General features: G+C 40.3%; 5 protein-coding genes across 9 annotated transcripts in view; 2 read left to right on the top strand and 3 right to left on the bottom strand.

Annotated features, from left to right (window-relative positions):
* The first annotated feature begins 52,572 nt into the window (after nt 1-52,572).
* jag1b (jagged canonical Notch ligand 1b) lies at nt 52,573-89,280 on the top strand. Its single transcript, XM_077494999.1, has 26 exons — nt 52,573-52,966; nt 53,200-53,505; nt 62,825-62,876; nt 65,833-66,090; nt 66,525-66,585; nt 69,507-69,637; nt 69,727-69,846; nt 72,323-72,436; nt 73,707-73,820; nt 73,910-74,023; nt 74,396-74,442; nt 75,580-75,753; nt 76,096-76,246; nt 78,071-78,235; nt 78,318-78,431; nt 78,515-78,628; nt 78,770-78,883; nt 79,342-79,458; nt 80,862-80,889; nt 81,919-82,004; nt 83,092-83,205; nt 83,283-83,392; nt 83,904-84,143; nt 84,513-84,653; nt 86,061-86,202; nt 87,365-89,280. The coding sequence occupies exons 1-26, from the start codon at nt 52,910-52,912 to the stop codon at nt 87,844-87,846; spliced, it is 3,666 nt and encodes a 1,221-aa protein (XP_077351125.1). The 5' UTR covers nt 52,573-52,909; the 3' UTR covers nt 87,847-89,280.
* A 1,842-nt stretch (nt 89,281-91,122) lies between these two features.
* Nucleotides 91,123-124,239, bottom strand: slx4ip (SLX4 interacting protein). Of its 2 annotated transcripts, XM_077495002.1 has the most exons (9): nt 124,088-124,239; nt 123,863-123,924; nt 114,870-114,959; nt 114,488-114,614; nt 103,175-103,252; nt 102,088-102,176; nt 92,648-92,754; nt 92,474-92,570; nt 91,123-92,383 (listed from the first exon to the last, which is right to left on the bottom strand). In XM_077495002.1, exons 2-9 carry the CDS (start codon nt 123,887-123,889, stop codon nt 91,910-91,912), a joined length of 1,089 nt encoding a protein of 362 aa, XP_077351128.1. In that variant the 5' UTR covers nt 123,890-123,924; nt 124,088-124,239; the 3' UTR covers nt 91,123-91,909. The 2 variants fall into 2 exon arrangements, with proteins under 2 accessions (XP_077351128.1, XP_077351126.1); XM_077495000.1 differs by having other exon boundaries at nt 91,123-92,570.
* Nucleotides 124,240-124,593: 354 nt separating this feature from the next.
* mkks (MKKS centrosomal shuttling protein) lies at nt 124,594-127,437 on the top strand. Of its 2 annotated transcripts, XM_077496207.1 has the most exons (5): nt 125,182-125,311; nt 125,388-125,606; nt 125,721-125,902; nt 125,990-126,100; nt 126,174-127,437. In XM_077496207.1, the coding sequence occupies exons 2-5, from the start codon at nt 125,423-125,425 to the stop codon at nt 126,594-126,596; spliced, it is 900 nt and encodes a 299-aa protein (XP_077352333.1). In that variant the 5' UTR covers nt 125,182-125,311; nt 125,388-125,422; the 3' UTR covers nt 126,597-127,437. The 2 variants fall into 2 exon arrangements, with proteins under 2 accessions (XP_077352332.1, XP_077352333.1); XM_077496206.1 differs by having other exon boundaries at nt 124,594-125,606.
* A 148-nt stretch (nt 127,438-127,585) lies between these two features.
* Nucleotides 127,586-129,873, bottom strand: srd5a2b (steroid-5-alpha-reductase, alpha polypeptide 2b). 2 transcript variants are annotated; one of them, XM_077496210.1, is made up of 6 exons: nt 129,590-129,873; nt 129,446-129,496; nt 128,238-128,398; nt 128,060-128,161; nt 127,818-127,968; nt 127,586-127,720 (listed from the first exon to the last, which is right to left on the bottom strand). In XM_077496210.1, the coding sequence occupies exons 1-6, from the start codon at nt 129,736-129,738 to the stop codon at nt 127,654-127,656; spliced, it is 681 nt and encodes a 226-aa protein (XP_077352336.1). In that variant the 5' UTR covers nt 129,739-129,873; the 3' UTR covers nt 127,586-127,653. The 2 variants fall into 2 exon arrangements, with proteins under 2 accessions (XP_077352336.1, XP_077352334.1); XM_077496208.1 differs by having other exon boundaries at nt 129,446-129,872.
* A 3,297-nt stretch (nt 129,874-133,170) lies between these two features.
* The window catches only part of memo1 (mediator of cell motility 1), an 8,913-nt gene continuing 1,415 nt past the window's right edge, over nt 133,171-140,668 (bottom strand). The window contains exons 1-9 of one of the 2 annotated variants that reach the window (XM_077495668.1): nt 140,148-140,668; nt 139,212-139,293; nt 139,051-139,119; nt 138,774-138,886; nt 138,480-138,591; nt 137,403-137,545; nt 137,255-137,331; nt 137,002-137,106; nt 133,171-135,521 (exon numbers count right to left, since the gene is read on the bottom strand). The exon at nt 140,148-140,668 is cut by the window's right edge and continues 885 nt beyond it. In XM_077495668.1, coding sequence (XP_077351794.1) covers nt 135,390-135,521; nt 137,002-137,106; nt 137,255-137,331; nt 137,403-137,545; nt 138,480-138,591; nt 138,774-138,886; nt 139,051-139,119; nt 139,212-139,293; nt 140,148-140,214 — 900 coding nt within the window. In that variant the 5' untranslated portion in view covers nt 140,215-140,668 and the 3' untranslated portion in view covers nt 133,171-135,389. The remainder of the gene's footprint in view (nt 135,522-137,001; nt 137,107-137,254; nt 137,332-137,402; nt 137,546-138,479; nt 138,592-138,773; nt 138,887-139,050; nt 139,120-139,211; nt 139,294-140,147) is intronic. The other variant, XM_077495669.1, reaches the window with a different exon arrangement.

Below are 140,668 nucleotides of genomic sequence, written 5' to 3'. Positions count from 1 at the left end.
TTTTAAAACACTCATTTATTTTATTTCATTAAGTGAAATGTTTTTTTAATTTTAGTTTTCCTCATGTTTTATGTTTTCGTTAACTATAATAACCTTGTTTTGGAGACATGCTGGAGTCATGCTCCTATCTTTGACATTTCTCTAAAACACAGTCACGTTCTCATCTTTTTGTGCGTGTGTGTTGTATGTGGGTGTCTCCTCTCCCAGGGTGAGACCTTCCTCTGTTACAGTTCCCTTCCCACAACTAAGCCAAGAAAGAAGGGGGGTCCCCAGAACATGCTTTCTTCCTTGTGAGTTTAATGAGGAGTAGGGAGAAAGAATGCCTGGCAGAAAAAAAGAAAAACGTGTAGGGGTTTTTCAAGAGCGTCCCAGGGGATTTATTTGACAAAGTAAAAAGTAGCAAAATAAGGAGAGTCGGGAGAGTCTTTGGTGGTGGGGACAGCTATATTACCCCCATGTTACCTATCTTTAACTACACGTAAGAAGCATTTCACCACAGCTGGCTGCTGTCTCTCCGTAATGACCACTCGACTACAAATTAGACCAACCCCTTTAGTTATTGGTTCTGGACTCATCACACAGCATCAGGCTACAAGCCAATCAGGTCAAAAGCTGCTTTTTTTTTGTGAGCAAAGGAGTCCAGCTAACTGAATGTGGCTGATCTAGATCACTGGCCCCCAAAGTTTTTGGGTCCATGAACATATTCATAAAAGCAATTTACAATATGAGCTTTACACATGTCATTAAAGTCCACTTTTGTATACATTAAGAAATAACTGTAACAGTGCACTTTCACCTCTTACAGAATAAAATACATAAATGAATATTATTATTATTATTATTATTATTATTATTATTATTTTTATTATTTTTAGGCTGGGAATCTTTGACTCTCTCACGATTCGATTCAATTACGATTTTTGGGTCTACGATTCGATTCAGAATCGATTTTTGATTCTCTATTCAATTACGATTTTTGGGTCTACGATTCGATTCAGAATCGATTTTTGATTCTCGATTCAAACGATTTTTGTTTCAAAATGATTTGATTGACAAATGATTTCTGCTTCAATTTAAAGATATGCACAACATTGTCATGATCTACTCCAGTCTGCTTTGCAAGACAAAATGACAAATAGAGACATTAAAGTATCTTCTTTTTTTTTAAACATTTATTAATTTTGTATTGTAAGTGCCTTTTTCCACAAAAACAGCATGTGGGCTACAACTGCCTTTTCCCCTTCTTCTTCATTTCTAATTTAAATAAAATTGATTTTTGGACATTAAATATCGATTCGATTAAATTAATAAATGAGAATCTCGATTCTTTTATGAATGGATTATTTGGCACACCCCTAATTATTATATTTCATATTGACTCTTTATTTTTCGCACATCTCAAAACTTTGGTAGTCAGTGCAGGATGGATGACTTTGCACTCAGGTGAACCCACACAGCGAGGAGGTGCTTAATCTCTGCACCCTTTGTTGCCCTCATGGCTTCTGTATCACTTTGTGCAAGTCAAAACAAGAATTTCAGTCCAGTAATGATCCCAAAAAGCCTCCTCTCCTCTTCTTTGCTGAATATTTGCAGTCTAATCTGCCACTATGTGCTCCCCATTTTCTCCCGGTTTCGCTTCACCTCTGTTTCGCCCTTTCCTTGAAATGCAAGTTGCAGTCAACTGGTTCTCGTGTCGTCCTGTGTCAACGCTCAGCGAGGATGTATGCAAAACATCCACTCGGCGGCCACAAAAACCATTACAGGAAGCTGCATTGGGGATAAACCAGGCGGAAAAGCCACTCATCTTTGAGTTGACCATTCCATGTGGTATGTTGACATGATATGGGTCTGTGTGGTAGTGACGTGCATTCATCTAAAAGCATCTTGAGGATTTTAGCCATAAAACACGCTGACAAGAGAACAAAGCCGAAGCTCTGATCTTAAAGTTCTGTAATGACTGGTTGTATGTCATCCATCGAGACTGATCGCGTTCATGTTTGCAGTATTTAGGGTCTGTGATCCTCATGCTCTATACTGCTGCCTGGCTGAGGACAATGTCTCGCATTGTGGGAAGGGAAGAGCCTCTGGAATCTTTCCAGCTTCATTATCAGTACCACGCAGGCGTTCCAAGAAGGGTGTATCCAGATTTATGGGCACGGTGACTGAAGTATAGCATGGGTGGAGAACACGCAGGTGAAAGTAAATGACTGTGTGCAGGGCCACGAGCAAGGTGTGTGTCTGTATATGATGAGTTTGTACATGCCGCTGATTAAAATTGTATGTTTGTATTTTTGAAGGTCTCCATTATGAAGACATTGGAACAAAAATATAATTAATAGCTCATTTTGGGGCTGTGGTGACAAAAAAAAAAAAAAGTCTTTGGCACTGTCATCAGAAACAAATCAGACATCAAAGTTCCGAAAGAATGAAAAATAGTTTTGCAAAATTTAAAATGAGTCTTTTTTTTTTTCATTTCATTTTGAGTAGCTTGGGGATATACCACTATTAAAATAATTACAAGATTGTAAATGTAATAGACAGTATTTACAAAGTCTGATGAATATAAGGGGCTGTCATAAAATATTAAACACATTGATGCAGGCAAATTTCCATTGCAATACTTTTGATAGTTCCTCAATACATTTCTTACACATTTAACAAGCGTTCAGATTAAAATGAATTAACTCTTTTACTGCCACACGTTATCAAAAAAAACAAAAACTGTGATATAACAAAGGCTTTGATCATTCACGAAAAAAAAATATATACAATGCTTCCATCTGCTGGTCATAATTAGTGTTTTTTATTCCACAACCCATTGACCAGGCAGCGCTGCACTTAGACGTTGCACTGAAAAAAATAAAAAACTTAGTTGACGTCATTTAACGTTTATGGCGGCATACGTCGTGATTTTACTAAACGTTTTTGGTGGTCAAAGAATTAAATTAAGAAATTAACAATTTTAATAGAAAGTAGGGATGTTCAATACCACTTTTTTCCCAGACCGATACTAGTACGAGTACTCAACTATTGAGTAGTCAGTACCAAGTACTGATACCACTAGAACTCTTAATACATAAAATCTCCTGGGGAAAACAAAACAAAACAATGACATAATTTTAAAGAAAGACCTCTATTTCCCAATATAGCATTTTTCTTAAAACTGCATGAAATTAATAACAATTTTCTATTTTTCAAATTTCTCATTTTTGGATGGGTATCATTCTGATACAGATACCGACGAATATCAACATCAGTATTTATTTATTTATTTATTTATTTATTTATTTATTTATTTTATGTCTTTGGTGCATGTCACCCAGTCTCATACTGTACACTGTATTACTGACGCAATAACATTTACAGCTCTCATTTTAGGGATCGGCTTCTTGCTTGATTGGCTTTTCCAATCCATGCCCTTTTCCTGGCCTGCACTGCTGCAGTACAGTGCACTTGTATTAACCAACCCAATTATATTTCATTACGATTAATTTCCACAGTAAAACACCCATTTTCCATGGCAATGGGCGGCAGAGAAAGCCCCATTTGTTTATTAGATCCTGCGTGGTTTTTGTGCCTGCCTTTGAGCTCATGTTCGGTGGATTTAATGAGCGAACAGCAAATGTTGCTGTGCTTTGGATGAAGTCCATGTTCTGACCCAATTCTCCAGGCTACATTTCATTCAAATGACATGTAAAAACATCATACTGTAACTGATGTGGCAAAACCACTGAAGACCGAAATGAATTTAAAAAAAAAAAAAAGTAAGAAAGTATGTGTTATTTCTGCATTCAGTGGGTGCGTTCCTTTTACTTTCCAAAAAAGCTAAATTCCCCAGCCTGGAGCACATGACTGTGATAGGCACTGGAATGCACCCGTGCATGAGTACCACATAAGCCATAATCAAAGCCATGTGTTCCATGATGCACTGTATATTTGGAAGAAAATGCAAGACAACAATTCAAGCTATTCGATTAACACCCCACATCAGTGTCATGTCTGTGCTCTGCCCTAAAGAATTAAACCACAAGTAACCGACACACAGTATTCTCGGGAGATGCATCATCAGGTTTAACTACTCCAAAGGAATACTACATCATTAGCTGGCAGTCTCACGGAGCTCCGAAACGAAGAGGCCTTAAGTTGTCGCTTTGATCTTGGCACAACACCTGCATCCGAAATCTCAGAGAAATCCTTTAAAAGTCGTGTTTGTTTGGTTGCCACAGAGACTCGGGTTCTCATCATCCTGCTATCTAAAGCTTTGAAGTTGTTCTGGAAGAAGTCGCACTGGAGCTCCGAAGCATGAGGAAATGCCAAAAGACATAATAGTCATTAAATGATTTAAACCAAGTACATGGGCATTGAGTCATTTTGTGTAGACGTTTCCACGGCTGCGACTTAGGAGGCACCTGTGTTCCATCAGGATGCCATTACAGTCTAAAATGATCACGTTCAGGATCCTACTCAAACATCCTGCTTCTACCGTGAATGTGTGTTGCTAGGCTATGTTTTGTTTTAATCAGTTTGCCTGTAATCATGATGGGATGAGAGATGCGGGTAAAACAACTTCCTGTTTCTCATTCTCCGTCTTGACCTCCCTGCCCCCCCTCCATGGACTTGAGTCATAGCTGGGTAGCGGCCTTGCATGTGTGAAGATGAGGGGAAGTGATCTCACTGGTGGGTCCTCTTGGGACCAAATCACTGTCTGTTAATTAAACCACAGAGTGGCCCCTTCCCAAGAGCACTCAGCACATAGTAGGCAAGACAAAAAAAATAGTCCTGTGCAACTGTAGAGCACTGTCACTCTAAATAATTGGTCAATGGAAAATTTTAAGGACTCTATTTTCTTGCCCAGCGCTCGTCTAGCGCATTGCGCAGTAACTATGCACATGGGTAGTTTTCTTGCTTTTGGTATTTCCCTAGACTTCGTGAAGGTAAAATTGGGCGTAAACGGGTGGTTGAACCATTGTGGGATGGAAAGTAACCTTTTCTCGGTCAATCATAATGATATCCCTCATTTGCATTAAGGTTGACATTGCGCAACAACATTGACTTTCTGGTCTCCAAGAGATGAAATTGGCGCCTGCATACTGTGTTGTACAGATAAACTTTGATTTTTTTAAACGATTCAGTGATTGTCCTACACTATTCTCATATATATGAATGAAATACAATGACAATCACCACACACGTCCATGACACGCCAAATCTGTAAGCCTGTGCTTTGATTGAATCCACCAAAATCATGTTACACCACCTGCCCTAGCATTTAGACCTGCTTTTACCGAGTCTAACATTGAGTCTACTTTCTGTTACCAAATTGCCAGATGTGTCGGGGGTGCGGGAGCTGTGTCTGCTGGAACGCCCAGAGAGGTGCAACACCACCCAAAACACGATAGACGAGACTTGCACCAGCACGAAAATTGAGATGCGCCCATTTTTACAGAGTGCAATGCTAATGCTGTAATAGGCATGCCAGACCAATGATGGTAATATTAAAAAATAAACATAACTAATAGCGCTAATGACTTGGCAGCCACCTTAATATTATTTTCCTGCAAGCGATGAACAGACTACAGAGAAGTCTAAGCAAAGCTGCAGTTGTCTTGGATTAGAGTTAGCAAACAGCAATATCAGTGTTAGCTTCTGACAATATAACTTTAATAATTATATGTAAGTTGTCTTTAACAACCTGTCGTATCTGTGACTGCCTAACTTGTTTGAGTTGTAACGTGGATCTGATTTTCATACTCCGACTGGGTTGCTTCCAATCCTTGTGCCATGTGTTCATGTTGACTGTTAGAGCCAAACTGCATTTCCCCTAGTAGTGTCTAGTTGAAAAATGTCCAAGATGCTTTCCTTGGATAAAGAAAGGAAGGGAAGCGATGATCACGATTTGCAACAATCTGCTTTGATTGTTTGAGTGACTGCTTTGTGGAAATGGAGACCACCAGCTTGCCTTGGCTCACTGTAACGTTGAACTGGCAATGCGATCTTGTCTGGGGCTCAAAGCAAAATGGCTGAAAAGCAGCCAAGCCCACCCACACCTGACAATCCAGTGTTATGTCCAATAAAAAGGCATACATAAGGAGAATACATATTGGAAGAGTCGGGACCTACCGGCATTGTCTTGAGGGTGAGAGTTACTGCGCAATCTAAGGTATTCATTCGGCCTTACAAGACAGGCTAAATATTACTATTCCATCATCTAAATGTCAGTGAATGTAATCAAGACAATTGAATCATCTCTGGGGTGGGACAATGACCAAATGTACAGCAAAAATCTTCAATTTTCGCCTGAGGGACGAACATGTGTTTGCTGTTACTGTGAAGGATCACTTTGCTCCTGTGTTCCTTACTGCTGTTCTTCTTGATCTTTAAATTAACTGACATGTAGTAGCAGATGGCGATAACATACTCATATGTGTAATGGCAACCTTTTAAATCGAACGTACTCTTAGTACTCATATTGGTAGGAAGGTCGGAGGGTTTCATTCACGTGGGAGGAGAGAAAAAGTAACCCATATGCCTTGTTTATGTTTTTATATCCTGCCCCAGTAATGAGATTCCTGGTTGTCTTTAGGACTAATGACTACCGCCGCCAATGGTTTGGAGGGGAATTACTTCTCGTACATGTGCTGAAGGTACGTAATAGTCGGAGGCGGTATGGCGTGTATTTACGTCATTTTTCTATGTGACGTGCTGGCGTCTGAGCCGACGCCACAAGGGTTAGACATTGGTCACATTTGGTCGATGTTGTATTGGTGTATCTAGGCGTTTACGTCTTTAAATGGGACACTAATGGTTGGGGTTAGTAATAGAATAAGGTTGTTGTATGGTTGACGTTACAAAAGACATAGTCAACATATAAATAGTTACTGGCCTGTTTGCTCACTTGGATAGACACTTTTGACCGCACTACCTGGGTTTGAGTCCCATTAACTCCACTTATGGTTCACTTTACTATTTTTTCGATATTTACATGGCTGATAGGGGTCGCTAAACTTCAATATGGAACACTTGTTCATAATTTGGTACATTTCAAAATGGGTATGCAACTCTCCCCGCACCGCCACACGTCCACATTGCCCACACGCGCACCTATGAGAATTTGTAAACTATGCGGAGTCACTTGTAAACAGTGTTTTCTAATTTACAATTCTGTGTTTTATTTACTTTGCTAACTCATCCCAAACTGTTTTTGTTGATAGTTTATTGAGGAAAAAACATGTTCAACTTCTATTAACTAGCGCTGTTCATACACTGCTGGCACTCTGTACTGCCTCCTGTAGTCTGGGAGAATATCGACCACAGCTGCTATAATTGCACTATTTCAATTGAAACCTGTTCAGAAAGCTTAGTTGGCTTAAGATGTCTGTTTTTTTTTCGTTTTTTTTCTTTTAGGGTTTTATATACATTGTAAATATGTTTTAAAATTTACAAAAATGTTCAGAAATGTGAAGATTAGACTAAAAATATGTTTAAAAAAAGTGAATTTATTTTGAAAGAATCGTGATATGACATTTTATCTCCCATCCCACAGTGGTTGTATTAATTGGAGAGCTGTATCTGTTCACACACACGTGTAAACGTGCTATCCCAAATATTTCAGGAACTGGAATTTTGACCTTAACCCGATTGCATGTAAACATAGTCACTGCTGTTCATTCAATAATCAGAAAATAAATATTCCTCATATTCTTCTATAAAGCCTCCAGAATTCCCTCTTTGCTTGTCGTCATCTGTTCAAACACCCAACAAACACATTTCGAGAGCTATGTGACCATGTCTGACGGGAAGCACATTAAAGCTTTGCATCACGGCATATGTCATGTGTTAAAGTGGTTGGCATGGCACCATGTTGATGTAATATGGCAGTCATTATCTAGCCGCAGCCCCCACCAAGGGAGGAATACCCTCAAATGTCATGTCTGATCAGCTTCGTTGAAAAGCACGCTGTTCTACAAAAGCAAATTTGTCACATTTGCAGCGTGTAGCGCCACATTGACTCCACAAACTTTAATTGCTGCTTTTTAGTGGCCCTTACCTTCGTAAGACATGAATTAATTAAATTGTTCTGCATTCCTTATAATGATGGCTGCACAAAATCCTCCACTTACGGCATACAGTGATATTTGCAATAGAATTTGTCCTAACACTAGTGCACAGAGTGTAGCAGGTCTGAATCCTGATCCCAAATCTACGTCATAAAAAAATTATGACATACATGCGGTACTATAAAATGTCACACAGATGCTGTATGTATTTCTTTGTAACTAACATTGATCTTTAGAGTGCAGATGGCTTCCTTCCACGTGCGCAGCTGTCAAAACGCCGACAACCTCAAACATGCGCTCCGCTTTCTTTAAAACTACATGACCAGATTTTTAAAGGTTTTAGCAGCAGAAAACCTTTTTTGCTTCGTTTGCTAACATTAGCTTCGATCGGTTAGAGGCAAAGTAATCCATGACAGATCATCAGGGGCAAATTCACTTAATTTGTCTGAAAATGTTTGATATGACTACAATGCCAGCGACATATAGCGAGAAGCAGAACAATTAAAAGTATTTCCATTAGCTGGCAATCGATACAAAAAAGTGTGTATCCACCTGTTGTCATTCATGCAACAGAAGAAGTTGTGGCTTCCTGCAAGTGTATCAACTTTGTGTTCAGTTAAACCGGCTCAGATTTCACACTCAGCTCATGGGACATTAACAGCTGGCTTACAATTACTGCAAGAAAGTGGAATGCTTGCATATGTGTCTGCATCCAGGAAATTTGTGAAAATATAGCTAATTCCTCATTTCCAGAGGGCAGGGATGGGAGCACTCTCAAACATATCCGGAACATACCTTTCTGTTGTGATGGGGCAGTAGATTAAAGTTGGGAGGCCGCAAAACAGAAATGTGGCGCACTTATGAATTAATGCAAATTGTAACCATATGAGGCCAACGGCGGACAAATAAAGAGAAAATAGAGGATGACCGCATGGTCTACTGTAATTAGAAGCAGTGGCCTTGTTGGAAATATCTCATTGAATTGATTAGATTGGTTTTGTCTGCAATGTAACAAATACTTTATGTACTTGGCATTCACGCTTTTCATAAAATACACATCAACAGACCTAACTTTTTGGAGGGCTGTCTTGAAAGCAGTTCTTTTTTTTTCGTAATATGTTGTAAATATAAGCCATGTATCACGATTCCAGTATGTATAGTTTTGGGGCCAAAGGTGCTTTTAGTGTAGCTCTTCAGCAGCTTGTGAGACATGATTCTGATTTTGCAGCTTAGTAATGGAAACTAGACACATAATACTGAACTTTTTTTCTGATATGATGAGAAAACATTGTCAGTTAGAACAAAACATGACGTCTTTTGTCCAGCAACGGATTGTCTCACAAAGGCAGCGAAAGGGTGAATGAAGGAGACCTTTGCCTTGTTTTGCCTTCAAAATAAGAAAATAAACCCAACCACTTCTAAGGGCCCGCTCCCATTTGTACATACAGCTAAGCTTTCAGTCTGCTTTTAATATTGTACCAGAGCAGCTGGCAAGCTACATCACACACCTGGGTAAACACACAGCTCTGGTCCTGTTCACTCTGGCTCTCAATGCGCAATAGCCAAACATTGTCTTTAATCTTTATCCTGTTCTGTCTCACAAGACTCATGTGAAACCGCAGCTCAGTCACATGTCCTCTCATACGTAGTGCCATGCATTTTGCATTACCTCAAGAGGCTGACAGGGCGGCACTGCTCCTCCGGACTGGAACGTCCCTCAAGCAGAACTCTGTTTGTATCGGTTCTGATGAGGTCAGCCTCTGCTTTTTTGCCACCGCCTCACTGTTCTGCCTAAAATCCCCCCCACTGTACAGTATGCCAACCCAAGGCTCCCAACCACACACTCATCACGTTTTCAACACGCTCAGGCTGCCAAGAGCAGGAAATAGTCTATTAATGTCCCACCTGAAGAACATTTACATGGTGTAAGCTGCCCTCACCCACGCCTACATCACTATGGTTCACCAACTTATTTCACATTATTGGAAACGGCTGCTCCTGCGCTGACCTTCCCTCTACTTGTCGGTGACTTAACCCTCGCCTGTAAAATTAAATGAGGAAAAACACCCTGATGAGATATTATGGAGTAAAGGTCTGGCTTGATCATTCACACTGTTTTGAAGTGGGTTGAAAATGATTTAGGGGGTTTTGTCATTTGCACAACAACATCATTTTGAAGTGTGCACTTCAAATTCGAAAACTATACAATGAATATTACAATTGTCAGCCATATTTGCTAGTATGTGTAAAAAGCCTCTCGTAAAAGTAGAAGTACTGATTTGATTCATTTTCTTAAGTAAAATTGAAAAAGTAAGGACTCGGAAAAGTAACAAGGCCAGAAGTTTGTGGTTTTTAAGTTAGCACAAGACGCAACACATTTGCCATGAATCATTCTTGGAGCAGACAACAGTTCTCATCAATAAGACCATGGATGAGAAATATCTTGCTTCTCCGAATCTGCTGAGTCATTGTTGTTAATATTCTCTAGTTCATTTTCCTCCATGAACTGCTGTCCCTGTTTTTGACGCATTACAATTGCCCAAGATCTCTTGGCTTTACTTCTCTCTTAGGTCTATTTTATGTCATGTCGTCATCCCTGGAAGTTGAAAACGGAAGCCAGCCTATGTATAAGTTAGGAGTAGAAAATACAGGTACTTAAAATATAAATAAATAAATATATATATATATATATATATATATATATATATATATATATATATATATATATTCAGATAAATAAAATTAAAAAAAAAATAAAATAATTTGAAAAAAAAGAAAAGAAAGTACAGGTACCTTAATGGAGAAGAGATACCTCCACGTCTCGATACCTCCCTTTTTAGTTTTACAGTGTCCCACCACACTCTCCACTGCAGCAAGAGGAAAGTGACGCCATGGTTTAGAAAGTTTGGGCAATTAATGGCCCATTTAAGCTGCTAAAGTGCACTCTAAATAAAGGTTTGGACCACAGTCGATGCCCAAAGTTGCATCGTATCATGTCACTGCGTCAGCCCACAAGCCAAGTCACATCTGTCAGGCTTCAGCACCACTATAGATAATGGATCCACACTTTATCCCAGTGAGTCTCCATGTAAAGCAATCCCCATAGCAACCCACCCACCTTTCGCTCTTCCTTCATATGGCCTTGATGAGATCCAGACTTAGCGTGGAAGCATATTAAAGTGGCCCAACAATGTCAGCAGGAGAGCTAAATGGAAGGTAGTGAAATCTTTTGAACCTCTGTTACATTACAAAAGTTCTAAACACATCCAGCTGAGTCCAAAGTTCAGGGAAGACATAAAAGCCCTTTCCTATGTTACCTTGGAGGATGATAATAGGCGAACAGCACTAAAACTACGAAGACAGTCCACAATCAAAGGCCCAGAGGAAGGACTCCCTGCACCTCTCACCATTTCACTAATGGTCTGTGTGTGTCACACAAAACTGATCTGACAGTCGTTATATCTCCTCTATTTTTATGCTGCTGGTGATTAAACTCTATTAACTATGGGTTAATTAGAATACAAAAGACTTAGAAGAGCAGTAATTACAGCTTGGTAGGTCACCCTGAAAGCAAAGTGATGGTTGGCTGCTTATATGCATGACTTTGTGAGCGCCAGACTCCGGAGCAGACTTGTTTTACAGGAGTCCGACTTACTGCTGACATAAACAATAATTCAGCTTCTGGCTACAGTGGAGAAGAGCGAGCGTACTACTATTGTGTATGTACGCCTTCAGCTATGTGTACAGGCTCCTCTGCGGCATTTTAACCACACACACGATAAATACGAGCTCGCGGTGAGGCCGTGGTGCCCCAGGAATGCTTACATGTGGCCTGGTGGCTCTCACCACCATTGACGAGGGAGTTAGGTGGCTTTTGGTCAGCAGGATTCCTGGTGGAGAGCTACATGACGCCGTGGTTGTCCATGCCAGCTTCCTTTCTGGCGCAACACTCTCGCTGAAGTGTGGTATTTGTTTACTCCACACACTCGCAAAGCAACCAATCACACTATTGTTTACAGGCTGACAGATCTCAGTAAAGGACAAATATGCACTAAAATAGCAGCATCTGAAACAAACATGGAATGGCACGACAGACTGCAACATTTCTCAGATAAATTATAACTGTGCGAATGTCTTTGCATATTTATTTATATAACAATAAAAACAGCCCCCGCAAGGCCAAAGTTAACTCAGATAAAACTATCTTGGCCCACAGAGGAGGATTTGGAAATTAAAAGAACAAGCATGGAACTTTAGGAATTTGACTCCGATGCCAAGTAAAATATGAGATAAAATCAGTGTTCCTTGGACTAGAAGTTTATTAGCTTAAATCAACTAAAAGTAGTACAGGACTCTCTTAATGCATTTTGTTACAATCGACACTGTCTTCAGTTTATCTACTAAAACTTTAACATAACTGAACACTAACCCTCATCAGTTTCTTCTGTTAGTGACATAGACAAGCTTGTGACAAAGGTGAAAGTGTGTGTTCCCAGTATAGCGTGCATTTGCTCAGAAAGCCAATCGAAAGGGTGCAAAACAATAAGTGAAGCTTCCTGTTTAAAAGAACATTACAACTTCTTGTTTTTCTTACTTCCACGCTGTCAAAATCAACGCATGGAGAAAATAGTTTCCAGCAAGCCAAATAACACTTTCAGTTTGCCCCCTTATATGGTTCAGAGTTGACGGTACTGGCAAAACGGAACAAGCTGAAACCGGATCAAATGTATCTAAAATCACATTGGAGTCGCATACAATATGTTGCCTTGTGATATAATTCATAAGTGACTTAAGAAATTTTCTAGGATATTGTCATGGACATTTTGGACAATTTTATGTTTTCATAACGTCTATCAAGAGTCTTACCAGGTGATTTAAAGATTATGTCGCTTTGTTTTTACTTCCTGTTAGTGTTATAGCCATTGTGTCTTTTCTAGCAGGCTGTCAAACAAAAGAAGACAAAAAACACAAACTGTGATTAATGGTGCAATGTTTATAACATCCATTATTATAATACTGCTCCCATGGGCAGATAAAAATCAAATAACTCCGCCAAATTATTGATGTGGCACCATTAGTCATAATGGAAGGGTAATGGGGGTTCTCAAATAATGCTTGTTCCGTAAATGGCTGTGCTGGATCAGAAATCGTTAAAGACTGGCAAGAATTCACACGCCTGGACTGGAATGCGAACGTCTCTGACAGTAATTCATAAAACTAAGAAAAGAAAAAAAACAATCATCCATTTGAGTCACTTATGTTGTGGTCAAGCTATTAAAATCTCAACCAAACGTCAATAGCTTTACGAAGGACTGCGTGTAAATCATGAGACCATGAAACAGTTTCCCGTCCACACATCCGTCATTGGAGACTAATCTGTTGTCTCCCGTAACTTCATGGTTGACGGGGGTCATTCGCCTCAGGCACCATCAGAGACTATCCCTTCGGTGGACAGATGTAGTGGCATAAGGGGGTGGCTGTGAGGGGGGCCGGATGCCCCCTCTCCGCCGCGCTGACCTCTCTCTCTCTTCCAGAGTCTGAGAAAGGGTCTCGAGGTTGAGGGGGTCCTGGGGACTGGACACATTGCAGCATTAATGAGACACTCAGTTACCACTGAGCCTAATGTTTGGCCTCCCCCCTTCTTGAGGTTAACTCCTTCCTGACAAGCAGGGAAAGTAATGGGGCCTCTGTGGCTCGTTTGTTTGCAGATAGCCTCTCGCTGATAGACCGCTGTGAAATGCTTCATTCCCACATTTGTGTACATTCAGATCACACACACCCCGTGAAGAAGGGAGGTGTGAGATGGTGGAGAGACAGGGAGGAATACTTCATCCCATCAAAGGCTTTTGCCGGTCATTTTATGCAAACAAAGGGACTCTTTTGGCGCATTATCTATCATCCGCCGACATCCTCGCTGTGCACTGGGATTGACTGAGGAGGCCAGGAAAGAAGAAAGTGAGCGTGCACCGACAGGATGTTCCTCTGGGTTGACAGCAGAACAAACAGTAGAGGAACGAGAAGGAAGCCTAACCTCTGTGGGATTCAAGGTGGGCCGTTTGCTGATGTCCTTCAGCGTGTGAAAGATTATTTCCCCTAAAGTTTGCCAGGCCCGGTTTCCACGGCACTTTTGGCAACCAGTATAATCACAAGTGTCTCTGCCCATTGCTTAAGTAATCGAACTCAGTTGACAGCAGTAATCTGATCGTGGAGGACTTGGAATATTAAGACTTGTGTTTCATTTGATTAATTCATAGCCTACAGGATCTGTGCAAGAGCAGCATGAGATCATGACCCTGAAGTTCTAAACAATAACCATCTGCGTTGAACCGTGTTGAGTTCTCGCTTCTCCTCTCTCATTTCATCTTCATTTTGCACCCTTCTCTTCCCTGAGATAATTTATTACAGTCCACCTATGGTGCACACACACCTGGAACTGCCCTCCTGCATAGGAACCCAACCAGCCATGTACAAAAAATATGTCATGACCTGTCTGCTGATGAAAATAGATTGCTTCAGCCTGAGGCACATATCACCATAACACCTGTGTTAAACCGGAGCCTTTCTGACTTGAGTGCCTGAAAGAAGCAAACATGAGGGGTCCTTACGTGCCTTTCCTTTGACAACATTCTGTAATTTAGCAGTTGCCGGTGTATAATCATCCTGGCTTCAGTGATTCCATTTCCATTATGGATTTAATCAAGATAATCACCATTGTTGGAAGCAAAGTTTTGCGTTTTATACTCTGAAATTAGACGTTTCAAAGGAACGACGAGTGGGTTTTCACATCCATAGACTTTATATGTTGCTAAGAAAACTGTGTTGAACAAGATTCGTTCTTGGGCAGTTGGTCAGCACAGGACGGACAGTGAGGAAGAATTACTTGTGTGCTGGTTTTTACCTTTCTGATCAAGTATTCAGATTGGATTAGACTCAATTTCTTCGCTGACAATCACTGAAACGTGGCATTAGTTTTCCAGTAAAAGTAGTTTGAAGAGGTGACAGGAAAATAACAGACACTCTAACACGAACAGTCTTTTCTACAGCTTGGTCAGTCTCGCTTTCCTGGCTTAGATATAGATGCAGAATTGGGGGGGTAAATGAATGTGTATAAGGAAATCATGAAGTGTCCTTTTGAAGGAACAGGTAAATAAATATGGAGAACCAAAACTGCCAAAACTCAAAATAAATAAATGACTAAATAAATAAATAAATGACTAAAAGTGAAAATTAAAAATGAATATAAAAAATACATATAATTTGAAAATTATATAAAAAATATATATATAAATGGAAATAAATCAATTTTTATTTTCACTTTAAGTCATTTATTTATTTAGTTAGTTAGTTATTTATCTATTTATTTATCCATCCATCCATCTTTTGAACCGCTTACTCATCACAAGGGTCGCAGGGGGTGCTGGAGCCTATCTCAGCTGGCTAAATGGCAGTAAGCGGAGTACACCCTGAACTGGTTGCCAGCCAATCGCAGGGCACACAGAGAGGAACAACCACTCACACTCACAAGCACACCTAGGGACAATTCGGAGTGCACAATTAACTTGCCATGCATGTTTTTGGAATGTGGGAGGAATGTGGGTACCTGGAGAAGACCCACGCAGCCACGGGGAGAACATACAAACTCCACCTAGGAAGGCCAGAGCCTGGACTCGATCTATTTATTTAGTCATTTCTTTATATATTTGGTCATTTCTTTATTTATTTAGTTATTTATTTATTTAGAATTTTGCAGTTGTGGTCCGTACTGCAAAGTCAAAATGTTATTCAAATGAGGGGGCGGTCCTAAGCGTGTCTTGGGTTGGACTTCGCTGTTGCAAACTGCCTGTCATTGGTCGAGTGAGCAGCTCGGTGAGGAAGGAAGTCTTGCCGGCTTGCAATGGAGAACTCAATGGACGGCTATCGTGTCCACAGTCACCTCAACTTGCGACTTGATTTGGTAGACAACACGTAAGAGCAGACAGTGGACAAGGTGGACAGGCAGTTGCAATGGTGGAGTCCAACCCAAGACACGCTTGGGGCCGCCCCCTTATTTGAATAACATTTCGACTTGGCAGTACGGCCCAAAACTGCCAAAATTCAAAATAAATAAATAAATAAATAAATAAATGACTAAATAATAGATAAATAAATGTCTAAATAAATAAATAAATGACAGAGTGAAAATAAAATGGATTTATTTCCATGTATATTCCATATAATTTTCGAATTATATATATATATATATATATATATATATATATATATATATATATATATATATATATATATATATATTAGGGGTGTAAAAAAAATCGATTCGGCGATATATCGCGATACTACATCGCGCGATTCTCGAATCGATTCAATAAAAAAAAATCGATTTTTTTTTTTTTTTTTTTTTTTTTAAGAGCTCAGAATTGTTCATTCGGTAGTCTTACCGATTCAACGTCTTATCATCATTGCCTTTTTTTTTTTTTTTTTTTTTTGTGTGTGTGTGTGTGTGAATCGATTTTTAAACTTCCATTTTTAATGGAAAAATATTCAACAAAACGTCTGACTTCGGGTTAGGATTCACACCTTGAGCATGGAAGAATGTTATATGAACGGAACATTAAGCCTTAATATTTTATTTTAATGCTGTTCAAACATGAAACAGATTACAACCTCTATAAGACTGAAATTTCAGATAAATAAATAATACATTTTCATATAAATCGTACACTCTACAAGCTTACTGATTAGTATTTTCTAAATTTGAATGAAAAAAAATCGCAACAATCGACTTGTAAATTCGTATCGGGATTAATCGGTATCGAATCGAATCGTGACCTGTGAATCGTGATACGAATCGAATCGTCAGGTACTAGGCAATTCACACCCCTAATATATATATATATATATATATATATATATATATATATATATATATATATATATATATATATATATATATATATATATATATATATATATTCACTTGTAGTCATTTATTTATTTATTTAGCTTTTTTTTTTTTTTTTTTTTTTTATTTTGGCAGTTTTGGTCCTCCATAAATAAATGCCTTCTATACTTTTTGAGCAATAATCCAGTGTGAAAGTGGCTAATCATGAAGCTGACCAAAGGAAAGATTTTCAGTGAAAAGTAATTTAGAATGTCAAAAAAAAAAAAAAAAAAAAAAAAAACCTTGTCTTATCAATCCGTCTTGGGACAGAGAATGATTTAAGTCAGTGGAAAAAACAACTTGGAAAGTGCTTGTGGAAATGTGACTGTCAGACCGAGCACAAGCCCAAAAGGTGAAACAGTACATGCCAGTTTGACAAGGTTCCATTGTGTGTTTTACTGAAAAGTAAAAACATCCTTTCCGTCAGGAAAATCCTTCCATTCTGTTCATTGCTGTTACTTCCACAAAGAAAGGTTATCCAGTTCTTTAAAACGGCTGCTTATGGTAAGATCCTCTTTGGAGGGAGTCACTTCTCATTTCTGGCAAATCTAAACCACACCTGTCACTGATGTATCTTTCCCCTCAAAGGAATTTTATCATCTTGAGGTTTGGCAAGATGGATTAGAAAAATCGCAAACCTCTGTACATGCCAATACAGCTGTTTCACATAGCAAACAGAATTGTTCTTATTTATTTATTAAAAAATATATACTTTTTCAAATGTTGGATGTTTGGCAAATTAGAAGAAATTGAGCAAGCTCACAAACCCCGTAATTAATATACCAATAGAGATAAAGAACGGCTCAAAACCCAAAATGATCAGCACATTTACGGTAAAGTCACTGTAAAATGAAAATATTGTTATTCTTGTGAATTTGATGTACTACAATAAGTGTTGTGAACAACCCTGCCAATGTTGAAGGATTAAAAATGTTGCCAAGTATATAAAATATTTTTTTAAAGCCTTTTTTTCCATGCCCTGCTCAACTGTAAACTGTCAGTCAAATATGTTTGCATTTTTATCATATTTCTTATGCCGAAAGATCCCTATATGAATGAGCCGCAAAACATACATCAAGATTTTTCTGGATTTTTTTTTTTTTTTTAGATTCATTCATAATAGTAAAAATAAGCTTTTGAATAGCTGTCCACTGCAGTGACCACTGTCCTTGAAAGAGTTAAAATAACAGGTGAGAAACACAACTCTTTGTTGGTTCAGAAAATGCATTAACCTCACAGTCACTTCAAGGCAAACCCCTTTCTGAAATAACAGCGGCCTCCAAAAGCTTTCCTTTGACCTTTGGCTGAACAGGATGACTGACCTGTGAAGGATGCGGGGTCTGCGTGGCTATTACCTTGGCTTGGCCTAATGTTTATGTTTGGAGGGGTGTGTCAGGATGAGTGTACGGTTCAGATTCTTTGAGAGAACGGGAGGTGGACCCTGGCCCTTGGCAAGATTTGAATGTCAAGTGTAGATAGATTTTGAACAATGTCCCTCAGTCATTGGCCCAAAAAATGAATGCACACTTTAGATTTCTATTCCACTTTGTTTTCCAGGAGAATCAGTATTACTGCAAATAGCTCTGCACATAATATAGTTTATCAGCACACCATGTCTATTTTTACACTTTAACATTATGGTGATAAAGAACGTTTCCTTGATTATGGTAGCACAATGAACAATGACCGGTGTCAAGTTTCTCTCTTGGCCTGCGACTCTCAAATACCACGTCCACTGCAAAGTGAGCCCTACGTTTTTAATTACACCCTCCAATTGGTCCCCAGCAAACCACCCCCCTCTAACACAGGTGGTGGGACAGAGTGCAAATTTCTCATTCTATATACGCACCCAGAGAGGACAGAAAAAAACTAAGCCATATTTGTTTGGAATGTAATCTGGCTATAGATGTGACGCCAGACTAGCAATGTCTCCACTCAGTGGACCACAAAAGAAGCCAAGGCCTTCATCAGAAATAACACTAATTATCATGTAGCATAACCAAAGAATACATGCAGTTAGTTGGCTGTCACTTTATTGCATGTCATATTTACTGTGAACATAAAACTTAAGAGAAACATGTTTAAGAAAAGTTCTTAAATGTTATATAGCTGCTTGGGGTTTTTTTCTGGGAGGCCCCATGCTACCATTGGAGGGGGGTTCCTGGGGTACACAATACTGTATTATGCATATTGAACCCCACCCACATTTTTCACCATGCTTCACTCATAGACATTCCATTATGTGTTTTGGGGAATTGTGTGATGAAGCCCACACAGCAAGACCAGAAATGGAGCATAGTGTGAAGACAAAACAATATTGATGTGCACTACTTGACAACCATTATAATCAACCGTAATGAAAACTTTAATATAATAGGCTTCATATACATACATACTATTGGTATTAGGTATGGTGATTAAAGTTTCTTGATTGGCTGCAGACAAAATTAATAGTAATTCAATGTTTTTGTTTTTGTTTTTGTTTTGTTTTTAGAATATAATGATTGTTATATCATTCTGAATGTTTTGAACTTCTCCTTTGATAGCAGCGTCATCTTGAGCAGATTTGTCGGCTGTCCCACACCTCCTTTCTCCTTTATCCTCACCTCGAAAAGGCTGTAGCTATTTGACAGGGAGTCTGCATTGTCAAAAAAAAAAAACTTCCGTCCACATCTGCAAGTTTTACGAGTTATGTTTTAATGTCTTTTATTATGTAGCTTTAAGTGCTGAGGTTTTTCCAGGTTCATACTGTGCCCCACTTTAAAGGGGCAGAGCGTGAGCCTTGTTTTTTCCCTTCGCTTTCCTGATGGGTTTTCTCTCTATTATTTATTTTTTTTGCCCGATTTGAGAGACGCTGAAATGTGACCCGCCAGGCTTCCCGTTTAGTTGCCCCCATTGTTGTTTTCTTGTTTCTTGGTCAGGTTGTGACTGGGGGAATTGAGCTTTTAGGGATCAAAAAACTAATCAGAATCTGAATGCTGAATGGAGAGTTGTGCAATAGAGGAGTTCTACGTGGATGTAACTCAAATGCCCTAACATCAAATTGTTCTTTAAAATTGAAATTAAAATTGGCTGCTGGTTCCAACCTACTAGTCGTACTGTAATATTGCACATTAATTAGCGATCGGTTCCTCCGAATAACCCTTTGTTTAAAAAATAAATAAATAAATTTTTGAGATTATTATGACATCGATGTCACTTAATTGCGTGTAGCCAGCATGGGATCAATTCCCATGAAAGAATGCATTTGGAAAGGGATGTTTGATGAACTACATATGAATTATACCCATGCATGCATGATGAATATACTGTATCTGTAATAAAATGAAATAAATAATGTTCTGCCTGTCCATCAAGAAAATAGAAACTAAAAAGGAATGCGAGAATGTATGGCATGACCTAAGAATGCATGCCGAATGAAGTTGTGAAATCCAGTATGATTTTAAAATCCCTTTTTCCAGTTCCAAGGAAAGAGGTGTGCACTCGACACCCTAATCTAACATGCTTAAATTATTAGTTGACTTAGTGATGTCAGGTGGGGAAAAAAAATACAGTATGTTCTGTCCTGTTGGGTTAGTGGATGGAGATGGAGAGACAGAGAAGAAATCATCCGTTTGGCTAAACCATTATCTGTACTTGTTGATCTTTTAAAATATGGGAAGGATTGCCGAAAATGTTGAATACAGCTGCTCACCTTCATGCAGTAGCCACGGATCGCATGCATGTGAGCACTTTCCATTTTCTTCATTAGTCCAGATGAACAGAGCGCTATTGAAAGAGAGAAGACTCCCTCAGAGCTGACCCCTTAAATGGTGGCCATGCCCTTTAACCCCTCCACCATCCTGTCACAGGAGCACACTTCTAGACATACAAAGCAAACATACTTCTTTGACTCATGAGCAGTTAGTATTTATTGGAAAATGGAAATGTAATAAGTGGTTTAAGATTGTCGAGAAGCATTTCCTCTTAATCAATCTATGTCACAAGGTCTCTTCTAATTCTTGTTTTATTGTGTTTTTCCCTAAATTTAATCCACGCACAAACTTAGTGTGAGTGTTGGACCGTCAACCCAAAAATTTTCTTGGTCTATGCACACCCAACAGTCTAACTAAACACAGTATTCTCATTAAATATTACTCTTGTGGAATTAAGCAGCAAAATCCACCAATTTTTACACATCTCAGGGGCGGCCATTTTGCTACTTACTGTTGACTAAACACACATGACAATCGCTCAGGCCTAATGTGGCAACCAATCATGGCTCAGCTTGTGAACGTCATATGACTAAACTCAGAAAACAGTGGGGCACATAGAAGATATTATTGGTAGGGGTGTCAGGCGATTAAAATTTTTAATCGTAATTAATCGCATGACTTCAATAGTTAACTCATGATTAATCGCAACTATTATTTCTCTTCTAAATGAACAAGGAAACTTTTTTTTTAAGTTATACTCATTAAAAAACGGAAAAAAAAACTAATAGAAATATGGCTGCATCTTTTAGCCATTGATACAGCAATTTCATTCATTCATAAAATTGAGTTAAAATTAAAAAGATGTAGTGGGGGGACAAAAAATAAATAAAAAAAAAGAGTGTGATATTGATTTGTGTTGGTCATTTTTCTGCCACTAGATGGCATAATTGCATTTTTTTAAGATAATGGTGACAGTTCAGTGAATTTTTCTTTTCATAATAAGAGCAATCTAATCTTTAACATGAAGTAATTTTTGAAATTCTGCACATTTTTTACAACTTGACCCCAGTCTCTACAAATATATGCATTATTAATAAATGTATTAATGCTAAATTTGACTGGATATGTTTGCTGCGTTGTGAGTGGAATTGTTACTTTCCAAGTAAGGGGCAGTCATTAATCGTGCGTTAAAAAAATTAGTGGCATTAAAGGAACTTTAAATTAATGCACTCATTTTGACACATCTAATTATTCGTAAAGAAAATTTTGGGGTTGACTTCTGTTTAATTAAAGGGTTGCGTAAACCTCAATTAAAGTGAAAATGCTGTGATTTTATTACGATTATGTTGCTTTGTGTCAGCTAAAATTGCCTTGCTGTTTTGGGTCAGAGTACCACCTTTTGCTTTGGTATGCACTTGACAGCCTTTGTGTGGACTGAGACTTAGTAAACAATAATTGAGTGGAGAAAGAATATTTTACCCATTAATGGGTTAAAAAAATGCTTCAAATTCTATGTAGTCTTAAAGTTAGCACAAACCCGGGAAATGTTGTTTTGGTCTTCCACACCCTTCTGTCATTTATCTTTACCAAACCTACCCCAAAGAGAAAAAAAAATGTAATCCTTCTTCTCCTGTATTCATGTGCTTGTTTTCTGCAAATGGAAAAGCAGCACGTTTTGCGGAATCCAGTCAGCCCACGCACTCTGTCAGGACACTTGATTCCAATTAGATATTTTTCTTTGCTGTCTTGTTCTGGCCTGTCTGGGCCTCCTGCTTTCATCCCTCCCTTGCTGATGAACTCTCGCCACCTCTCTTTCCCTCCCTCGCTCGTGTCCTCCTTCTAGCAGCTGATAGCAATATGCCATTTTCTGACTACTTTATTTGTCCGGACCAAGATCATGCAACGTTAAACGCAAGCACACGACACGTTAGGGCTGTGACCAAACTATTAAACGTGTCTTAAACAATTTGGCCTTGCTATTGCGCAAGGCAAGTGAATATTAACCTATGGATCTTTTGATTATAGTGTGAGGTCAGCCTTGTGCCGTCACTGTCCTCCCACACATTCACTAATGATAGCCTTGCCACTGAGTGTACACAATACATTTCACCCACACTACATTGGCCACATGTAATTCCTCATCCAAATGACTGTGATTTAAAAATTCCAACAACCCTTTTTATATGTTGTTTCTTGCTTTGCATGCGGTTGTCTTGTCTCTGCTTCTTTTTTTTTTTAATTCGTAAAACAGAAGTTATTAGTCTCACAGATTTGTGTCCCCTGCTTTAGACATTAATACTGACACAGACAATGCAGTAAAAGTCTGTTTTACGTACAGTATCCAAGAATAAAATTGTAGCTCTATTTCAGTATAAATAACCGAAAAGCTCCATTTCTCTGTTCGTGCGGGCCTTGACAGATGATTTAGGGGACATCTCTCTTAAAGCTAAACACTTCCAGGCAGGGGGTTCCTCTGCAGCGTCCAGCCCGTCACTCCACAAGTGAGGCCTCAAGTTTCCACCAGCGAAGCTATTGCGTGTGTCAGCAGCATTCATCATGTAGATGTACAAAACTGGAACATTCTTTTTTTAAACTATTTGTAATTTCATGGCGAGCCACAATCAAAGTCTAAGATTTAATTTAGTATGCTCAGTGTTGCGGATGTTGTTTTGTGGGGTTTTGAGATGGAGAGCGTGCAATTGAGTTTGCTATTGAGCTGGCAAGCTTCTCTTTCGTTGGATGTAATTGCCTGATGGTGAGCTAAATGGATTTCTATTGGAAAGGCTGAACTTCAGTGTCACTTTGTGGTCACACACCATCAATTAATGCTTCTGGACAGGATTTTTCTGCAGATGGGCCAGGTTCCATAACAAGCTCAGTTTAGGACTGATGCTCAAGGGACAGATTAGGAGCAAAAATTGCATGTGGGGGACGGTATCTACATGCCTGCTTGCTTCAGCAAATAAATGACTTATTACTCACTTGGGTCGAACCCTTCGACCCAGTGAGAGGAGATATGGATGAGAACATAGCCTATGGTCAAGGAGAAATTGCATTCACTAAGTTAAAAAAATAAAAATAAAAAAATCATCAGATTGCCTTGAAACTCAAAGCGCGTCCACCTTATCCGGAAGATAAAAATCAATGCCGTGCATGGACAGGATGGTGATGGCAGATGGACTTCTACTATGTTATTTCCAGATGAACACATTTGGTCATGGATTCCAAAAGCTCGAAAGCAAACTTTTCATAATTAGCAGATAAATCAATTCCAATTGGGAAAGAAAACAAGGACAAATGAGAAACTCATGTCATGCAAGATAACCCGCTCAAAAGAAAACAAAGTGGCACAAATCATTCTCACAAATTGTAATTGTAAATGAGTTCCACTATTAAATACTGTAGTATCGCTCTCATCAGCTAAGGTTTGTGCAGTTTCTCTACTGTTTTTCTATAACACTCCTTTGTTTGACAAAATTGTTGGTGCCCATCCAATAAAGAAAGAAAAGCACAATTGTCACTAAAGTAATTTGACAGTGACAAGACGGGAATTTGCCAAAATGCATATTGACAAGCCACAAAGAGAATGTCCTTTGGGCAGATGAGACAAAACCAGAACTGTTTGGCAAGTCACATCAGTTCTATGTTTACAGACACAAAAAAAGAAAGAAAGAAACACTCTACCTACTGTGAAACATGGCGGTGGCTCTGTTATGGTTTGGGGCTGCTTTGCTACTTCTTAAATCTGTACAAAATGAACTATTTGTAACAAACTTGTTAATCTGGTTACTGGTGGTTGTGTTATTACTTTAGCGAATGCTAAATGCTATCTTGGGTGACGGTTCAACAGCGCTAAACAATCAAGGCACTCATCATCACCCAACTTTTTTTTTTGTTCGGTCCCGGCAGCTATTGGAAATGCCTGTGCCGTTTAATCTGTCACCTGTTTTGTGCTGTAAGCATGTCGTCAGAAAAGCTCACCTTGTTATGACTGAGACTGGCGAACGCAGTTTTAAGCTAGTAGGACTACGTTTTTCATGAGTCTTAGACATAAGAAGCAGGAAGTAGTTCTAGTTCCATTATGACTAAAACATACCTACTAGGGATTAGATGCGGATGAGAATGAAAATGTAAACATGAATGTAAAAGAAAAAAGGAAGGAATTTAGCAGTTAAATACCATTTTAATTACTTTATCGTATGAATCGCTATCACAGTACAAAAAAAGTAATATTTACTTGAAAAAAAAACTAGCAACGTTTTTTTTTCACTCAAATATTCTAAGTAAAATTTACACGGAGAATTTTGAGTACATTTGCCAGTTTATTTTTTAAAAAAAAAAGAAAAAAAAGCTACTCAATGGTTGAGGAACGAATCCACACCCTTCAGGTTGGGAGACAGCTACTCTACCACCTGAACCATGTCACTCCTACTTTGTGTTAATATATTGATGGTGTCAGGCGGAATCTTTGTACCTCCAAGACCCGTTTTTGGTATAATGTTGGACACACCAGCAATGCAGTATAGTGACAAACAGCAAGAGTGGCATAGCTCAGGTGGTAGAGCGGCTGTCACGAGTTTGTTCCTCAGTGCTTGAGTAACTTTTTTTTTTTTTTTTTTTTAAATAAACTGGTAAAATGTACTCAAAACTCTCCTTGTAAAATGTACTTAGAATTTCTGAGTAAAAAAAATAACTTTACTCGTTTTTTTTTCAAGTTAAAATATTACTTTTTTTGTTTGTTTGTTTGTTTGTTTTAACAGTGAACTGTGTGATTGACATACACATGTTTCAAACAAACAAACAAAAAGGCGGGATAGCAAGATTGGACCTGTGCAAGATTGGAATAAAACAATGGTTGGTGAAATCCGCTGGGGCTAAGGGGCAAGGCTCAAAATCAGGACTGTTCCATTCAACGGAATGTTTGGTCGCCCTATGAAATGTCTTAGCTTCAGGTCATTGGTCCTCCAATGGATTAAAATATACATTTGAAAACACCCAAGAATGACTAAAATAGAATCAGTGAATGATTGACATGTAGTCAGGCAAAGTTGGGACCACACAGGGTAATCCTTCATGGCTCTTCAAGGGCAAAAGCATGCATGCATGAAAGATGGCCACTGGAGAAGAATCCCGGTCTTGCCCCCCCCTTTCCACTTAAAAAGCACTCGCTCTCCTTGAGTGTCTCCAGAGTGGGACAGATGCAACAAGGCAAGCCGACCTTCTTGGAAGGGTCAAGGGAAAACACAAGGACTGTTGGCGGTGGGGGAGGGGTTGACCTTAGCGGAGGTATGCATCACTCAGCCGAGATGATGCCACCTTGGTGCACAAGCACAGGCCCAAACGTGAAGGGGAAAAAAAACTCAGTGGGGGTGGAATGAATGAATGAGTGTTGCCCTTGGATGTCTGCATTTCACAAGATAAAGACAAGCGTGCTCTGTCCAAGGCTGAGGGACATTTCTACGTCCCCTTGACGCTGTCAGTCAGCTCTGAATTAGAGATTGTTCATGCCTCTTACAGTGTCTAGTACAGTGATGAGGCCCTTCAACTTAACAATAGCCACTTTATCCATCTGCCGACTTCCGCGCCTCCGCCGTCTCTCCGATTCTGTCTCCGTATCCAACACCCACTCAAGTGACTGTATAAATTCAGATTATGGAAGAATTATTCTGGTCTGTCTGGCAATTAAATGCTCTTATGTGTGGCTTTCCAAGGCAGCCATCCAAGCCTCCAGCGGCACCAGTCCCAGTCAGATCTAATTCTACAAGCGTCTGTGGTAATGTCTTTGTCTGTGGTAATGCGTTTTTATCAGAAGGGAATGTGTCATTTTGGATTGAAATATCCCCTTCCTCTCACGCTTCCTGAATCCCTTAGCACAACAACAAAGAGAAGGAGGATTTATTTCCCACTTGTAGATCCAAACAAGATGAGGCCATCTCAAAGTCATCAGACATTTGTGAGACACTCGTTTCTTTTTATCTACTTCTCGAGTTTATTACTCTCTGACATGAAACATTAAATTTACCATCGCTGTTGGATAAGGAGAGTGAGTGATGAGGTTGCGTGAAGCAGTAAAAATCCATTAACGTAACATCGATACATGTTTATTTTGGAGATTAGTGACATTGAGCACATCACGAGGACCCTCGACATCCATTTCCAAGAGACATCACGTCAGAGCCATCCTCACCACATTGAGCCACAAACGAAGGTCGCTGACAGCAGTTGCGCACACGCTCACATGCACACACCGTTGCCCTTAGATGGGAGCCACTAGCCGTGGCAGTGTCTGGCATCTGGCCAGAAGAGAGGATCTTAAGTGTGGATGGAGCCCGGCCTCGCCTCAACCCAAACGCAAAAACCACTTTAAACACATTCTTGCACATATTTAACACAGCAGCTCAGCATCTGAGGTTGAACCAGTTTGGGGTCAGTGTGCAGAGGTCTGATCCAGCATGGGGGGGCTGTGGGATTAAGCTATTACCTTAACCACAGGAAGTGGGTGAAATATGATACTTGGTCATTTCACTAAACCTCTTGCTGAGCTGTTCATGTAGTTTGTTGTAATTTTTGCTTTATTTTTCAAACACTTTATTCAGATGTTTCAAAATGTTTTGCAGTAATTTCCGGTATTCAGATGCCTCAGTTCTCTTGAATCCAAAGTCTGAACAGGACCAAAACTGATTGCAAACTTTCACATTTTTATAGTGCCATGTTTCTTGAGGTGGGTTGAGTGTTGAGTTAATTTTCATGGTCTCTTATGCAGTATCTTTTTCATTACTGGTCGGTAATATATAGTATTACTATACTATACTATACTATACTATACTATACTATACTATACTATACTATACTATACTATGGAAGCATAAATAAAACTACAGTGGAATGCAAGAACAGACAAGTTCCACTCATTTTGTTTACATCAGGGGTGTCCAAACTTTTTCTTCCGAGGGCCACATACATTTTTTTTTTTTAGGTTTGGGGGTGATCCCCGTGTGCCACTATAATTGATCCGCATCTCCACTGAGCAGCAGGTGAATCCCAACTCAACATTCAGAACCACACAAGAACAATCTTAAGTAAACTGACCACGACTAAGAACCATTAATGTGATGTTTTAACAAATCGGACCTTGGCAGTCGACACTAAGCAGCAAGTGGATGAAACCATTTTTGTTTCTGAAGCTGAATTATCTTGATGTGTGTTACAAACACAAATTCAGTTACTATTTTAGCTGTAATATTATGTGTGTCTTTGCATTGCTGTAAAAGTTTAATACAACCTTTAAAAAAAATAAATAAAAAAAATAGCATTGTGGCCATGTCAAAAATTATTATTTTTTGTATATGCTGCAGGCCGCCAAAATATATACGGCACACCACAAATGGCCCCCGGGCCGTAGTTTGGAAACCACTTGTTTACATGTTTTATGCAAATTATACTTATATGTACACAAAAGGGGCGCTTCGGTTCAGTGGGGTAGTTATTTCTTATTTCTTATTTCTTTTGGATACAGACAGTAGCTGGTCTGAAATACAATCTGCTAAAATTCCTTCTGTTGTACTCCTACACTTCAGCCCACATCGTCTTCTCCTCCACCTGGCCCTCCAGAAAAAACACTTGTATTTGTTGTGCTGTTCTGCGCCACAGTAAATGGAATAGTGCAGTGTAAGTTTGAATTACATTACAACCGTCCATAGCCGTCCATGGGCGGCTATTGGGGGCTATGCCCACCAGGGACATGAGGTCAACGCAGAGAGGAGAGGCAGAGCCTCTCTGTCCACTCCCTGAAGATAAAAGTGTGCATTAGAACCTCAGTCTTTGCTTAATAGAGAAGGGGGTGGACTCTGACAATGTTTTTTATTTAATAAAATGTTTACTATTTCACTGTATTAGCAAGTGATTAAAAAAAAATGTCCACAGAGTCAAAGATGAACCCCAAGTTTTTATTTTTTTCTGAGGGAGCAAAAGAATGCTCTTGTAATTTTAAAGTTTCTCCCTCTGAGCTCCATTGATTTTAATAACCATCTCAGGGAAACTGTCCCTCCGGCGCACGATTACATGCCTTAGAACTGCAAAGGTAAGCACATGCATGGTGGCCCAGAGCGGTTGTGCCAAAGAAAATTATATCTTTTACACATACACTGCAGCTACTGCACATGCAAAGTTAAAACCAGATAATATCATTGCAGGAGCTTTTATTGGTGTCCATCCATTAAATCTACTGTATATCATTTGCTCTATTAAAATGTTTCAAGGTGAGTCATTGAGCAATTAAAATGTTCTCCCATGTGCCTCAAGGGATCATGGTTCCTGCCATCTGATATGTATGATAGAGATTGTGCAGTTCATATTGAACGGGGAAAAAAAGATTAGATAGATAAACTTGATTCATCCTGTGTGGGAAATTGGTTATTACAGATTATTAGTAAATGTGTTTTGGGGTGTTTTTTTCAAGTGATGACATGCAGACACTTCATTCACCCGCACGACCCCAGCAATGAAAGCATGTACGGTAAATGAAAGTGCACACCATGCTGCATTCTGAACGCAACACATGATTTGCAGTGCTAATTTACCTCCCGATGCACATCTGATAAACATCTGGTCTTAATGTGAGGTCTTACAGAGCCTTGCTTGAGGTGTCAAGTTCGACACAGAGTCTCATGAGGACACACAGAACGCTGCATTCGCTTCTCATTTTTTGACCAATCTAATGATCTAAGGAGGCCCTGCAGTGTTTTTAGACGCTCAGATAATATAAATACGTGTACAGTACATTTACTGCACTAGCCTTTATCAGACAGGATTATTTGAAGGCTAGCCCATGAAGCATGTAACCTTGATGTTGGAGGAAAAAGGTCTTTATGTGGGCTCTAACAAGAAAATACAGTAAAAACATTGAAAGTCCCTTTGGTGAATGATGTGGTGGTTATTATAAGGACAGATAACACATGGAAGCATGTGGAAAGAATCACAATCAGACTCGAACACACGCAAGTGCAGGCCCACACACTTCCTGTCAAAAACATTTATCCCACATATGAAATTTAACCAATGTGATGTGGTGGAATGGGAGATCCACACCATTGATGTGCTGCCGAAAATTAGGCTGTGTGTGTGTGACGCAATCATATCAAACTGGACCAAATCTTTGGGGAATGTTTGCAGCATCTTGTTGACGCATTTGAGCGAGATGGGAAATATCCCGTTAGGACCTCAAAGCTTTCTAGTCAAATGTCAAGAAAATAATTTTATAACCGCAGATGTGCTTGTATGACGATTACACACCGAATTCTCATCTGGTGGTCTGAGGCCCAAAAGTGGGTCACAGAGCTATTTGGGTCGGTCGCAGAAAGGTGGTCGAAAATGACAGGTCTTCCTCAGTTTGGTACCTACAGTACATAAAAACGGTTCAAGGTTACAGATGATCACTGGGTTCGTTGGATTGTTCTATATTTTTGTCCTAGAAATGTTTTTGATGCAAATGTACTGTAATTATGACTTTAACTCATTCACTGCCATTGACGATTATAGACGTCAAAGTTCCATTTTAACTGGGCATGCAGTGAATGAGTTAATACTGCACTAGCATAGGTTGGCAAAAGATAAAGAGCTCTATTTTCCTATGAGAGGCACACAAGCAATTGGCGTAAAACGGCCACATTGCAATTTTCGCGCAGAGGCAAGTCAGTTGGCTGTTTGGGGCCATCTTGCGCATCTAGATATTCCAGCGCATCTGCCCATTTGGTAATAGAAAGTTGATTACTTGTGTAAAAGACGGCCAACCTTTTCTAAGTCCCAACAGTTATTGGAAGCTGGCTATGTTGTTTACCTCCCACCGGTCACACATTATAACATTGGAAATATACCGCTGGAAAGCTCATCTTGTGTTGTCTGGCCAGCAACTGGCGACCAAAGTGGCTAGTAGGACTACATTTCCCATGATCCTTAGATGCGAAAAGCCGGAAGTAATTCTAGTTCCTATCACTGCCTGCTACGTAAATCCCTCCTGCTACTGGTTAGATGTGAATGAGAACATAAATGTGAATTTATAAATAGGAAGATATTTAACGGTTAAATTTCCTTTTAATTGGTTTATCGTATGAATCGCTATGACAACTGTGTGATTGACATACACATGGCAAATAACGGGACGTCAGGATTGGACCTGCGTAATAGCGACACAAAACAAGGAGGATGGCAAAATCCACCAGGAGACGGGACCCAAGGCTCAAAAACAGGACAGTCCCGGCCAAAACGGGACGTCTCATCAGCCTAGTTCCAGTGCAAGTCTAGTCTCATGTGTTTGTGAATTTGGTAGACGCGCTACGCCCTCCAATGGGCATTCCGCCACACCGAACTGCTACTGTTTATTGATGATGGTTTAAACTGGATTAAGGGACTTGTCTCTCTAAATTGTGGGATAGCATGTTTGGGTAGGAAAATAATAATTAAAAAGCATTGCATCACCCCCAAAAGAGGCCAGCCTACCGGGCATTTGCTCTTTATGCCAGATAGCGAGTCCAGTCCTGGTTCCACCCAATTCTACCTGTGCAAAGTCTAGAAAATAATAAAATAAGAAACAAAAACACCACACCACCCATGCACACAGTTCGACTGCACTTTGCGCTAGACTTCTGGGAGTGAAAATGGGGCCCCATGCGTTAGTTATAGTATTATCTTCACATCTCACTTTTTCTCAGAGACGGACAGCCACATTTGCATTTGATCCATGTTAGCCTATACACAGTAAAGCATGGACGGCCCGATCTCACTTTTCAAGGGGGCATGCTTTGAGTTCCAGAGGGGTGCACATGAAAGAGTAGCAGAATATAAAGGAGTGCCCAAGGATACACTGCAGCGCTCAATGTGAGGACAATTTAGCCCTGATGGAAAACCTGGATCAAAGGCCTGGCCTCCATAATTGCACATTCCCCAACAAAACACTACGCCATTTGAAGAGCGGCCCAGACCTCCGGACTCCTGAGACATGTTCCTGTGCACCGTGTACACATCAGCCTTGTTTCCTTCACCTTGCAGTCTTGCCACAAGATTAGATAAATTCTTTCATTCCACAAGCATTCGTGATTTTTTGTTTGAATGTGAAGAATCCAAGCGACGCTAGCTCAAACAACCCTCCATGCTGCTCATGTAATATAACAGTTGTTAAATGTGGCGTGCGATCATTACGCTAAAACAAGTCTTGTGAACATATCGGATGTACCTAACATGTACTGTCATGACATCGCTGCAGTGCAGGGTGAACTTAAGTTGCAGTGTGCTCACAAAAAAAAAAAAAAAAAACTTAAGTATTTTGGTCATATAAGGAGTGCACAAATTAACTGTACTCCCGAGCCTCTGAAATGAGTTCCTGCTTGCCTGCTTAATTCTAATGATATTAGGAAGATCTGTTTAAAATCATGGGTTCATCTTTCTGAGAGAATCTGTTGTGTGGCTCTCTCTGTCCTTACCTGTTTTTCTTGCAAACAACTTTGAGGGTTTGTTTTGTTGTTGCTGTTGTATATTTGTTCTTTTTGTTGTTTCTGCTTTTGTACACAATACTCACTTTAAAGCTAATGTAGTAAATGTAAATTGACTGGGGCCAATGTACAGCTGTTTTACAAGTTGTGCATTAACTCAATAATTGTTGAGAAACACTGTCATGTACAACCGCTGCCATAAACATGACCTATTCAACACCATTACGTCCATTCGTCCATGTTAGGTTTGTTTCTTAGCTCCGGCGTTGGTGCTGGCTTCCTGGATTCGTCAATATTGTTGACTATCCCACCCCCTAACACAATGCTGCTCTGTGATTGGTCCGAACCATCAGTGGTTCGGGAACGGCGGTTTTCAGCCGGAGCGGTACAAGATGTATTCTCCGGAGATTGTGAACTCACCAATACCGCGAGAATTCATCTTGCGAGAGCAAGGTGAATAGTGATCTATTGAAACACACATTTCCATTTTTAAACACTATTATTTTTTAATAATTGTAATGACATTATAATTAATATATACATTTAAATACAATAAACATATTTCCAAGTGATCTATCTCGGCTTACTTTCTATTGTAACCAATTTCATTGGTTCTTTGGCTAACCAATTAAATTGGTATGTCCGTAACCACTTGGAATGGTCAATGTCTGACCAATCTATTGGTTAATTAAGGTAATATGATCTTAACCTACTCGATTTGAGTTTTTTTTTAACCAATCTACTTTTAGAGTGTAGAATCCAGAGCGTTGTTTTGTTTGTTTTGCTCCAGTAAATCCGTTTTTTATTGGGTCGTTACAACTAGCTGGCTAGCTAACTGCTCCACCGTCCAACTGTCCTAACTCTTGATTACCTGATTGACTTGACTGATGCAGTTGAGTGTGCGGATTGCTTTCACCCATCTCCACTAGGCTACACTCAAAATCAGATAGGATCTCGAAAATAACACGGGAATGTCTTGGCAGTACTGTCAGGCTCCGTGGTAAATATTTCATAATTGCCAAGAAATATGAACATTAGTTTTCTTCAGAGGGATCGTTTTGGTCGGCCTTGAGTTTGGTATGTTATTGTCTTTATGAGGCATAAAGTGACGGGACTTCCTTTAGCCCTGATACCAACCATTTGATTGGATGCACTGATATTTACACAGAAAACCCTCCCATCACTGCTCAGGCGGCATCAGAAAACCATGGTGGTTGGGCACACACTGACTCTTCAGTACATGAGAGCCTTTTGACTGCTTACTGGAGGACTTTTGATGGTTTTATGTTGCGTCTAGACTTTAATAAGTGGTTGTGTTTTCCTGAGAGCACACCCCAAATTTCCCTTGAAAGTCACATGACGAGGCTTTTGTTGTTGAGCTGAACTCAAATAAACATACCTAATAGGCCGAAATGTGGTCAACCTTCAGAGGGTTTATTGAGTACAGTGTATCGTGTACTGCATATCCTGGGTAACGTCAATGTAGTTGCACAGAGGAAAAATAGCAATCTGCCGGCTGTCATGTTGCTGGGCTCTCAGTGTGTTTTCCTTGTCTCACAGTGCCTGATTAATGAGAGGGGCGTGTCCCCTGCACCACACCTGCAGTGCATCACCTATTAGGCCTTCATAAGGACTGGGACTCCTTGCAGCCACTGTCGGGTCGTTGCTCCGTCTGCTCACAGCCATCGTCTAGTGTTTCTACTGTTTTTCGCCTTCGCTAATTATTACAGTCCAAGATTCTCGATTTTCATCTACGTAAGTTTTGCTACGTCTCTTTTTGTTCCCACTTTTATGTGGCGTGTTTCATAGCTATAGTAAGTTGTTGCTTTCTTGTGTTTGCGGTTTGTAGCCTTCGGGTCTTTTTATGTTGTGTTAATTTCCCTCCTTGCAATTTGCAAGCACCTTTTTGTTAACCTTTTTCCTGGCTGTGTCCAGCGCTTTATGTTCATATTCACGTGTTTTGGTGAATAAAACCTCTCGCTTACTCCTTTTGTGTTCTGTGATTCTGGGATCCACTCTCCGGTCGCAGCGGAACCTTAACACGGGCAGTTGATCTCCATGGCCATGTCGTTCCAGGTGAACTGATACTTACTCTCATTTACCATCTGTGGCTCACCTGTGACCCATCCTAATAATACCTGCTTAACAGATGGACCATCACATGGCTTGACAGCTGGGACACGCCAAGCATTTCATCCTCCAATAAGTCCTGCCCCATTGTTAACCACAGGGTACCAAATAGAAGCTCTAATTTAAAAAAAAAAAAGAGAGGTTTGGAATTAAGTGGCAAAAAAGTGAATTTTGTCATCAGTCAATGCCCTCTTCGAAACGAGACACAAGTTTGTTCATTGGTAGGGAGGCAGGGGTTAAACAGTTCCCTCAACGTTGCAATCTGTCATTCTGCAGCAGTGCATGCTGAGACCAAGGACCGGACACAGGAGTCAAGCTGAGCCCTTCCAAGGACGCTAAACTGTCGCAGCCGTCGTCCTGGAAACACTCAAAGCAGCTGTGTGCTAAGTGATGGTCTTACACACGACCATTCTCTGACTTGAGAGTTATTTGGGACATTTCATTGCAAGAAAACTACGTTGTTTATATCCAGATAAATGCAAGTCAGTAGTATGGTACCACTTGTTTTATTTATTTTTATTTTATTTTTTCGTAGTGCTATGATGCTCATCAGTTTACAGTACATAACTACAATGTAACTGTTAACAGAGTGCCATACTGTATTTGCGTTTGAAATTTGGCATTTGATATCATGTTTGATGGAGTATCGTCCGTATGCCACAGATGGGTGTATGCCAAAGTGACAGGTGGCATTATAAGCCCGTGCCTTAAGGTCAATTTAGCAAATCTGAAACCTCGACGCTGATGACTCATTTGTGCTCTCTATTAGATATGCATACGGACACCTTCCATCACCAATCATTTTATCTTTCATATGTTAGTTTTCTGGAAGCAGGAACCATGCGGGCAGTGTTGAAATTTACGGCAAATCATTTCTACAAATTGTGGAACTTTTTGAAGGCACCGATGCCTTGTGGTGTTTAATTAAATAATTTAATTAAATTAAAGGTCGTTAGCCTTCTTGACCACCACTGCCAGCTACAATGCTGCCAATTAGGCATGGGCTCACTGGTTTAACGGTTTCCAATGGTTTTAAAAAGTGAAGGTTTCAATAATGGGTTTTTTTTCTCTAATAAGGTTTCAATGTCAGCAGGTACTAGTTAGCCTCAAGAACAACACAAGTGGCCCGTGAATTTTGACCGTTATACTGCTCTGTTCTTCTTTGTACTTCGGGGAAAACATTGATTCAAAGCAGTGGATTCATTGTTGATTTTTCAACATTCTATTTTCCGAAAGAATAAGGTCAACAACATTTGCACAATTTACTTAAATACATTTACTTGTGGTAATGTGTTGCAACCAAAAGGTTTTTTTTTTTTTTTTTTTTAACAAAAACTTGTTTCTAATAGCTCTATGAGCAAATTACATGTTGATTTGTGTGCCGTTGAATGGCTGCAGGAGTAGGCGTCACAGTTTGCCTTCTTTTTCTTTGACACTATATGACTTACTGTATTCATTTAAGCCATTCTGTCATGATCATCAATTCTCACTCTTGTCATGTCACAGCATCAATCATTTTAAAGCCGTATAGTCACTTCCACCCATAACATCTGTTACATGATTTAATGTCATGTGCCACACTGTGCTGACTTTTCCTGCCACTGTTGAACACTAATGCAATAACGGATTATAATTAATTTACATCAAATCAGTGTTTCTCATAATGTTAGAGCTGATATAAGAAAATTAGATTGAAATTATGAACATGTCAATCCAAACAGAGGATTCTTTCTTTTACCAGAACGTTATAATTCGTAATAGTGTCCAAATATGGAAAATAGGCATCATGTTGAGTCATGTTTGATCAAGCCATGAGTCAGCAGGAGACTGTTTCCTCTTAGTGACCCCACGTTTCACAATGCCAATAATGAGTTATGAGTGTTAACAACCCAAATGTAAAACTTACCAAACCTTTTTTTTTTAAATAAGAGACTTCACAAGAGCCTTATTTTTAATGTAACAGTATGTTTGTTCCACCTTCTTACATTACTTATCCTGATGAACTGCCGGTTAAATTAACATCCAGCATGGAGTTCATGCATAGAAAATTTGAGTAACTGCAACCACAAAGTGGACCACACCTGCAGGCTATTCAACCACAGGATGTGTATAATTTATACTACTAAATTTTGCAAATACCATCCATAAACACTTTGTCAGAGACAGACAAAAAAATATGTTGTTCTACGGTATTCGGACAGATATGATAAAAAAAAACAAAAAAAAACACACATTACAATCCTTATTTGTTTATTTCCAAATCTTACTTCTTTTGAGAGTTTTCAAACATTTGCGGCATGAGCGGTTTGACACAGTGGAAGGACATAAGCCAGCTGCGGTTCTGATCCAGACGCTCGATCGTATGGGTCCTCACAGTCCAGTGTGAGGGAGGGTTTGCTGCTGCGAGGCTACTCCACCTAATCCCAGGCCACATTACTCAACCAGTCCAGTCAAACGGCACACAGAAGTGGGGACTTCCCAGTTCCTCCAAAGGCATAGAGGGATACTGTATTGCCTCATGCACCACTGAGGTAATATCATGACTTCAACCGTATGCTGCACAGTCGAACCCACAATATCCTATAAGTGCACACCATATAGTTTGAGAACATACTGTATGTATTGCACAAAAAAGGAGAACCAATGATGAGTCCATTGTAGCATTGAAGTTGTCACGCAATCATGGTCATAGTCAGCATGTAGTTTTTTCAGAGGTCCATAAAAATGGTTTGTTCAAACATTATGTTTATCTTTTGTTGGTAACGAAACAATACTTGCAATATCACAAGGTTTTAAAAAATTAATACAATTGAAGCTGATGCAGATAATTTGCTTTTGCGGGCCACACAAAATGATACGTCAGCCAGATCAAATGTTCCCAATTGGTAGTCATTTCAATGGGAAATCTAGCGTCTTGAACAAAGTCAAGTGGGATATGCTCCAGGTCAGTTTGATATTGAACAGTGTGAGAGGTAAATGGGAAAAAAAAAAAAAAAAAAAGAGTATTGTAACAGAATAATAGTTCCGAAAGCGACAGTAAACAGCACATAGTGAAACACCAACTCTTAAGTATAACCCTGAATAATAATTAAAAAATTTAAAAAAAAATCCACATGACTGCAAGTCTTGTGTGTTGTAAGAATCCAGTAGGAGTGTAAAAAAATAAATAAATAAAAAGAAAGTGACATATCCTCACTTGCACTTTGGCAAGATAAATGCTTGACCAACAGCTGTACTCCGTACCACTGACTTCAAGTAAAGTTATTGTGTTTTACTGCTCACTGTAGCACTTTATAGGGCAAAGAATCGTATTTGATAACTTAGTCAAAATTGATACCACACACTTCACTGGAAGTCGTTTGAATCTTTTGATTTCTCCCCAATCAATGAATATGCGTAATGTAAAAATGCACTCAATTATGATGGAATTTTTTTTTATTATAGGCTACGGACATAATTATTGTGAATTTATATTCCTGAATTTCTATTTACTGACAAACCGATGTTCTAACAAGGATTAATTTCACAGGGTTTCCGCGGGTCATTTAAAAAGCATTATAAGTCATTAAATAGATTTTGTTCAAAGTAAGGCCTTAAATGTCATTAAAAAGAATACGATGCCCAGAAGCATTAAAATTGTACATACAATTGATGTAAAAACATTATTGTTTATGCTTTATTAACATACAACATTGTGCAAATGAGTCACTATAATGCAATTTAGAAATAAATATGCAGTAGTTATTTGGGGACACTGATGACTATTTGTAACTTACAATGAACAAAATAGCCTGGAGTTCACGAGTTGCTTCATGTTCCAAATACCAATTGCTCTAATCTAATTGAAAAGAATTACATCCTGTTCCTGTCACCAATGTCCAGCATGAAACACTAATCCCACCTAGTGGCAGATAATTACCTCAGCACAAATGTGTAACTCAGTGACTCCTCTTAATTGTTCAGAAAATCTTTTTAACATCAAATAAGTTTATGAATTACTTACTATAGAATTTACTGCGTTAGTTGTTGAAGATACAACTATATTTGTATTTGTTAACAATATTTGTGCACTTTTATGTTACAAGAGTATGAAAAACTTGAAAATTATTTTATTGTATATTTAGAACAGATATATTAATGTGTGATTAATCACGAGTTAACTACGGAAATCATGCGATTAATTATGATTGAAAAATTGTAATCAACAGCCCTAATATATAAAACAGTATGTGTATGTGCACAAGTGTTTATATACAGTACGACGTGTGCATTAAATTATTTATAAGTTGCATTAAAAGCAGCATTAAACAGCATTAAATAAGACTTGCTGATTCCTGCAGAAACCCTGTTTAAAATGTATGCAATTTTTTCTAACAAATAATACAATCTAATAAGTTGTCAGAAAAAAAAGGAAAAATAAGTCTCACAACTGTCTCTGAACCTGGGCTAAAAATTTGCCCTGGCTTCGGCCCCGCGTGCAATATAAAAGGTTTGTCTGACTGTAGCGACAGACTGTGGAGAGTCAAAAGAAGGAATTACCTTATCTCTTGTCATGAGTGGTGCACAATGCATTTAGTCAGAGCAGATATTGATCCAAAATTCTCCAGGGGAAATCCGTCACATGGGTGTGCAGCAGCTCCACGAGGTATCGCTTGCACGCAACTCTGAAATTACCGTTCTCCACAGTCCCTGGCACACGTTGTACACCTTCAGGGTGAGAAGAATGCAGGCGGAGGGAGACATTTGTATATGTTGCAACAAGGCTCATAAAAAGCCCAACACCTCTCATCATAAAGAGTTGACAGGAACTTAATTGTGCATAATTGTGGTTGTGGCGGACTATTTCTGGCCTCAATAATGTGAGCAAAGCAGTGAGAGTCACCCAACATCCCACTTGTCACATCCCTTTTCATTTGCCACATAGCAATTAGGTTGTTTTTAGTATGTAACAAAGACACACTATTTGTTTCAATATGAGAGGACACTTTACAAAGCACAAACCGTGGAATATTTGCCTTGATAGATAAATATGAACTTGAGGATAAATATGAACTTGTTCTATCTCTTAAAACAAACAGGGCCATATATTTCACTTGGAATAACAGAGATCAGCTGTATCAACACTCCTCCTACTGCAGCCAACCACCTCAAGTGGGAAACTGGAGTCTGAGAAACATCCATTTGAAGAGACAAGGCAAGCCGCTGTATTTTTGGATGAGTCCAATAGGCAAACAATCATATGCTGAGTCTGTTTGTCACTCAAAGTACAGTCTATACAAATGTCTATACTGGGCTAAACACAATAAGAAACTGACCTACGGTACATTTAGAACATAATTCTCAGTTTTGTTCTGAAATTGTATTAATTTATTCACAACAGTCTATTCTCTTCATACCATAGAGTTTATCTTGGCTTCCAGTACATACATGTGTATGTGGATGTTTAGGGGTTTTTTGCCAATCAGATATCAGCCCCTATGTGCTGCCACGTCAATCTAATCTGCCCGGGGGGGCTTCAGAATCAGTAGTGCTGGTCCATGTAACATAAACTATTTTAGCAATGGAAGTGTTTCCTCAACCATTCCGATTTCAAATGGGCCAGCTGCCTGGCTCAAAATAACATAAACAATTTCTGTCCTCTGATTGGTTGGTGACAGTAAGCCAATTTTAACTCAAACACATCTGTATTGATCTGCACACAATCATAACAATAATGGTATTAATCAGCATCTGTAGTGAGTTACATGTTGTTATGTTGCGTTTATTATAGTATTGATGGTGTCACAGTTTATAATTGTGATATGATAGTGGCCATATTAAAAAGTGGTCTTCCCGCCACTGAGAAATATACTTCATTAGAAGAATTATTGAACTCCAATGTAAATGTACGATGAAGCACCTTTTTCAGAAACAGCTTCATCCAAATGATCTCACTTAAATGTTGTGTAGTAAAAAAAAAAACGTCTGTATTGAACGCCTCGTGTTAGTGAGAGTCGTTTAACTTTGCACTCTCCAATAATCTAACCGCTGTTTACACTGGCACAGCTGTTAGCCTTGCCTTTGTTCAGCCGTCTGTGCGCTCCCTCCCTTTCCCCAGCTTGATAACATAATACCCTGGGTATGTTTCTACAGGGCAATAAAACGAGCAGGAGCCACTATCTGCTCTTTGATTGAGCAACATCAACAGCTTTAGACACAGTCCATGAACCTGGAACACTTCAACATCACATTGTTTTTGTGCTAGAAAGCGAAAGTCTCAGGCAATTGAGTTCTTTTAAATACATCACTTGCATTCATGCACTGAGCATTCATGTATTTAAAGAGCATCTCTCTATCTAAATAGATATATAAGCTAGCTAGCTAAGCAGCAAGCTAGCTAGCGAGCCAGGCAGCAAGCTATCTAGCTAGTGAGTGAGCTATCTATCTATCTATCTATCTATCTATCTATCTATCTATCTATCTATCTATGGCATCCATCCAGCTGTTTACTACTAGTTCCCTTCTTAACAAATGACATTTGGATAATACCATAAAAGATTGATATATGTATAAAAATATCTTCACAAAAATACACTGTGATTGCAAAATCATTATTAATCATTTTATGGTTGTTGTTTTTACTCTGTCACACTTTGTTCATATCATGAAGACCGAGTTCCTGTTCTTATTTGAGCATTTAATGTCAAAGCATGCTGGTGAAGTGTTCAAGTGCTTTGTTAAAGCCACCAGCATGTGGGAGACTCAGCAGGTGAACCAACTTCAAACACCTCCGGTGGTCTCCTGAGAAATTAACCATGAGAACCTCACAGGAATTATAATATTGGAACTTATTGCTGGCGACTGGACAAAATAATCATTGCATTTTGCAAAAGGGTCAAAAAATGATAACCCATCAAATGGACCTTTGACTCTACATAATCTATGTCAGAGCCAAGACTGGCCGGCAAACAGAAAAGTCTCTTTTTCCCGGCCTCGGGGGAGCTATTATAGCATGCACTCATTGACACACATACAGTGTGAATAATGCCAACTATGACCCCCCCATACAAGCATGCCTACTGTAGTCACTCTGGACTGCAGAAGTCTGGAGGGACTCTGTGTTTTGTTTCCATCATCAAAGCTATTGGGTTTGGGCTCTCCACCTATCACTCAGCAATGCTCATGGCCACTTGGACCCTGAAATTTTACCCCGGGCTGTTGAGAGGAGCGGGTGGAGGGGCCAAAGAGGCGCACGTCTCCTTGGTCTTGCTCTGCGCGGCCGGGGGTCACTCGGCCATTCTTCTGTTGCACAAAAGATTGCTTCAAGTGCCTCTGTGACAATGGCCCTTAGATCACTGGAGCGTTATGATTACTGGTTAACGTGAATGCACTCTGTATTAATTGAGCCAGACTTAATGTGAACTTTTTGGGTTGGCATAGAAACAAGGTAGTAATGTCCAGTAACCATGACTAAATGTTCATGGTGCTCTGCATTAATTAGTTTTTTTTTGTTTGTTTTTTCCCAAGCCACACATGACTAAAGGTGGGACTCATCGTGATCCTGCTAATGAGAACAACCTCTCACTTTTAACTCCTCTGCAAACATATTGTCATTTCATTCACAAGCAGTCCATAATGAGCATGCTCAAACCACATGTACACAAAAGGCAAAGGAATATCAGAATGCTGACACAAAAGCCCTCAACCACCCATAGCGTGTTTTGTTCAGCGAGCATCATAGCCAAAATTTAGCTAAGGATTGACAATGAAGGAGTGAGCCTCTTGTCTACTGCAGACCCCCCCTCATTTGCACTTATTGTGAGACTTCCCAGCGGCCCGGCTTCTTTCAGCACAAGTCGAGTCAGCCAGTGACAGACAGGCACCCTCATGTCAAAACATTGTCTACTGCTGCCAGTCTGCAGCAACCTCAGACAGCAGGCAGCCAGCCACAGTTACGCTCTCACCATCTACGTATATCGCTGACATGCTACTTATGCGATAAACGTAAATAACAGCCCAGCCATCAGTTTAATACATGCCGGCGCTGGACAGTTTTTTTTTTTTTTTTTTTAATTTAAATAATAATAAGAAGAGGATCAATCCAAGCAGCGATGCCAGTTTGCTGCAAGATGACACTCCTTCAAAGGCACATGAGGCAGTCAACCAAGCCAGATTTCTTTTTCGGACCCTAGCTCACAAGACAAAATTCTCTCACATTCAAAGCTTTAAGTGTTATATGCGGTAAATTACACGATACTAAACCGCTGGAAAGAAGGGCATTATCAACAGCATTCCCATGTCTCAGATGCAGCTCAGTGGAGCACATAATCAATAGTATTCAAAAGATGTACTCATAAAAATGGATTACATGGCCAACGTGGTCAACTATAAAGTCAAACATTTGTATCTGGAAAATAACAAATGTTAACTGAGTTTTAACAACAATATTGCAAGTTTATCAGACAGCACTTTACTAGGTATTTGCTCTTTAAAATACTTTCACAATTATATTCAGTTGAGTCAACAAGAAATGTTTTTTTATTTTTATTTTTTTTATATAGCTACTAAAGCAGAGTAAGCGGTGCTTTGACTATAATATAAGGAGCCAAACAGACATTTTTGAAAATAATTACACACTGCGTTATGTTGAGGTATGTACGACACCCACTTGTGCACTGACTGTGTACTATTTGTCATGCTGTGTGGAAAATATTGCAGCTACTGACAGATTTACAACTAAATTATGCTGCTTTTAAACTTGTGGCGAAGACAAAAAAGTTAAACACTCCTGTTGCACATGAATCGATTGTGAAATGATAACATTTATGATCAATTATGAGTCTCTCTAAGATAATACAATCCTTTTCAACCTACAGTATCCATCCATCCATCCATTTTCTTGACCGCTTATTCCTCACAAGGGTCGCGGGGGCTGCTGGCGCCTATCTCAGCTGGCTCTGGGCAGTAGGCAGGGGACACCCTGGACTGGTTGCCAACCAATCGCACGGCCAGTATCCATCCATCTATCATAAGTATATTCAATTGAACTACAAGTGATAAATGTGTTTTTTTTCTGTTTTTGTTTTGTTTTATTCTCTCAATTTCAATATGATGTCTGCAACAAGTTCCAAACATGCTGGGACAGGTGGAACAAAAGGCAAAGTTGAGTAATGCTCAAAAATCACCTGCTTGGAACGTTCCACAGGTTAATTGGAAATAGATGAGTGTTGTGATTTGGGTACAAAAGAAGCATCCCCGAAAGGCTCAGTTGTTCACAAGCAAGGATGTGGCGAGGTTCACCACTTTGTGAAAAACTGTGAGCAAATAGTCCAACAATTTAGGACAGTTTCTCAATGTACAGTTGTAAGGAATTTAGGGATTTCATAATCTATGGTCCATAGATTGAAAAGTGTGCTGTGGTCTGTCAGATTCCGCTTATCCGCAGGACTAACCGGAAAAACGTCCTGACCGACTCTTCGTTTAAAGGGTCGAGACTCCCCTTTTTCCCTTGATTGGCCCTAACGCTCTCATGCAAGGGGACGGAAGCTCATTAAGCCGGTGTCTAGATGAATTCGTCTAGGTTTACTAACTGTCTTTAGTTTTACGGGGCCAATCCGATCTGCCCCCACTTACCAGCCCTTAATGAGTAACCTTACGAAGTTAAAAACCAATAATGTGAGCACTCCGTTTTTACAGCAGCTTCATCTATGACGAGTCCACATTTCAAATTTCAATTGTCCTGTTTTTGATCTATAACATTAGAAATTGGATGCAGCCTACTAACAATGATTTGTGTAACTCCAACAATTCAAGTCAAGTCAGAAACACAGGAACATTCTTATAAGGCAATACAGGTATACAAACGGCCAAGTAACAAGGAATAAAAACATTAGTCATCAGTGTATTTCTTATGACATGATCACATGGTCACATCAGGGTTACTCAGCCAAATGGGTGTGTGTAGACTGTATCAATAAAGTGGAGAGAGTCCTGTAGCTAACATGCTAAACGTTTTGTCAATGCTAATAGAGACAAAACCATGACAATTATATATATATATATATATATATATATATATATATATATATATATATATATATATATATATATATATATATATATATATATATATATATATATATATACATACATATATACACATGATGATAGATTGGCAAGTAAGTCAAAGTCAGATAACTGCATTACTCTGCGGAAAGTTTATTACTGCTCTGTATATAGAAATTGATCAAAGTAGATTAGAGTTGAATATTATGAGACTATGAAAATAATGTGCCCTAATTGATGTGTGCACAACCCTTGTGAGGAAAAGCGGCTATGAAAATGGTTGGATGGATGTTTTACCACACACATGCAAACAATGCATTAGTTTAGCTGTTTTAAAGAAAACAATTCAACATCCGGAGTAACAGTGCTTGTAGCTCAAAGTTTTCTTTCCTGCCAACATTTGCACTGACATCCTCATCAATCACTCAGCAGGCAAAATGACCATCATGAAGTTATTTTAAAGAATGCCAACCTTCACTGATGATTTACATCATGCGCCGCCGGGGCCTTTACATTAACTGCCTGATCACAATGAGGATGGAAATGGGCTCATTAGTTTAACATTAACAGGTAGGTGACACGCTCCAGTGAGGCGGATTCGCAGCTTTGGCTTGTTTCTTGTAAATGAGTTGTAGCCGCATTGTGTCATGTTTGTGTTGGTTGTGCTTCTCTGCGGCACAAACTGAACATTGTCTGTCCCTCGGTTGATGATTTAACTGTTGACTCAGTAAATATGTCCAGAAATTAGCTAATTTGTTTGACAGTAACAGTTGACATTATTCTGACTTATTACTGTGAGGATATGAGTCAACATTTTCTAATGAAGTTAAGTTAATTTTCCTGTTATAATATTAGACACAGAAAGGCACAATGTTTTTGCTTGCACAATCTAATGAGATTAAATAAAAGTGCAAAACAATTCTAATTTTTCTATTTGGATTGACAGTCATAGAATGATTGATGAAATATTTAACAACATTTACTGTATCATGCTGACAGTAATGTTGTGACTCCTCTGAAGCTAAATGAGGTAGCTCTTGGTATAATGGCCACACAGTTCTACACCGCCGCAACCTACAACCGCAACAATAAAAGGTGGTAGTAACCTTGTGGCCTGTTGTGGATGATGGAAACTCAAACACTTTCCCCATTGTGGCTTTCTATCAGCAAACTTCCCCAAAAATAACATCAGTCCGACCTGCTCACTCAACACGGAGATGATTGGACATGAAAACACATTTCAGCAAGCAAATTCCTGTTCTATCTCAAGACTTATTCTTGGTGCATGAGCCCACTTTCTATCCATGCGTGGGAGAACCAGCAGATTTTATTTACTTTAGAGAAAAGTGAAATGCCTGGGTCGCCTATATTCAAACTGACAGGCCCATTTGGAAGCAATCTTGAAATGTGTCATGGAAAAACCACGACGTCATGGGGCAGAGGACATCGGACGTCGCCAGCATTAATATTTTCCTCGGAGGCTGGCAGTGATGGTAGATCCGACAGGAATTAAGTACATGTTATAGTTCCTCCCTGAAATCCATTGCCCACTCATTTGAATTTGAAGAGGAAAGACTCATATTCAGTTCTCATTCACGTTAACGAGTGATTCCAGAATCCACTTTGAATCGGTTACTGCTTTTATTTAACCAAAGAACGCGTCATAGTACAACAAATAAAAAAAATCCAATTTGATCAAGATGAAATGGTAAATGGAGTGCACTTAAACACAGGGTGAACAGTTGTTTTCTCTTTGGTCGCATTTTAAATCCATCAACCCTTAGCTAATGCTAAGCTAGGTCATCCCTCAAGTCCAGCCAGTGGCCACGTTTGTAAACTCCCTTTCATTTCTTGCTAGGAGGGTGTGAGAGGCCAACAACAATATGTTAAAGAATGTGCAATCCCCAAGTATATAGAAGAGAGGTAGGACATCCTACACAAAAGTTTGTCTCAGACGCAATATGCTATGACGCATTCTAACTCGAATGGGAAAATGCTTTTTCAGCGTTTGTTTTCAACAACCAATTCGCTACTCAATTCGAGTCACCACCGATTCGTGCACAGCCCTACTAATTTTATAACCAGAGTCAGATAGCTTATTGATTCATGGCTGGATTAGCTGTAGTGAACTGTGGCCAACAATCAGGGACAAAAGAGAGGAAGACTTTTATCAGTGTCACCTCCTCCAGATAGGAAGTTCAGCTAATTGAGTGTAGTCACGTTAAGTCAATATCCTGTTTGAAGAGAGCACTGTTCCGATCCACTGAACCTCAGAGTAACATTTGCTGGCTCATCTCACTGAGATAGTGTGACGTCTCGAATCTCTGAATGGCTGTGTCCTTCCAGTCTGTAATACGGTCACATTTGCCTATTTTGTTCCATTTTGTTTTAATTGCGCACACACATGCGCATGCACACACGAGTACGAGTTTGTTGATCACATGATGACATGGCCTTGGTGAATGAAGCGTTGTTGGCTCCTTGGAACTGATGCCCATGATTGGTTGGCAGGGATAATGCGATTTGGAACCCCAGCCGGGCCTCCGCTTCCAAAGCAGGTTGAAACGTATCTAACATTTAAAGCTACAGTCACTTTTCAGTTGCTCCTCTTAACACCGTTCTGTATTTTTCCAGAAATGTATCTTTTATATTTAGTGTCGACCAGCAACATTGTCACGCCGGAGCACTGAAATGTAGTCAAAATGATGGAACAGAAATTATGCATTTTTCTTTGTCTTCCGTTCATAAAAAGCTAGCTAAACAGTTATTTTGCATTTCTGTAGCAGAAAATAATAATACAATAGATAATTCTTTTCCTCTCCCACCGGCTGTTCTAGAATCACATTTTGATTGTATTATTATGTATGGGTGAAAATGTCTTTGCTGTTCGGGAGTATTGCTCTTCCTGACAGCCAGCAAAATTGCCTTCATGTGAGCAGTGATTTCCTTTAAATAACATTAGTGTACACAGCTATTTTGTTTTACTCTGGTGTGGGAAAATGTGTTTTTAAAAATATCCATGCAACTGTGGATATAGCCAAAATAACATAAATGATGACCTCTTGGGAACAAAAAGGCAAAAACAACTAGAATAAACGCGACATGCGTGAATCACCGGCATCACCCTCACAGCAATTAAATTCACTTTAAACCAACTAACATCTAATCTTCTGCTCTCAACCTAACCCACTGAACTGTAATCCCATTTTTTCCAACCGTCCCATTGCAGCTGGTCTCTCTAGACCAGTGGTGTCAAACTGAATCCCTCGAGGGCCGCAGCCATACAGGTTTTCGAGGCCTCCCATTTTCAACACAGCTGATTCATATTTAAGCTCATCAGCAAGCTCTGCAGGAGCCTGATAATTATCCTGATCCTTGAATCAGCTGCGTTGGAGTAGAGAAGCCTAGAAAACATGCAGTGCTCTGGCCCTCGAGGACCAGATCTCGACACATGTGCTCGAGACACATGGTATGGAGGTGTCAAATCCAGGTCCAGAAAGTAAAAACCCTGCCACAGTTTGGCTTTAGCCCCTTGTGCTAGCTATCTAGCTAGCTCCCTAGCAGGTAACCGAGCAAATGAAGCTAGCTAGAGAACTCGCTAGCTACCACCTGGGAGCTCAAGACAAACTGTGGCAGGAATTTTACTTTCTGGAACTGGATTTGCCACCTCTGCTCCATGACTATTAAAAAAATAAATAAAATAAAAAATCACCATTAGATGATCAGAAGTTTCAAGAGATCAAGTGACAGATTTAAGCAGTGACTTGGAAACTGGAACAATTCTAACAGATTAATAATGTCATGTAAAGTGCAGACCATTGTGTAGTTTTGGAGACTGACATTAATGTAAATTAGGGCTGCCACAAACGACTATTTTGCTAGTCGACTAATCACCAACAGTAGTCGCGATTAGTCGACTAATCGGATCGGATCGTTAAATTAGCCGTCGACGGTTTTGGTCGTCGACGTAGTCACGATTAGTCGACTAATCTTGGCAGCCCTAATGTAAATATGTAATCGTTTACTTATTTGTTTTGGAAAAAAACAAGTTTTAAAACCTGACTCATAACAAATATTGAGGTTAGAAAAGGGTCTTGCTTGGTCTTAGTATATTTTGGTGTTTGCGTGTTTACATGGCCTTTTAAAACCCAAACATTGCCAATAGTCGGATTTTGACTGCATATAAACGCAGTCATTGTTTAAAGTAGGGGGTAGGGTAACATTCTGTGAGTACCTAATCCACCAAACTCTTGTTCAGGTTCCGAGTCTGAATTCAGACAGGCTTCAATGCTTGGCATGGCGACGGGACGGATTGCAAAAGGCTGAGGTAATTGGATTGGAATACGGCATTGAGTGTCAGACAACAAAAGATATCCATCTCCCTTGTGGTTGTTCAGCTCTTTTGTCGGCGGCTGGAATGTATTTGCTCATTCACGCTAGTCTTCCGAGCTCAGCGAGGACAGAAGGATGGGAGAGGGCCACCGGGACGGGATCAGTCTGGTGGTCTCCCCTGCGTGGCATAGGGCCACAGTGTCTGTGTGAGGATGCGTGAACCACGGGTCCAACCTACCCCCCCCCCCCCCCCCCCCCCCCCTCGCTCCCAAAGCCCAGGGGTCATTTGTGTGATTATTACCATAATCACATTAAGGCTGCAGGAGATTAGCACCATGGCCTCAGAGGAGAAACCCTCATGCTCTCCACCGTGCTTAACTGGACACTGAAAACACTGTTTGGCGACCTGACTTTGAAGTAGATGATAGATTTTTTTTTTTCATTACAGTTCTTTCCTTGTTATATAAGGTAATATTTTTCCACATTGATCTCCACAAACATATCTCTTGATCATCATTCCAACAAAAGCATCACCTCTGGGCAGGTCATGGGGCCATAATGCACACACAAATTCTAGACTCAAATCTGCTTTTGCCGTCAAGGGGGACAAAAAAAATCCCCCCCCAGGGTAAAAAACTTCTCCAATTAACCCTAATTACCCAGGCGGAGTGTTTCAATGAGGCCTGTAACCTGAGATGTCTATCAGCTCAGGCGACCGGTGAGGAAGCGATACCTTTCATCTTGAAGTTCAACCACAGGAAACACCACATTTAGATATTGACAGCAGTGATTTCAAATGATGGAATGAGCACGCTGCACTTTGAATTCTGTTTAAAATAAACATATATGCTATGACCAATAATAAACATTCACAAATGACAAGAATTTTTTTTTTTTTTTTTTTTTACTGTATGAAGCAAAACAAAGCTACTCTTTCAATTGCGGCTCTTCCCTTTTGAAAATACAGATTACATCATGTTTTTATGGAGTCAAAATGTTGAACAATAAAACTTGTGAGGACTATAATGCCGGAGGATACAGTACAGCAATTCATAGACATTCAGCAGATTTCAAGTATATCAAACATAAACTGATATTTATTTAGTTTTGTTCTTATTTTTTTCCCACGTCTTTTCTTTATTATTTTTTAAGTCTGCATGTTTAAGTGATAAAGTACCAATAAAAATGTTTTAGTGCGTTCATGGTAACATTATTTATAAAATGATGTGGTTCTTGAGATTGTTCGCAGATTCAGTGGAAGAAATGTACAAAGCAGATGTGTGAATCGGTCATAAAGAGCATTAAAGAGTGATGGTGAAACTCGACATGGTTACTGATTGATACAGTCCACCGTAGCTGCCAACTGTGTTTCCGTTTTTGTGACCCATTGACTGACCTGTGTAATTGCCTCACACAAATCACTAACCACACGGTAAGAGGGGGGTTCCATCTTCTTGTCTGTGTGAATGTGTAGGCGCAGTTTGATCCACCTCACAGATGAACTCCTCCAAAAGATACACCTGGCCGCAAATGCACTTCTACAAAATGGCTTCCGGCAAAGCAGAAAGGTTGCAATAATATATTTCACCAATTCTTTTTTTCTATTGAACGATAATTGTCTCCATTGTGTCCAGTTGAAAAATAGCCCAACGAGGCATTCCAGTATAGTATACAGTATGAAAGGGAACAAAAGCAGGCATTCTAATTATTTTAGTCATGGAATTCAATGCATTTAATCCAAGGCGAGAGATGACGAGGATATTCATTTATCAGAGCATTCACACAGCCTCTGCCCTTGATGCTGATTTCTTGTACAATGCAGGTTACAATTTTGGTTTAAAAAAAAAAAAAGAAAAGAAAAAAAAAGTATTAGCGCTACCCAGACAAAAAAAAAAAAAAAAAAGCTACAACATTAAAATCATAATCTTACCAGAGTACAGTAAATTTATTCTAGTCTGAATTTTCTGAGAATGACATTAAGTAATCAGTATTTTTGGTAGTTGGTACGTCAATATCAGATTATTATCAGAATGAGGATTTTGAATCAATTGTGTAAATGTTTTGCTTCTGTTCTGGAGAAAGAACCACATGCATATAAGTGTCACTGTGGATAGCCTCTAATACGAGTTGCTGTTTGTTTATGAAGTAGTCTGCAAATACTTTGGGGCTGCTTCCATCCACAATTCGAAGAGACTAAATCCATCAATACAGCCATTAATTTCAATACCAAACGGCTTAAGTTTATTTCAATCCAAAAGTCATTCATCTTTAGAAACTCAGCAATCACATGTTCGTCGTTATCTTGAAAATATACGACTTTTTTTGTCTTAATACTATGACTTAAATCTAAATAATGTCCATCCATCCATCCATCCATTTTCTTGACCGCTTATTCCTCACAAGGGTCGCGGGGGGTGCTGGAGCCCATCTCAGCTGGCTTTGGGCAGTAGGCGGGGGACACCCTGGACTGGTTGCCAGCCAATCGCAGGGCACACAGAGACAAACAACCATCCACACTCACCTAGGGACAATTTGGAGCGCCCAATTAACCTGCCATGCATGTCTTTGGAATGTGGGAGGAGACCGGAGTACCCGGAGAAGACCCACGCAGGCACGGGGAGAACATGCAAACTCCACCCAGGAAGGCCGGAACCTGGACTCGAACCGGAGTCCTCAGAACTGGGAGGCGGATGTGCTAACCACTCGCCCATGTAAAGAATGTATAACTTTTTATTCCGAAATATACAAATTTATTCTTAATATACAACCTCATGTCAAAGCATATAGGACTTTATTCTGATATGACTTGACTCTTGAAAATGTACAAATATTCTCGTATTATGATACCATTTTTTTCCTTGAAAATGTACTGCAGTAGTTTTGCCCTTTACTATCACAACTTTATTGACGCTATACTTCATCCCGAAAAAACATGCAACTTCTTCTCGTAATATGACAACTGAATCTCAAAAATCCGCATGACTTTTTTTTTTTCAAATCATGACTAGCGTGAAACCTTGACTTGCGAATTGAATTTAGAAGTGATTCTCAAAGTGAGGTAAGAGTTCCACTGGTGGTACACAAACTCCCTCTAGAGGCACATTAAAGAATCACTGAATTAAATGTTCAAACTGCATTTGGTTTAAATGGTGTCAAATTGACCAAAGTTTGCGTTATGCATTTCTCCCAGACTAACCAAAATAGGTTGTGCAAGCAATAATAAATACGTGTCATGTAGATAACTTGACAACATATACATATGTAGCTATACTGTATATGTATAATGTGGCAAATAAAATTGATGGATTACAGTATAAACAGCTGTCATGTGCTGTCATCTGTGTCTATCTAAAAATATTAACATTTCAGCCTGCATGAACGCCACTTGAGCAAACATTGCGGTTTTCAATGTAATCAATGCCTGGTTGGCCTATTTTGCTGTTTCATGAGCACAAAAAGGCAAAAATTAAGTTGTTTTTTTGTGTGGCTGAAAGTGAATGTATTGTTTGTGATATGCTAGGCAATATTTGAAATTGCACACTATGAATGTCATTTTATGTTCTCAATCTGATCTTCATGCTCTGATTAAAAAAAAGAATCAGAACCAGTTACTCAGTACTTGATTAGATGAATTGTTTGTAGGACTTTTTTTTTTTTTTTTTTTACTTTTCACATGTTTATATTCTGAAGTATGCTATTGTATCAGTAGTCTGGTGTACATTTTTTTTGTCTGCTCCACCCATCTCTGATGGTTTATAATAACGTGTTCGTTTAGAAGCGCCAACCTTGGCTGTTTGTGAGCGTGTTCGCAGTAAAGGCGATGGGGCGGGCCCTGCGCGTCGCTCATGAATATGTTGAAGGTGGAGGAAGGCCGTGTAATGCACATACACACTCACAGGGACAGACACTCCCTCTCGGTTGAACTTGTGCAGGCTGCCTCGCTCTTCTCACCAGCTCTCAGTCAAGTCAGTCAGTGCGTCAGTGGGGCAGTCAGCAAACGCGCAGCGCCGCATGGCTTGTGTTTGCGCCAACTTTGCTCATTAACAAGTGGAATCTTATCTCCACCCGACGAGGAAGGACGAATCGCGGGACACGGCGGGAAGTGGATCCGGCGCACGGCTTGAATCGTGACGTCTTTCTGGCGTGTCGTGCATGTTTAAATCAGAGCGCCGTGGTGCCGAGTGTCGGCCAGACGAGTAGTTCGACCAGCGGCCACCTCAGTCCGCAGGCATGACTTGGAGACGGGTCGCCGTCCTTGCTGCCTTTTTACTCCCCTTTCTCCTAAAGGTACGTAGAGCGGGGTTCTTTTTTTTTTTTTTTAATGGAGGAGGTGGGGGGCACGTATGCATGGGAAGGGTCACGCGGTTCAAGCTGCGTTGATCGATTGTCGCTTTAATGCGGCTATGCTAACATGACAGCGTGCACGCAAATAAAAGTTTGAAAACAACATGGTACCTTTTTGAGTGCTTTCCCCGCACTACTCTAATGTGGCGCTGTATTGACTGTTCTGTCGTCAACAGGTGTCCGATGGATCGGGACAGTTCGAGTTGCAAATCTTGTCCACGCACAACACGAACGGAGAGTTGCTGAGCGGCGCGTGCTGCCACGGCACACGGAGCACGGCGGACACCAAATGCACGCGGGGAGAATGTCGTACCTTTTTTAAAGTTTGCCTCAAGGAATACCAGTCGAGGGTTTCGGCGTTGGGGCCGTGTAGTTTCGGAATGGGATCTACGCCTGTCCTCGGAGGGAATACCTTTTCTTTTAGGAGCTCGGTCAGGAATGACAAGGCCAGGATAGTTTTGCCCTTCAGCTTCGCCTGGCCGGTGAGTTGAAGCACACAAATAATATTAATTAAAACAAACAAACAAAAAACTGTGTGGGGGGGGGGGGGGGTTGTTTACAAGGCAATTGTGTGCAATTACTGTCTGTCAGTCACTTGATTCTCTCAGGGCGTTTGCAAGAAAGCACAACAATGTGAATGTGGTGCGGAAGGACCCCCTGGTCTCATTATCTGCACCAATTAACCAGGTGCAGAGGTAAAAAAAAAATTCTCGAGAAGGCCTTGGGCTGACAAGCTGCTGCTTTAAGGCTCATTTTTAGATAGCCATAAATTATCATTTCTGAAAAATGCCTAAAAAATATTGGTCGTCTTAGTGTTTCACTTGGTTTAAAGGATGATTAATGGTGTTGCAATTTAGGACTGGTTCTGAAACGTTGGGGGTGGGGAATGCATGGATGTGGCTTAGAAGCAGCAAACTTTTCACGAGATTCACTTATGGTATATCTTAGGCTCATATAACAAGTCACATATTTACATTAGAATCCCTTGGCACACCACCAAACAAAAAATATCACGAAAAGTCGATACACAAGGTTATGTAGTCTGCCATCTAGTGGCTTAATTGTTTGCTATACTATACGTCACTGGCATAGATTTACAAACAGCCATAGTTTGAGGTTAAGTTAGATCATTTCGGGAATCACTGTGCTGTAATGTATTTCCGCTCGGCATGCAACGATTTAAAAAAATAAAAATACAAAATAAATCTGTCGGTTTCTATGATGTACTGCGATGTGTAACCAGCGCTTTCTTTGTCTGGCATTTTGGCCGCGGGATAGCATTTCTCAGCAATCACATGCAATTTGTAGTTAAAAGAACAACATTGGTTTTCCAGTGCCGTGTGGATCCTCTGCCTCCCTGGAAGCTGTTCATGTTCAAAACAGTAAAACCTCAATTCCTGGTTTCCTCAAGTGTCAGCTCTTTCTCACCGCTCGGCCTGTGGGAATGTTGTAGCTTTGTGCAAGATGATTTGCCATGCTGGAGTGCATTTGAATGTTGACTGCACAGACTGACTGGCCCCACGGCTTGGCCCGCGAACAACTCTACACGCACGCACGCGCGCGCACGCGCCTGATGGGTGAAAGGACCAGTGGCTCTATGTATATGTGTACAATTACATCAAAACTATTTTTGTCTCACATGTGATGGAAGTGGTGTTTTTTTTTTGTTTTTTTTTGTTTTTTTGCATGTTGAGCACTATGCACGTCATTGGCACACCAAGACTGTGTGATTCCATCTCATGTACTTTTTTTTTTTTTTTTTTCTAATGCATGTTTCAGCAGTCAGTTATTACTTGAGGGCAGAAAGAGAGACGTTCGCTATGATCTAATAGTCAGTTAAACAATGTTCTCAGCAGGATTGCGTGCTATTTGATATATTCTGGCGCCTCGCACATTCTTTCCCCTCCCATCCTTTCACTTTAGTTGTAGTCCAGTACCCTTGGACTGAATTTGTTGGATTGATGACACAAGCTACAACCAAGTACTAAAACCACAAACGGACTTATCTTCATTTATGAGTCGACCTCTTCATCTTGAGGTGGCTGATAAACTGTTCCCGTTCAGAGGCCAGTGGTTCTTGATCTTGTTGTAGGTACTGAACCCCACTAGTTTCCTATGCACATTCACGGATCCCTCCTTTATAGAAAAATAAAATGAACAGAATGACCAAAATGAAGAGGTAGAGTAGCCTTTTCATCAGGTCTGGCTGTCTTCACCTTGAAATCAGAAAGTGTTGTGTGCTTGTATTTCTCATCTCCATGCAACTTAAGGAAGTGTTCCTTTAGTTTTGCTAGATAGTTGTGCTGGACTAGATTTGCTCAACTTGGCATTGTAAATCATGCAGTTAGGAACCCAGGGGTGAGCAGATTCAATAAAAGCAGCAGAGGCCCCAAAATTGAACCCTGTGGAACACCACATGTGAATTCATATTGCACATATTTTTGTCCTGTCACTTTCTTCTTCCCCCCCCCTAGATAAGATAGATAGGCCAAGGAATGTAGCATCATCACCTGCAGCAAATGATGGCCAAGTGGGCCATATTATTAATCTTTTGATTTGGATCTGTGTCTGACTCTTGATGTCTGCTGAAGCCCTGAGACTGACCCACTGAACCCCTGGGCTTCGATCAATCTGGGCTACTATTGTTTATGCTAAGTAAGATAAGTATAGATGATTAAGGACAAAATATAAGTAATTTATGGTAGTTTTGCAGTATCAGCCGATGTCGATACCGTACTGATACCTAGTTTATTTGTTGTTGTTTTTTACATGAAAAAGCTGCCCTGCCATTGGTTCAGGGCATTCAAGGGCCAATAAGATATCTTGGCTCGACATGCAGTGAACACGTCGCACATCAATGAATGTCATGCACAAGCAAGATACAAGATGCTGCATCCAAAGTCCTATATTAGCGTCGGAAATAATGGTATTGGCATGTTACTTGTTAGTACTTGCTGATGCCTCTGTTTTAATGCGATGCTGGTATCAGTATGGGAACAACACTACTTTATGTTTCGTGACCAATAGTGACATTTTTTTTTTACCCCAACTGGGGAATCATAAGGGCAAGAAGTCTGTTCATGCTCTTATTATGGGAAGACTATGTCCAGATCATTTTGAGTTCTGCATTCAAATTGAAGCCATAAATGGTTTAAATTCCAGTCCATTTCCTCTTTCAATGACAATCTTATGGGAATAGATGCATTTTTCCGGAGGAAAAGTTCAAAAGACAAGCGAGTCTCTTGATAGCTTCTCTCATCAATCACTTGAAAAATCGTTTAGCTCAATGCACGTCAATTGTCAAGCTAGGTATGATATCACACTTGTCATCAGTTGATTGGCTGCTGTGAACGGATAGCGGTGTGGTGCAATCGGGTTGTTGGGAACCTCGGGTTCATGAAGTCTTCCCCCCCTGCGCCCCTTCATTTTCTCTCAGAGCTGGCCTCTTGTCCGAGCAGGGTCTTTGTTTAAGTCACGCTCGGTTGGACCCCAGGCATTTCATCACTTTAACCTTGCCACCCACAGCAACTGCTGCACTTAATGAGGCTGCACACATGCGCTTAGATCAGGTAGGGTGAGAGCCAAGCATCCAGCTGCATGCCATCGGCTGGATGTCTTTCAACAAGAGTTGCCATGCAGCCCCCGTCTTGATTGGAGCGTTTTACGCCGCGCTTTCATTCAGTGTGTGAGCCCGGCCAGCCGGACCCTCGCTGTGTGTATCGGCGTGGGACAATGGTGCGCCCTCGGTGACTACAGTGAGGATTACTGAGCACAATGGCGGCAGTGCTGTTGTAATGCCAGTGCAGGACAAGCAAGAGGAAGCAGTTGTAGTGGACTCAGCAGTGATGATGTTGGCTCACAGGCAAACTGGAACCTTGCCACTGAAATGTCTTCGGCATGTTGATTCATATCAATATAGCAAAGAAGACATTTTAAATTGGGTTAGCTGATTCCTATGTAGGTATTTCTTGCTCGGGTCAAACCATAGTATACCATTTTTCCATGTTATTGTTACCTATGACAAGATGAAGATTTACCGGCATAATCCAATGAGTTGTCACAAAAGTTTGTGGAATAATGATTAGTTTACTCTGTTTAGTGCAAATAAATGATATTTTTCATTAATCAATGAGAAAACTTGCAAGACTCATCAATATTACAAAGCTGTTCAACTGACATTATTGAGTAATCAAGCTTTTAATTATAGCTTGTTTTGGCATTTCAGTGATTGATGAACTGGGACTAGTCAGTCAATAGTTGGCTCAACCTTGAGGGTGACCACCTCTGGAAAGTGGGGGGAGTAATGACATGTTTGTTTTCTATAGGCTGCTCCGATGTGGCGCTCAAGTGCAAATGATTTAAGTATAAGAGTAAAATCTTTCTTTTAGCTAGGTCATTTTTAAAGTGTGCTTCTGTTTTTGTGAGTTACATAATAGTAAGAGGGTAGCTTCAACCTGCATGGAAACATGTATAGAAAACATGTTTAATTGTGTTCAGCTGTTTATGTTTCCCTATAAGTCAGTGACCCTCACGGAGGACCAAGGGCCATCACACGTGCTTGTTTTGGTTCAGTCGTTTATATGGCTTTCATTCTTGGGTTCAAGGCTGGATGGCCTTTGGAGTCCTTCGCGCGGTGTTTTTGTTTTCGTTGGCACACAGAGAGATTCTTCATTCTCCCATGCCAGTTGACATACCTTGGCAGGATGTTTAGTAAGCTGCTGATTGTACAACATTGTCTTCCTCCCAAGTCCTTGTTGTGATGAAAATCTCTGTGCAAACAACACATTCCTTCCTGCCAGGGCATCAGTGCCATCGCCGGCTTAGTGGGGGATTCTCAAAGTTGCCTTATTATGACTGAGCCTGAATGTAATGACAAACGCTGTGTGTTACTCAATGGCCTCTATCACTGGTTCGATCTCAGGTTGATGCCCCTGAAGTGATTGACTCAGGAAAACTGATAGGAGGTTAACATGTCTTTGTCACAACTGTTTACATTTCCTCTCAAGCTGGCCAAATCTGTTGTGCCTTTCCTGGTTTTGTCCCTCCTATTACTGTGAACAGTAAAGACCGTATTCCACTTAGGGGCGAATGTTTGCAAAAGGTAGCAACTGTGCGCGCCTGTCGGGGTTCATTAAAAGTTCGCAAACGTTAGCTAGGAAGTTTTGAACTTCCTTGCGATAAGATAAACAATTGAAACTCCAGGCGAACGTTGCGTACTTGTACAAACGCTGACAAGAAGTCAACATTTCTAGCATTCCAAACATTCGCCCTCTCTGTGGCATATGGGCGTAAGACTTGGTTTTTGTTCTGATAAATTACATTGGGAGGGTACATCAGCTAGCTCTAAGAGCAGCCAGCGTTAGCATTTAGAAAAATCCCCTTCGTGGTGAGACTAGTGCTATTTTTGAATTTTGTGATTTGAACTGTGGTGATCTAGGCCATTTACGGTTTGTAACTGGTGTTGTTGGATAGTGGCTGTTTGGCCAGGAAAGATAAAACGGACACACTCACTTTGCTCGGGAGCAAGCAATCTGCAGTTCAAAGACAAGCTTTGGAGTCAGCTGGGAGTCTGGGAAAAGTGAACCTGGCAGTGGCAGACAAGCTGATAAGGGCCTTGGAGTAATGGTGTGATGGAGTGAGGACCTGGTTCCTATCTTGGTTTCAGCAAGCTGTTATTTGGTCTGGAACCACATTAATGGCAAAGCTACTTAAGATTAAGTTACTGCTGACGTTGTTCACACTGAACTTTGCTCATGTTTGTATTGCTATCCAGTGGAAGGCATTTTGAGCTGGGGGGGGGGGGGAATCACAAACACAAATTTTGAATTTAGTAGCGTTGTAGTTAAGACCACACCAACCAAGACCAAGACATTGAGAATTTGAGACTTTTGGATGTAGAGACCAAGACAAGAACATGACGGGAGGTCAAGACAAGATCAAGACAGTTTACAAAACAAAACAAAAACAGGAGGAAAAAAAAAAGAGCATATTTTTGCTCATTGTCTTAGAATGGGGTGGTCTGATCTTAGCTTTGACCATGCAGTTAATCTAATGGTTACCTATCTTTATGCTTCCTTTGTATGTGCTGATTAAAGTTGCACATTGCATTCTGCATTCTGTTTCTCACTGATGACAATAGTGCTGGCCTGGTCTCAACCTGTCTTGATCCAAAATCCAAGTCCGCCCTGTCCGAGACCAAGACAAGACAGCGCAAAAATGCCTTTGACTCCGAGACGAGACCAAAGACCCTTAAAAATGGTCTTGAGACCGGTCTCGAGACAAACACCGATATTGAGAACTACAACACCAGAATTTAGCTTAAAACTTTTGAATGAACTTATTTGTTGACATGCTTTTAATTAAAAAAAAATTTCCACAACTGCATTTAATTTTACAAACAAATACTCAGGAAAGAGAATTTCAGAATCAGACATTTTTGGGGAGAAGCGTGCTTTTAATTGGACAGCACTGACCTTCATGTATTGTCAATGTTTTACTACAACTTTAGTTTCATTTCTTTTTAAATTGTAATGATCTGTAAACCCATTAGGTTGAGTTTTGACAACATATCCTATATTTGTGGTGTTTATAATCAGAAAACTGAATCAAATCAAAAGTTAACGAAAGGAATGGAAAAATGCTGAATATTATTATCAAGTTGTTTCTCACATAATGTACAACACCTCACAGAATTTGGAGTTACATGTGTGTTTTTTTTGTTTTTTTTCTGCTTAGAGGGTGATTCTTGTTGCTTCCACAAGTGTTGGATCATCCTGGTGGGTCTTTGGCAAAGGGCCGATCAGTTTATAAAGGCATCTGTTTTTAATTGATAATGTTACCTGGCGCCAGCCAACCCTGTTAGACATAAACCTAATGTTGGATTACATCAAAGTTTTGGCTCCAGTTTAGTTGCGGCAATATTCGGGGTGTGTGTGTAGCAATTAGGCAAATATGGAGCCTAATATTGCAGGTTTCTTGTTTGCACAAGGGCCCTGGGTACTTGCATGTAAAAGTGGTGTAAATCTTTGGCAGCACAGGTCTCTTGCATCCATGTTGAGGCAAGTCCTCAGCTGTGAAAGAGAAGGGTGTGTTGAAGATCGGCCTTAAAAAGGAATTTGCAGTAAAACATTAAACGTTGTGCACCAGGATGACAATCCCCCATTGGGAAGTGGAGCCGGGAAGTTTCTGTGTGGGGTGCATGTCCTGCACCCTACGGGGAGATTCGGGTTTGGCCATTTTTGTGCTTTAGTAACATGATAGTCCTTCAAAACCAGATTCTAAGATTTGTTTCAGAGCCTCTTTACGGTCAACTATCGAAAATCCAGCAGTCATTCCTGGTTTCTCGTATCAACCACAACTTACGTCAGTGGTGATGTCGCAACCATGACTGATGTTGATATTTTTGGGTTGGGTGATCTTTGTGGTTTCTGTGTTGATTTGAGTTTCCCGTTTTTTGAAAGGCACGCTCACATTGACAAAAGTGTGTCATAAATGAACCGCTTCAGAAAACAGGTGAGCTGTGATTGGTCGTTACCTGAGCCCTGAGCAACTGTGATGTCGTGTTCAATCATCAGCAAGTGGCAAAATGGCCACCTCCTGAGATGGGGGAAAAAAACAGGAGGATTTTGCTGGTTAATTCGTATTCCACAAACAAAATATTAATCAAAATACCTTGTTTAGACAAGTGGGGTTGCATAGAGCATGCAAAAAGAAAGCAAATAAATTGGCAGTGTTAATTCAACACATACAAAGTTAAATTTAACAGTTCAAAAGTGTATATTGGGCCACACTAAATGTATGTAAAATACTTCTGTAAAATGAATGCCTACTCTGGACACCATTTAACTTTGAAAATGTTAAAATTACACTTCAAGCGTAAAAATCAATTCCCACAAAATTAACCCTAAAATGTTAACACTCCAAATTTTGCTGTGTATTATTGTAAAGAAAGTTTGTGGGGTTGACTTCCCCTTCAAATGCTTATCCATAGTACCTTGTTTTATGAATCCATGTTTGTATGGAGAAGCATTGCTTCAATGTTCATTTATTATTCAAGTCATGGCCAATTTATTTATATAGCCTTTAACACAGTCTCAAGGGGCTTTACAAGTCTACAGTTGACACATGTGAACAACATCCCCTTATCTAAACCCCTCCAAGAGGGCAAGGGAAAAACAATATATATGTATACTGTGTATATATATAAAAAAAATAAAATAAAAAAAACATATGGGGGCCCCTTCCAGGAATGCCAGGCTGCAATGGATACAGAGTGAGCTACATTTAAGACATAATGTGGTGCTATACAATATTACAATATTAGCTACAAAATTGTTGAGCTGAATTGAAGCCGAATGTCTCCCGTGATGAAAAAAGGAGTTGTAGTCCATCAGGCTAAGTGAGAACACATGAGGGGAACACCAAAGTAACAACGCTGTTAAATGTTACAGTGGGGAGGGGAAAGGCGTCTAGTGGACCCTCGTTTCTAATAATGTAGCCGCATTCTGGGCGGCGACACTTGTTGATTAGCTCTTGGATTTCCATTGTTACTAGGTCTGCATGTGTTACGCTTGCAGCCAAGTTGTGAGTCAGAGTCTGCCATGCATGGTGATGATGAGTGCTGTGTTTCAAATAATAGCCACTCTGATTGCAGGAGACGCTGGCACATGATGAGACAAATGTCTCCCGGAGAGATGGAAAGTTTAATGGCTGACAAAAAAGGGCAAAGCCGTGACAAAAAAAAAAAAAAAACGGGCGGGTGACTCATTGCCACTGCCCTCCGCTCAGAGCCGATCGGGGGTTTTCCTCGGAGCAGGTGTGTACTCAATGAGGTCATCGTAGCGATGGCGTGTGCCTCTGAGAAGAGTTGTCAGGGTGAAAATGTGACAACTAAACATGCCTTTGAGGATGTGAGAGGACACTGTTGTGCGCTCCCTCGTGAATGTGGTGACTCGTGAGAAAGTGTAAGCTGATATCGACGCGAGTGCTACCGACATTGATCGGTCCTCGTGCTTCAGGAGTGCAGACGAGCCCGCCAGAACGCAGCATTCTTTCTGTTTCCCATATTTCTCCTTGAGTTGTCATCCTCATTATTTTGTCTGCCTGTCGTTTGTGACGCTCATCTTCAAAAAAACAAGTGTCAAGTGTGGGTGGTTCACAGCCTTCGTAGCGCCACGTTTTCAATTGGCATGAAATTGCAAATCTCATGTAGAGTGCAAAACAGACCTGCTTTCTCAGAACTTTGGAAGTCATCCGCTGACGTCTCTGGCCACATTTTGTAAACATGTGGAAAACTTTATTTGGGGGGAAAATCGGTTTTCAAAAGCGAGCAAGCTTTCTGTGGCTGAGATGAAGACATATTTTTGGCAGGGCCGTCTGTATTATCCCGCTTTGTGTACTTTTTATTTTATTATGACTTGTTGAAGTCATTACTGCAGAGACTGTGTCGTGTCATCCGGCTGGGTCATTGGGGTGGCGGGGTTGTCGTTTTTGGTTGCTGTGCATCAGACACCCTCCTGCAGGGTTTGTCTGCTCATTTTTCCTGCCGTTTGTTGTCTGCTTTTAACTGTCATGGGAAAAAAAATATTGCAAGCTTATCCTCCCTTAATCAGATCAACAAAACTGTTGTTGTTAGATACATGCTTTGGAAGCTCTCAATGTGAAGTGACGCTTATTTTAAACAAGTTTATTCTTGTAGATTGTGTAACCCTTATTTTAATCATTATCGTGTTACACATTTTTTTTTTTTTTTTTTTTTTTTAAAAGGTTGTCTAACAATCTAATTTTCTGTCTTTTCTACAGAGATCCTACACTTTGATAGTAGAAGCTTGGGACTTCAACAATGAAACCAATGGTGAGTAACATTTTCAGCCCATTTCCTTCTTTTTCTCTCTTGTCCTTCATGGCATCTGTAAGGTCAGGAAAGGAAGTTTATTTATTTTTTTCCGCTAGCCCCTCACCCACCCGCCTTCCACACGTTTTCCTGGGCGAGCACGTGTCTGAAAAGAAGAAAGTGTGCTGACAGGTGGATGTTAGGCGTGAGAGCAGGAGATGGGAAAGCAAGTGGGGGGGAAGAAGAAATGAAGGGAAAATGTTTGCATTCTGCCCCGATGACTGATGGCAGGTGCTGCCCGCCAGGGTCTGGGTCACGCAGTCTCACTGTCACCGGGGCGTGAAACGCCGGGTTCATCCGGCTACCCCCTGGTCCGCCCCTGCTGCCAGCATGCTCACATAAAGCAGAAGGAGCAGGTGGTTGTCTTGATCTATATTACTAGCTTGTTAGTCAAGGTAGGCCCCATAAGGTGTATGTGCAGTGAAGCGTCACCAACTCATCGGTGATGGTGTGAGTAGTAGGGCTGCACGGTGCACCAATCAAATGTTTTTATATTTGCATATCCTACAGAAAATTCGAATAAGTAGGTATTTAGATGAAAATTAATATATATTTTTTACTTGGTTCAACAATAAGAAAAAATATATCTCTACTTAATATTGAACGACCAACTGTTTTTAATTTTTTGATAATCAACTTTTTTATTTTTTATTTTATTTTTATTTATTTTATTTTATTTTATTATTTTTTTAATACTTTACACTGTTTTACTCTGTCAAAACATGAGTGAGATTTTAGACAAATCTCTCCCCACACATTTTGGTCTATGATGAAGTGACGTCAAAGCCACAGTAGTGTTTTTGCTGGCTAAAACGGCACATTTGATTGAGCCAGGTTTGTCATATGTGATCAGTAGGAACGGAAACTGTGTCAGGTTGTCAGCATCAAAGTGTGCAGAGTCATTTACATCTGTTAAACTGCCTCTGGACAGCAATTCGACGGCTCTTGCCAACCAAATGTTGTTGGCTGCGAGCTCTGTCTTTTAGTCTGTTAGCCGCCTTCACTTTCAGCTGCCTCTAAACACTGGCACCAAGCGCTTTACAATACTATGTCAGCATAAGTATTTTTGTTTTTAGCGCCCATAATTAGCTATTGAATACGATTTCAGGACAGCATTGTGTTGTTGAAATAAGTAGCAAGAGCTGGAGGTAATATAACGCAGTCAAGTGAGCCGTTATGCCGCTACATGCTGCCGGGAAAAACTTCAACATAAAAGCCTTACAAAAGGCTGTGGTGTCCATATATTATTTACTAAGGTAAGCTTTATTTTGAAGTTGGCCTTCTCACTGTGTTGGTGCTATGTTACTAGCTAACTAGCTTGACTTGACTATTACTTCCTGACAGTGTAATGTACATTTAAACATGTAAATAAGTGTGTATCCGAGGCAGAGAAAAATGACTCTACAAATGTTTTTGAACCAAGGAAGGTACTCAAATTACTCAAGGACTCGTTTCACCCCAAGTGGTGACCGCAGTTTTGAGCCCTTGCTTGTTTGTGCAACTCTCTCTGTATTAGGTCAACAAGGTTTCGGTCTTTTCTGCCGTATTTGGCGCTTCCCAGAGAGCTATTAGGGCACTGGTGTGAAGAGCCCCCTTGAATGTACACTCAGTGCTGGGGAAGGTGACTTTTCTTACATCAGACCTAGTCCGAAGTACTTATTTCATTGCCAGTCTTTAGATAGATTTCAATGAAGTACGTGGAAAAATAAGGCCCTGTTTGCTTTCAAAAGTTAATATCTTCTGAATGCTGTGATGTCCTGTGCTGGAGTGCGGCCTCTGCAAATTTGTCTTGTCTATTTTACGCCCTGCCTCGAGCGGGGCAACACTTAGCGGGGATGTGCTACCCCCAACACTGCAGGCCGCCGCTAAGTAGAGAAGTGCCACATAGCTGAAGCACTAGATTCCAGGCCCCTGCGAAATGTTGCCGTTCACTGTGATTCCAGTACTCAAACACCGCCCCACCGCCATCGCGTACGCGCCACTAACATGGTAAATAAATGACAGCAAGCCACCCTATCCACTATGGTTCAGCTACATTGCATCATACTACACAGAGCAGCGAATCACCCTCTGGTCAACCCCCTCTGTGCAGTAAATAACCTCTCTGACACATTTTTCATTCTCTCCCAGGTGAAAGATTCACAAGAATTGTTGTGTGTGCGTGTCCTGTACGTGCTGAACAGTGTAGTCTCTGTGTTGAGCTCCAGTGGCTCAGTTTAGATTGTTTACTCTGTGTGTGACTGTGCGTGTGTGTGTGTGTAGTTCAGTGGTCTACCTTAGTCCTTGTCCTCTTGTCACAGCCATGACCCCCTCATGTTTGAACCGAAAGTCTGTGTGTGGTATCGGTGTATGTTGTAAACATGGTCAGACACTTGTAAGAGAACATTTTGAGGGGAAAAAAAAGTTGATTTGAGACAATTTGAAAAATGTATGTGAGCTTGGGAAAAAAGTGCTGATGGGCACGCTGGCTCTCGCCCCAGCACTGAATGTGGCGTTGGTGTCTTCACACTATAATTTATGGTGACTGCGGTTCTGTCCTGGCCCGAGCAGATGCAAAGGGCAGCATGAAGCTGTAAACCTGAGTTGGAAACCGACTTGGGACACTTTAAGGGAGCGTGAGTGAGGGCACACAAAAAAAAGCAGTTTCAAGTGCTCATTAAAAGCCGCCTTTTCTTTTTTGCATTTCCTGTAACTACTCTCGCCTTACCAGTACACATAGTTGTTTTGATTACATATAATCAGCTATCTTCTGCGATTCGTCCTCAAGCATTTTCGGTTAGCCGCTGCGAGTTCCCCGTTGTGCGCTTTGGAGATGCCCTGGCACATTCCAAGCGCACTCGCACCGAAACATGGCGAATTCCTTGGAACGAGACGCTCGCAGTTGGTGCTGATGCTCTCACTTGTTGTGGTGTTCAAGGTGCAGATGGGAAGGTGATCGAGAAATCTTCACACTCGGGCATGATCAACCCCAGCCCGCACTGGCAGAAGCTGACTCACAATGGCCCAGTTGCTCACTTTGAGTACCAGATCCGGGTCAGCTGCGATGAGCACTACTACGGCTTCGGCTGCAACAAATTCTGTCGACCCAGGGATGAGTTCTTTGGGCATTACACCTGCGACTACAACGGGAACAAGACTTGCCTGGAAGGCTGGTCGGGACCGGAGTGCAACACAGGTAAGAAGTTGTGAATTAGCCATGTGGACTAATGAGTGACATCACTGCATAACTGAACTCCTGAAAGAGAAGCTTGAGAATGTCTTAATTATTTATGTGGTATGAAAAAAGCAGCCAGACTGCAGTGTGACTCATGTTGATACATGGTTGCTGGGTCATTGCTACTGAATGGATGACTTTGTTGATATTTATACCCCCCCCCCCCCCCCCCCTTTCTATTTCCATTCAAATGTTGTCATCAGCATGACTGAATAAACGTGTCCTAATTCTCTACTTTATTTTTTGAGTCCTAAATGTGACTAATCACATGGTGAATACATGCGTATTCGTGCCCAGAGATTGTGTGCGAAACATAATATACCTAAGCTCTAAAGTAAAGTTTGCATTTAGTAGTTGCCAGGCAACCAACATGAACTTTCTCCTCTCTCTTTTAGCAATATGTCGACAAGGCTGCAGCACTGAACATGGGTCATGTCAGGAACCAGGTGGATGCACGTAAGTGATCCAAGCTTCCATTTATTATTGTCTTTTATTTGGTTTTGTTTTGTTTTGTTAACTGTGTTTATGTCCATCACCTCACTTGACTGATCTGCTTATTATTGAGGTTGTAGTTCATTGCACTGAGAGGCGTTTGTAGTGTTCTTTCTAGTGCATGCGCCTTTGGATATTCGTTTGCCATTTAACCACCAAATGCATTTGAATGGGTTACTAATTATACTTTGGCAGAAAAAAACATGTCATAGTCCAAAAAAAAAAAAAAAAAAATCACCAATTGGATCATAATGCTAAATGGAGGGCATTTATACAGCGCCAAAGTTTAAAGGCTACTTTGAAATTCTTTGACTTGAATTTAATAAACACACTGGAATCAATCAATAAGAGCAATTATGATATATTGTTTATATTTGCTGTAGTTATTTTGGAAAAACTGTAACATTTGCGAGTTTTATGTTAAAAGCGATAAGGCGAATAGTTTAGGATTTTTCAGGATTTTGGGGTGGTCCATGGCCCTCTATCCAACTAGAGTAGATCCCACCCCTGCACTGAACAGCATCTCCACAAAACACAAGAAAACTGTAGTGAGCAGAGCATTTTCCAAACACTTATTTAAAGATCATTAATGTCCATAATTCGGACCTTGACACAAAGCAGAAAGTACAAGAAATAATTGTTGCTTGTAAATTTGAATTATCTGGATTCATCAGTGTTTTGTAAAGAAAGTGTGTTATTTTAATAAGTTTATTTGCATCTTTGCATGTCAAATGTCATTTTTAGTTTATGTCACAGGCCACTGGAAAATGGATGGTGGACTGCAAATTTTGCAATTGGCCCCTGGCCCATAGTTTGGACACCGCTTATCTATACCATATGTTGTCCAAAGTGCTTTACAAAGCCTCATATTCACTTTTTTTTTGGAAAGCAAATCAGAGTGTACATATCCGCCCGACATCAACATACAGAAAGATGTTCCTTACAGTCTAAAATGATGTTTACTCCAACTTGTAAGATCCGTCGTCATACTCTCAGCTAGCTAGCGCTAAGCTAACCCCAGTGACTGTTCAGAGTCCAAATTTTCAACTTCCCGTCGTGCTTACAATCGTCAGAGGCCAAAGGCAAAATAATGAAAAAGTTTTTGATTGATGGATGAAAGCCTAGATGACTATTTGCTAATTACTAATTTGTTCCCTTCGTGCCCAGGCAAGTATTAGAAACAATATGGTGCAGCATAAAAGTACTATTATAGTACAAATATCGCTGATAAACTCCTAAGTTAACTTTTGTAAAGCTTTTGATTGTGCAAGTGTTGTTTTCATGCAGTAGGGGAATCATGTGCCTTGCTCAAGGACACCAAGAGTGTGCGAGAAGTGAACTTGCATCGTTGCCTCTGGTTAAGTAATGATGAATTGTAACAAATACATGTTGGGTTATTTGTAAACCTCTGTGGGAGCAACCTGTTTGAAGAAAAACAGGCCTAACTGCTAAGAATCCTCGTTGGAAATGTACCCCCCCCATCACCACCCTAATTAGGCTGACGTTATTAGTCAAATCATGTGTAACATTTGGGGCGGGCTTTTTTAAAAGTGTATTGTTTGTGCAGCTAATGGCTTCCTAATGCTGTTTATTCACACAGCCAGAGGAAGAGCCAAGCACAGATGGGTATCGGCGCACGGGCATTGTGTGAATCATCCTGTACGAAGCCCCTCTGCTCTCCTCGCAGTCAGACATACGTTGCTTTCTTCGTTGTCTGCTTTGGCTCCAAATCAAGTGCAGGGAGTGTGGGCTTGGTTAGGTTTTTTATTTTTTTTTATTTTATTTTATTTTTTTAACACACGAGCGTTGTTGTTTTTCCCCAAGCTTTTGAACTCAATCGGGTTTCTTGTAAGCGCTTGTGTGGCCACTGGCTGAACAAGAGGTTGAACTGTTTTCCCGCACAGGTGTGGCTGTGTTTGGATCTGACTTGCTCGTGTTTCTCATCATAGCTTGTATAAAACCTGCCTCCGGGCGGGGGCAGCCGCCAATGCTGCTGATACTGTGGGGAATCTTGTGTCGTCGCTAAATGGATTGTACCTGTAAACTTGGGGTTAGCAAACCTGTACACGTTAAAGTGGTCTGTGTTTCCACGTTGAGCGTGCCTCGGAAGCACTGCTGCATTTCCCAGTATGCGTAATAAGAAAATCATTTGGGAGCTTGCTGGGGAATCCTCCGCCACTACTCATTTAGAGAAGATTAGCACACTTTTAAGAATAGCCTCTTTAATCACAGAGTGAGGTTTAACTTAACCACAGGTTTATTTTTACAGTCCATTTGTGGGGGCTAATAGCCATGCGGCTCTCTCAGAGAGGACACTCAGTTTGCTGTCATTGCAGTCCCTCAGCCACCTTTTAAAGTGAACACACCTATCAGTCAAGTTTTCTGATGGAGCCTGGGAAGAATGAGTGCAACGTTATCCGTGTAATTAGGGACTTGGACATGTTAGAGGTCATCAAGAAAGAGCGTTTTCCGCCTCCTCCCCTGCCCTGAGGCAAAAGCCAAACTCCTGACTCATGGGAACCAGCAGCATGAAGAGCCCGGTGGGATCCACGCTTCTCTCTGATTGTCCTGCCAAGCCGCAAGCACACTGTTGGTCAGGAGGATGTGTGTTGCGATGCTAATGTTAGCCACGGCGAAGGTCTTTGAAAGTGGAATTTAGTGTTTGGACCCAAGTTGTTGCATAAGCAGCGTTTCATTGACGTTGCATGTGTGGCCTTTTAAGATGCAGCAGTCAAGACGGGAATACTGCCTCATTGTTTGCTGTGCGTTAAATCCAGATTATTGTTGCTTGTTTAGCAATGTGGACTAAACAAATGATTAATCCATGGTGTTTTTGTGTGTGCGTGTGCATAGGAGTCTGACAGCTTGTCTTTTGTTTCCCGCAGGTGTTTGTATGGTTGGCAAGGCCAATACTGCGACAAGTGTTTCCTCCACCCCGGCTGTGTGCATGGCACCTGCGTCGAGCCCTGGCAGTGCCTCTGCGACACCAACTGGGGCGGACATCTTTGCGACAAAGGTTCACATTTTGGGCTGCAGCACCCTTAATTTGAAGCCTTTTAATTTGCAAGCTAAATAAATCCCTTGTTAACTCCCTTCATATCACAGATCTGAATTACTGCGGCACTCACCAGCCGTGCATGAATGGAGGGACTTGCATCAACACGGGACCGGACAAGTACCAGTGTTCATGTGCTGAGGGCTACTCCGGAGCCAACTGTGAGAGAGGTGAGTGCCACAAGGATTACTGCTGACTGGAGTCATAATGAAAAACGCTGCTTAGTGTTGTGTAACGTCCCAAAATTGCTTAGTGGGGTTTGTTAGTTTTCTAATAGACACTTTGAGAAGTATTGCATTGCCACACAGAAGTGTTTGTTATACAACGCTAGACGTGTTCCAGCTTATGTTCGAGTTACAAATCAAATTCATTTATTTATTTTTTTTGTGTTGAAAGCCAAATTTGAGTTACGAGCTGCAGCTTGAGTGAAGTCAAACGAGAGAGCGGGGTCGCACTTGCACTTTGGGCTGCTTATTGAACAAGAGTAAAACAATTATAAAATGAGAACACTCGCAAGGAGCTGCAGTTCACAAAACTTAACAATCTCCAATTTAGGGTAATTACACCTGGTAAACCAGTTTTTCGTTACATTCTCTCATATTTTGTTGTTTTTGTTCATTAAAACATGTAGCAAAGTCGCTCCATTTTGTTTAAATAATATGTTCTATGCAGCCCAATTTATCTCACCACAGTATTCTGATTGATATTGCATTATTAGAATATGAATAAAGCAGCAAAATCCACCCGTTTTTATTCATCTCAGGGGGCGGCCATTTTGCCACTTGTTGTCAAGTGAAAAAGACATCAGTTGCTCAGGGCTCAGGTAACGACCAATCACATCTCAGGTTGCAAACATTACATGACCAAACTCAGAAAACAGGTGAGCCATGATTGGTTGTTATCTGAGTAACTGTGATGTTATTTTCAGTTGGTAGCAAACGACAAAATGGATAAAAACAGGTGAATTTTGATACTTAATTCATATTCCATAAATGCAATATTAATCAGAACGCCATGTATGGGTGCATACAATATTTTTGTATTAAAAAAAACAAAAAAAATGACGTGACTCCTGCTTTAATGATATCTCAATGGGAAAACGATTTGACATAGAGTAAACACCGTTACAAGTTTGGTCACGGAACCAATTAAACGCATAAATCAAGGCCCCACTGTTTTTTGAGTTCTTAAATTCTACACAAAAAGGTGGATTAGAAACCTCCCAGAGTGTTTCCTTTATGTAATCATTTTTGACTGCTTGACAAGAAAGCAAGGACGTGCGGGTGTGGCGTTTGACATGACATTTCAAAGTATGAAAGGTCTAATAATTGTTTTAATATGCTGGAATAATGCTGGAGTCTGTCTGATCTTGTTTGATAGTTTAAGTCTTAATCTTGAAATCCCTCTCTATTCATGTTGCTTGAGTTGACATTCCTGCTCATGCTGTACTGTGCTTGACTCATGTACGGTGCTCCTTGTGAAAGGGTTGGTTGGCAAGCTCCAGAAAATAAACTGGCGACATTTTAACTCGTCTTTAACACTTTTGTAATTAGGCTCATATTGGCGGAAGAATAAAGTGATGTTGTTAAAGCTGTGTTTATTGTCATGTCCATACTAGTCAGGACACGTTTGGAACTGAGGAATGAAAGTGCGAACGGTGCCAGCTCTAATGATCCTATTTTGACGAATTGTATTGTTGGAAATAAGTTTTTGTGCAATCCTGCTGGCAAACAAGCAACGGCAGTGAAAGTATTCGCTCGCAAGTGAAGTTGATGAATGATTTGATCTCATGTAAAGAGATGTAAGGAGGTTGTTCTGGCGTCAGAACTGAACTTCTCCTGCAATCAGGTAATTCCGAGTCTGCAGAGAAAGAAAAAAAAATCAGCTAATCCACAGCGTGATCCTCCAGGGGCCGATCGTCACGAAGCAGACGGTAATGCTAATGTTGAGCTGCTGCAAACACTTACCATGGAGATGATGGTTCTTTGCTCATTAAATGTGAGCCTCGCGGGGTACTGACAGCTTAACTGCAGACATGTCAGGAAACCGTGCCCTCCGTGACGGGAGGTGTGCAGAGGGGGGGGGGTCGACGTCGACATGTTGGAGCAGAGAGGATGTCCTCTTCCCTCCTCATTCACTTGATTGCCACATCATCCCCTGAGTAAATCATTCATTTAGTGACTCGCTCATCCCAAACTTGCTCATAATGAAGTAACTCGGGGCACATGCTCCCCCTCCATGTTTTTTTTTTTTTTCCCCCCCCACACACTTTCCCACACAACTCTCATCTGGTGCCCCCACTCAGGAAGAGATTGGCGGGCAGTCATTGGGAAGTCACAGTGCGGTGGTCAGGTCAACTTAGCATGAAAGATGATTTCCTGGCAGCTCTGCGTGTCGGGCGGGTAATGAGTGGGAGATTTGAGGCGGGACTCAGATGATAAGTGTAGGTGTTGTATGTGTGTGTGACGCAGGAATCACTGGCAAGCCGTTTTGGGCGGATGGAATAGTTTGCTTTTGAATTGAACGGCCCCATTCAAAGAGATATAATTAGAGAAAAGAAAACCTTAATTGGAGGTGGGGTGGAATGAGTAAGAAGGGTGTGTTGTCCTTGTTCTTGATTGTGCAACCTGTCCTTTTGCTTTCTAGCGGAACATGCCTGTTTGTCCAATCCCTGTTCAAATGGAGGGAGCTGCTCAGAAACCAGTCACGGTTATGAATGTCATTGTGTGCCAGGCTGGAGCGGCCCTTCCTGCACTCTCAGTGAGTAAGACTTTCACTTGCAGCTTTGGCACACCCTACTACAAATTAATAAATTTAAAAAATCCCAATTTGTATTTTAAATTTCTTCCGCTCTTGTGTCGTGTGATGGGCTGTCCATGTTGAGGTTTGAGGTGTTTGCTCTGGCTTCCTCCTAATCCCCAAAACATGCATGATAGACAATTTAAAGGAAAGTAAACACAAAACCTTTCTTTACAATAATATATTCTATGCATCCCCACTAGTCTTAAACACAGTATTATGAAATCCACCCATTTTTATCCATCTCTGGGTGGCCATGTTGCCACTTGCTGTCAACTGAAAAGGACACACATTTACTTTGGGCTCAGGTAACTACTAACTCATTCACTGCCAGTCCAGGAAAAAAATTAATATTTGACGTCTAAAACCGTCTATGGCAGTGAATGTGCCATGAATGGCTCAAAGTTTGCAAATGTCACATGACCAAACTTAGAAAACAGGTGAGTCATGATTGGTTGAGCACTGAGCAACTGTGATGTCATTTGCAGTTGACAGCAACTGGCAAAATGGCCGCCCCCTGAGATGGATAAAACTGATACATTTATTCCACAAAAACAATATTAATCAGAATACATTGTTTAGACGAGTGTTGGCACATACAACATGTTGTAAAGAACATTTTTGGGTTGAATTTTGTAAGGGCTTGCATAACAGTTTCTGCTGTAGTTCCTTACAAATTTGGGCACACATTTCCAAATTATTTTTGTCAAATGAATTAAGATTCAGGCAGGACCTGTGATAAATTTACTTGGTGTGTCCAAATACTTTTGTTCAAAGAATATACTTTGCTACAGTGTACAGAAGGGATGTCCAAACTTTTTTTCCTCCAAAGGCCACATACAGAAAAGTGTAAGATTGAAAATGCCACTTTTTGAGTTTATTTTATTAATAAACATGCCAAAATCAGTCAAATCATGCAAAATTGTATATTGTTTATATATTAGTTACTTTCAAAAAAATATATTGTAAAAGGTGATAAGGCAAAGAGTTTGATTTTTCACAATTCGAACATTTGACACCGAGAAGAAGGCTGAATAAACCATTTTTGTTTCTAAAAATGAATGAATCTATTATTCATCACATTGTCATGAAGAGAAATGTTGCCGTTTTACTTGTAAATAGTTCACTTGTATCTTATGTGGAAAAGCGCTCCAGAATATAAAATGTAGGCCCCTGAGTGCAGTTTGGACCCCACTAGTGTATATAACCTGACTGGATTTCTCTCATGCAGACATCGACGACTGCTCTCCAAACCCGTGTAATCACGGCGGGACCTGCCAAGATCTGGTCAACGGCTACAAGTGTCTTTGTCCTTCGCAGTGGACAGGGAAGACATGTTTGATAGGTGAGCCTTCCCCCTCAACTCTTTGACTTCACTGGCTGTCAACTGCACATGTAAATACCAACCCAGCGTCCTCCATCTCCCCCCACTAGATGCCAACGAATGCGACGCCAAGCCCTGCGTGAATGCCAACTCGTGCCGCAACCTGATTGGCGGATACTTCTGCGAATGCATCCCTGGTTGGACGGGGCAGAACTGCGACGTCAGTAAGTTGACAGCTGTCATCGGCAGCTGTGGACCCCGCCGACAGCCCGGCCTTTTTTTTTTTTTTTTTTTTTTTTTTTTATAAAATCTTGTTCCGATCCTGCCAAAGTGGTTGTATAAATCGTCCACTTTGTTCTAATAAGAAAGCAAAAGTAGTCCCTGGCGACTCCCTGCAGTCCAAACTAAGTTCTCGGTATTGCTACCAGATCCAGATCTGTAGTTTGAAAACAATCCCAGGACTAGTTTCGCTTGGCCACAGAACCGGATTGCTCAACACTTTGTGCTCTGTGGAGCCACGTTGCGCTTCCTCACACCAACAATTCGACACTGCCATCAACTCCTTTTCACAAATGTTGTTGTGTTTCCCCACATAGATATCAACGACTGCATGGACCAGTGCCAAAATGGCGGAATCTGCAAGGTATGTGTCAAAAACCATCAACAAAAATATGCTTAGTTTGCCTGAAAAATTGTTTCACAACTTTTTTCACACTTGAAGTATTTTTTCTCTGTAAGCCACACATTTTTTTTATGTAGTATAGTTTAAATTAGCAATTAGCAACATTTTATCAGACTGATGCAGTAAGAGTATCAACTCTTAAGTAGTCAATGATACCAAGTACCAATACCACTAGTATTTTGATACCTTAAAATGTCCCCAGCAATCTCACATCTCAATATATATTTTTTCCTTAAAATTGCATGAAATTAATAACAATTTTCTATTCTAATTTCTAGTTCCTGACAAAGCCACAACTTGCAATACTTTAAAATAAGGCCAGGCCCGATACAAATACCTGGTATTGGGCCTCGCCAATCCCTAGCTTAATTGATTTATTATTTTCGTTTTGGAAGAGAATCTGAATTGCAATTCTTCTTTAATGATATCCAAATGTCACAATATGATATCACGATATGAACGTTGTGGTCCAATAATTATCACAATACGATGGGGGAGGTTGGGGATATAAAAAGGCTCACAATACTGTATAAATACTTTTTTTAAATAATAATAAAAAATAAATAAAAAGCTCAGGATATTGAAAAATAAGCACAATATTGTCCTTTTTTTTTTTTTTTTTTTTCATAATAGCAGGTTTTCTAGAATTACAGTTGATGGGTTGCGCAAAGTATCATGGTCTATGTAGTTCACAATGCTTTGTTTGGCTAAAGTGGGCGAAAAGTCATGTTATTTTTTTATGAAAATGTTCTACTTTTAACATCAGAACATTACGATGACAATGTTGTGGCAATTTTAATAGTTTAGTTACCCTATATAGTAATTTTATTTTTTTTACCCTACCATCTCTCTAATTAAATTGAACAATAGTTTTAGTCATTGTAATAATATTTTTCAGTGACTTCTGATTAGAAATTCAATTTGTTGTTAAAAATATCAATAACTTTTTTTTTTTTTTTTTATCCATAATATAGGAAAAGCAGTACGGATAATTTCATAACTGGCCTGTAGAAAACCATACCTTATCTTTTGAAAGTCATGAATTCAACCTGTTAAAGCACTAAAAGATGTTTCTGTGCGTATCGTCGATTGGAACAGGACTTGGTGAACGGCTACCACTGCGCGTGTCCGCCCGGCTTCGCCGGCGAGCACTGCGAGAGGGACGTGGACGAGTGCGCCAGCTCGCCGTGTCTGAACGGCGGCCGCTGTCAGGACGACGTCAACGGCTTCCAGTGCCTCTGCCTGGCCAGATTTTCGGGGAACCTCTGCCAGGTAAGGCGGCCGCCGTCCCCGCCAAGCCTTCACGGTGTCTTCCCACCCTCCCACATGGCTGCCCTGCGGTGTTTTTTTGCAAGGGAATGCTTTTGTTGAAGCTTCCCCTGGCTTAAGTGGGATGCATTCCTCAGTGCTGAAGCCCAGACTCTGAGGACGGCTCTTATGTCTCTGGCTTGTTTTTCCCCCTTCCTCCATGTATTTTGTGTGTGTGTGTTGTTTCCTGGCACGGCCTGTTGGGAGGATGCTGCGGCTTTTTTGCTCTGTTTAGTGTAGCAGAAAGTATGTCAGCTATCAGGTTTACACCTCTCACTCTATATTCTACGTTTTTTCCTGCCCTAGCTGGATATCGATTACTGCTCGCCCAACCCGTGTCAGAATGGAGCCCCCTGCTTCAACCGGGCCACAGACTACTACTGCGCCTGCCCGGAGGACTACGAGGGCAAAAACTGCTCTCACCTCAAGGATCACTGTCGCACCACCACGTGTAAAGGTACGTCCAGGAAGCTTTCGTTAGAGGCGTTTTTTTCAGGAATTTCCTGTAAAAGGATACTTTTTTTTTTTTTCTTTTTTTCTTTTTTTTTTTTTTATGTACGCTGGATAAATGAAGATTGGAGCACTTTAGCTATATTCTTCCCATGAGTGTGATACCTGTTTTTTTTTTTTAAGTTACTGTGCTCAATTTTCTTGGCCAAGGTGAGCACACCCGCAAATCTTTTCCGTCGATTCCCCTCGGAGTGCCGGAAAAATCTGGCAAAAGGCGCGTCGTACTGCGTGTGTGTTCCTGGGAACGACTTGGTGGGCGACCGTTTCTTTTTCCTCCTCAATGAATCTGCACATTGTGCGTGCATGTGAGTGAGGGGACCAACCACGGAGTCAGATACCAGACGGTGAGATTCTTTCTGCTCTTGGCAAGAATCAAGTGATTACAAGGGGAGCGCGTTCGGCCCACTTGCCTAACCTGATCGGACAAGGGGAAAGGAAAGGATTTCAGGGCAGAGTGGCCGGATTACTGTGAAATTGTTTATGATAGCATAACAACTTATTGGTCTTTTTTCTTTTTTTTTTTCTTTTTTCTTTTTTTTCTTTTTTGCTTGTTTCCGTTTAACATGATGTGCGGATAGAATGGATCAGAAAAGAGACTTGGTAATTAAAGGGATACTTGACTCATTGAGCCATTTTCAGCAGTAAAAAGTTCATATTTTGTTTATAATTCACGTGATAACTACCTTAAAAGCTGATTTTTCTACTTGCTGTCGACTGAAGATGACATCACCTGTGCTGAGGAAGTAGGTAACGACCAATCATGGCTCAGTTTACTGACCAAACCCAGAAAATAGGTGAGCCAAGATTACGTACGTACTTCCTCAGCACAGGTGATGTCATCATCAGTTGACAGCAAGTGGAAAAAAATAGTTTTTAAAAGTTATTAATTGTGCATGAAAAATAAGTTATTGCATTAGTTTGGGGCAAAATATTAACTTTTCACTGCTGAAAATGGCTCAATGAGTGAAGTATCCCTTTAATACTATTATCAATCCATCATACATTTTTGTGTAATGCTTTCCAGTTGGTACCACAAAGCTGGAGACTTGCAATTGGCCGAAATGTATAGATTAATAGCAGGGATGTTCGATACCACTTTTTTTCAGACTGATACCAACAGTAACAATTTTTGTTCTACGAATTTGTAGTTCATGATGCGGTGTCCCAATCCAATATTGATATCAGACCTCGGTCCGATATCAGCCAAAAAGCACAAACGTATCTGAATATATGCTGAATATAGATGAATATATGCTAATATCAGAGATTTTGGATGTAGACATCGGATATTAGCAGTACATTCCAGACTTCCCTCCTGCTCTTCGAGAAGAACAATCAATCTAGAAGAATGAGAAATATTTCCTCATACCTACTGTTGCTGACTAGTGATGACTGTTCTTTTTTTGAATAGCATCAAAATAAATAAACCAAAATATGTATCATGCCTGCTGACATTGTATCGGAGAGTAGGCTATGCTGCAAAAAAGACATGACAAAGTTGTAACAGGACACCCCTAATTCATAACCATCAAAAAAATGTCAAAACAAAAACCCTCCATCCATCCATTTTCTTGACCGCTTATTCCTCACAAGGGTCGCAGGGGGTGCTGGAGCGTATCTCAGCTGGCTTTGGGCAGTAGGTGTGGGACACCCTGCACTGGTTGCCAGCCAATCGCAGCAAAACAAAAACAAAAATTTCAATGTTGTACTCCAATTTGTAATCCGTGTTGATCTGTAAATGTTCACGTTGGTGCTTCCATCCCTCATGCAGTGATCGACAGCTGCACGGTTGCGGTGGCGTCCAACAGTACACCGGGAGGGGAGCGCTACATTTCGTCCAATGTTTGCGGCCCTCACGGCCGCTGCCGCAGCCAAGCTGGCGGCCAGTTCAGCTGCGAGTGTCAAGAAGGCTTCAGAGGAACCTACTGTCATGAAAGTACGACCTCCTAATGCCAACGAAATTATTATCATGTCAGCTAATATTCCAACTGAGTGTTTTTTTTGTTTTTGTTTATAAGATATCAATGACTGCGAGAGCAGCCCGTGCCGCAACGGTGGCACCTGCATCGACAAAGTCAGCGTGTACCAGTGCATCTGCGCTGACGGCTGGGAGGGCGACCACTGTGAGATGAGTGAGTACATAACTGCAACATCAAAGAGTGGCGCTTTTTGAGGCGCGGCGCATTAATTGCAGCCGTCTCCCGTGCGGCCCCAGACATTGACGACTGCAGCACCAACCCCTGCCATAATGGCGGAACGTGTCGGGACCTGGTGACGGATTTCTTTTGCGAGTGCAAGAATGGCTGGAAGGGGAAAACGTGCCACTCCCGTAAGTTCCCGTTTTAATTTCCCGTGTAGTCTGCCTGTGCAAGCTTGTGATATGTGCTACGAAAGTGCTCAGTCTACAATGCATTGTATGGCTATATTGGTATAATGTACCTGTAAACTAAATGTTTTTAAACGTCTCCAGGCGAAAGTCAGTGCGATGAAGCCACTTGCAACAATGGAGGCACCTGCCATGATGAGGGCAACACCTTCCAGTGCAATTGCTCGCCAGGGTGGGAGGGGACAACCTGCAACATAGGTGAGTCGACGTAACAGTCCAGTGAAGACTCTTGTGCGGTAGACACAAGTCCGGCGGTTCGTAACGTGGCTTCGAACGAACCCCGGAGGGGTTCAGTACCTCCAACAAGGTTAAGAACCACTGCACAGTGCACTAGTCAGATCTTAAAGCAGATTTTAGCCCTTCACTCTGTCAGCACTCTCTCTGTCTCTTCCCATTTTGTCCTCCCATAAGTGCTGACAGACAGATGCTCAAATACCCCCATTGCGCTAACAATACCCTTCAATGTTTTGGAATGCAGACTTCCCCTAGGAAAGGATCCCTGGTCAAAATAGCCCAAACCAATAACAATGCGCTGTGATGTTCAAGTCCGAATGGAGCAGCCTGCGTAATTTAAGAGCGCAGATTGCTCTTCTGATAAGCATCCAAGTACTCCCAGACATAACTACAGGCGTATTTTTTTTTTTCTTTTCCCTCAGCTAAGAACTCAAGTTGTCTTCCGAACCCTTGTGAGAACGGAGGCACCTGCGTGGTGACGGGGGAGTCGTTCTCCTGCGTCTGCAAGGAGGGCTGGGAGGGCCCCACGTGCACCCAAAGTAAGTCCGTGACTTATTATACTCATATTTATGCTAGCAAAAATTTCCAGGAGGACTGTTTGTCTTTTTTTATTTTTATTTATTTTTTATTCGACTCAATAGCACACAGATTGGTCTATGCAAATTGGGGATTGTTTCAACAATGTTATATTATAAGGTTCTAAATTGGGAGACACTTTACTGATTGGGACCTTCAAAACAGCAAATTTTTGCTGTTTTGTTAATTTATAATTGTCCAAATCCTCTGATTTCAACATATCAACAGTAATTGTTCACTGATTTCTGTAGTCCTTCATGAAAGAAGACTGATTAATCAAAATAAGACGTTTGCAATATCTGTTTTTACTTTGGAACACGATGACCGAATCAGTAACATAATATGACAACAATGTCCCTTTTTTAAATCACTATACGAGTACATATGAAATAACCACCAATCACTGCTTAATAAAGAGTAATCTTTTTTTTTTTTTTTTTTCCCTCATTTTAATGCATTTGAAAAAACTCCAATTTCATGATATTCTTAAGGGGTGTGTAGAATTTTGAAGTGTCTTAATAAGTGAAATGACATTTTTCCATATTAAACTGAAATGAATTGAATCTGGTGCAAATCTGCATGAATCTCACTTTGCCCGGCTTCTGACCAAGCAAATTAAATATCAAATTCATTCAAATGGAAAAACAATAGAAGTGAATTTTAATTGTGATATTAAATGTCGATTTAAAGCGTCAGTGAAATTCAATGGGAATTGTCCCAATCATATAAATCATAGTTGATGTATTAAAAACTGTGATGATGTGAAGTTTGCAAGCATAACAATTTTATGAACAAACCCTGAGAGATGTCTTTGTTGGTGTTTATGTAAATATATAGATTTAAAAAAAAAAAAAAACATGGCTGCATGAGATGAGAAAGAGGAGGGAGAGAAAGGGGCTCAACCTTAGGAAAGTGGAGACAGATGTTTCTCCCCCTTGTCCAAATCGCACCCCTCCCTCCCCCCCCCCCCCCTCTCCTTGTTGCATTCCTGTCCAAACAGTGACATGTCTGCTTGTTCTGCAGCCCTGCTCTCTTTCACCGGCCGCCCTGCCCCTCAGCTCATGCACTCCCAAAAAGAAATTCCCCGACATTTGAGGGGAAGGAAAAAAAACAAAACAAAAGCGGGCGGGGGAGAGTGCGGTTGTGAATCTGGGTGTGTGGAGTTGTTGTGGTGACGGCGGTGGAAGGGAGGAGTGCGCTCGCACTGTGTGGTTAATAAGATAGAACCTTGGGGCGGCGTGGGAGCCCGGAGCCGGCGCACACGCAAGCCCGGACGTGCTCGTTGCCATTATGTGTACCAAACACTCGTGACGTGAGCAAAAGAAGAAGAAACAACACGCTCATGACTTTCTACTTTCTCTTTCAGACACTAATGACTGCAGTCCACACCCGTGGTAAGTCGTTGAGATTTCACTTGACAATATCCTCAAAAGTTGCCCACCAACTTTTGGAGCACATGAAGCATCATAAATACCACTAGTATATACAAAAAAAATTCCAGTGACAGAAAATTTTAAAAGAAAGACCTGTATATTCCAATATAATGCATGAGATTCATGGCAATTTTCTGTTCTTATAACTTCTCATTCCTGATCGTAAAATGGCCACGAGTATCGAGACCTTGAAATAGGGCCGGGGGTATCGGCCCGATACAATACTCACTATTGACATCCCTAATTAATACCTCCCTGACTGTGAGTGAAAACTGAGCATTATCAGTGTTGTATTTGGTCAGTATAGACGTATATTAGGGTAATAATGTTAATTTTAGGTCTCAGGAGGAACCGCACTTTAGGTCTTGAACTATAATAGAATAATAGAAAGTAAGAAAACTTTGTCATAACTTGTTTAATATTATAATATTATACAGACTAGAGTAGAGAGAGATTTAGATTTTATTTTTTTATTTTTATTTTTTAGGGCCGATACCAATTATTAGTAGTCAAGGAGACCGATAATCAATATTAGGACCCAAGAAATGGAAAATATTGAAATATTGGCATCAAAATTTAAATAAAAACAAAACAAAACTTCTTATTTTTGGGGGGGGGGTTAAATCAGGGATGTCCCAGGGTTATTAACATATCCCCATTTTCTACAAAATTTCAAAATATCTGAAATTAATTTCAATTCATTAATTATTTTAGCTAGTTTTTTTTAGGTTGTTCCCACCCAAACAAAAACAAGGTTTAGTTGTCCCAGGGTCAATGACATTTCTTATAAAGTTAATTGAACATTTAAATAAACTTTCCTGAAGTTAAAAGTTTTAAATTGATCCGTTATTGACCATATGATGCTTCAAAAAGGCAAATGCCAATATTTGTTCAAATGCTGAATATCTGCGTCGATAATCAGTCTAGTACAAACAAGTTTTGTCTATAAAAATAACCTTTGTCCTCCTTTTTTTTTTTTTTTTTTCCCAGCTACAACAGCGGAACCTGTGTTGACGGAGACAACTGGTACCGCTGCGAGTGCGCCCCGGGCTTCGCAGGTCCAGACTGTCGGATCAGTGAGTATTAAGCCCCGCATCCAACCACCTCGCCAGTATCGCTCGCTCGTCCCTGATCCGCGTTTGAGCCGTCACGTATAGCGCGGGCGGCCGGCTGACGGGCCCGCTCCGAGCGGCAGGTCTCGCCGGCCAATTATCCGGGCGTTGGGCTGCGGGCCAGGCCGAGCCATTTCGGTGTCACTCCGCCAGGCCTCGCTGCTGTCCCCGGGGGGAAAGCGGCTTCGTGTGCCAACAGCTAATCAGCCATGCTCTCTGACACTGATTACACAGATTGTTTTCCCTCTTAAAGGCTTTCAGATGGCCACATTCTTTCCCATTGCGAACCCTTTGTTCCGTTAAGTCCAGCCTGGGACTCCTGCATACTTGCGAGTGATGCTGCTTTTCAAGTTGAATAAGGTGGAAGGAGGGGAATTTGAGACTATTTCATGCAAGTTTTGTTTTGTTTTTTCTTAAATTAATAATTGTGTGTGTGGTTTAACTCATTGACTCGCAGCCGTTTTGACTGAAGCAACCCCCTTCACTCCCGGCTGTTTTACTGGATTTTGACTGATTGTGCAAGGCCCACAAAATATTGTGTTCTATTGCTATAAAAACACAGAGCCTACCAAAAGAAAGATTAGAGTCTCTTCTTTTATCAGGGAAAAAAAAAGTATATTTGTATCCGTTTCCATTTTGCAGCAATTAGCATTACAATATGGCTAAGTTTCATTATTCACAAACCTGTTGAAAGTACTGTCAAAAAGAGCTCGTTGCAACATGGCCCTGGTTGATCTCTTATACTCTGCTGCCACCTGCTGGCCGTTTTTGTAACTAATTGTTTCAAACGTTTTCTGCAGTTCGGAGGCTGCATCAAAGCATTCTATATGCTCTAGCATAAAAAAACAAAAACACATAAATACATCTTTGGGACACTGGTAATATTTAAAATAGAACATATTTATACGTTTTTGGGAGCAAATGAGTTAAATGCCGCATAACTTCTGTGAACTTGGCCAGAGAATTCGAGTTGTTTGCAGACTGATTATCCCCACTGTTTGCATTCTGTCTGGGTGTCTTTATTGAGCCTTTTGTTCTTGGCTCGCTACAGATATCAACGAGTGCCAATCCTCGCCGTGCTCCTTTGGCTCCACCTGCGTCGATGAAATTAATGGCTACCGATGCCTGTGCCCGCCAGACAGAAGTGGGACGTACTGTCAAGAAGGTACTTTCTCGACCCATCATCAGAATGGGTGCTGTATTTACTACCTGCCACATTTTGATTGTTTTGTTTCATGGCAGTGACGAGAAAAGCCTGTTCAGTTAACGGCCACGTGATCTCTGATGGGGTCAAATGGGATGAAGACTGCAACACTTGCCACTGTTCCAACGGGAAAGTCGTATGCACGAAGGTATGTGAAGCGCGCGCGCGTCACCCAGTGTTAATGTTGTCTGTTGGGAGGACGTGTGCGTGACCAATGACAGGATTAGAAGCGGACTCCGAGTGGGTGTGAGGCGGCAGAAAAAGATCTTAGGTCGGGCCACTAATATTCAGTCATGTGGAGCGGCTCGGTTCTGCGGTGTCACATTCTCGAGGGCGATGATGTCGTTTGTTTTGAAAGGAAACACAATGGCACTGGTCTTGTGCCAGTTTCACATCTCCCGCACTCGCACTGCAGGATGAGTCATTTGATAACAATCGGGGCATGAAGTGCCGATCTCATTCACATCCAAGCAGTAAATGAAAGAATGGTGCCATTTCTCCTCTAGAGGAAATGTATCCTGGGGTGAAAGTCATTTTGAGAACACCTGTCTGGGAAGCACAGAAAAAGATTTAAAAAAAAAAATAAAAAAATAAAAATAACATAATTTCGAAGTGTACCTAATGTCATAGCTGTTATATCTTCCTTCTCTTTTCTCCAGATGTGGTGCGGCCCAATGACTTGCCATCTTGGCGCCCCGCTTCGAGGCGGGTGTCCTTCGGGCCAGAGCTGCCTCCCCATCAGGGAGGGCCACTGCTTCGTCAAGCCCTGCATCGGACTGGGGGAATGCTGGCGCTCCAACCCGCTCCCGCCGACCCCCAAATGTCACCCCAGCTCCAGTTACCAGGACAATAGCTGCGCCAACATCACCTTCACCTTCAACAAGGACATCTTGACTAGGGTGAGTTAAGATCCGATTCAGTCCACTTTTGTTTCTGGAGCTTGGAATCATTTGTTTTTGTAAGCTCTGAATTGGATTTTGGGACTGGCGCCAATCCACACAAACCTCCCACTCACTGAGATTAGTTTCAGGATCACATGGACTAAAGAGAAAGGGACCATTGGCGACTTTGGCCACATGGGATCATCACTCACAAATATGACAGCAGATAGAAGCTAGCACACACATTTGTGGTCTCCAGTCTCAAGCAGCTATCCTGTACAAAATACTCCCAAAACACGTGCCGAGCTCTTCCCTTTCCCGCCGCCACTTCCTGGTTGTCCCTCTGCTTTCTATTTGCATGAACATTTCCCTGATTCTGTCCGCCAGGGCGTGCAGAGCTTGACGGTGGAGAATGTTTGTAACCAGCTGAGGCGCTTGTACGTGGTGAAGAATTTCTCCTTGGAGCATTCCGTGTCCATAACCTGTGACCCGTCATTCTCGGCCAGCAACGAGATCCATGTCTGCATCGTGAGTAGCTCCTCCCACTTGTCGCCATAGTTGGAGCTGTTAGTCGTGGGGGGGGGTCAGCAACCGTTGCTGTCAAAAAAGCCGTTTTCGGCCTAATAATTAAGCAAAAATGTGTGGGGACATGCAAAACATTTGAAAATTGTGATGAAGGAAACAGTGTGTTAGTCTTGGTCTAATGCAGTGTTTCTCAATTCCGGTCCTCAGGCCAGCCTGTTTTCCATGTCTCCCATTTCCCAATGCAGCTGATGCCAATGACGGCTAATCAGCCAGCTCTGGAGAAGCCTGATAACGATCCTCACCTGCGTTGCAATTGGGAGACATGGAAAACAGGCTGGCTAGGGGGACCTGAGGACCAGAATTGAGAAATACTGGTCTAATGTATTGAGGGCCCTAATTCGAGCTGCATCACAACAGAAAAATATGACAGCAGCATCCAATACATGCACATTACATTTGCTTCTACCTTTTCGCTTCCATTTTTGGAGTTTTTCATAATTCTTCAAACATTTTCAGACTTTTCTGTCTATTTTTCTAATTTTGCGGACATATAATATGGTCATTTTCGGCCTTTCTTGTTTTATGGATTTTTTTTTTTTAACTGTTTTTTTTTTTGCTATCTAATTTCTTACATGTTTGGCAATTCTGTGGACATTTTATGGCAATTTTCGGATTAATTTATTTATAGCAATTTTGTGGACATTTTCTGGCAACTTGGATTTCTTCTTTTGTTTTTGTACATTTTATAGTTGTTGTTTTTTTCCCAATCTTTTTTTTTTACCTTTTTTTTTAAATCAATTTTCTGACTTTTTCTTTTTTTTCTTTCTTTCTTTCTTTATGATGTTTGTTTGTTTATTTATTTATTTATTTGGCAATTCCAAAGACATTTTTTTAATGGTCATTTTCTGTCTTCTTTCGTTTAGGGACATTTTATGCTTACTTTTTGAATGTTTTCTTGCCTGTTTTTATTCAAGCGTCTGACATTTTTTGGGCAATTTTCTGGTAATTTTCTGCTTTTCCTCTTTTGTGGACATTCTATGGTTGCTTTTTTGGACATTTTTAGGTAATTGTTTCAAACTTTTTCATCTTAAAAAAAAATGGAATAACTTAAAAAATGAACTTACATTTTTTTTATATTTAATTCTTCATTTTTATTCTAAATCATTAATTCATATAAAGAATATTTTATCTAAAAAAAAATATATATGTATATGTATGTAAGTTTTTTTTTGTTTTTTGTCAGCGATTCACAGGAGAGAGACTAAAGAGCCACATGTGGCTCTAGAGCTGTAGATTGCAGACCCCTGTGTTTGTCGTATTTGATTGCCGTCAGTTTGATAAGAATGATGCAATCAGACGCACCGGGCACAGAAGTGAAACCTGAATTCTGTTTTTCTTCTCGGTGTGTAGTCAACAGACGACCACCGTTTGGACGGGAGCCCCATAAAAGAGATCACGGAGCGGATCATCGACCTGGTTAGCAAACGCAACGGGAACAACACCATCATCGCCTCCATCGTGGAGGTGCGGGTGCCGAGCCCCAGCAAAACGGGTACGAACCACCGGCAAAAACACACGCATCCCCTTGAGGTTTTTTTGTCAGGCGTGCACACACACTTGTGCGTTGAAAATAAAATGGGGCAGCACATTCCTGCTACGTCATGTCAGGTGTAATTGAGTTTGAAAAGAACGCAGTCCAAACTATGGCTGGAAAGAGCAGAGCCGCTCGGCTTTGCGGCGTCGTTGCGTTGGCCGGCCTCGTAAGACTCCCACATGTCGGCCATTCGTCAACCGGCTGACAGCTCAAACAATCCCCTCCCCCGCTCACGGCTCCGAGGTCAGGTTGCGCTGGCGGGAGCAGTAATACGCTAAAAAGCCCCGTTATCCTTTTTCACTTTTGGCTGATTGTGGTGCTCATTTCGTCAACCAAAACTGAACAAAAATAATTTTGTCAACACAACTAAAACTAGACTAGATGAGACTAAAACCTTCATTAATAAACAATAACTTGGACTAAATCAATATGCATTTCTAATCTACTGACACGAGACGAAAATGTACTTAACTTAGTAAAAACTGGTCTAAAATCTACAGAATTTTGAGTTCATGAACAAAAACGAGATGAATATTATCTGATTTTTGTCACACGGCCCTTTCAAATCTGCAGCTAGCGAGTGCAACATGCACAAACACATGGGACATACAGGTGGTGGATTCACCGTGAAAGGTTTAATAAAAAAAAAAAAGAAAGCTAAATTATAGCTATAACATTACATTAATCCAATGGCTATACCGTTCCAAACATAATGCTAATCTGACTGCTAATTTATTATGGCTAATTTACTATCTTATAGCATGGAGCCATTGTAGGCTAGCCACTTGTTGATATACTGTAATTGTGTGTCAAGTTGTTTTTCATTTAAAAATAAAAAAATGTACATGAAATTTAGTTCTAGAATATTCCACATAATCTGCTGACAATTTTTTTTTACCAGGGTTAAATGATTGTTCTGATTAAAACTAGAATAAAATGTTGACGGTTTTTGTTGACTAAAACTAGATGAATAAAATTTACAAAAAATGGACTACATAAAACGGATGAGGTTGACTAACTATGGAAAAAAACAAACAACCGTGATTCAAACTGTCCCTAAAACTGAGACTAAATTAAAAAAATTAACACGAGCTGACCGTTACATTTCTTGTGCCTCCAGACTACTTGGTGCCCCTCCTCAGCTCCGTCTTCATCGTCCTCTGGGTCCTACTGCTCATCTCACTCCTGCTGTGGTGCATGCGTCGCCGGCGGAAACAGAGCAACCCCGGCGGAGGCGGCGGAAGCGCGGCGGCCGCCGGCACGGACGACAACACCACCAACAACGTGCGCGAGCAGCTGAACCAGATCAAGAACCCCATCGAGAAGCACGTGGGCCTCTCGGTGGCCATAAAAGACTACGAAAACAAGAACTCCATCATCGCCAACATAAGGACAAATCACCCCGAGGGGGACGAGGACGACAAGGAGAGGCACCTCCAGAAGGGCCGCTTCGCCAAGCAGCCGGCGTACACGCTGGTGGAGCGGGACGAGAAGATCTCCAGCCCCAACTCCACGTCCAAACACCCAAATTGGACTAATAAACAAGACAACAGAGACTTGGAGACGGCAAACAGCATAAACAGAATGGACTACATAGTATAGCGGACAGCTGCGTTGCTGTGCAACCGAGCCTTAAAACGTCTTGTTCGCACCCAGGCGGTGGGTGAACCAGGGGAGCTTTCGGCACGCCATGTCAGTCGTGACCCCCGCAGTATTTTCCTTTGTCGCCCGTGTTAATTTAAGTTTTGACAAGCTGGCTTACACTGGCAGTGACGGTTGCTTTGGTTGGCTGGAAACACAAGGCACTGGTATACATTTCACTGTAGAAGGTTAAGTTTACTCCACTACATTTCAGTCCCTCCCCCCAGCCTGGCCCGCCCCGCCCCTTTCTTCTTTCTTTTTAATTTAGTGGACACATGGAATGGGCTCCTGTTGTAATTGTTGTACAATGACTAAAACGACCCTGTTGTGTTCAGCACTAGAGCTAATCATTTTAGTTTGTGTTCTTTGAATTCTTTCTCGTACCGTTTTTTTTTGTTGTTTTTTTTGGAGAAAGTGCCTTTTTCAGCTTTAGACGTGGCCACTGTCAAATGAGGAAAATGAGATATCAACTTTATTATTTATTTTTATTTTGGTGGGAGGCGGAGAGGGGGACGGGGTGGGTTTAATGTCAGCAATTGCTGCCAATATGAAGAATTTATGTGTTGATTTAGAACGTGTAGATATGTACATTTTTTTTTTTTATTAATCATTGTGTATATTTGATTTATTAATTTAATAATCAAGAGCCTTAAAGATATCATTCCTTTTTATTTATATGTTCTGTCTAGTTTGAAGGTTTTGATAGCTGTGGAAGCTTACCATTTCTTTCAATGACCGTTTTCCTCCGATGTGTTCTATAAAGCCAAATGTCAGAATTTCAGAGACAAACTTTGGGCACATTTTTGGCCTAAGACTTTATTTTTTACATATTTGACATTTCATTCATTTGTTGCCAGGACATTGACTGAAGGCAAGTGCGGATAAAGAAAAGCTGCTTGCTGTGAGGGACGGACATGGTGGCAGACATATTGCTTGCCATCAGACGATAAATCATTAAGGGAACAAAAACAACACAATTTCACGCTCGCATTTCAAAGGCTGTCGAGATCCATCGACGTGACGAGGCAGGTCACATGACGACAAGCGAGGATTCCCATCCGCATTAGTCAGCATGATATCATAAGCTAGACTGCGAGTACTTGAAGAGTAGATTGGGGATGGGAACACTGTAGAACCACATGAAATAAACGGCCTCCCATGACAAAAAGTCAGTTTGCATCGTTTCTGTGCACACTTCTTTCAAATGAGGCTCTTCCAAGACAAACATGTTTATCTCATTTGTTAACCCTTTTGAGATCATGGCACCGTTATTGTCCATTTGTTAACGTGTTTGAACTTGAGAACAATGTGTTGATCTGGCAATATTTTTTTTTGAAAGTTGTATTTATTAAATATTTTGTATGAAAAGAGAATTAAATATGTCTTTGTTCTGGATAGTTTGTGATGAGCGTGAGTCTCTCTGGGATTTTGAATGCATTTACAGCGCTGGGAAAAAAAATTAAGCAACCACTCCAAAGTTTTCTAAATCAGCATATCGACATATATGGCAGACATTCCATCCTGGCGTCTGTTGAATTCCATTCCATTGCACAAACCGCAATGTCTCACATGTACTGTGAAATTTGTTGGACAACCTCTGACCTGGAGGGGGATTTTCAGTAGTGCTGTACAAAACTGTCTTGAATCGAGCATGTACAAAATTGTCCAGGAGGAAAATGAAGCTTCCTTCTTTTGACAACGTTCCCTTACTCAGAATTGTTCTCTACAGCAAGACAACACGCAGTCACAGAACCAGGTCGGGAAGACCACCAGATCAAGACTCAAGCCTCTTGAATCTGAGCAAACGGATTAAGATCAGTCTGTTAAACATGTAAACTGCACTTTATTAATGTAAGTAGTTAAGAAACCAACCTACAGTATAAATGGACAAACCAGACAAACTGATTATGGTCTTATTTTGTTCTACATAGTTGTTGTAAGGCATCCAACATAAATGAGTTATAAATATAATTAATGTTGTCTGTACTTGATTTAATAGAACCTGTCAGCATTGCAGGCTTGAGAAGCTTTTCTTACACTTCTGCAGATTCTGTGCAGGATTAAAGCCAATGTGAGAGATCTTAACCACCTCTTGAGAACAACTTAAAACATCTCAAAGCTTCAAACACTTGGGTGAGTTTCTCCAAAACACCATACTTGCTTTTTCTTCCTACGATTTGGCCTCTGTGTGTTATTCAGCTCCAATTACATCAGCTCCTTCTGAGGAAGCCACCACTGATCTTGATGGTTAGTGTTGGACGGACTTTCACTGTCAATGCGCTCAGCGTCAGGCTTCTGGAACGCGCGAGCGGGACATTGAACAGATCTCGATCATATATCATCGTGGTTGTTTTCCAATGACAACCGGGCAATTTATGTGCCTGTCAAAGATGCACTGTTTTTTTGTTGTTTTCCCCTGGGAGATCATAAAATTTCTGTCCAGTAAAGCCAAGGTTTATTAAAAGAGTATATTTTCGGGTGACATGTCATCAAGTACAGCATCATAAGTTTTGAATTGGATTAGGAATGCCTATTAGACTGTCGTTACGCTGCACTCTGGGGACGTGTGGCTCTTGACAGACGCTCAGCTGGCACCGATCGTGTACGGAAGCCTGGAACTGCCAATGTGGAGTCAACATTTTGAAAGCGAATTAAATACGTTCAAACATACTTGCGTTAGCATGTATTTGCAAGTATGTTCCAACGTGCTTGGAGGGTAAATACAACAAACTTACCCCCCAAAATAAAGCCACAGTGTATTGACTTGCGCATGCCCAGTTGCATTATGGGAAAAATGTTTTGAGCATTTAGCCTACAAGTACATTCAAATGTATTTACAAGTACGTTTTTGCAAATACGTTCAGACTAATTTGCCAATGAAAAAATGTTTACTTAGTTTTTAAACATAGTATAATGTAGGTCAAATGTGAAAAACAAAAAAAACGCCATTTTTAATAACCCGTCCCGTGGCATTATGGGAAAAATGCAAAAAAAAATTTAGCATTTAGTCTACTTGTACATTCAAATGTATTTGCAAGTACTTTCGAATGTATTTGCCAGTCAAACATGTTTACTTACTTCATTTTTGAATGTATTGGTACACCGTAGGCCAAAATGCTGAAAAATAAAAATAGCATTTTGTAACCTGCGCATACGCAAGTCAATATACCCTGGGGGAAGATTGCTAAGTTTTTAGCATTTAGCCTACATGTACGTTCAAACAAACAAGCAAAAATGTATTTACAAGTATTTTTGTATTTGTAAATACGATATTAAATACATATTTGCCAGTCAAAAATGTTTACACCACAATGGCGGCTTCCGTAATCGTGATCTCTTGATGGTGCTAGCGTGCCAAAGCCAAATAAAAGCGCTAATCTTTCGATCATGTGTCTTTGCTGTGCGTTTCTGCGCCGCAAACACCAAAATGAAATCACATGACGCAGCAGCGGGGAAACGTCTGGTGGAGATACAGTACGTCACGTAAGTACAGAAATGAGTATGAATGGAAATTCTACATGAATGAAAATGCTCTAAGAATAAAAAAACAAACAGATGAAATAAATCTGGGAAGCGCAATCAATCAGAGCAGAGCTTGAGCAGGGAAAGTGGACAGTTTACAGACACATGGGAGCCAGCATTTCAGCCTAAAAGCCATGACGTACTTACTGCATGGCTCCTGCCTGTCTGAAATCCCCAATCTTCAACACAAAACCCGAGTCTAAACTCCAATTAAGGGTTTTTGACTTTCATTTGCAAGCCTCTCTTGACCACCGCTACTTATGGGTGGAGGCGAAATCCGTTTCAAGTATTTGACAAAAACATAACTCAAAACGCTCATGTATCAATTATGTGCTGTGTATTGGATCTGCATGTGTGGCTTTGTGTGAAAAGAATAGTCATCGTAGTAAAAGGCCATATGTGTGTGTGTACAAATGCGAGGGCGGGAGGACGACACGATTTCGTTTCGATCTGGATGGCGTCGGGCATTTTTTTTTTTTTTACTGCTGCTCCCCTGTCCCCTTCAGGACCTCTTGAGTCGTCGTAATCTGGAGATTCTGGGCACATTTTCACTTCCCTCCTCCCCGCCTGCGGATCTGGAACTAATAGAGGCGCCCGAGGATGCAATCTTGACAGATAGGCCCCTCCGACTTGCGGCCGGCCTGTTTTGCTTCGTCTGCGCTGTGTTATTGCTTGCGAGGGGGAGCCTCTGGTCCCGTTTCCCTGGAGTAAGCAGCTCCACTTCCACTGTGGTTTTCGTGTCGTCGGGGAGCGGGAAAGCCTTGGACCCCGCGTCTGGAGGAAGAGGGTCGTGTTGGGATATTTGCGTGAGGCGCTCACTGGAGCCAGTTTGCGTTGCGGCCGGAGGTCGGTCCGCTCCTGTCCGCTTGGCCTTCAGTGGGCGAGGGTCTTCGGAATCGCTGGGTTTAGTCCTCTTGCTCCGCCTACTTCCTGGACTGATTTCGCGCCGGCAAAAACTTACTGAGGCCAAGTTTGGCTTTGTGTTGTTTGGAGAACAATGATCAGTTTTCCGCAGGCCAGAATTGGAGCATGGTACCTGTTGCTCGAAGTTGTGAGGGTCACTTACATCACATTTGCCGCTTTCAATGCAGACTGGTTGCGCAATTTGCTGCTCCCCCACAATGGGATCTCGGTGCTCTTGCTGGACATGAGATTTTTGGGCTCTGAACAAGACAAGCAGATACTTGAGCATCCTGTCTAACTGGAGGGGTCGGAAAGTTCTGAATGAGATCATGCTTACATCTTTTGAAGCACAGTCTTCTTTATTTTTGCGGCGCAGTTGAAAGACTCTTGGATTTCGCCCTCTCTGGAAAAATATTCAGATCGGCTTTGTTCGCTCAGCTCGGTCTAGAGAGGACAAACAGAATCCGTGTAAACAAAAAAATATTATCCCTGGCATCCCTCGGAAAGTTTTGGCTCCGCTGCAGACAGCTGTCATCTTCTGGCAGCAGCATTCAACAGATTGTATTAAAAAAAATAAAAATAAAATCAGAACACAATTAGATCAAGAAAATATGGTATTTGAAGGAGTACATTACATTAGTTCTCCAACATTTCAAATACTTTGACAGCCACATTGAGCAAACTTAGATGAAGACGCATTGAAATGTTGGCCATTAAATATTTATGACAAAGTCAAATTATTGGTATTTCTTTAATTGTGAACTCACCCCCACAAAAATATTATTGACAATAATATATTCGACAAAGCCCCACTCGCCTAAATACGGTATTTTGTTTAATATTGTGTTAGTGGAATATGAGTTATGCAGCAAAATCCAGCATTTGTTAATCATTATTAAAAGGCGGCCATTTTGCCGCTTGCTGTCGAATAAAAATTATATCACAGTTCCTCAGGGCTCAGGTGACAACCAACCACTGCTCACCTTCAGAAAACAGGTGAGCTGTGATTGGTTGTTGATCTTCAGTCAACAGCTAATGGCAAAATGGCCGCCCCCTGAGATGGCTAAAAACATTTGGATTTTGCCGCATAACTAATATTCCAATACACAATATTACGCAATATTAACAAAAATACTGCATTTAGACTAGTGGGCCTTCATGGAACACATTATTGTCAAGAAATGTTTAAGGTTGACTTCCCCTTTAAATGTTGAACATGTTTGATTACCTGTCGTGAAAATGATAATGACTATCTCGTGGATTGTAAAGCATGCGAGAAGAAAAACAACAGTGATGAACACCTGAATATACAATTGGTTAAAAAGCTACTACATGTGAAACGAAAGATATGACTGAAAATACATCACAATAATTAACCAATTGAATTGCTAATTATGAATTTGGGTTGGAGGGTTTGTGATTGTTTTAAATTTAGAATGGTCTCACGTGAATACTAAAGTTAGAATTGAAGCATTTTGGGGGCAAAAATGAGGGCAAAAAAAAAAAAGGTTTTGCAGGAACCATAGATAATTAAAATGTACGCTACAATGATATATGATTGTGGATGCACAATATAATCAATGACAATCCAATTATTTGTTGACAATACTGTATCCTCAAAAAGAAAAAGAAAAAAAAAAAGGCATTCTATGGTTAAAACATTGTTTTTCAGATCATTGCTACCCTCTAAAGTGGTTGGTAAACTGATTAGTCCAATATGAGAAAAGCCAATGTGGTGAGCTCGGGCTTGGCAACAGTCTCCAAACACATCATAGGAAAAATTATTTGTGACAGTTACATAGAGTGGAGAAAGCAATATGCTGACAGGAGCATGGAGCCTGTGCCCTAAAAAGACTTCAAGTGATTTCTTATTATTTGCTGGGAGACGGACTGGCTGTAGAGGATGACAAGGGCGTGACGTGACGACTGAGACACCAAGAAACAAAAGAGACAAGATAACACGGAATTAAAAGAAAAAGTGAAATTACTCTTCATCTTGGCCCAAAACACAAGAAAGCTCACACAGGAAGTGTTCCAAAGATTGCCTTTGGTTTACTGACTGAGTCGTGTAGGCACAAGGTCAGTCTTTTGACGCTCCTTTTCTTATCCTCGGGTGGACGACTGCCTTTGGATTGGGGAAAATGACCCAAATACAAACACATGCCCAGCCAACACAACAACAACAATTCTGAGGAAGTTGCGGGTGCATTATCAAGCCTTGATGTGCGCTTTCGTCCGTTTACTATGAATAAACGGCCGTTTGAAAATAAACTTGAAAGAAAAGTCAACACGAAAACGATAGGAGGTTCTCAGAGAACGTTTTGATGCCTGCGCAACTTCAAAAGAGTGGAAGAAGGAAGGGAAGGGAAAGCTGTTGGATATATATATCGAGGAGGACAGACGCACAAAGTCGGAGAGGGAAAACGGATGGCCGATGATGCTTCATCACCAGAAGTTTCCAGGAAGCAACTAGTGAAGTGGATGAATGGCAAAAGATGATCAGTTTGTGCATGAATAATAATAATAATACGTTTGTACAATGCCATAACATTTACAGCCATGAAATGTCAGTTCTATTGCTTATAGTGAGTCTCTTGACACCCTGAGGCTTGTGCATTCAAAGGAAATCTAACCGATATCTGATGAAGATTACACGTGTAAAGCTGACAAGACGAAAAAAAAACAGGATCCTGTCAAACGCACACACGCACATGTTGAAATGTTTTAATCCTTAACTCAACTGGAGTTTTGAAAATGAAATTACGGCTTTTCATTCAAATGCCTGAGAGCAGAATTATCATGGCAAGTATACAAAAGGCTTAAATTGGCACCACGAATAATGATGATAATGAAAAAACGCTTTCACTGCTGGAGCAGAAAAAATCTCCTGCAGAGAAACGAGCCCGCTGACTCCGTCCCTCACCCTAGAGAAGAAGAATGGCCTGTTTGTCTAAGCTCACCACATCTCCCCTGTGCAAAATCAACCGACGTGCATGGGCATGGACTTGGTGGAAATTGAAGACAGTTTTTTATCCCTTCAACAAAGAGGTTTGTGGATACACCCATATTGTAAGGATTAACGTAAGCCCACCAGTATGCGCTCATGTTGTGCAAAACAATCAAGGCAGCCGCAATATGACAAGAAAACGGGACAGAGGCACGTGTCATCTGGGCCTGCGCTTGGCCCAGGTGGAGAAGATCGCATGCTCCGGTCCCTTGGGAAAGTTGCAGCGTTGACTGTTGTGAGATGGGAACAACTGAGGCGTGCTGAGATGATGAGTAAACACAAAGGCCCATCCAGAGCGCAGAAGATGCATGTGTGTGTGAGTGTGTGGAGGGGGGGGGACTGGAAACACATCTGCTCTGCCTTTGATCCAAACTTCTGCAGCCCAGCACGCCACTCACCTCCGCTGCCCACTCTGCGCCAGACTAGAAAACAACGGCCACAATCCGAAACACTTGCTCTTCCTTCCCATGCTGCCCTACCCACTGCTGCTGCTGACTCACCATAGGAGCAACTCTTGAAACAGGATTTGAGTGGAGAAAGGTCAAGGGAAACTCTCTTACTCTAGTTTGTGCCTCATGGATACAAATAGCTGCACTTGCACTTTTGTTGCGCTTTTTAGTCAGATCCAACAAAATGGACTCAATACAAAGATGTTATTGTAACTGGTGAAATAGCTGTCAAAATTTAAATCGACACAATTCTAACATCTCTGGCCATTGACTAACTAGAATTCAACGTTGTCAGCCATTAAAATTTTCTTTACAATATGTTCTATGACCATTTTTTTCCATCTCAGGGGGCGGCCATTTTGCCACTTGCTGTTGACTGAAAATGACATCACAGTTGCTCAGGACTCAGGTAATGACCAATCACGGCTCAGCTTGCTAACATCACATGACCAAACTCAAAAAACAGGTGAGCTGTGATTGGTTGTTACTTGAGCTTTGAGCAACAATGATGTCATATTTAGTAGACATTGTGGCAAAATGGCCACCCCCTTAGACGAATAAAAATTGGTGGATTTTGCTTCTTGACTTCCAGGCTGACAATGCTAATAATGCTAAGTGAGGCTGTGAGTAACAGTTTTACTTCACTAAAGCCCAATTCACACTGACCGCGGAAAGGACGCGATGCGTTTCCTGTATGGCTTCCGCAAGGACTGCAATTCACACCGCATGCGTTGCGTGTCCGGAATTCTGCTCCCGACAGACCACAAGATTACGTGGGGTTTACGCTGGAGGGCTGAGTTCACCCAATAACAACCGTGTATATAGAGTCCCATTTGTAAACAATAGCCCCGCTTGTCAGTTGTTACATCGATATGCTTTTTGGACATTATTTCTGGGACTTCTACGATGGCTGGGTAAGTACATTTTGTGTTTAAATAGTGTCATTTTGTCATGTTTAATTTATTCTGAGCTCATTTTTTCTCTTAAATGTCCGACTCGTATCATGCTATGTAGCTAGCTAGCTTCTCTCCCCAAAAAATAAAAACGAGTTCGAAAACTGTTTTATTTTTAAATATACCGGATTTACCTTGCTGCGAGATGCCCGATTTCCTGTCCGGCTCATATAATTTCTTCAGCTTCACGGAATTCCGCATGCGGCGTCCGGAAGAAATTGAGCGCTTGCGGAAACCTTCCGCATCGCCGCAGTCGTTCCGCACTGCAGACGCACCGCACCAAAGCAGGTGTGAATTGACACGTAGACTTGAATGCGGTTCTATCCTTGCGGCGGCCGTACGGAGAACGCACCGCGTTCGTTCCACAGCCAGTGTGAATTGGGCTTAGGAACATGGTAAAAAGTATAAAGTGTTATTTTGGATTTGTTTGTATTAGCGTACTGAATATGTGCACATCTTTAAGAGACGCTAAGTAGCACAATTTAGCTTCTTTAGCTAACAAAACTTGCTTTCACCATGAATAGTCAAAAAAGCTCGTTTTAATTTCTCCAGGTCTGTATGTTTACCACCTTTTCCAACTACGCAAGATGAGTCGGCACACTTCAATTCATCTAAAGGTAACAACAGTCTTTCAGGAAAACCTGGGTTTGGTTTATCAGCGGCATGCTATTGGACAAAATATCACAAGTGAGGATTCTGGAGGTACAAGGATTCCGTTGGATGCCAGCAAGTGATTAAAATAAAGTTGAAACTTGAAGTGTTATGTTGTTACGTTATGGTCAACAATGTATTAAAGAAATACTCAAATATTGCCAAAAGTATATGTTTACATGCCTAGACTTGCACATGGATTTAAGTGACATTCCATTCTTAATCCATAGTTTAATATGTCAGTCCAACCATTCAGGACGGCTTTCCACAAGGTTTAGGAGTGTGATTATGGTATTTTTTACTTTTTATTTTTTTTAACCATTCATCCAGAAATGCATTTTATGAGGCTGTTCTAATAAGTTGAGGATATTATTCTGTGGCGGCCAGTCAAGTTTGTTTTGTGCAATGCTGCACAGTCATGTTGGAACAAAAGAAGGGGCCATCCACAAACCTTTCCCACAAAGGTGGGAGCATACAATTGACTATTTGATATGCTGAAGCCCTCAGCGTTCCTTTCACTGGCATTGAGGGGCAAATATTGCGGACAATTCGAGGCCCACCCTCTTCCAACATGACTGGGCACCAGTGCACAAAGCAATGTCCATACCGATATGGAAAGTGTTTGGCATGGATGAACTTGAAGTCCTGACCTTAAGCTGATAAAACACCTTGGGGATGATTTAGAGCGGCGAGTGAGAGCCAGATCTTCTCGTCTATCAGTGTGTGACCTCACAAATGCACTTGTGGAAGAATGGTCAAAAATTCCAATAAACACAGCCCTAAACCTTGTGGAAAGCATTTCCAGAGGATTTGAAGCTGTTCTCGCTGTAAAGGAAGGTCAGACCGACATCACATTCAAACACATGGATTAAGAATCAGATGTCAAGTAAGATTCATATAATTGGCGTCGAGCCGGAACCTCCTATGGTACAATTGAAAAATGGTACAATTTGGTACATTTCATATTTCTTCACAAAACTATACTATTATATTGTAATGTCATGCTGAAACATAGAACATTTTGTTGCACTTTGTAGAATGACCTAACTGAATCAGTTAACTTTTGGATATTGCAATTTTACTTTTTTTTTTTAAAATGGTACGTGTTTATATTGCATTATTACAGACCAAAACTGTAAATTATTGTGATAGCAAAATACCATACTGTTACTGAATCATGGCAACTCCAGCTACCAGTAGATTACTGTTTTTGTTACAACAGTCCACAACTGTGCATTTGATTGACATTAAAACTGTTAACACTGTCGACAGTGAATTTTTACACAATATTTCTGGCAACCTCAGCTGCCAGCAGATTGCTGTATTTTTAACGAGAACAATTCTTTACAGCATAAATGCCAACGTGTCTTGTTTTACTCAGAAATAGACCACAAAAAGACCGAAAGACAATCAAGCCTTACATCAAACTCTAAATGTCCCTAAATCGTTTTCTTTAAATATTTAACGTTAACATGGAAAAGACAAATGAAAAACAGAATGTGACGTAAACACATCATTGTTTTTGTCAACCAAGTGCGAGGTCCACCACAAAACTCATGCTCTCCAATCCAACTGTATGTAATGTATGAGCTCAAGAACCACATCCTGGGGAGGGGAACGCCATAGACAGCAAGGCCTCCGTGAACTGGAAAAATTGGTTGCGCTGAACTTTTCACTGATGACTGTGCTCCACTAAAAATATTACAATCGCCGCTTTCATTGAAGGCCAAACAGCGGAGAGTGCAGAGACATTTCAAAGGGAAACAACAGAGAAAAAAGCTCATAGAGAGCAGCAGGCTGTTGGTCATGGAATGTAATGGGAGAGATGTCCATCCTTGATGTGAGTGCCAAGGTGAGAAGCTACACCAGCAATTCTCAGAGTACACAGGGGAGTTTGGGATCAAATGAGCAACTAGCCCAAGGATTGTTGCCCGTCACATGAATGGACAAGAAAGAACTTGAGGGGGACGGGGATATTGGCAAGAGTGCAACATGACATACGCTGCGTGCACTCTGACACGAAAATACCGTAACCAAACCACATATCTCGCTTTAGTCAACTACATGTGCCACATTTTTCTTCATAACCCAACAACAATAAGTATTGATTCAAAATGCACTTGACTCTTATAAGTACCATGTCTCCTGCTATGCATTATGACATTTCATTTCCTGTGTATATTAAATGACTTATATGCAGGATAAATTGCTGGTACTATTGCGTTAAAAAAAGAAAAACCCACAATGGTTACTAAATAAACTTAACTGAAACTTGAGTGACTGTATTAAAAATAAAAGTTATGCTTCACTATACACACATACCTGATATTCATTTGACAATGCTTTGAATCATTTCATGGCAACCTGCCAATCTTCTCCGGTGATTTTGCCAACAGTGTACATGACAAGACATTTTGAAATACTATGCGATCATTTAGAAAAAGGAAGCCAAACGTGCATTCCAGGGAAGTGGCTGTCAGAATAGATATCTATATACATATAGAGCCTTCACTCTGAGTGGCGCAGTGTTGAACAGGCGTCCTGACTCTATGTTAAAGCCCCGATTATAAAACGACACGTGGTCTGGCTTGTATCATAGCTACATGTCTGATGATTGTAAAATAAATAAATAAATAAATAAATAAATAAATATCTGGGCGGCACGGTGGATGACTGGTTAGCATGTCCGCCTCCCAATTCTGCCTGCGTGGTTCTTCTCCGGGTACTCCGGTCTCCTCCCACATTCCACATTCCAAAGCCATGCATGGCAGGTTAATTGGGCGCTCCGAATTGTCCCTAGGTGTGCGTGCGAGTGTGGATGGTTGTTCGTCTCTGTGTGCCCTGCGATTGGCTGGCATCCAGTTCAGGGTGTACCCCACCTACTGCCCAAAGCCAGCTGACATAGGCTGGAATAAGTGGTCTAGAAAATGGATGGATGGAATAAATTAGGGGTGTTAAAAAAAATCGATTCGGCAATATATCGCGATACTACATCGCGCAATTCTCGAATCGATTCAATAGGCGGCTGAATCGATTTTTTTTTTTTTTTTTTTGTGTGTGTGAATCGATTTTTAAACTTCCATTTTTAATGGAAAAATATTCAGCAAAACGTCTGACTTCGGGTTAGGATTCACACCTTGCGCATGGCAGAATGTTATATGAACGGAACATTAAGCCTTAATATTTTATTTTAATGCTGTTCAAACATGAAACAGATTACAACCTCTATAAGACTGAAATTTCAGATAAATAAATAATACATTTTCATATAAATCTTACACTCTACAAGCTTACTGATTAGTATTTTCTAAATTTGAATGAAAAAAAATCGCAACAATCGACTTATAAATTCGTATCGGGATTAATCGGTATTGAATCGAATCGTGACCTGTGAATCGTGATACGAATCGAATCGTCAGGTACTAGGCAATTCACACTCCTAGAATAAATATATAAAATATAACCCTCACCCCTGTGTCAATCTCATTGGGGCCAAATACACGGCTTGCTCTGTCGTTCATGGTCTCAGCAGCTAGCTTATTGTACCAAGTAGCATGCAGGCTAACTCATCCAGCATTCAGGATGTTTTCCACAAGGACTACAGCATTTATTTACTACTATTTTACAACACCGAAGTGTGCAATAACCAACCCAGATTGGACTGTTAGCCACAATGCAACGGTATATTCTACTAATTTGAAAATTAAAAGACCAACTCCCGGTTCTATAAGTAGAACAGTGTGGTAACAATGTGTCTGCTGATTAAACCGCAATTAGCCTAATTGAATTTTAGGAGTGAGTCTGGCCCCTAATAAAATGTAAAGAAAGATAAAAAAACATCGAACTAAAAACACCCAAGAAGAACCCAAAGGGGAAAAAACCATTGTACTATCCTGAAGTGGCCTTTGTTGGGCTCTTACCTCAATCCTATTCCATCTCCCTTTGTGGAAAGCACTGAAAAAGCAGTCTAGAGAAAGCACTCTTCAAGGCATGGTGCAAAATACATTCAACTGGTGCAGATGTCTCATGTTACAGAAATGATTTGATTGCAGTGTTTGTTTCAACAGTCTGTGCAAGAATATTAGGTCACGGGGGCCATGATTTTTGTACCCAGACTAATTTCAAGTTATTTCCGCAACAATTATGGGTTTTTCTTTGTTTTTATTTTCTTCTTCTTGGCTTAGAGATCATAATCATATGTTTGGAAGCCGCTGTGGATCAAAATAGGGAATTTGGTTCTGCCAAGATATCTCTCTGCATCATCAAAGCCCAACTGTGGTGCCCTTGAGCAAGGCGCTAAACCTTCAACCGTTCAAACTATGATACCATTTGATCATAGTGTTCTCTTGTGTATGCATTTGTGACTATTTAAAAGAAAAATAAAGAAAAAAAATATTTTAAATGACATTTCTCCTTTTCCATGTACATGTATTATGAAGATAGCTGTAGCTTTGTATGCAGACTCTCTTCTTAGCAGAACTGTTTTCTATTAGTTGCAGTCTTGCTTTTCTTTTATTATTACTTTCTTAATTGATTGTCGCGACTCACAAAATATTTATTTCTTTAAGTCTGACTCCAATTCTCTGTCAAACTTACTTCCTGTCAAGACCACCATATACTGTATAAAGTGAGAGCAATGCTGAGCAACGTTTTTTTTTTTTTGCACAATCTTCTGCCAGGCGCCTGGAAGAGGAAATATAGTATAAACAACACTCACTGCGGTTGAGCTTGGTTTTGTATAGTGCACTGCGGCATCCTCTGGAAGGCTTACACACACGACGTAGCGCTCAGGAAACACATGCAATTCTGCAGGCAAGCAAAGAAGTAACACAGATCACAATAGTAAATATTGTGGTCTCAGCTTTAATCATGAATCAATGTCACACAAAAGGAAATGCGGTGGGAGGGACAAACCCATACCAGTTACTTTCCCTCGGAATAAATGTCAAATGACAGTGTACGTCTATAGCTACAAAGTTTTATGAGCGTGAATTATTAGCTCCCGAGAGTATTACTTACCATCATTTAAAAACACAATTGTGTTGCCACAAATGCATTAGATTTATTGCTTTGAGTTTAAAATAACCCACTTTTATTGTTATTATTATTTATTTTATTCATTTCAGATGGGGTTATTTGAGAAGAGCAATCTACATTTTGTCCCATTGAGTTAAAAAGATGCCAGATTTTTTTTGATTTTTTTTTAAATGTAAAAAAATATATTATACTTCTCTTTTTGCATATAACCACTATAATTGGCTAAACAACCTGTACGTACGATGGTCGATTAAAATGTTAAATTGCCAGAAAACAATGTACCGGTAAATCATTGTGAGCCCAATTAGACGACCTATGACCTCAAGAATACGGGCTAATTTGATGAGTAACAGACCTGCTGAGAAAGTCATCATCTCCGTCTGCAGCAGGTCAGTACTGTCTCAACATCCCCTCCCCGAGGGATCAGATTTTAACTTCACTGACAGGAAGAGAACCGCGTTGGTCCCATGAAAAGGTGGCTAAGGGTCACAGACACTACATGGGCCATGGAGCTACATTTCCACTGCACTCAGAGGCAATTTCTCTCACTCTCAGGCCTCTGGCAGGAACCACTTAATGTCGGCTGGTTCCCAACAACACCCAGAGCAGGTAGGTAGAGACAGGACATTAAAGTGAGGGGGAGAAACATCAACATATAGAATCCAAATGACTTGGTCTTTCTGTGGGAAATTTGGCTGAACATGAGTCATTGAAATATCCTTTTCAGATTCAGTTGAAATTGATTGTAAAACATAAAGTTTACATACCACCATAGTGCTGCTTGACAATACAGCGAAGGTTGAAGTGGCGCTTCAGAAAATTGGCGACTAGGTTGAAATTTTTACCTACAAGGAAAAACAAGGATAAAATTAAACATAACTCAGAGGATTTGATAGAACAGAAGGAGTATGTATGGAAAATTTGAGACACTTAAGATACAGTACATTATCTGCGGTTGACTCGAGAGAACTGTTTCACTGACAGACTGAATATACAGCACATGAATGAATGGATGAATGCTTCATCCAATGAAACTCAGCAACCAGAACAAGTTTTGGACCAACACTCCTCAACCAATCACAGACTAAGGGATGTCTTAATAAATCATTTTCTCCTTTGAGAGACTTGCAGAAATAACACAGCGATAGCGGCATTGTGGCTGCTCATGGATTTTGTCCAGTGATGCAAATCTAACACTCAATTTGATAACGGCATAAAACTGCTTCTGTTATTGTGTAAATTACTGGTTAGGCAAAGTCGCTGCATGTGGTGGACTTCATAACTTCTATTTCTAGGTTTTTTCCAAGATGGTACTTTTCCAATATTATTACACCCTATCTTTTGTTCTCTCATAAACTGACCTCAACAGTAGGAGTGATTCTTGTTTTCCTTTGCACTTTTGTTAATTTATTACAAATGAATCCTAAATTCAGAGTTGTTTTGTCGCATATTTTGTAGGGATGTCACGATAAGGGCAATATCATGATATTGTGATATTAAAACTGCCACAATATCGTCATCGTCATGTTCACAATATTTAAAAGGAACACATCTGTTTAAAAAGTCACGTTGATTTCCATTTGTGCAGTTCTATACCCTCTAGTGGCTAGTTTATCAGTGCAATTTGATTTTCATTAGGGATGCTTTGGCCTTCTATGTTTAAAATCTATGCTAATTGTCAGATGAATGGCAACCTAATTTTCTTGTGAAGTGATCAATGTGTGCTTGCATTAGCAAGTAAGTGCCTCAATATTCTTAATAGAGATTGTAGGTGGTTTACATGCATTGCTGTTATGTACAAAAGCAAAATATCGCACTTTTTTTGTATGAGCTCTTTTTTACAATATTGTGATCTTTTTTAAATAATGCCAAAATATTGTGATAATTATCATATCGTGACCTTCATATCGTGATAATATCGTATCGTGATGTTTGGATATCGTTACATCCCTAGTATTTTGGAATTTATCCCTCCATTGCAAAGTGACTATTCTGGCTGTCATTGATTTAATTGGCATTTTATGTATCAAAAGGTATTTGTGGCATTGGTTACTTCTATCGATATCAGTACATTCTCAAGACTTTAATACGCGTAATGATGTCGGTCTGGGGGGGAAAAAAAAAAAAAAGCTGCATCGAACATCCCGACTTGAGAAACCTTCTCCAGGGCCTCAGCTCTATTTTTCATGGAATGTTCCTCATGGTATGCAAAATGCGCTGGATAGACACAGTGGCCTGTTGCCTAATCTGGTAGGAATTTGTTGACTAAAAGCAACAAACAAACACACACACACACACACACCCCACACACACACACACACACCCACACACACACCATACAGTCCTTCTTTGTAAACCAGTCAACATTTCTAAATAGCTAAGTAAGACAGCTCATCTCATGGAAAAGCCAAAGTACTTAAAAGTTAAGTGACTTTAACTTCTTTGTTCTTGTTTGTATATTTATACTAGTACAGTCAACCACCGCTATTTGTGGGAGAAATGGACCGACTAGGCCCATGAATAGTGAAAATCCGCGTATAATTGATGACGGCACTGAAATCACGTTTAAAAAAATTTAAAAAAAAAATAAAACAAAAAGGTGATCTACAGTTAAAAAATGTCCGTTGTGGTGTAGCAATTGTAGCATTAAACCCGTTTACCACACAGCAGGACAGAAAAGCGTGAAGATACATGTTTGACTATTTCCATTTCTCTGCTATCTGATCTGAAGTTCAGCACAAAACCTCTAATTATCGTCTTCAAAAAGAAAGAAAAAAAAAGTTGTCTTGTGATTTTTTATTTTTTTTTAAAGATAATGATGTGCAATTATCCAGAAAGCAAGCCACAAAACTGCCACAGGTGTTACAGTTAAGTCCACTGCCTAGTAATAAATGGCGGCTTTTAGCTTTCTTTTAATTCTTAAGTATTTGGCATGACACAGAGTAGTTACTTAAAAATGCCATGGAATTTTCAACAATGACAACTTATGAACGTACAATATTACCCCCTCGAGACAGAATAATACTTCTATGCTCAATTAAGTTGGATTCCCAAAATAATCTTTGCAGACATGACAGGAAAAAGTCTGTAAGTAATGCTGTATGTGTGTTTGTGTGAAGTGATGACAGGGGAAAAGCACTTGAACTGAAAATGGATGGGAAACCAAACTGAAATGATAAAAATATTTCTGTAAGAACCGAGCTGTGCTTTATCCTTTCTCTGTCTTGCATTCATTATCCTGCCAAATTGCATTATGGGTTGGTGTGTAAGCAATACTACTGTGTCTAAAACCCAGATGGGATTTCAAGGTGAGGGCTACAATAAAATAAGGGAATGGCAAATGTATACCGTATTTATTTTCACAGCAGTGGTTAAATAAAATTAATGACATGAACTTACATGTAATATAGATGCCAAAGATGTCCACGTGATTGTCAATGTCAATGGTATTTTCTTTGTTACCGTAATATTTGAGACCCACACAAATTCATACTAGTGATGAATCCCCACATGGCTCTGTGATTTTTACAAATTAATGACCAATCTAAAGCGTTGAAAGTGGCTTACTCGTGTTGACGATGCTATGCTAATAGCGCAACAAACAATGTTTGGTGTTTTAGGATCCAAGAATTCCAGCCGACACCAGCGACATGTTGATCATCAACTCAAACTTTTAAATGGAATGCTTTAAAAAAAAAAAAAAGTGGGGGGGGGGTATAAGATAGTAAATCAGCAGACGCCTATTAACCATTCTGGATGTCTATTCAGCTGGAATGCAGATTTATATTTCTGTGTCGTTTTCCCTGCCCATAAAGGCAACAGCGACCATTCCAGCTCAAGTTTCCTTGCACATTCATGACTTTCTGTGTTTTAAGAAGCTTTAATTTAATCCATTAGTTTTATGTTTAGTTCTACAACTATTCTCATCGTGTTCCCTGGTGGGTTGAGTTTGCCAATTCCCAGGACAAGTTTAACGGGGACGTCTGGACACAGAGTTGGGAACCAGTGAAACAGCGCGGCCCGAGACATCAGCTGTTCCTCCAACTTCATAACGCTCCGCACATCACAGAGTTGCTCTTGGCCCTCTGCCCGGGTTCTCTCATGCTAAGCTTACATTCATGTTTCTCTCCCACAAACATTTTCTGGTGCCTCCTCTTGACAATGTGAGGTCCCATTCTGTGGCAACTGTAGCCCACAGTGGTGAAGAACACAAAAATGTAGAACATGGACTTTTCCATTTGTACTTGATTCAAGAAACGATAGAGCTGTTTAACTGTTTTGAAACCCTGTACACAACAATATTATGCTGGGTTAATCAAACCGTAAACAAGTCCTCACGCCATGTTTTTAGTAATGTGGTAGATAATGTCGGAACCACTTGTCTGGAGAGTCTACTGCCATGGTGTAATATATCACAGGACAAATACAGAAAGTCCACTGGTGCCAAAGCTTAAAATCTGTACTTGAGGCACACACATACACAAACAAGCACACATCCCTCCAGCTTTCACCACTTCCTTGAAAAACAATGAGAGGAAAGAAAAGTCAACAAACCAAAAGGCAAACAGACTGATGAGGGCAATAAAATGAAACGGACATACTGTAAGACAGACTCTGTCAAAAGCAAGGAACAAGATCGGACTTCAATTGTTTCAGTCGTATCCTAATAGACAGATTCTTTTTACTTGCCTGTTTGTCTTCCATATGGGTTAAGTAGTGGTTTTTGACACACCTACTGACTGTGGCTATGCCTTATGAGCTGCATAAAGCAGACTTTAAATAGCAGGATTTGTCCTTCACTTGTGCTAGTGACTGTTGGCAAATTGGGGGGGTCAATGGCATAAATATTTTTGAAGTGCTGCAAGATACAATTGCACCATCAATGTGTCTGGACCAAACCTTATTTTAAGATCAACACGCCCATGAGCGCTGAGATGACGGTAACAGCAACGTGGGTGCTAGGCAGAAACTGCCATAGGTAGTATAATGGCCTTTGTGCTGGCCGTATGAGTTTCCCTAACCTCATGTAAACTTGACATGGCTGTTGAGTGAAATCGGGCTGACACCCTTTCTATTAGCCATGTAAACTGACGAACTGGGTTTCTAAAATGATGACTTAGAAGAGCCAATGTGCTCTTCTGAAACTTGGCAAAGTATAGTGATAGTAGCAATGTTGAGGGATAGAAGGAAAGATTATCACTTGCAAGGACGCAACCACATGCTGTGAATAACACATTTGAACCAATGCTCAGGTAGAATTGGAATTTGGAACTAAAACAAATCAGTAAGATTTTTCCTACGGGTGAAAAAAACCATTACATTCCGCATAAATGCAGGCTTTAGATGTAGGAAAAGTAAATAAAACTGACATTTAATGAAAACTTCCAGAATGCATGAAAATGCCATGACTGGTAATGTGCAACCTTCCATTTAAAGGGATTACATCACGGTATATTAAGCCCTTCCACAGTTAACTATAGGCATATAATGATTGTTACCTTTGACACCATGGCGATGTAATTTTTTTTATAATGAAATATTAGGTGTTTTACTGTTTTGTTTTTTTTAACGCGGAAGTAAAACGCCCAGTTCAGTATAACCCCGCCTCTCCCCGTGTGATTGCCGAGCCCCCGGCGATACGGCTTTAGCCTGCTGCTGGATGTCTGCATTTGACCACTCCTCTGAAAATGGCTCCTTGCCGCAAGAAATTGTGGAGGAGGAGAGGGAAGAAGAGAAAGGAAAGAAGGTGGAGAAAAAAAAACCATACCTGAGCGGGTCTCGAACCGAGTACCTGCTGCACACGTGGTGAGCGCACTTACCACCACACTATTCGTTCAGCTAGGTTGAGCAGTGCAAATGTCCAATTGTCATTGCACTTTGGCATTGCAAAAGGTGGATAATTCATTTCACTTTTTAAAGTAAAAGAAATGAAAGGGGACAGATTGAATTCATTTCAACAGAATGTTTACTGACAAAGGCTACTTTTGTCACGATCCCATGGAGGTCTCAGATAAAGTGGGAGTGCGTTTAGTACACAGAGGAGGTGCGGGGGTAGGACCGCACCTAATGATGTCACAAAGTGACAACGGCTTGTTTTCTCAGGTTGGGAGGGGCTGGTGCTTGGAGAGCAGAATGACCTAGAATAGAGGAGCAAATGGAGGAAAACAGCACTTTGGTGATGATTTTTGATGAGGAAATAGCATTTTAACATGGCTAAAAGCTCCAAAAAGTTGTTTTCGCATTTTGCTGTCCCTTTAAAGATGATTGATATGTATCGAATGGTACATTTTAAAGTGAAACCGATTCCATTTGATTTGATCCATTGGGATTGCAATTGGATTCAATAAGGTTCAGCTCCGAACGAGAATGTATGATCGGATGCAATAAGTTCCTTGTTGAAAGTAGAAAATCATTTTATACAATACCTTCAAAGACAACAAAAGGCATTTGTAGCTATTGTCATGTTTAGCAATAGAAAACGTGTAAGCTCTCAAAATCCCAAACTATTCATGTTAATTCAATTCAAATAAATATCAAATGAGCAACAACATCAACCCGATTTATATACATTTTTACTTACTTACTTTTTTTTTCTTTTTTTTACCGATTTAAGATATACTGAGATGGATTCATATATTTTGTGCACCGATGCAATCCCATGTTTTACATCAAAACCGATTTGACGATTCAAATCTGTTTTGTTACACCCTCAGTCATGACATGTTGGGAAAACAAAATCATGTGGAGTCCTTTATGAACAGGAGTTGAATCAGCAAGACAGTCAGGCATCAGCACCTAAGAATCCTGCTCTTTTGACATATCAGCTTTGAAGTGGGCCCCCTCCCTCTGTCCTCAAGTGTGGGTGGAGACTTGGAGCTTACAGCAAGTGAGAAATGACGGAGGGAAGGATGAGAGAACATGAGGAAGTTACCCACATGTAAGTGGGGGCTTTCCTGGAAGGACATCACCCTCTGTGTGTAACTGTGTTGTAGCAGAGCACTCTGCCTTATCATCCTGCACAACGGCCACCTGAATCAATATTTGCGCATGAGTGCTCAATTTAACATTTGGGTGACCCTTCGACACAGTTACAAAATACGCCCCAGCATGGTAGCTCAGGACAGCCCATAATGCAGCATGTGACCAAAGTAGTGGAGAGTATTTTCCGTAAGATTCTATATTGTCGAGATAAGAAAAGAGGATTCATTTTGTTATAGTTATATAGTGTGTTGCAGTTGAAAATTCAGAGGTATGTAGGTCACATTGGGTCAGAATCTGTCTTCTTGCTGGTTCCAGAGTGAAACACTGGCCAACTTGATTAATTTCTGGCAAACTAAGTAATCTTAGGATTCACTGATTCAGTCCATATATATGAACCATGACACACATGGCATTACAAGGTTTACAAGATTAATTAAAAAACTGTTCAATATTTGGTTAAAAGTGTTATAGTGCACCATGATCAGCTTCAATGCTGCATTGCATTTCCTTACTGTAGAACAACAGGGCAAATTAAGCACACTGCCCTGAAGTGACACCTGTCCACAAGCAAAGTGACAAGGCTACAGAGAGCACATGACAAAGGGATTTTTTTCCACACCTAAAGTAACAGACAGAAAAAGAAAACAAGAAAACACTTAACTTTAGTTCAAGAAAGTGTGTGCAGTACTCCCGGATAGTTTGTGGTGAGCGGTCACATGAATGTGATCGTGCTAAGGCTCAGGCCCTAATTATATGGGGAAAGGAGTGTAGTGTGACAGCTACGGCAGGGATTGTGGTTATGTGCTAAGAAACTGCAGCTGACCCCGAGGATGAGGTCAAGAAGAAAAAGTGAGAAAACTTCAAGTAAGGATATGAGAGGAACTTGGAAATATAACACTGACCAGGAGGACGCCCAAAAAGTGTTAAGTGGAGAAAAAAAAAAAAAAGTAAATGATAAGTAAATGATGCATCAGAATATTCATTGGGAAGTGGTCAACAGTGGAGTCAGACTATCCTATTAGAAAGGCTTTTAAGAGCCACATCAACACCACATAGTCCTGGGAGGAAGGAGGTTGCCCAGCAGGGGCCAGAGACAGGAGGGTGAGCAGGAAAAAGGGACTGCTCGCTGCAGCGCCTACGCTGATCAAGATCCATTTTGAGCCTGGGCCTTGGAATTCCTTTGTTCCCGTCACAGGTCTCTGTTTCACCCTTGACTTAATCCCGGACTGCCATGCGCCCAGAACATAGAGCAGGGCAGGTAAATCTGCCACTGGCATGCCTCTCTATTTACAGACAAGTCCCAAACATTGCAGCCACTCACATAAATAGTTATAGTCTTGGTGGCTGAGGGAGAAACAAAGAAAACAGTCGGAAAAGCTGAGTCGTTATTCTCGACAAAACAGACCTCCAACCAAGAAAGAATGTGGCTAATTGAACAATTTGTTTAAGAGATACAAATGAGATCTTATGGCCCTGAAACGCAAAGTATTCTTTTTTAATTCACAAAGAATAACAGCACATCCTCTGCCTATTAATGCGGGCGAAATGGTCACTTGTAACATATTTTCCAAGAGTAAAGAAATCCAGCAGCACTTGTGCTTTTCCTACAATGACTATGATCAGGCTGCCTTAAGCCCCCTTCACAGAGCTGCCAAGAGGAGTCAGTGGTACACTGTGCAGCACTAGCAAAGCCCTCTCCCACGGCTATTAGTGACCATTCATCTGGGGAGCCTGGGAAAATGCCTTTGCAGCCTGTAGTGACCATGGGGAAAGAGACTGGCAGGTGTTCCCTCCCTTCTAAGCCCTGACACCTGTGCAGGAAGAGGAAGAAGTACCCAGCTCTGCCATGGGCTGAAATGAACTCCACTGTAAGTACCACCAAGAGCCATTGTCACAAGCACTCCAACACTAATAGGGACACTTTTCAAACACGAGGTTACATGTACAGAGGAATTACCTTAGACACCCAGTTTTACGGTTGGTAGTTGGATTTGAGAATGGGTCTTAACAAGGAACACCTGGTATTAGCTTTATTAGGATTTGTAAATGGCAGAGCTGGGAAAAACTGTTGTTACATCAACCCGTCTGCATTTTCGGCAAGTGCTTTATGAAGCAAAACTTCGAAAGAATACACGGACTGAGCACCAACTGAACAGGTATATGTCCGTCGATCCGGGTCAGTTCAGACTGTCCATGTATATTTATGAGGTTTCGTGTTATGAAGCACTCATCGAAAATATGCAACCACTTGCCAAAAGGTGGGAATCCATCAATCGGTTTTGCCCAGCTCTGGTAAATGGATGTGGCAGTCGGGCATCCACATGGGGATAGCAATGAAACGCTTCCCGTCACAGTTAATAATCACAAGCTTCCTTCCTTTTATAAAGTATCATATCAGATAACGGAACTGTTATGCTCGTATTACAAAGACCCTATTTTCCATTCATTTTTAAAATGCAATTATTTAAAGAAACACTTGTGTCCACTGTAGTGCATCAAAGAGATCGCCAGCCTCTCCCAGGATCAAGTTTTTCTAGCCTTCTAAAAGTCTTGCTTGTTCATTCTGCTTGGACAGAGCCAAGCTGTTTGGTGGGAAAAGTTCCCTCTGTTCATCCCTCTAAAAACAGCAATAAATCACATCACTATGAGCTAATCATGGAGTCAAGTAGCCCGAGTAAAAAAATAATAATAATAAAAAAAAACGAGGGGTAATGTTCTCTGAATATGGACAGGCTCTTATCTGTCACAATTAAGCTGCATACTGCCACAGAGTCCAATCCAAGAAAAGAAAACATTTCAACTGTATGATATATGGTGGCCACTTATTGTTCCAATGAGTATAAAACTAATGTTTTGTCATACACACCACTCATTAGGATCACTGTTTTGGACCGTATATTCAACACAATTATCAAAGCCTAAGGCCCTTCTTCTAGAAGAATATTGTTCCATCCAATAAAGATCCACAGAAAAATGTAGTCAAATCTTTAATTCAAAGCTTGAAATATTTTCTTTTTTATGGACAAACTGATTTCCTGCAGCTGGTTTTCTTTTCGCATGCCATCTACTTCCAGATATCAAGACTCAGAAACACTTGCACTAGAGGTCCTTGAAATGTTAAAAGCTGTTGATGGCTTATTTGAAGAGCCAACAGCTGAAGTTGTTACAATGCCCTTATACATTAGCTCAAATGCTACAAGAACAACAATCCCCCTTAATACCAACCTCCTTAGGCTTATCACTGGCACAGGCAATGTAATACCACCTGATACACTTTCATGTTCACACAATGTATATGCATGTTTTCTAGTGTCTAGTATGTAATTCTAAAATAAAAAGGGCTGAAAATATACAGTATATGCAAGCAACCAGCTTCCGTGCCTTGTAACAAACAACCTGGAAGGAATTCTGTGAGAGGATTTGCAGGCTAGCATTTCACCTGTTTGCAGAATTGACGACCCGAATACTTAATACCTACCCTGGGGTTAGGTTGGCTAAGCCTAGTCTGTTGTCCCCTTTTTATGGCTCCTGCCTGCTTGCTCCCTTCTCACAGTCTCCACCTTTACTGTGCAGCCACCTCCTTCACAAAGTGCCAAAAATGTCATTACACTCACTTAAGACCTTTAATGGGATAAGAGCACAGGAACTACATAGTCATGTGAACGTGCAGAAAGTGTTTGTATGTAACCATGTTTCACTGCTTACATACTTTCTGGCATAACTACAAGAAGCTTAATCCTTTTTACATGCATATTTCACTGCTGACACATTGGTAGTCCCCTTGTTCACACAACAGAAAGTGTATGTTTGTGCCTGTTTGTTTGCAGCACCTCTGCCTGTGATCTTCATTAGAGATGCCTGTCTCTCTTCGGTCTGTCATGAAGAATATGAGTTTCAGTAACCTTAGACAGTGCGTCTGTTCACACCTTACCCTGGGGAAGGATACACTGTAACTCTTCAACTCACTAGTACTGTCCCTTGGATGTGGTTGTGGTTGTGTTTGGATGAATGGTTGTGGCAAGTGCAACCATTGGTGCATGCAAGTACAATTTAATCAGCAAACTGTTGCTTAATTAATGGACGTAATATAGTTTTGCATACAGCGGAACCTCCAAAGTAAAACATAACCCATTCTGTCACACTGGTTGACTTCCAAGATGTTCTAATTTTAAAGCAAAATTTCCCTAATGATTAACAGTGGAACCTCATCCAAATCTTTGCCATGAAGTTGGTCTAACATCAACATTTACAAACATTTGGAAACCGACACTGTCAAAATAGCTCTTCCATTCCAAAAAAGGTTTGGGGGTGTTCTAGAGGCACTAAGCCCTGATCAAACCGAACTAAACAATAGTCAGGAGGTAGTTTAGCATCTTGCCAACATCGAGTTATGATTGTTTTGTCTGCCAAGAGACTTTAGCCATGACCCTCAGGTTCCAAAGCCCAGGTCCTGACAAATAATCTACTGCCATCCCCAAACATCTGAGCTGTGATACAGTTTGATTTAGTGTATTTTGTGTTTACTTGGGTTACGTGTGTTGTTTTATGATTTTAAAGATTAAAGTTGGGAAACTATGCAAAAAGTAAACATTTTAGACAGCAAGCACTGTATGCTTACAGCAGACTTAATAACAGGTCATACAATATTGCCCCCTGGGGTCACAATTTCTGACGAAACCATGTTTACACTGTTAGCGGAAATATCCTATTCTTAAGCTGTTGAAGTCTCAAACACATGCCTTGGGCGACATTGCCCTCTGGGGTCACCGATTCTGACGTGTCAAAGATTTTTCCATTACACTGGCTTGAAAGTTCAAGCATTTGGAGTTTTATTTTGTTTATGTATTTTTTTTAAAGAGAACAAAAAATAAATCCCCACGATGGGAGCAGCTTGTTAAGGAGAAACAAGCACAGGGCCTTCACTAATTACAATACGTACACAGAGTAATAAGTTGTCAATCAGTTGTTGGTTTTTGTTTTGTATTTGGTTTTTCTATATGTGAAACCAGTCCATATTACAAAAACGGTTAGGAACCACTGCAATAAAAAACACAATGACAAACATGTGACCATTGTAATGTGAGTCAAAAAATGATTACCTTTTGCAATAAAAGCTGAAGCAGGTGCGAGCTCCTTTTTGGTTTTTGGCTGTCTTCCTTTTTGAAAGGACTCTGCGTACTGCTTAACGCGTTGATCCACTGCATCACGAATCAGAGTTGTAACTTCCTACAAAACAAGGGCATTTCATTCGATTGAGCAAAATATTGAATTATGCACGTTGTGATTGCACTTGTGCCATGGACATCCAGTGTGTAGGCCTACAAGAAGATGGGTGAGGAACAATAGTCCCGCCAAAAAGAAGAATAGACACAAAGACTAAAGTCATTTCAAATTCCACGCCACCCTTTTCTTTTAAAGGCCCAAAGCAGTACGGAAGCTACACATTCATTCACACGCACACCCTTCTTATTGTGTCCCTACCTCAATGTGGCTTGGAGTAAACCAGCTGGCGTCCTCCTGGCTGCCCAGGGGCAGGACGTGGAGATCCACCAGTACGGCAAAGTTCCCACACTGTAACACAAAGAGGAAGGACAGCCACAGGTTGCTGTAGGCCATTGAGCTCCGAGACAACAAAGGAAATCAGAGTGTGAGTGACTGACAGCGAAACAAGCCACCAACGACCCCCTATGTACTCGAACATCACCCCGGGGCCTTTCATAGCAGTCCCTTCATTCTTCTTTCTCTGTCTGGAGATCTCTTATCCAATTTCGAAACATAAATTATGGTGTTGTCTGTAGCGTAGCCTTATGTTTTCTCTCTCGCAGCATAAAATGTTACAACGCTAATCCAATTTCGTACCTACCAACACTTGCGTGCCACTTAGTACGTGCAAAAATAATTTACTAATAAAATATATCTTTTCTCATCAGGCTATGGCAGCAACATAAAGTGAAATGTAAAGCAATTAAATGCTCTTTCATTAGAGGTTAGAGGGCGGGGTGGCTCACTGGTAGAGTGGGAGAGTCTCAACCCTGAGGTTGTGGGTTCGATCCCATGTCAACTGTGACCATGTCGAATTATCCTTGAGGATATACTAAACCACCAGTTGCTCCTGATGCTGTGTCATCAGTAGGTGAATGAATGGTTGAATGTAAAGCACTTTGAGAGCCTTGTAAGGTGGAAAAGTGCTATATAAATCAAGTACCATTTACCATGGTAGAAGGTAAAAGAAACTTGTACATCCACCCACCTGTTGCCTTTCAAAAAAAAAAAAAAACAAGGTCATGACTTCCTGCGAGTATGTCAGCTTTGTGTTCTGTTAAACAGGACCAGATTTTACGCTAAGTACCGTAAAATCTCATGAATAACGTGCACCCTTTCTCCTCCCAAAATCACCCTTAAAAAGTTTTTTTTCTCTGTACTTGTCTATAACGTGGTCCACCGATTTGCTCCTATTCTTTATTTTCAGTGAATATAGTATGAATGAAATAAAGATTCAAAACATCCCAATAAAGTACAAATGCTTTTAAATGCAGGTAAAAACTATGCTCTTTTCTCATACCTATGATTAAAGTCCAAGTATTTTAAAAATCATTTTTTCCAAAATCATGAATAGTACTTACATTGTACACTCTTTATCAGGACTTTTATTAAGCTATTTTTTTATTCTTTACTTTGCTTTTACAGCTCTTTAACTCTGTAACTCTTTTTAATTATTTTATGTGAAGCTTATTAAGTTATGTTGTGTACAGTACTAGGAAATGCGCTATAAATCAGCGTGTTTTTTATTTTTTTATTTTTTTAATAACCCCTTAGTTCTGCCTAGAACTAGTAAACTGCTAAATCAGTGGTGTCCAAACTATGGCCTGGGGGCCATATGCGGCCCGCTGTCCATTTTTCAGTGGCCCGCGACATATGCTAAAAATGGCATTTGACTCATCCATCCATCCATTTTCTTGACCGCTTATTCCTCACAAGGGTCGCGGGGGGTGGCGGCGCCTATCTCAGCTGGCTCTGAGCAGTAGGCAGGGGACACCCTGGACTGGTTGCCAGCCAATTGCAGGGCACACCGAGACAAACAACCATCCACGCTCACAAGCACACCTAGGGACAATTCGGAGCGGCCAATTAACCTGCCATGCATGTCTTTGGAATGTGGGAGGAGACCGGAGTACCCGGAGAAGACCCACGAAGGCACGGGGAGAACATGTAAACTCCACCCAGGAAGGCCGGAGCCTGGACTCGAGGCATTTGACTCAGTTCAAATAAAATAAAATAAACAAAAATGTTTGGAGATGGTCAAAGTAAGAAGGGAGGGTATCGAAAAACAGGTGCGATTAAAGGTTATTTTAGTTAACTAAAACTAATGAAAAAACTAAAACTAAAATTCAAAAAAACAATATTGTTTCAGAAATAAAATAAAAAACGAAAATGCTTTAAAAAATTAAAAGTATTTGAAACTACATTTTATGTTCACAAGACTAACTTAAACTAACTATAATTATCGCAAACATGTCCTTCGTTTTAGTCTTTGGTAATTAATTTAATGTGTGAGCCTTTGGGGATGATGTGATTTTTAGTAGATTTATTTTGATATAAACCGGAATAGAACCACCCTGAAAATTAATAAAAACTAACTAAAATGAAAAATTCCAAAACTATAATAACCCTACTGCCATATTACAAATAAATTGGTTTATATAATGTGGCATTTTTCTAAATACAGTATGCAAAAGCACAAATAAATAATTTCTACAATTTTTAGGACTAAACACAATTTCTCTTCATAACATTATGTGGCCCTTGCGTCCTTCTGATTTTCTGTATGTGGCCCTCAAATGAAAAAGTTTGGACACCACTGGTCTAAATAATACGAAATGTTTTTGTTTTTATCATGACCCCTGTATGGTCGCTGCAAACAGCAACTGACGATGGGTCTCGTGTGAATCTTGCTTCTCTCTGGACAAGCAAGCTGAGGACTGAGACCACCTACAACAGAGAAGCAACAAGTAGCCGACTGCTCTTTAACCATGCTGTATGAAAAATCAGTGAACTGGGGGAAAAATATAGACGAAACACAACAATTTACAGAAAAAAAATGATTTCAGGCTTGTTAAATACAACAAGAAACTGCTCTGTACAGTGAATAAAATGGCACACTCAAATCTTTGTTTTGAGCCAAGCCAATCCCCTGGGCTGAACTCAACAACCCAGTCTTGGGATGTTCCCAAGGTCTTGGACACAGAATGACGTAAGTGCAGAAATTAAAAGGGGATGGTCCACATTTTGGACAAACCCCAAATTTGCCTGGTTAAACTCAATTCACTGCCAAGACAAAATGTTGCTACTGGTTCTTCAAGGTGCCAATAATTTATGGTCTCGATATCATTCATACATCATATTATAAACTGGTCAGAGCAGCATAGTAATAGATTACTCATCGACTACTCGACTGGCAAGTCAGGCAGTCAGCACAAAATGTGGCTCACAACGCAGGTGCAGGAATGATGATTGTGACCAGCCAGCCCATCACATCTATTTGTCCACAGATTTGGGGAAATTTAGGGTCAAAGATCTTTATTTGAGCAAGGTTTTGCAACAAGCAATATGTAATGACCAATAACTCAAAAAGGTAACTCAATGTACTTTTGCATTGGTCTAGCATATTAAGACATTGGAAGGGTTAATTTCTTTTTAGTTTAAAATAACTTACTTTACAACCTAATGCCCCACGCTGTACAAAGGCAGAACAGACAATGTTTTTTTTCTCTTCGGTCTCACTTTAAATTCATCTAAATAGCTACTAGCCTTATATTCGCTAGCGCTAACTAAGATAATAATAGAAGGTGGTCTATCGTCCAAGTTTGCAAACTTCCATTTGTTTTTGGCTAGCACAGCATTAGCGGACAAAAATTCCCGTTGCTAGGACGGCGTTAGCCAGTCACATACAGCATTCCCATAGCTACTTCCAGCTTCCGCTTGAGTGAGCCACGTACATAGCTAGCATTTTACGCATGTGCACTCCCCATGTAGATACGGCAGATATAGCGAGAAGGGATGTGCTATACAAACATTCCTTGCTGACGATGTAGGCTATGCTATGACACATTCTGACTCACATGGCATAACGATGGATTTTCACCCATACATTTTGTATACCCCTTAATCTGTTCAGGATCGCTGGGAGTTGGAACATAACCAAGAGGACTTGGACGAAAGAATGGTCGTCAGCCAATCTCAGAGATGCATTCAAATCAACTGTTTAAAATGTCTGCATGCTGCCTAATAGTGTCAGCTCTTCTCTGCATATCAGTATTCTTTCCACCCAGTGCTCTTTGTCTCTTAGCAGTCCATGGTTGACTGGCCGTCTCAGCTGACTGCCTCCAACAATTACGAGTGTGTGGGAAAACTGAGCAACAGAGGGTCAGGCCTTGTCCATCAAAACTGACAGAAAGACAAGGGGGGCCACAGTGACTTTTTGAGCTGAATTTGACATTAGCTCAGCTGGTTTGGGTATCTAACCTTTAACATTTCAAACCTTCTCAGAAACAAAGTAGATACAAATAAATATGTGTACATAGGAGACTGTTATAGCATTGAATTGAATGCTAAAGTATAGCATAGCTGGACCAGCTATAGGAGGAAACGCGATGTTGTGGCTAACTACACTCAAATGTGGCTAGGAGATGTTTATACTGTTTAGCCACATTGGCCAAAGAGGTTTTCATGACCCATTGCCAACCCTGACATCTGTGTTGGTTGACTCACTGACACTAGGTGCTGTCTGTATATCCTACCTACATGGCTTCAATTTAAACAAGCCAATATGAGCTCGAAAGAAGAAAACAAGGTTAATTTGATCAATATCTTAGGGGGAGCAGTGAGGTTTCATGAAAAGGTCTTTGGAGAGGCATAACTGGGTGAATCCCCTGAAGTTATTCCTAAGCTTCTGATTGAATCTTTTACTTGGGCAAACAGCCAGATATCTAGCAAACGTTAGACTAACTTTTTTTTTTTTTTTTATCGCATTAGAGGCGCAGACAAGGCCTGATGGAAATAAGGCATTCATGATAAGCATCAGTCTACCCTTCACTCAAAAACAGCATGTGATTTCTTCTCAGAGACCGGGAGAAGACTGGACTGTCAACTAATGCAATCACACTAATGAGAAAACTATTAATTTACCAGGCAAAGCGTTTCTGTGGAGGCGCAGAATTCCCCTTTCAGTGACAACGTTAAAGGAGCGCATTGAGATTTAACAAAAGGACATGGGTGAGGAGTGAGTGTAGCAGTTTGTGTGATAGAATGAAGAGGGAACGCAAGTGACAGAATCTAATTTTACAAAAAGTGTTCAACTTCCATAACATTTCCATCATGTGGTCTTAAATTTGCCATTTCCTTGCACCAAGAGTGACCAGTGGATCTACGTGGTGAACTCTGCCATGAACTATGACCTCCACTTGTGACCCCCTTTTTAGTGAGATATCCACAAGCAGCATGCGACTTAAGTAAAGGCACACAAGGACGGGAAAGAGGTCAAGATATTTCAGTTGAATGCCTGAGCTTTAAAAGGAGCCAACAAAAATTATTACTGCACATTTCTTTTAAACTATTAGAGTCTGAGAGCGTTTAATTAACCTGACATAATTATTAAGCAAGTCCACTAACTATTTTTTTGTATTTCACAATTTAAAGGTAATTTTCTGAGACTTTTTCACTGGTTTGAAAGAAAGCATTGATAATGGTCCAAGTTCTGGAGGAAGTTACTCTTTTCATGCATACTAAAGAGAGTCGGCACTGCTTTGTTCTCTGTCTTGCACAGACCTTTTTAGCATTATGGACATAATCTATAGGCTGAATGAGAAGCGACAAAAAAAAAAAGCCCCTTATACCAAATCCTTTGTTGTGCCATCTTTTGTGTGGTGACACAATGTGCATGAATAGGAGTGAGTCTTCCTGCAGGCAAAGTGAAAAATTTCTATCCTAATTCTCCCTGCTGCCAATCTTGTAACCATGGCCTGTATAAAAACAGAAAACAGACAACAGAAATATCTCAAACATAAGCTCACCACTGTCCACCGCAGGCAAAACAAGAATCAAAACAACTCCATTTTATTTTCAGCCCGTAAATAAACAATTCCTGTCACGAACCCACTGATGGTTCCCTTCTGTTCTACAGGGCCCTGGTCTGGTCTATATCACTTTCAGTTCCAAAAACACTCTCTACCTTTTCCTTATCTCCCTTCCAGACCTGGCTGTCCATTCCTCGTGCTCCGAGATGGGCACGGGGCCCGAATACTATGAGCGGCTTCACCTCGCTGCCCTTTGCCTTTGCTATCGCGGCATATAAGAGCCAGACCTTCTCACACTGCACTTAGCTCAGAGGCTAACACTAACCAGCCACAGATGTTTACATTAGATGAGAAGGGGCAGCATGTGGAGTCATTCGGTAAGACTTGCATCTCTCCCTTTTTCGGACATGCTCTCTCTTTCTGTAGTCTGCGAACAATCCGGGGGAGTGCACTAGATCGGTGGGTGTGGCATCTTTTCTTGGGGCTTTATTTGACTCATTCTAAACTCTCTCTGTGAGTCACCTGGGTTTCCCCATGAAAAAAATAAACAAAGCCCTCCACTCCAATTTTTCAAGCTGCCAGATACTGAATAGTGAAGCTCAAGAATGCATTAATATTGAGGCACATGTGTGTGCGTGTGATTTGTGTGCAAAGCGCCCTTCATGCAGGTGAATGGTAGCACACCTGAGTCCTCTTTTTTTGATCATAAAAAAAAAAAAAAAAAAAAAAAAAAAAAAAAAAAAAAAAAAAAAGAGACACAACCCAGGAGTGGAATTCAAACGGCAAGAACGAACAGGAATATTTCCAGGAAACGTACAGCAAACAAAACCCAGCCTGCCTGCAGAAATTGTTGGATACAAATTGCTGGCTGGAAGATGTTTGGTTCCTTTATGGAAAGTAAATTACGGACACTATAAAGTAAGGTGACCAAACATCCTCTTTTGTCCGGACATGTCCACTTTTATTTTATTTTTTTTTTTTTACATCCTGTCCAATCGAGGCTCTTTTATGAATTCATGAAAATGTCTGGTTTACATTGCGCGACAAATGGGAGCGGAGTTCATTGTGTTAATGCAGCTGGTAGACCGCCGACTGCTCCTAAATCGAGCACAAGTGTGTAGGGAAAGAATAAATTGTATTTATTGTTATATATTAATTTCAACAAATATATAAGAAAAAGTAGGTCAACATTTTTACGTAACTCACTTTCTTAGCTTTCAAATAAGGTCCTGAGCTATGTCGGCGGCTCAGAACTGCGCTGCCAAACCTGAGGGCTTGGACTGATCCATTAGTTATTAATTTCATTTGTCAAGTAAGACTTTAAAAGAGAATTATGGGTTTGTTTGTTTTTTGCTGTATTTTCCACCAATACAGAGGTGGTAAACATTAAAATAGTTAACCTATGGCATCTCTGAATAAACTTTGATTAGTATCATTTAAGCATCTTGAAGCCGGCGTGAGTGGCCTCATTTTTGGAAATAAAAATATGGTCATGCTAGTACCTACTATAAGCAGTGCCAGATTTTTCTTTTTCCTTTTTTTTGGGCCAACGCCACCTCATTAGGCTCCTTAAGACGGATCCACTATGTTGGAAAATGTCAAAATGTTTGCTCTGATAGTGTACAGAGACATGATGTGTGGTCCCACATGAGCTCCTCTACAGAGTGACAACAACACTAAACAGTGCATAAACCTCTGACATGAAAATGTTCTGCGGTGCCTCAAACCTTTTCTACTAAAAACAACTGGGTTTCTGCCGCCACTTTCTACATTAGATGTTTAGATGTCGGCGGTGCATTTTGCTAATAAAAGGCAGATTGTGAGGTTCTAGAGTGGTAATGTCCTGGCAGCCGGCACTTCACTGGATCAGTGTTGCCTGCGGGCCCTTTTCGGGAGGTCTATGAAGTGGCGGGTGACTACATGGTCTACGCCTATAAGAAAGCGCACCACCTTCAGTTTTGCAGACAAGGGAGGGAGTTCCTTTGAAAAAAAAAAAAAGGATCATAAAACTTACTAGTGAACAGCCTAGTAAACATGGCACTGTGAACATGACGCTTTCACTATGCTCGTAAACTGCAACGGGCTAACAGACTTACACGCATTCCTAAATATAATGTTTCCATGGACAATGTCGTCCGAGAAGTTGATCCATTCATTAAACCCACGGTGACACTGGTGTTGGTTTTGTGAAAGGGCAGCCAGTTGCAGTGCCTTGAATGCTATTGTTTAGCCTGATCTCTTCTTACATGCTTGTTTGTGGTTAGTTGGTTGAGTGTGGTTGAGCCTCTGAGCATTTTCTCAGGCAGAATAGCACAACTGTATCATTATGTGCCCAGTAGGAAGGAACCCGCCGTGAACCTCAAGCCTTTTACTCTCCCACAACCAAGTGGTGGTGGGGGGTGCTGAGGTGGCCTGTATGCAGGCATGCATATGAAACAATAAAGGGGAGTGAATGCAATATCTGGTCAGCAGTGCACACATGAAATGGTGGAGGATGTGGAGATCAGTGCAAAATGTCTCAAGCCCTTGTTCAAAACTCTCAATAAATGAAACATCAACAAAAGAGAGATCAGCAGCTTTGCCTGCACTTAACAAAAACATCTGAGGTGCATTATTGCTGACAGAGAATCAGACTGAGGATGAACGACTCTGATTTTTTTAGAAGGAGTTTCCTGCCTTGTATGAATTGACATTCTCACTAACAAAGACCCAGAGGGAGGCAATCCTGTTTGACATTTGCACCAAGGTTGACCAGAACCCAAAATAGTAGTCTGGGTGACAGGAGAGTTCAACGTGTCGTACTACTTCCCTCTAGTGGCAAAAGGCTGTTACTATAAGACATTATTATCAAGAGAATCTTACTAACCAAAGTAACCATACATATATTTTCAGATAAATAGTTTCCCCAGTTACGCAACACATTTTGTGCTAAAAAAAAAAAAAAAAAAAAAAAAAATTATAGTAAGATGTGCTTCTTTTTGGAAACAGTAGGAGGCATAATCTGGCAGTGATCGCATGCATTCCCATGTTTCCTTCCTCTAACACACCTGAATCAAATGATGAGCTAATCAGCAAGCTCTGCAGAAGCCTGAAAACGATCCTGATTATTTGATACAGCCACATTAGACTTTATTCAGATTAAAATATTTCTGAAAGTCGATGTAAAAACAAATAAAAAACGACATAAATGATCATATCTGGAACAGCGTAGTGTTAAACTACAGATTTCATACTTCAAATATGGCTCATTGTTTTGTTTTATTCGAATTGTGCAAACAGCATTTACCTACTACTTAAAACAACAAACAAACAAAAGACGATGTACTGTACTTATAATAACTACAAGTGCAATAGATGCATAATATCCTGTAGCTCTATTTATATTATTGTCTTTCCACTTACCTTAATAGCAAATTTGAGCGGTGCCATTGCAGTTATAGAAGTACCCTTACAGTAGTTTTCGCCTGAAAACATACAGTGCAGGATTAAACTAAGAATTTTACTATTAAACGTGCATCATGTAAACAACTGTATTCTTCTCCATATCTATTATAAGGAACACCATGCGTAAATTATTCAGTTGTAAAGGCATGCAACTACAGCAAAATGTGACGATACATTTCTTACCGCTAATAGTTTGAATTTCTGTGCAGTTATTTGACGTCACATTCACGACGCGCAATCTTGCGACGAAAAACAGTGTAAACGCACGCGCTTTTAAAACATTGAAAACTGCGCATCTCAACCTTTTTTTATGTATTTGATATAGCTATAACTTCACCCAGGAAATTATTGTAACTGTCGCAAATTCGAAACATTTTAATTTATGCGACCGCTGAACCAGTAGGACCAGCAGGACCCAACGCTTGGCCACTGCCATGGAAACAAGTATTCCGTATAGACGCCTGTATTACATTTGAATAAAGAAATTGCTGATTAAAGTTTGTTCTAGTGTAATCACATTATATGTATTGCATTAAATGTAATACAAAAATAGTACTATATTATTTGACTTGTTGAATTGACTGAATTCACGTTTTTTCAATGTAATTTTAATTGTGATCAGGCAATGCTGTAGCTTGCAACGCTGTTTTTAAACTGAGCAGACTACGCTTGCTATCTCAGTAAGTTTATGTTCAAGTGATCATTTCGGGAATTGACATGTCTCGACTCGTTAAGAAATCACCAGCGGTTTGCACCGATCTACCGCTGGAAAACAGTGACATTTTGAACAAGCTTCATCTTTTGGGTCAGCTTCTCAGATCTTGTTTTGGTCCATCGGGGAGACTGAAGCACATTCACAACAACATCGGAGGGCAAGTTGTGACCACCTCAACGTCATCAGTGCTATTTCCAGCTATTAATTCATCGATACCGCTTCTAAATCTAATTTTAGCCTCCATTCGCAGTCACGTTTCTCGTTTTAGTGACTGCGGGTTGTTTGCAGCTATTCTTTGCGTGACTCTTATTGAAAAAGTCAAGCAGTCTGGTCTAAGACACAACGAGGCTATTAGGATAAATAAGCACCTGTTGGATCTGTGCACTTATTATCTTCACCAAGAGGAATGTGATTGTAAAGTAAAGCTCGACTTTTGCAGTACCCATAACTTAATCAAGCTGGCTGGCAGTATTCTATACAGCAAACCAGCCAGTATGCTAACAAAGGATGAAGCACTTCACATCAGCAAGTTCGCAGTGCAAGCCTTTTTACTGACTATACCGTCTAAGGACACTGGTATAGTAACCCTGGGCACCACACTAATCGTGCCGATTGAGGGTCTTCCTGTAATGGAATCTGTGGTGTTTCCAGGATTATTAGTTGATATGCCAGATGGTTTTGAGGGCTTGGAGGTGAGCAATCACCCCTGCAATCCCCTGTGTGTGGTATTGTTTAGTACATCCCTTGCTGGGGATCTTTCTGAAATAGGAGATGGACCGATTGAGACCCAGTACGGCGCTGACATGGAGTCTCAGATCCGAGCTCACCTCCTCGAGATTGGCAAACAGGCATTGAAAGATGAGGTGAAGTTATTTGTTTGCCAGAAGGTCGTCCATCCAGTTCTGCAGCAATACCTGAGGAGTCATGGCATCATAGTCGTGGAGAGAGTGGGGATTAATCTCATGCAACCTCTTGCTCAACTCACAGGTAGCTACAACTTCTAAGTCTTGTCTTAATTTACAGCCCTCAATTAGATGTGTAACCTGTACTGAATCTATGTGACTTCACTCATCACAGTTTTTGTATTGTCTAACTCTATAGGGGCTCAGCCTGTGGCAACATTACACACTACAATCCCTCACAAGGCCTATGGAAAAGTGGGGAATGTCACCTCAAGACAGTTTGGATCCAAGACTATGCTGCATTTGTATCCTGCTGAGGAGACTGTAATTTGTACCACAGTCCTCTGCCACAGGAATGAGACGATGTTAAGTGAATTGAAGGTATGATTAGGCAGAAGATGCATTAAAGGTAGATATATGGAGTACTGTTTTTTTTTTTTTTTATTGTTGTCTGTGTGGTCATGATAGGTTGCATGCCAGAAGACAGAACACGTCTTACGACTTACCCTGAGGGAACCGTTTGCTTTACTTGGGGGCGGGTGCACCGAAACCCACCTAGCTGCCTACATCAGACACCAAGTATGCACAATTGTTATTTAGTCTTATTTGCTATCACTATTCCCTCCACTTAATTGTTTCATTTTCATCTTAGTGTGACACCTCTTCAAGTGCAGCACGGTTAGGCTGCCTGCAAACGGAGTATCTTCTCGGTGTGGAGGCTTTCTGCAGCTCTCTTGAGTCAGTGGCCGCCGCACTACAGCACGACGGCGGGGATTCTCTCATCGATCTGACTTGCGCCCACCACTGGACTCTTCCAAAAGATGCGATGCAAGATGACATGGAGAGTTGTGTGAGCAGGTGTGGATGTGGACTGATGGAGAGTAGCCAGGCTAAGAAGTGGTGTCACTTGAACACTAAATATCCCGTGTTCTCACCTGCATCCGTGACTAGAGATGTCACTGTGCATGCAAAAGTGCTTGACTCCTTCACAGCAAAACTTAATGCTTTGCAGGTTGCTATAGAAACTGTAAATGTTGTTCTTGATATACGATATACAATACAAGATATCAACTAACTCAAAATGGATGGATGGGCCAGATACAAGTTTATGTGGAAATATTTTTGATTGATTTGATTTGAATTTTTATTTTGAACATGCATAAAAAAAATAATAATTTGAAATAATAATAATAATAATAATTAGGGTTGTTCCAAAAAATCAATTAATAAAATAATCGAGATTCTCAGTTATTAATCGAATCGAATCGATATTAATATCCAAAAATCAAATTTATTTAAATTAGAAATGAAGAAGAAGGGGAAAAGGCAGTTGTAGCCCACATGCTGTTTTTGTGGAAAAAGGCACTTACAATAAAAAATTAATAAATGTTTAAACAAAACAAAAAAAGACAGTTGAATGTCTCTATTTGTCATTTTGTCTTGCAAAGCAGACTGGAGTAGATCATGACAATGTTGTGCATAACTGTAAATTGAAGCAGAAATCATTTGTCAATCAAATCATTTTGAATCGAAAATCATTCGAATCGAAAATCGATTCTGAATCGAATCGTAGACCCAAAAATCGTAATCGAAACGAATCGTAAGACAGTCAAAGATTCCCAGCCCTAATAATAATAATAATTGTGAAGCCAAAAACTTGCAAAAAGCAAAGAATGAGAAGAAGAAGAAAAAAAAAGCTATTGAAGCAAACAAGAAACAAAACGTGACATCTTATGAAGCAACAAGAGATATAAATTAATCAACCCATCCTTGGTAGTACAGTAAGTTAGACATAGCCTACATGTTCGAAAAGGAGTAGGAAGAAATATAAACTTTTATGTTCCTACCCCTTCCTACCTCCATTTCAACAGCAAAATATCAGAAGATTTATTTATATATATATATATATATATATATATATATATATATATATATACAATTTGTAAATTTTACTAAACATAGCCAGTTTTTGTAAGAATAACTTTGTGTTTTGTCATATAATTGATCACAGCGACTGAATATGGGTGAAAATTGTGTAAAGTACTTTTGAGCATGAATAAAATATAGTTGCAAAATTCATTGTTTATTATAATTTTGTCGCTCTCTCTCTCTCCATTGTCTTCATATCAGAATCAAAGTAAAAATGGAAGCAGAGCCTTTCGAGACTTGGGGTAGTTCTGGAATTTACCTTTGTAAAACCTATATTTAAAAAAAAAAAAAAAAAAAAACAGCAAATGAAACAGTCTGTCAGTTACTTAGTATGTGGTACTGATAAGCTTGTAGTAATAATAGTCACCTGTGATGGTAAAAGGCTCTTGGTCCAATGAAGCATGTCGTAAACACAAAAAACGAGAGTGAGGGGAGACCCCGAGTGGCTATGGCGTAGCCAAACCACTCAATAATCTCTCCAAAGTAATTTGGAGCAGATACATACTCAAAAAGGCCTCCTGCAGAAAAAATAAATAAAACAACAACAACAGATCGTTTCTTACGTAGCGAATACCATTTGAGTTAACCACGATAGAAAATGTGTCTTACCTTTCGGGACCTTGTAAATCACTTCCCCCTTTTCCCTCAAGCTGCGTAGAACATAATCACTGTGTGTATTGATTGCCATTCCAGTGTAAAATAGTAATAAACCTAAAATAAATCATCACAAATTCATTGAAAATATTAACGCAACAAAATGTTGTCTATCTATGTGTTTGACATCCACCAATTTTGAAGCAAAAGCCAGTTTTCCACTCGTCCAGCTGAGCACAATGCAACAGGTAATATCCCTGCAAGAATCCGTTTGCAGAGGTGAACATAACTGCTCCCATCATCACATTCAGTGGGTAAGGTTGTCCTCTGATCAGAAGTGAATAGATGAAGGTTCTGGGGTCAAAAAGTTCACAAAGTAAGATCAACATCTTTCAACATCAACTTTGCAAGATTATTTCAAACCAAATATGCATGTTACTTATTGTAAGCGTTATTACAGTAGGCCTATATCACTTATCTTCTTTTTAAGTGGGATCTGTCTTGTCACAATGTACAATAATAATATGTCTAATTAAAGAAGACGTCAATCCAAAAAATTTCTTTACAATAATGTGTTGTTTTGGCCCCCACTAGTCTAAAAACGGCATTCTGATTAAAATTGCTTTTGTGGAATATGAGTTAAGCAGCAAAACCCACCTGTTTTTATCAATCTTTATGGGGCGGCCATTTTGCCAACTGCTGTCGATTAAAAATGACATCACAGTTGCTCAGGTAACAACCAATCACAGCTCAGCTCCAGAAAACAGGGGCGCTGTGATGTAATTTTCAGGACAGCAAGTGGCAAAATAGCCACCCCCTGAGATTGATTTAAAAAAATAAAAAATAAAAAAAAATAAAAAATAAAACAGCAACAACAACAGATGGAATTTTCTGCTTAACTCATATTCCACAAATGCAATATTAATCCAAATGCTGTTTGGACTCGTGGGGCGGCATAGAAAATATTGTAAAGAACATTTTTAGAACATTGTTGTGAATGGAGAAAGGGTGGAAGCAATTACAAACTATACAAAAAAGAATTAACACCTGGTTCTTCAGTAATTTATATCAAATTAAAGATTGGACTTTTGCTGTGATATATGTGCATGTAATAAAGCCATAAGGCTTTCATTCCTCAAGTTGAAGGGTGGCATCATAAAGGAACATAATAATGCTTGCATTTGGTTTCCTTCATTACATAATGGAATTTACTATTTCAGCAATTGCTCCCCACAGTATCTGTCAGTCACTATTATTTAGCATGTTTGTTCAAATTCCTTCATGCACCGGTATACAAGCATTCCTTGTTTTGCACGCATTCTTGCCAATAAATAAAAGTCATGGCTGTCTCTGTTGTAGCCTACTGCTATCTGCAGACAGATCTCTTCACGACTACTTTACCTGTGAAAATAGTGCAGGCAAAAGGTTCCAAGCAGTAGCATCTTTCCCACACTGTAGGGTTTGTCCGAAGTGAGCATCAGGAGTAATGGGATCAGAATAGCTGGCAACTCCTGGAAGAACCAAGCCAGACGAGCTGGCACCAACCTGGTGTGAGGAGTATGTTTCCTGTGGCGCCCATAGCTGGTTTGGGTTTTCTTGTGGTGGTACAGCTGCAATAGTCCCGCCAAGACTATGCCGAAGCTGAGATAGTTCAGTAAATCCTTATTGCAGTACATCCCGTCTGTCGGTTTCATCTTTTCCTCTTGTGAAGTCCTCAGGAATGTCAAACAGCCACTTTGGAATATCTCAAAAGCAAAGAAAGGAGTGTCAATTGTGAGTTCTGTGTGCTTATACAAATGTGATTTAATTGACTATTCTTTTCTTTCCCCTCCTCTTTGATGACATAAGTTTATGGAAAAAAATTCTACCATCAACAACATCAGGATACAGTATTTTATGTAATACTTTTATGACATCTTAATCTATTTCTTAATATTTTATGTTAAAGTTTAGTTTGCTCTATGACTATGGTCACTTTTCAAGATCAACGATAAACAAGTCAAGTCATCTTTATTTATATAGCACTTTCAAAACATGTTCACTTCCTCTTATTTGATGACTTATAACTGCACTGACGCAAAGTATGAAAATGACATGAATACAAATATATGCCCATCTGGTATACATTTTGTTGAGGTATGATGTATTGATTCCAAGAAATAGATAAAAGTATAAAAAGTGATACAACTAGCCCCGGTCTCCCTAATTCAATATTTGTATGCAACATTGGGGGTTTTGAGCCATGTTGGCATGTCTGGTCCCTCACCTAAGACCTGTTTGTCATTGGTGATCCTGCCAGGGTGCATAAAGTCCCAGACAACTTAGCTCCTAGCATCATTGGGACGCAAAGACCGCTCCACCATGGTAAGGTGACGGCAGAAAAAAAATTGTTGACTCATTAAAAGTGAAAGATTGTTAATAAATGCCAATATTGAAATGGCCTTTGGCAGATGGGCAAAGTCATTCTACGGCAAACATCAATGAAACGTGGTTTGGTTGTGTTGCATAACATTTAATAAAAACACACCTGCGCGAAACGACTCCACACAGAGGTAACCCGTTTTTCTCGATTTGAGGACCAGCTTTGTAGCTGTACACCAGTGAGCTCAAAAATGTTTTTCTCTTGCTGACACAGACCGCAGGGCATGATTCCAGTAATTAGTGCTGTTGGACTGCTTGTTTTCAGCAAACTGTTTTGGGGCTTTCTTTTCTGAGCCAGTTTGAGAACAGGATACCTTCTGGGATGACAGCCATGTAGACCCTGTGCAGCACAACATTCTCTACCAGCGACAGGCTGGCGTCCCACTTCATAAACCTCAATAACAGTCATGTATCTGTTTTATTAAGATAATCTCTTGATATGACACAGGCCACAAGGACCAAACTTTTTTTTGATAGACCCCGGCAAGGTCTGTGAAGTGGAACTCATCTTGGAAAACGACACTGTTGCTTTTTGCCTTCGATCTACTGTAGCTCAGCTGGGTCTTCTAATAATAGCTTACGCCCTACTTGGCAGAGAATTGGACCCCAAAATACTGCTTAATTTCACAAATCATACACAGTTGTGTATCACAGACGAGAACTGTTAATTTGATGTCCAGTCAAGCAGGCAACTTGATTAATAATCAGACAGGTGCATTTGCACGTTTGATTAACATGGACAGGTGTCGCTAGAGGTGTACTCACTTCTGTGGTGTCGTTTTCCCAGATCTTTTGTTGACAAGATCAAGTAAGGAGTCACAGATCATGCTGAGAATTAGTCCAATTTGTTAAGCAAATAGTAACATGATCATACACAAACTATTTACAGCGTAATGGAGACATCCAACAAGCGTCTTGTCAGATGAGCTGCTCTTCTGGATTCTGTCGCTTTTTATGTGACTGCCTCTGCCCACAAAGTGTCGAGATTTCCACCTGTTATCTCGAGGCCATTAGCCCCTGACATTATGCGTTATTATACAATGTTTTATAACCTGGCAGTCAGGATTTGCGTGAATGTCTTTGTGCAACAAAAATGCAACTTTTCACACAACAACAGTATTCTTCACCTTGTTGTACTTCACCCCACCAGTTTCCTATGTGTATTTACCGAAACTTGCTTTATTGAAAAATAAAATGTTTTTTTTTTTTCAAATTTAAATTTAAAACATAGGTATAGGGTTTACTGGTGTACAAAGTGAGAGAGAGAGAGAGAGAGAGAGAGAGAGAGAGAGAGAGAGAGAGAGAGAGAGAGAGAGAGAGAGAGAGAGAGAGAGAGAGAGAGAGAGAGAGAGAGAGAGAGAGAGAGAGAGAGAGAGAGAGAGAGAGAGAGAGAGAGAGAGAGAGAGAGAGAGAGAGTAGCCTTCCCATCGAATCTGGCTCTCTACACCTTGAATTCAACATCTCTTGTATTCCCCATCACCATGCAAATTAAAGCTGTTCTGTGTAATAATTTGGCCAAAAATATGTTTATAAACAGCCTTTTTATTGACCATTTATGACCAAACAATCCTATTAGTAGATTAACACCTTTGTTGTTCACAATGCTCACTCCTGCATCTGGCCAATAGTTTTCAGACTGGATTCGGGTTTGAATTTCCCGCTCTCCTATCTGCGGATGTGAGATGTGAGTGCGCATTGTGTATGTGACGAAGGATGTGCGAAGTTAAATGGTCAACTTTGCTTAATTTGTATGTTTTATTGGGAACATTTTATATCAATAAATGTAACTTTCTGAACTTGAAACCTTTATTCAAATTATTTGAGATTGAAATTGACAATTATTTTAAATCTCTTAAATTTGTTTTTTTTCCTCTTAAATTTTTGAAGAACAAGAAATGTCACTTGTTAAGATCCATGCAGGAAAAAATAAATAAAAATAAATCTTGGAGCTACCTGAATGGTTTTTTTTCCCCGCTCCAGTTTATAATTTTAATTTTATGTGGTATATGTAAATTGAATTGGCTAGTATTTGTATTCTTCTATATGTTCAGTAAACTTTTTTTTTTTTTAAAGGTAGCCGAGTTAACTGTAATGCTTTTGGTTTGTGTCTATCGTTGTTGAAATTGTAATTTGAAATTTTGATCGTTTGTATTGTGTCCACACACCCACGCACAAAAAAAAACAACAAAAAAAAACTCCCCAAACCTGCAAAGGGTGTGTGCAGTTTCATTTTTCGTCAACTGGTGGCAGTAGCGACCTGAAATAAAATTTGTTGCGTTCAGTAGCGTTGACGAAGTATACTAGTTGCGCTGGACTGTAATTGTTCAACTTGGCATTGCAAATCATGCAGAAGACAATTGTGGTCAAAAAGTGACTATTGGTAGAAACAGGCGACTGGAAAAGCGATAAAAATGATCAAACAGAGAAAACATTCTTCCATCCATCAATCCATCCATCTTCTTGACCGCTTATTCCTCACAACGGTCGCGGGTGGTGCTGGAGCCTATCTCAGCTGTCTTTGGGCAGTAGGCGGGGTACACCCTGGACTGGTTGCCAGCCAATCGCAGAGAGAACATTCTTCCCACAGATTTTGTCTTCATACCTTCTGGGCCCTGTAATGAAAATGGTGTGTCTCTCATAACAAGTTTGTGCGTGTGATTTGGAGTAGAATAAGTGGAACTATAAGGAAACACAAGACAACAGAATACATTTTTAAGTACATTTTACTTGCTTTGTAACATAAATCCTTTGCCTCATCAAAAGAATCTCTTGCGATGCTTTGCCAGTGGAACCTGAGATCAAAAAACTCCGTTTCGGGAGTAGTATATTTTCGGAAAATGATGTGTGTAGATTGCCGTGTTCTCAGCATGAAAAATAAAATACAAAAAAATTAATAAAATAAAGTAAAATACAAATAAGTATCATTGAAAAGCAAAAGAACAGTGTTGAGGTTCAGGCTTTGTCTCACTACAAGATTTGAGACCAACAGATGGGGGAAAGGTCACGCACACTATGGGCACCAGGTCAGAGAAGGCAGGGGTAGGGTGGGGCAGGACACAAGGGGAAAAACTGGTTGAGTGTTACACTTTTGAAATAAGACTATTTGTGAGAATATACTTTGAATGTGTTTGTGCAACATTGATAAAAAGGCACAATAACACAGTGTGTTGTCATGCTTTACTGGTTTGAAATCAACCCCTGGCCGAGTGACTGGTGATCCAACTTTCAGTCTGTGCTCACTTTACATTATTTTCTCCAAACTGCTGTTGAGGACAACAAACGTCAAGAGGACTACATCAGTGCTTAAAATAAATGAGTACAGCCAAAAGTAATTTTTAAAACAAATGAAAATGTGCCCATAAAAATGGGTCATTAATTGCAAATGTGACTTGCCATAATGCAAGGAGTCAACAATGTTTTCAAAATGTGTACACAGCAAATTACAATTATTCAAAAAATGTCCAGTTGACAAGAATTCAACCATAGCCAAATCATCATCAAATCAGGAAGCTTGTTATTGTGTTAAGTGAGAAGTTAAGATTAATTTTCAAAAGAAAACTAAAATACTCATTTATTTCAAGCATCTTAAGAGTGGAAACATTCAGAGGAGAAACATTCAAAAATAATAATCCTCAAATGGCGGGATGATGGAAACCGTGCTGCTGCCTGAAATATATTGCCAAGGAAGTTCGGTTTAGGGTAACTGCTGGCAGGCAGCTTTTCATTTTGCTTAGCAGATGTAAAGGTCAAACTGTTCAATTCCAACTACAGCAAAGCATTCACAGCTTTCTGCAGATCGGTGAAAAAAAAGCTTTCAAGCCACCCATGATTCAATTCAAATATTCCTAATGCTATTCTGTGGTCACACCTAAACATTCAATTCAATGATGACTCCAGATTTGAATTTTTGCATCAAAACATGACAACAAATGCTGGTGATGTGCTACAAGGTCCTGCAGTAAATAAATGATGGAGGGGGAACTCCTCTTTATCACAATACAAGTGTGAGCAATGTGAGGTTTTGGTTAATTTGGGGTAATGCGGAATTTGAATGAGAAGAAAAGTACAAGTTGCAACATTATTGGAACTTGGTTGCACCAATAGTTTACGGGGTAAATTATGATGACTAAAAAGCATCTACGACAACACTGCTTGTGTCTAAATCCACACAGTAGTCACTCAAGTAAATAGCACAACTATGAAAATTTAGCTAAGGGATAAATAAGATTTTAAAAATGTGATTAAAATATGTTTTAGTAACGTGAGTTATAACTGTTTTTGGTTTTGTAAAGCAGGGGGTTAGTGAATGCAGCCCTTTTTGTTAGAAACGCCAGCTTACTATGTCGAGTTAGTTAGCTATGAAATTGGTGTCGGTAGTTTGTTACGTTTGATGCAGCCAGAAAACACCTCTTTAAACTTCCACCCTGCAACATGTTACTAATTTTTTATTTCCATGATGATCCGCAGATTTTTCATTCCTTTTTTTGAGGAAGATGACATGAGCACAAACCACCAAGTGTCCGAAGTAGGTTGCTTATCACAACTCAAAAACCATTATGAGGTCAAAGGACATGGAATGACTATGGCCCTTGCAAGAGCCCAAGTAAGATCCCCCATGTAACGTCAAACCATGATAATGTTCAACCCTAACCGCTCGTTCTAAACTTTTCCACCGACCTATCGTCTCAAACACTTTCAACTGAAATATTCCACCTAAAGTTTTGAGACGGTCAGCGAACCGGGAGGAGAGTGGAAAAAAAGACAGAGCTGGGAGGGTGACGTGGCTCGGGCCTTCCTGCAAATAGAAGGCGTTGGTTGGGGGGGTGGGAGGGGCTAAAGTGTGGGGAGGGGTGGCGTATAGGTCAGGTTATGGCAATAGATAATAAATGGCAGGGCTGCGCAGCGACCCCTGCAATCGTCGACCTCAATGAACGATGAGCGCCCCCGCAGCGTAACTCACGGAGCTGTCCTGCCAGTTTCTGCACTCGCTCGACTGAGCGTAGTTCAGAAAACTGAAGTTCATGTCTATACCATTCTTCCTCAGCTCCGCTACAGCCTGAAACACAAAACACACAAAAATCACTTGTACACAAACGTGCGCTAAATAAAAGATTGCCTCCTCATGATTGGATTGGTCTCCAGTCATTCACTATTCCAACATTTTTTTAACCTCGCGTTTGTTTTTGGAACGTAGAAGGAAAATCGGCGTACTGAAAGCAAGCCCATGTAAGAAAAAGAATGATATGCAAACTCCAAACACAAACGCAAAATCAGATTTGTCCACATTGAAAGTGGACTTTATCATCATCAGTCATTTAGGTCAACATTGGTCATTCAGAAATCATCAGGGAAGAGCTGGAGTCACTGTACTGAGAGAAAAGGAGGTGAATAATTTCACACATCTTACTTCTCAGTTTATTTATTTTTTTAATAAATAAAAGTTTGGAATATATAAATTTCATTCCACTTCACAATTGGGTGTCACTTGGTGTTGATTCTACACAAAAAAACAAAAACAAAAGTCAAGTTTTTAAAAATAAATTGAAAACATTGTACAGCAACATCATAGTAAATGGCAAACTTTACTTTAAAAAAGTAGTGATTAAGATATTTAGTTAGTTCTTCGATTACATTCCTGAACTTTAAAAAAAAACAAAAAACAAAAAACAAAAAAAAACTGCTTAATGATATTTAATTTCTGACTTCTCAAAGAAGACCAGGGAGTTTGTTCAAATTTGGGTATAAAAATTCATTTTAACACTTTTACTGCCACGCGTTATCAAAAAAAAAAAACTTTAATATGACAAAGGCTTTGATTATTTACGTCATCCTTGAAAACGTTCTATTTCATCATATTTCATCAGATTCCCTCATGTTTCATTGTAATTTCATACACCGGCAACTCAATGAAAAGAGAATGCTGCAATCTGCTGGCCATGGTTAGTGAGTGCTTTTGATTCCACAACCCATTGACCAGGCAGCAGTGCACTCAGACGTTGCACTTCCCATTGATTTAAAAAAAAAGAAAAAAAAAAAGTAGTTGACATCATTTAACATTTATGGCGACATACATCGTGATTTTATTCATCATTATTAAACGTTTTTGGTGGTCTAAGAGTTAAGATTCATCATTTCTGTTGAAAATGGTAAAAATTTGAATACTTACTAAAAATGAAAGCATCTGCATCAAAGCATGTGATGATGTTGCATGGTCTTGGACATAAATAGCCAGTAATGTTAGTACTATGTTTGTGGAAGAGTATTTATCTTTGACCCACCCCTCTCAGTATGCGATGCAGTAAGTAGTCCACACCACTGAACATTGTTATTAAAATTATAGTACCGTTATAGATGACCTATTTTTAGACCTGTGTCACTTTAGAGTTGACTGTAGAACAACTCTGATGAACACAAGCAAGCTAGCAGCTAAAATAAGCAATACAGGTAGTATCTAAAATGCAACTAAACTCAAATGAAAAACAAACAAAAACTCATTGCCTAATATAAGCATGTTAAATTTTGTATTTGCTACTCACATTTAGCAGCACTCCAATCGGGTGACGGCCACAGATGGTATTATGGTACTTTTTCAAGTAGTTGGTGAAAGACATGGGATCCAACTGTTCTATAATGCCCATTCCCTTTAAAAACAAGCAGATAACACACAGTCATCTTGGATGTAAACATGATCAATACTGGCCTGGGTTGTTATGACATACATGTATTCTATTCTGGAAAACATTAACTTGTGCAATTTTTTAACACGCCCAAAAAGCTGACAGTGTTTACCATTTTATCAAGATGCTCAATTGACCTGTAGATTTCTCCTTGAGATTCATCGTAGTACGTGTATCGGAACCGCTGACCTAAAGAAAAAGGGATAAAGTCAACCTTTTTAAAAATAACTCAAATGGTATGGGAATAGAAGGAAACTGACCCCAGTGGCAGAAGTCGGATGAGATAATGAAAAGGTTGGAAGGGTCTGCCAGGTACTTGCTTAGCAGCTTCCCGTACTCTTGTTCCTTGGACTCACTCAGAGCGCCCACAAGCACGGGGACGATGCTGAACTCATCTTTGTGGCTGACAAGAATTGGGATTAGTCAAGGTGCAGTGATGTGAGGGAACGATTGTGCCAATGTGATTCACGTTTACAGCACATACGGTAAAAAATGCTGACATAATGCATTGTTTCCATTAAAATGATACAAGACATATAACTCATTTTCCAGTATTGGATCAGGCATTATGTAAAAAGAATAAAAGTGCAAATATCTGGTATCTTACTCTTTTAAACCGATTAAGTGTTAAAATAAGAACATACCATGATGAACGCCATTATCCTGGTTCCGTGATCGTGACGACGTATCCCGTGCGTAAACGAAAGTCGCCTTCGCTCATTTCAATGGGAGTTTGCTGACGTAATTGGCAAGAAAAAGACCGTCTTCAATCCCAAATAATAGGCCAATTCTGATCGGAGTCAATTCTTTAGCACGGCAGGTTTCATGTCATTCCAGGTGGGGGTGGGGCCTCTCCTAATGTGGGCTAAAGCGTGCTTGGCACACAACATGTAGCTTAGCCTAACAGAGTAAGAGGCGCAATTCGACCTTTGATGTCCGCCGTGAGATGCGATAATTCCTCCTGAGTTCTTTGATGTTACTGGCAGCCATGTCATTCAATGTGTATTTTACGCACGTCACGATGATCACATGACTGTCCAAAATGGCCTATACAGTACTTAACACAAAAATATTCATAAAAAGTGCTATAAAATCATAATCGCTCAACATAAATTGACATTTTTTTTCAGAGAAGACTTGAAATTAACCAATTCACAGAATAGCTAATTAGTTTTAAGTCTTGTATCGCTTTAACTGAATACATGCAACGACCCACATGCACAGATACCAAAATGCAAGTAGACAACTACACAAGTGACAAACAAAAGATGACCAACAAAAAATACAAATATTAAATGGAATGTAGTGTAATAATTATGTCATGAAACACGATTTACCTTTCCATGGCTTTAGCAGTATAAGGCAAGTGCATTTCAATACTGTGCTCATCTTCGTCCGTCTGCATGCTCATCCTTTCAAACAACCCTGTTTTCCAGAGGTCACCATAAACTGGAAATCAAAAATATATATATAGTGCACATTTGAGTGGCCATCTCAGTTTTTTTTGTTTTTTTTTTTAAGTCAAAAATGCTTAAATATACATTCACACAAAGGTTGTTTACCTATGTTCTAATTCCACACATTGGAGGAACATGTAACGACATTTGAAAAAAGAAACAAAGAAAAAATACCCTTCTGGTCGATTCTCAGGTCATATAAAGGTGTTCTATAGACGTCTGCTGATGATAGGGCACAGCGGGAAAGGGGCACATGGTGAGAGGGTCCCAGGATGAAGACCCTACGACTAAAGAGTAACGGACATCATGTCACTCCACAGTACCAGAACCTCAAACGTTTCTGTTGTCTGTTGCCAAAGCAGTTCATTTGCAATAGCACTTGTAAAGACTTATTACACAGCTGCCAACCATTAGAAATGCACTGTTTGAGTCAAGAACATATGAGACTTACGTAACAGAAGGGTCAACCTGCTTGTAGGCATGCGCGGCACAAGCACCACAGTAGGTATACCCTGCATGCCTGTAAACAACAAAAAAATATATATGGAATACACAAATGAGATGTCTTCGAGGCCCAGATAACATTTCCCTTCAATTTTTCAATGTGATTACGGAGCTATGATGGCTCTGGCGGGCATGATTGTAGACTGTGCTTGGGACAGCCAGCCTTCAAGTTGTGCATTCAGCTGGGCTCCTGAAAATAGACAATTACAAGTGCAATCAACAAAAGATGAGATGGTGCATTTATTTGAATATTACTTCAGCTAAATACTTTCAAATATATTGTATACAGTGTTCCCTCGTTTATCGCGGGTTCATCTTTCGTTGCCTAGTGTTTCGTGGATTTTTCAGTGTGCTTTTTTTTTTTTTTTTGCAACTCCACGACATTGCATTCCGGAGATAGAAAATATATACTGTGCTATATATAAGTAAATTAAAAAATATATATACTTTTAATGTGAAGAAATTACTGTAAATAAAAAAAGAAATTAAAAAACAATGAATGAATGAAAAACCATTCATAATAAACTAAAAATATATACCAAAACAAAAAATATATAATAAATGAAAAAAAATGTATATACTGTGCTGTATAGTAAATAAAAAACAACATACTTTTAATGGAAAAAAAATTATGTAAATGAACAAGGAACATATATGATGGACGTAAAAGCATTTATAATAAAGTAAAAAACATACCAAAACGAAAAAACATATATAATTAATGGGAATTAAAAAAAATAACGCAATTTTCCATTAACGCGGGTAGTTTTTGAAACATAACACCCGCGATAAATGAGAGAACACTGAACAACTATACATCTATCAAATCATTTATTTCAATAGAGATGTTAATCTTGGAAGATGGACCTTTGTTCATGAAGGTTACCTCCTGTTTGCTTGTTTGTTTATTTCCACAGTGCATTCAAATACAGACAAAAACTACTGATAAGCAATCATTTCACTGTGAAAAATGGACTCCCTCTGAAGCTCAAAGCTTATGTAAATGCCAATCAAATGCTTGATGACTAATACTGTATTTTATACCTTCACAATCTATCCATCCATTTGCTCCATTAGAGACCACATTAGAGTTGTGGGTGAGCTGGAGCATATTGTAGTTGACTTTAGGAAAAAGGTGGGGTCCAGGACCGGTCGCCAGTCAATCACATGACACATAATAGACAACCATTCACGCTCACATTTACAACATGCATGTTTTTGGAATGTGGGAGGAAGTCTGAGCACCTGGGGGAAAAAAACCCACGCAAGAGAACAAAACTTGCTAACTCTATACAAAATGCCACAGCACAGATTCAAACCCGGAACATTAGAACTGTGAGGCAGACGTGCTGACCACTAATGCATCGTGCTGCAAGCCAACCATTATCCATCCAGCCATTATCGGAATCACCAATGTGATCAAATTCAAGGGCTACTTTGAAAAATGGCTTTAAAATGTTCAGCTTTGATTGACAGTATCAAAGTATTATTTATTTTAAAGGTTTATTGTTGTAGAGTGTTATATGACTAGTACATCGAATCGTCTTTACTGGAGTGGAAATATA

The sequence above is a fragment of the Festucalex cinctus genome, chromosome 14 (genome assembly GCF_051991245.1).
Source record: "Festucalex cinctus isolate MCC-2025b chromosome 14, RoL_Fcin_1.0, whole genome shotgun sequence".
Lineage (NCBI taxonomy): Eukaryota > Metazoa > Chordata > Actinopteri > Syngnathiformes > Syngnathidae > Festucalex > Festucalex cinctus.
This window is presented reverse-complemented; position numbering and strand designations above follow the sequence as displayed.

Excerpts from the sequence above, each read along its gene's own strand:
- jag1b (XM_077494999.1), top strand. The coding sequence starts at position 52,910 with ATGACTTGGAGACGGGTCGCCGTCCTTGCTGCCTTTTTACTCCCCTTT. Across the intron at positions 66,091-66,524 it reads GGGACCGGAGTGCAACACAG|CAATATGTCGACAAGGCTGC; the intron begins GTAAGAAGTTGT and ends TCTCTCTTTTAG. Across the intron at positions 69,638-69,726 it reads CGGACATCTTTGCGACAAAG|ATCTGAATTACTGCGGCACT; the intron begins GTTCACATTTTG and ends TTCATATCACAG.
- mkks (XM_077496206.1), top strand. The coding sequence starts at position 124,622 with ATGTCTCGACTCGTTAAGAAATCACCAGCGGTTTGCACCGATCTACCG. Across the intron at positions 125,607-125,720 it reads ACCTCTTGCTCAACTCACAG|GGGCTCAGCCTGTGGCAACA; the intron begins GTAGCTACAACT and ends CTAACTCTATAG. Across the intron at positions 125,903-125,989 it reads CGATGTTAAGTGAATTGAAG|GTTGCATGCCAGAAGACAGA; the intron begins GTATGATTAGGC and ends TGGTCATGATAG.
- slx4ip (XM_077495000.1), bottom strand. The coding sequence starts at position 123,889 with ATGGCACCGCTCAAATTTGCTATTAAG. Across the intron at positions 114,615-114,869 it reads TTACTCCAAGCCACATTGAG|GAAGTTACAACTCTGATTCG; the intron begins GTAGGGACACAA and ends CTTGTTTTGTAG. Across the intron at positions 103,253-114,487 it reads TTCAGCTTTTATTGCAAAAG|GTAAAAATTTCAACCTAGTC; the intron begins GTAATCATTTTT and ends TTTTCCTTGTAG.
- srd5a2b (XM_077496208.1), bottom strand. The coding sequence starts at position 129,738 with ATGAAACCGACAGACGGGATGTACTGCAATAAGGATTTACTGAACTAT. Across the intron at positions 128,162-128,237 it reads TGGCTTTTGCTTCAAAATTG|GTTTATTACTATTTTACACT; the intron begins GTGGATGTCAAA and ends GATTTATTTTAG. Across the intron at positions 127,969-128,059 it reads GATTTACAAGGTCCCGAAAG|GAGGCCTTTTTGAGTATGTA; the intron begins GTAAGACACATT and ends TTTTTTCTGCAG.